Raw genomic sequence first — 144179 nt, forward strand, 5'->3', positions numbered from 1 at the left:
TACAACCACTATGTTAAAAAAGTTAGTAAAAAAAACTTACCAATGACCTCCAATAGAAAAGTTGAACGTTTCAACTCTTGGTTTATGTATGCTTCCAATCATAGTATCCGGTGTCTTCATATCTGAGTTTAGCGATATTGAGCTCTGCAGAGATCCAGTCAAGAGTGATCCTTTTTTCATATGGGTGGTACACCTGTTCCTCATTGCCATTAAACTCTACTACTTTGTTGCCTTTATATTTCCACAGAATTTCCTTAGGTTGTCCAGTGATGGCTGGCTTGAAGTTGACCTCCTGCCCCTTGAGCGCATATATTGGAGACTGTCCAGCAACTAGACACAGAAACATAGACACAACTCAAGAACTCAGGAATACACATCTGATAAAACTGCCAATTTATCAGGTACACAATCTAATATAATCCAATAAAATCTAAAAGTTATAAGGTTTAGTCTTGCCAACACTGCGCCAGGCTGTGATCGGGGGTAAATCAGCAGTTGATCGGCGATCACCAGTCCTTATGTGTGAACTACTCAAGGATGCATCAAAATGGCTCCCCGACACATTTCTGACACATCGCTGATGTCTGCCAGATATCTAGCATGCCAAATATCTGGCGGACTCGACATCCACATCCAGTCAATGAGAGCAGGCAGCTACTTTTTCACCGCAAAACACTTTTTACTCCCCTCCAGCTCTCTGTAGCACAGACAATCCCTGCTACCTGAGTGTGCTAATCCATTCTTTTACACAGATTTTTTGTCTTTATAATTTGTATCTTTATAATAACAAACAACAGATGTGTAGATTCACGTCATTTTCCATTTCCGTTTCACATTTCACGTGTGTTTTCTTGACAAAACGTGGTTTGGAGACCAGCCTGGGGTGACAGAGTCGCTGTCAGCTGGTGTAGTGTGTGACCACCTATCACCTATCAGTCAGGTAGTATGAATGCCACAACGACTTCAAGACTCCTGTCACAAGACGGCAAGTTATGTAGTGTGAACGGCACGGCCATCGGCCGACGCTGATAATCGCGTAGTTTGCACAAGCCTTAAGTTTCATTTCTGTCGTCAGATTGAAGCAGAGAAGAAGAGTTTGCACAGACATCCAGGAAATGTACAGATTTGTCTCGTCGAGATGAACAAAAAGAGCCTTTTAGAAGTTCTGTTCTCAAGCTGTGGCCTGTAAAGCATGGGAGCATGCATTGGTCACAGGAATATTGACTGTTTTTATTAATATTTCAATGCTTTGGAAGCTTTATGTTATTGGGAATGTGGTTGTATGGAGAGAAATAATATCTTGAAGATTATCCCAATAAAAGTGAACATTTAAACAGTAAATATGGCCAAAACATGGACATTCGCCTGGTATGTTTTTGAAAGATTGTGTAATAACGGTTGTATATTAGTTTCTTTTCATCAGATTTACAGTTACAGTTGTATTCCAGGTGCATTATAATTTACCTTATGATGGTTTTGATGGTTTATTGCTTTAAAATATAGCTTTTTTTCTGTATTTGATCTCCATGTAGTCTGTTATGGTAAAATAAATATGTTAATGTACAATGGATTTATGTTCCTTAGCTTCTGACCTTTCAAAGGAGACCAGAATTATGCATCTAGGGCTAGTGGTTGAGGAGCTATTACTGATTAATTTTGGGTATGTTATTTTAGGTGTTTTTCCTGGAAATAGGTGCTAGGGTTCGTGTGTAAACACCTTTTAATATACTGTATGTGTGCTTATTTGTTCTTGACCAAGGAAATAATTTGTGGTTTGACAAAATATTTTTGGCTCATGGTCTACTTAACAACCTTTAATGAGGTTTCAATTATATTTAATCAATTCAATGTAATTTTTCAAGCAACATTGCCAAATATTCCCTTGATTCTCAGAATTATTGTTTCTCTTTGTTATGTGACAGTAAACTTAAGTATGTAGCATGTAGTATAATTGAAGTTGTGTATGTGGTTTAGTATAAGCTGAAAACTTAAGGTATGTCATTTGGATACAAAGTTGTAACACATTAAAAAAAACACAAGTATTAGGCTTTAATTAGTTGTATTTCTTGGTCTTCCTTCCCAGGTCAAAAAGAAGTGCGCTTAAATGCATTGAAAATGTACTAGAAATTCACATAGTATGCTTATAGTACATTCATACTTCTAACATGCTTACTAAAAGTATATTAAAGATATATTCTCTCTACTTTGAATAAATTGGTAATAAATATACTTAATTAAACTTTTAATAAATATGCTTAAATAAAAGCATATTTTTCACAACATTTTAGTCTACTTATTAAAAATATATTAATTTAACTCTTAGTAAATACTATTTAGGTGTACTTTGTGGAAGTACATTGTTAAACAATTACACTGGGTTACAAATATATTTATGCCAAATATGCTAATTGTGTAGGCTACTGCAAAATATTGTAATTATTTATGTAATTGCCACATGTTTCAGACTGATTTCCAGAAGGATATTTATAAAAATATATTTTTTTAACATTAAAATATATTTTTCAAAATCAGGTAAATAGCTAGTTGAGATCAGAGTTCTCTTCCATAAGGGTAACCTGGCCAAGAAGGAAGCAGCACATGTTGTTAACTTAACAAACAAACAACAACGTATAGTAACAAGCATACTTTAAATCATAATGTAGTTATACTTGTTTCTGTGTGTAAACAGTAAACACGTGTACACAGGGGGGAAGTGTGCCCTCCCGCCCAGCCCACTAGCACAGTGCCAGAGCCCTTTAAAGGGCTCCAGTCACATCGCGTGAAAGTCCGCTTCACGAAAGATAATGTGTACTGTATTTTTGGCCAGAAATCATTTTGTTTCTTAGGTTTCCTTTAATTTACTTAATACGTGGGTTGAAAAGAGAAGCTGCAACAATGTGCAGTATGAGAAAAATATGGTGTTTTTTCAAAATTAAACCATGTAAACCTGTTCTGGTACAACCCCTAATTAAGATTTTGAACCTGAAAATGAGCACAATACCACCTCTTTAATAGCTTCATAATCGAGACAGCAACTTTCGTCTGCCTTAAACAGTGTTGGGAGTAACACGTTACAAAAGTAACGCAATTAACGTTACAGTAATGTATTGATTTTGCTGTAAGGCAGTTTTTAATGTTACTAAAATTTTGGTAATGTAAAATCTCAGTAACCCTGTTGCTGGAATTTGATGCATGAGATTTTAACAAGGCAGGCCTGTGAATGTGTGTGTATGAGCCTTCAATTCTGCTTTTGCACTGTTAAAATGACCAGTGAGGTCTTTATCAGAGTAATAAATGCTAATATGCTGCTGTCTGTGTGCTAAAGAATAGGTTCACATTTTTATAGTCTACCTTACTTACATGTCCATGTTTACAGTAAATTATTGGTCACTATAATCATTATTCCTGCCCATATAGTCTGTAAAGACATCACCACAGTTGTCATTTTGGTTTAAATTCATTCTAAAGGTACACTGTTTTTTAGAGATTTTTCTTCACTGCAACCATGGAGGGGGTAACGTTAACCATTACAGTGACCAATAACTCTGTTATAACAGCAATGTTAAAGTGTACAAGGGTATGTGAGAATTGTTTTAGTATATAATTATAATGTTTTTGTGTCCTGAAATGGCAGACTACACAATATAATAAAATGTGATGTTGTATGAAATACTGGTCAACTTTATGTCCATTTGTATGGTCATAGATCCTGTAACTTTTAAAAGTTGAACCTACCCTTTGCCAACTTTAAACAACTTAATGCTAAACCCAGAGTTGGAACTTCCTGCCTTAGCTCAAGAAAATTAAATAAAGAATAATAATAAAGATTTGCTATAAGAACAGAATTACAGTGTTTATAATGATACGCAAATGAAGAACTAAACTAGGTGGAAGTACTGGCCTAACTGAATATTTAAACTCATTTGCAACTGCATTTCTTTTCTTTTAGAGCTTCCTGGGATTGTTGCCTCACTCAGAGGGCTTAGAGGCCAGGAAAATCTCAAAGGACCAGCTGGACCCTCACAACAATGTGCTCATAGGTATGTCTGGCTCCTGCACACCATTACTGTTTTTGCGCTCACTACATGTCAATGGGGTCAGACTAAATAAACAAATATTCTTGAGATAAAATAATTATATTAAAAATATTGTTATACATTAAGTAATTGGCTACTTTTGTACTTCACAAATTGACTGCTGTGTTTATGTGAAATGACATGTAGACAGCACAGTTGTTAAGCAAGTTTGTGTTATTTGTTGTACCTGTTTTATAACCTTTTATCATATACAGCTCCTTGGCTGAATGTACAGTAGTGTTTATGTAATGTTTTTGATCACGTTGTAATGGAAGAACTGAGCATTAACTGGGAGGGGTCCCTTGTGGAAAACCATTTCACCTGAACCTAAACGGTTAGCATCATCAGAACAGTTAGACATGAAGTTCTTATTGTGTTTCAGCAACTTTAAACAAAATAAAAAATCACACAATGGTAGTTAGTTAATTAGAGGTAATATTGCTTTGATATAAACAAAATATTTCTTTTTCCCTTCCACAGATGCTGTGTGTTAAAGCAGTTTCCAGAAGTGGCACATATGGTGTCAAGTGGCACAGTTTGCCATGAGGTCATCTGAGGCGTGCCCAGTGTCCAAACCGCATGAGGGACCCCCATGGGTAACATTAATGATGGGATGTGTATAGTGTACTTTTCAGTGATACTGGTCATATGTCATCATTTTACTGATTTTATTTTATTTGATTATTTATTTTGCTCAAGATGTGTTAAATGCTGCTGCACCTTTTAATGTACAGGAATTTATTTTTGTAATGTACACGTTTTACAAGTTTTTAGTTGTCTGTATGTGTGTGTGTTGTAAAATACTTTTTTTTAACTGATTTTTATTAAAAAGAGCATTTTGCAAGATATTTTTAATGCATTAATAATGCATTATTCTCATACTGAATGGTTTCATAAAGAAGCTTCCCAAGATATTAACAGTGGCTCTTGGAGTATACTAGTAATAAATTACTAATACACTGAAATGCTAATAAAAATGTTCAGAGAACACATTTAAAATATATTTAAAGTCTTCAAGTTTAGCACAAAAGGGTATTTCAAGTTCATTTTAAAGAAGTATATTTAAATTACAGTAAAGATACTTAAAATAGGTCCATTTTAACACAACTAAGTATATTAAAATACATATATTGCAATTATCTTAAAGTTGAATAAGTATTTCTAAAATGACACTTAACATACTTTAAGTTGTTCTAAAACAACACACTTAATATACACTTAGTATAGTACAATTAAAATATGATAAGTGCATCCAAATAAAGTGCTACTTAAGTATATTTCTTTTTCACCTGGGTTAGTATTCAGAAGTAATGCTGTATTCCTATAATAGCCTCAGTTAGGCTATAAATCAAGAAGTATTAATCAATACTATTTATTAAATAGTATTTGAAGGAGTTCAGAAACATAAGTCAGTACTAACTAATGTATACCACTGGCATACTTTTTATTTTATTTGTATCTGCTGTGAGAAAATATGGACTTAGGAACTCAACTTTGGATAAATCATTAACATCTCGGTCAGGCCTGCCAGAAGGTCTGAAGTGTAGTTTTCATGCCCACACAACAAGTTCAACAAATCAGCATAAACATAAAAAAAGAAAAACTCACCTCGGCAGGAGGTCAAGATGAAAAAGGACATGAAATAACGAGCCATTTCAGAAAATCAGAACAATACGCTGCGCTGCCTTAGCATTTTCTTTCACTTTCTCTTCGAAGGTGTCTTGTACCTGTGGCCCTAAACCGGTCTATCTCGTCCTTTCCAGTAGGAGTAAGTCGAAGAGATCATGTTGATACTCCTTCTAGCCTTTCGACAGTCGAGAGTAGGCCTACCAGCAAAGGTTAATATTAAACAGGCGTGTCAGGTTGACACCTCCTCAAGCATGAGTGCTTTCAGTCTCTCCACATAGCCTGCCTCTTTCGTAGAGTAAAACTTTCAGTCTGCACCGACAGGTTTGATTAAGGTGTGGCATAGTTTTGTAGGCACCGTTTATTTTAATAATAGTATATTTACCAACTTTAGTATTGAGGCGACATCACATTTCTCCATATCAGCGTTTGATATGACGATTTTATAACTTTCATTACTGTAACCTTGATGCCAGTCTGTTGTCTCAAAATTTACCAGAAGCTCGACTGAAAAGTCGGTTACCTGGTATCATCCCGGATTCATTTCTTGTTATGGTTGTGTCTAAAGCTGGAATGTAAGGTATCAAGATTCGAAAAATACCCGTCAGTACACTAGTAGATGTATAAAACCAGTGGTCTACTTACAGTGATTTGTTTGACTCAAAGGTTGTTACAGTGTGCGGAAATAATTTCTGTTTTAGATGAAACATAATAAATGATATTCATATTATTATTAGTAGTATTTGTTTGAATAAAACACATATTTATGTTCACCACTTGATGGCAGTGTTCACAGGAGAATAGACAAACTGTCACAAAGACATGGTGTCTGTGTGTGTGTGTGTGTGTGTGTGTGTGTGTGCGTTTGTGTGTGCTCGCGCGCGCGTGTGAATAAAAATCAGCAGGTGCTAGCCTATAGGGCTTCAGTTTGGTTCCTCAATGCAATGAAAGTCACACCTATAGTGTTGATATGCATATTTTCAGTTATTAATATGGATTTATGTAATTTATCACATCCATTCTGTCAGCAACGTTTTACAGCATAGCACGTTTTTGTATTCTTTATGTTAATGATTTTTAACTGTAAAAGCCTTGAAACATTGTATTTTGTGGTATTCAACCAATTCTGTGTTCATCTATTATTACTGTTATAAAATCAAGTTCAACAATTGCTGCTGTAATATAACATGGCTGCTATTGACCAACTCCTCATATTTAAAAGTGTCATAAAATTAACATAGTTATGTACACAAAAACAATCCCCCTTTTCATCACTCTTTCACTTTTCCTTTTCAATCCATTCTTTCATCAACAATAATGTCCTCCTCACAGAAGCATGTGTCATTGGCTCTCTGAAGTAGGTGTTATTCTGTGTATGTGTGTGTAGGACTTCATGAGTGTCACACTGCCATGGTGCGACACGCCCATAGGTAAAACACACTCCTCCGTCAGCACTCCCCGGCCAACGTCCCAGCACATCACTGTGGAGATAACTTGGTTCTTGTTGTCCCGTCCCCCAGTGATGAAAAGTTTGTTGTTACAAGCGGCGATGGCGCAGCTTGCCCTCTCCCCCAGACGGGTCACAAGGGACCAGGAGTCTGACAGAGGCGAGTAGCGGTACATGGCGTGCATGGCACCCCCTGGAAGCAGACAGAGAATGAGTAATTTAATTGTAACATAAGGTTTTTACATATACACATACACTTCCCATTTATTTACTGTATATGCAAATCCGTTTCTCAAACAATTTACCAGACAGATGAGCACATTCTTGAAAAACATTCAGCATTTGCAAGAACAGATTCATGCCATTCTTAAAAATTAATAACCAAATACCAGTTTGATTGATAATTCCCAGAGAACACACACAAAAAACATTATTTAGAAAAATAAATAAAAACAGAGATACCTGTTTTTGCAAATAACTCTTAATGCCAGAGATAATTTTGAAGAGTTGGTGTCTACACTACTTTTTCCACACTGTGGTCATCTCATTTTGAAATGAAACCCTATATATATATATTTTTGGCAACAAACACTTAACCATACTCCAAATATAAATCCACCAATGTACAGTGATGGAAGAAGTATTTAGATCCTTTATTCAAGTAAAGGTATAGCAATATAAAAATAATTATCCTGCAATTTCAGTAGAAGTTCACAAGTCATTAAAATGTATTTAAAATATCAAAATATGATAACACAGATAAATGCCCTGTGAATGAATATTATTTGTGTGAATTACTATTCATCTGAATGTAGCATTTCACGGTTTTAGTTGGTTGAGGTAAAGCTATGTATATCTATTTAATATACTGCATCACATTTTATAAACTCCTATGTTTTGTATGTAAAGTTTTAAATTGTAAAGTAACTAGAAACTAAAAAGATCAAATAATTGTAGGATTAGTTGGAAGTAGAAAAATCAGCATGAAATGAAAATACTGTACTAAAGTACTAATACTTAAAATTTGTCCTTAAGTACTGTACTTAATTAATCACAACCATCAACTTACCAACTATATAGATGCAGTTGTTGAATGTGACTGCATTAGTGCATTTGGTTTCAATGGGAATGGGTGCCCGTAGTTCCCAGATGTCTGTCCCAGGTTCCCAACACTGGACCTGATCAGTTGCCAGCTTTCCATTTGGCCCGCCACCAATCACATAGATCCATTTGTCAAAGCTTGCAGCTGCAAAGGAGCTCACACCGACTGCAAGAGGAGTCACCTGCAAGTACAGCCAGAAGGGCATTGAAGTAAGTATATGGAGCACAGACAAACAGGCATAGCAGGATATACGTGATATTAAATATTGTTTAAAGCAGTACACTTTATGGAGCATCAAATGTACAGTATTTAACACCAAATGTACACAAAAATAATACTGTAATTAACAAGGTTATAATGGAAAAGTGTTCAGTGTTAAATAAATAATTATAATTACAAATAATTACATCACAAAAATTGTGGAAATTATATAAATGAAACAATAATTTGTGAAGTTATTTAAGAAATTATTCAAAATCAATTGAGTTTTAAAGTTTTAAAGGTCTTCATTTTCATTTTATAATAATTATAATAAATTTTTCCCAAAAAGCTTTATTCAGTATTGAGTGACATGAAATATGTTGTTATGAAATGTAAACGCAACATTGACACCTCCTCACAAAGTTGAAATTGTGAAATCAAATGATTGTTAGCAAACAGTTGCCTATTTCCACATCTAGCAGACATGACACAACATTAGGATTCATATGGAGTTGTGTTTTTTGCCACCTGATAAATGTAAGTGCAGTATTAATTCTCCTTGTAGCTCTGTTTTGGTCTTCCCTTGATGGATGTATTTGGCTCTTTAGCTGCCAAATGCACTACTCACCAGCTAGTCACTAACTTTGTGTGGAGAGCGGAGAAAGGAAACTAGTAAAGTTATGGGATATGAAACTATAACAATGAGCTGAAAAACGCTCTGTAGTTCTCAGTGGAACTGCAGATTAGGGTTATAATTCTCTGTTCTCTACCTTCCCTCACCTTTCACATACATGAAATTATTGTTATTTGGAAAATATTAATTATGGCCGCTTTAAGGAACATTTGGTGTAAAGTTACACAAAGGTAACACATTAATATAGCATTCATGTTTACCTGTGTCCAGCGATTGTGAAAGGGATCATAGGCCTCTACGCTAGCGAGTCTCTGAACTCCATCAAATCCACCCATTACATACACCTTCCCCCCATGGACTGCCATCTTGTGTCTCCAGCGCCCAGTCATCAGACTCTCAATCTGGATCCACTTGTCCAGGGCGCCATTATATTTCCAAACATCATGCTGTGTCTCTTTACCTCCTGCAACAACAGGATCATTTTAGAAAACATATACAGACATTTGTCCAAGAACACTGATGCAATTACTAAATCTGTGCTCTACATTGGGCCACCCACAATTCTGATTCAAGATGTAAAATCCCACGACCTATTCTGAACATTCACAGCATACGTGTCGCTGAACAACTAAAGTAACCATGACTGAGGTGTCAGTTCCTAAATTGGGAAACACCTAAAAACCACATGAACTTTTGCTGCAGATGGTCTCACGTCTTCATTTTGTTTTGTTCAGTGGAACACCATGGATTCACTGATTAAAACAACATCACATTTAAATATCAGAAGCATAGAAACATTTACAACAACCTGTTTACATGATGAAGATCCAAGGAAAATTAATACTCGATGAGAGGACATATAGAAACAATAACTTGGCAGATATATAAACAGTAGGTGCTGAACAATTTCCCTTTCACCTATACATATCACAGCAACTAAGCCTTCTCTCACCAGAAATGTACACTTCATTGCGGAAAGTGATGCAGGCAAACTCCACCCATTTTCTGTTTTGGGATTCGTCCTCCATCTCTGTGATTGGAAGCCTGGCAACCTCCAGCCTGCTGCGTCTAAGGGGGTCCAAACAGGTGACAGTGGAAATGAAGCGTTCATCTTTAGTGCATCCTCCAATTATCAGGAACACCTCTGATAGAAAGTGCTGCACGCGAGGCTTGGTTCGTTCAGAGACCACCTATAAATGTGTTATACATGTACAAACCACAGTAAACAATAAAACAATGACACACAGCAGTAATTGTATCATAAAATCAAATACCTGCAAAAAAGGAGTTTGTAATATGGAATATTTTATAGGATAGTAGATTTTGCCAGTAACGTTTCCAAGCAGCATGCTAGGATTTTGTAAAATAACATTAGTTCCCTGTATACTGACCTCCCTGCCGGAGAGGTGATAGGTGCGGGCCTCTTGCAAAAGAGGAAAGGCCTCACTGCAACGGCGAATCAGTTCATCTGATTCCACTTTTTCAACAAAGTACGCAGGCTCCAACAATGGCAGTCGCACATGTGAAAGCAACCTGGCCAGTAAAGGATAGCGTTCATCCTGCTGGGCTCTCACCCAGTGCATGAGTGCCTCAAAAACACACTCCTCACACTTCACATCAAGGTCGTCCCTCTGCAGGATCACCTCCAGTGACTCTGCTGGCAGCTCCAGGAAGTCCTGCTGCTGGACTACTTGGGAGAACTGAGAGGTTATGTAGTCCTGAGCCCTGGTCTTCAAAGCCGGTAGGGCATGGTTTTCAGCAAGATTCAGGATCCCAATACAACTCTCTAGGTGCAGAGACTTGCTCATAAAGGCAGCACATGCATCCACCACACGCAGAAACTACAAGAGATAAGGCCAGCATATAGGCATTGAATACAATCTCAAGCTGTCAAATGAGTGAACATGCTGATGTGCATGCACAGGGTTTCTCAGACGTTGATAAACAGATAATGCTACACGAGATTTTTAAAAATGATTAGTAGTACTAGAATTTCAAAAGTGTGCATAACTAAAATAGACAAGACATTGCCTTAGAAACCAGAAAGGTGCCACAGGCCATACAAGTTTAGAATTATTGCCCTAACTCTTAAAAATAGCCAACATATTTTTTATATCTTCATCACTGTTTTACTATTTCATTTTGTGTTTTGCTTAATTTTTTTTCTTGTAATCTATGTATTTTAGCAATTTTATTGTTTTTCTCTATTTGTTTTAGCAATAATCACTTAAACCCTATTTAGAAAAGTGCTATGCAAATAAAGTTAATATTATTACAGGCATGTGTGCTCAATCAGTACCCTTAATCTTAATGTGATTGTAATTCTAACCTCAATCCTAAATAAGTCACTCCTAACCCTAAAAGAGCCTGTTGAAGGAGTAACAAACCAGAATGTGTGAACTTTTTGTCTTCAAAATCTAAAACTTAAATTGATCGTCACAAAAATGAAGTATAGGAACACAAACCCCTGCCTCCCCTTTTGTGTGGTGCAGCTGTGTAGTTAATTTAAGCCTGTATGGAAAACTGATCCTGAGTGTAAACAACTGGGCAACTTTCACTTCCCTCTCAGAGCTACTCATCTCATCATTAAGTAAGATGTTTGTTCCACTGAATGGTGAAACTGTCTAAAGTGAGAAGATCAGAACAACTTGAAGATTTTAAATGTAGTTCACTGTGATAGAACCTGTCTTTCTGAATTTAAATAAATCAATCATGTTATGCATTTTTAATACTTTTTACAGCTGTTTCTGCATCATAGTGGCATCTGCCATGGCTTTGATGCGCCATGTGTGCCAACTGACTACTAATAATTAATTGACACTGAATTAAAATGCCATGACTATCAACTATATTGTATAAAGAGTAAACAGCTGCTGTTGGGTTCAAACTTCACACCTCTAGTTCTGGTTGTTTGTATTTTTACTTCCACAGAAGAATCACATGATCATCCATGTGGTCACACTTAGATACTGTAGTGTGAGAAAGTACTGCAATTCTGATAAAACCCTTTCACAGCCAATTGGATAAGGTAAAAAATGTATCAGGCTAAAAATAAAATGGCTTAGGAACAGGTTTAGGTTTTTGGAAGTCAGTGACTTCACGTAAAAAATACATTAGTTCCTTTGACAATTACAGTCAAATTATGTACAACTTTTTGTCTTTACTGGCAATCAATTTGTAACAGTAAAAAAATTTGTGTTTGTTGCTGATAATGCGCTCAAGATTTACAAGGAACTCTGTGTGTATCAGATGGTGAAACTGCAAAGCAAAACTAATCCAGTATCTTCTTTAACTTTTATTGTAAGTAATTGTCATTTTACCTGAAATTGACTGGCAGCCTCTAGTATTCTCTGAACATTTGAGTGTGTGAGGAGGGCTCGGCTGGTGTAGGTATACTCTAGGAGAGAGCACATGGTTCCACTGTCCAACCCCTTTATTTCCACACGCTCCTCATGACTCTCCTTCAGACCACTGCAAAACATTGCCCTGCACAGAAAAAAACAGTCATTCAGTAAAACCAGCGATGCTAGCTCAATGGAGTTAGCCAATACTAGATTTATTTTACCTGAAGTATTGGCTGGCAGCAGCGAGTATGGCTCTATGGCAAGGGAAGTCATATCCCTGAACACATAGCACCACATCGGTCAGTTCTCTGTTCACTCGCAGGGTTTCCATTCCTCTCTGCAGCTCCACAGGTAGACCTCCATCTTCCCAGTGTAACTCACTTGAGCCTGTCAGGTTCTCTCTCTCCTCGCCTGGGCTGGAGCTATCTCCAAGAGGCAGCAAGGGACAGTCTGTAGTCCTCTCCAGTGAGTCACTCATCTTTCAAACCAGTGGCTCTTCATAAACTCACTATTCTAAGAAGAACAGTTTGCAGCTAGTGTGGATGCACCTGCACTTGTAAAAAGACCCCTGTGGTTTACGCTTGCAGCAGTTGTGTCGCTTTGAGATGTGGATTTGTTTTTTCCTGTCTTCTTTATACTTCCTATTCCTGTTCTGAGAGGAACATACGTATGTAGCAACACTTGTTACTAAACACTTCCTCTTCTTGTGCTGAATAAATTTCCCCCTAAGTTACTCAATTTGCCCTTTTTTCTTCTTTTCTCAGAACGACAGATGCCAGGTCTCCTCCACAAGACCACACCAAATAGAGATCAGTGCAAACAGCAATCAGCATCCTATTATCATGTTAAGCGTTTGCCCTTCCCTCATTGCCACAACTGAGGCGCCCCTGAGTAAAACCACTAATTCCCTAATGCAGTGGTTCACAGCCTTTTGGCTTGTGAGCCCTTTAAAGTGAAGCAGTGTCTACTTGTGACCCCTTTGCATAGGTTGTATGTGTCTATGGGTTGTGAACAATAGAATCAGATCCTCAGAGTTTCTTAATTTAACTGTTTCTAGAGGCATGAAGACATAAAACTGTCCAAGCAAAGAATAAAGAAAAGTTGAGAAAAATAAACAATAAATATAAATCATATTTTGTATCATATTTTTCCTTGATAGCTATCTACAACAATATATAATAAATTACATATTCACTATCACATCACTATCTAATTTAATCTATTATTATGTACATTGTATTTATTATTCATCCTCATACATAAAGCTATAATAGATCATGTTGGATTTCTGGATTTCTTCTGCACTAAATATGTGCACAATCAAGACTATGGCATTAAAATGTTATATATATTTAATGTCATATCCCATTCATGTTTTATTTGTATCTCATAGCCTGTCAGTGAATTTCTCCTCAGGGATCCATAAAGTCTTATGTCATCTTATCTTATCTTTATCTCACTGAAACATCCCCGGTAAAATAAAACGACAAAAAGAAAGAAGAAAGAGAATTGTCTACTACTAGACAAACCTTTGTCCTACACCCCAGAGGCGTCCATCCTGATGGTTATCTACCTTGTTCTTCTTACAGCAAATTCCCCAGCATGTATTTACTCAATCAAGCAGTAAAGCTCGGGCGAGATGCTGGAAAGTGAAAGTCACAGCTGCAGCAGTCAGACGCCTCCATCTTCTCCACTAAGCGGCAGTATTGCCTCGCTGGTCTCCAACACCACATCAAATGAGTGAAATGAGAAATGTTTTGCCGAATTAAGTCGAACTTGGACCCAAGCTGTTTCCTAGCAACGCAATTCAAACGCGGGCACTTTATCTCCGCGAGACTGATCGGGTTAATAGCCTACCAGTATTGACTATTATTATGTCAATTAATAGCTAATCGAATTCTGGGAAACCGGAAGTTACACACATTATCGGCTATTCTGAAATGAATGAAAGGTAAAATGTTTGTAGGACAAGGGCAGAAAATTTGTAAGACCTGGACGGGTGTCGCTCTCTGAAGATGCCGATAGAGTGCACCATCTGCCTGCAGGAGAGACCCGAGCATTTATTTCACCTCACTGCACATTATTTCAGGTAACTTTATGATTGAGGCTAAAATGAGCGCCTTCTTTTTCAGCTTGTAAATGGTGGTGTTTTTTTGTATCACATTTGATGATGGTGTCTAACCTTGTGATGTAGCCCGTATGAGCCCCAACGAGGACAGCGCGTTTTTTTCCGACAACGGAAATATATCTAACCCAAATCACATAAGACTGTAGATCGAGGCCGGAACAAATCTATTTGGTGGGTAAAAACTTAAACACAAACCACCGAAACATGTAGCCTACATTTTTATTGACCCACAGTATTGGTGACAATGCCAATACATTTAAAAGTACAGTATGCTGCAATGGTATGTGAAACGTGCAGGTTATATGTCAGACTTCCTCTTGGTGTACCTACAGGAAGCAACCACTTCAGTGTCTGTAAAAGCTCCGGTGGATCTGAAGACTTACTAGGGGCCTCGTCACAGATGCTATGGTGTGAACACTGTGGTACTTCTGAAGCGGGTTCAGGATGATGTGTTCCGTGCAATCATTTTGGAGGGTCAATTTGTTATTCTGTCTGGGACTATTTCTGCACTGTGGTAAGTTGTACATTGAATTCCTGCTGTTGAAATGGGTTCTGGTGAGTGATCATGCTGACTGGGAATTTGGTAGAATATTATCATATTTGTAAAATGTATGCCCTTGTTTTAAAAAGAACAAAAGAAAATGTAGTTTTAAAGTTAAGTGAAGAAAAGTAACTTGGTGTGGAACATTATGTCTGTGTGTCATTATGTCCATCTTAAATATACTACTAAAAAATAACAAGGGATAGTAATAACCAATAATACATACATATCAAGTTTAATGTATCTGATCAAACTTTAATACTCACTGTGTTTTCATGAAATTGCATTTAGCAAAGACTTCTGTGATTAAACTCAAGGATTCAGAATTGATGATTCACTTATGTTATTCGGTCTGTCTTTTAATAATTTGAAAACAATTAAATTGGTGTAGGCAAACAAAGTAATGGCAAATAAATCCATGAAACTGACAAGGCAGCAATTATCACTTCCTTTCTTTTGAATGTCCTGTAACAGACCATTTCCATTATTTGCAGGCACTTGTCCTCATTGATGCTTATAATAAATACATACCTCACAGCATATACTGTAAAAAGTTAATATTTATTGCAATGTGCAAAGTCACATGAAGGCTAAATAGCTTTGCTTTTCATATCAATGCAATAGTGAACAAAGGTTGGACACTGAATTGTAACAGTTAATGTTGCAGTATTCAACTGACTTCTGTGTTTTGTCTGTGGTTCACTCAGGAGAAGCCAGAGTGCACACTGAAGTACAGGCTGGGCCTCTGTATCGTGTGGTGGGTTCTTTGCTCTCCATCACCTGCAATGTGAGTGGCTTTGCCAGTGCTAGCACCAGAAAAGAATTTGAATTCTGTATTAACAAGCCTTCAAATCCCACTTTTGAAATTAACATCATCAGCACCAGTGACCAAAGCTTCAGCTTTGCTATGTATGGCAGCCGTGTGAGAACTGGGGAAATTACTCTGAAACATGTTTCTTCAAACTCAGTCGTCTTTGAGATACAAAGCCTAGAAAAACATGATGAAGGGGAATATGAATGTTCTGTAATCAACACAGAACAGATTTATAATGGAATCTATAGTGCTAAAACAACAGTGAAAGGTAATCAGTCACCATTCTATTTTTCTATTTTAAGACATACCTTTCAATGTAACTGCATCACTGTAATGTAGGATGGCAAAAATGTTTTACTTTTATGTCTTTGTGTCTGTTGCTGATGTGGTACCACAGTGATTGACAACTCCCTAAGCGTTTCATCACCTTCGTCCACCTCACTGAGCTATAATGAGGACGATGCTCTCACTTTAACATGCCAAGCCTCCACTAACACCATCCAGCACACCCATCTGTCTCTTGCCTGGTATCTCCATAAAGATGGCGAGGACAATGCTCATCCTATAATTTCTCTGGACAGAGATTTCACACTGAACCCAGGCCAGGGGTTTGAGGGGCGATACCAAGCTGGACTCATAAGTTTAGATAAAATGGGAGAGACCACATACAGGCTTAAGATGGCTCAGTTACAGCTTTCAGACCAAGGCAGGATCTACTGCCAGGCTCAGGAGTGGATCCAAGATCCTGACCGCTCCTGGTATGTTATCACACAGAAGGATGCAGAGGAAACTACCCTGAATGTCAACGCCAGAGGTTAGACGCTGCTAACATTTAACTGATTCTATTTAATAGCACATCTTGATAAGTCGACACATTCATCTTTGCTCTTCCCCTATGCAAGGTCACTGTGGTTTCTTGGCAGGATGTGTTTGTCTCGCTATGCTTTATTTTTTTTTGCCTTGAGTAGAGGTGGTGCCAGACATGTCTTCTCTGGTGGTGAGAGTCTCGGCACAGCCGACAACTCTGCAGGAGGGGCAAGAGCTAACGTTATCCTGCAGCGTAGACACACACAACCTGGAGGAAAGGTTCTTCTCTGTAGCCTGGCTCAGGGGAAGTGATGAGCTGGCCCGCATTGGCCCTACAGGCATTCTGTCTGTAGGACCCAAGTATAGCGTGCGAGCGAAAGAAGGCGAGCTCAGGGCAGCCCGGACGGGAGACAGAGATTACAGTCTCATATTGCAGCCTGTTAGAACTGATGACCAAGGAGAGTATATCTGTAGGGCATGGCCTCAGGACAGAGGCCAGGATGGGGCCTTTACACAGGGAGCAGCCAAGGACTCCATCAGCAAGTTGGTCAACATCTCAGCCACAGGTCAGTCAGCAAGTGAACCCATACTGACTGAGACTCACAAGACATTTAGTCAGAGTTTAATTTTGTTACCTGTGGGATGTACCATTGATTTTACGTTTTATCTTCTTTATCTCTTGTGAAGAATAATAAAGTTATTGTGTTTTCTATAAATATCCTCTCAAACACACCCTTGTCATCTGTCTGTTGTCTCATCACAGAAAGTGGGCTCTCAGTTGAAATGCAAAACACTCCGAGTGTGAACGAAGGTGACAGGTTGAAGCTCACCTGTAAAGTGCTTGGGGTCAAAGGTCAGCTCTCCGTCACCTGGCAACATAGATCAGCATCCACCACAACACCCATGTTCACCACTCTCATCAGTCTAAGTCAGGAGGGTGTTACGGCGAAAGCGAAGGAGTTCATGAGTCGCAAAGTAAAGGCAATGCGTCCATCAACTGACACCTTTACCCTAGAGCTTGATGAGGTCACACCTTCTGATTCAGGTGTCTACCAGTGTACTGTGTCTGAGTGGAATGCTAATAGCAAGACCAACAGCCAGTCACAGACTACAACTGTGACAGTGGCTCCTGTGGGTAAGATATGTCTAAGTCTACCTGTGTAGTACAAATTATTCAAGATAAAATTTATGATTAAACCTGCACATTGAGTTTCCTCTTATCATGTTTGATTACTCGCTATACAATGGCTTCACCATATATGAAACACCAAGGATGTGGATGTTGGTCAGTCTACCAGTTGGCCAGATTTCCATGACACTGAGAATGCATATTCACAGTTCCCAGAAGATTATTCCCAATGATTTGACAACCCCTCTGATCTTTCCTGTAGTACCACCATCGGGCTAAAACTTCCATTTGAATGCAAGACATATCAAAATCTAATAGGAATACACTTTCTGAGTGCATTCGTGCTCCACAGAGGAGGAGCCTTTTCCATTTCACCTCTGCATACATTTTAAGTTTGCACTCAAGACATTTCAAAACCCAATGGGCAGATTGCCATGACATATGCACAATCAGGCATCCAAGAGGAAAATTGATTTTAATCAGTGCAAACTTTGCACTTTGAGCCAGACCATGAGTAAAGCTCTCAGAAAAACTAAAAGGATGTTTTTTGTTCTGTCCCAAAAAATTTTGTGTTGTAGGGTGTAAAGAGGTTCACTACCAGTGCTTCAGACTTTAAGCTTGAAAATGCATTTTCATGCATTGAAATGATATAAGTATCGACTTTTGAGTGCCTCACTGCATATACCCTATTTGCATAGACTGTGCGCCAAGACTGCTTAATGCTTTAAGTTTTGTGTCATTTTGATGATTATGGGCATAATAACCTTTTCTTGTTTTAAAGAAGGAAATTAAATTGAGAAATGATGTACAAGATAAGTGTGAGAATAACTGAGAGAAGACAATGCTTTGTAAATCTAATTTATTCACATCTCTTTTTTACTTTTAACACTTATGATCACATGATGATTGTACGATGCTCAGTTTCTGCTTTCCTATTTGCCACAGTTGACTATTTGGGATTTTTGTCACAGATTCATTTGTGAAAGTGAACCTGATAAGTCGCAAAACCAGAGTGCCTGTAGGAGAAAATGTGGAGTTGATGTGCCGGGTCAGAGGGCCACGCATACCATTAACACTGACTTGGAGCCTGCAGCGTGATGTCTCAACCCTAGATAACATTCTGACACTGTACTTTGATGGTGCCATCAGCTGGTCTGGAGACCAGCACCGCTACCAGCTGAAAGTAGAGAACAAAAAGAATGAAGTCATTCACTACCTTCTTATCAACGGTGCAAGCCACAGGGAGGCAGGGAGCTACCAGTGTAGCGTGTCTGTCTTTCTGGAGAATGTACACAAGAAGCTACCTGCATCCAACCAGGTGGCTGTGAGTGTGCAGAACCCAGGTACAGGTTAATTTAAATGTGCACATAAACTAGAAACAGGGGGAAACTGCTTAGCCTGGCTCTGTCCACCGGTATTAATGATGGCTGCCCAGTTCCAGGGCTCTGATATTGTGCATGCTCTCTCACTGACATAGCTTACTAGGACACTAAATAGAATAAAGTCAAAATATCTTGGAAAACTGCAGTGAAAATGGTCTGTTAAGATGTTGTATCTTGCAAACAAAAACAGGAAGTGTAAAAGGCAATCATACTACTGGGCCCAACACCTCTTTGTTTTTGTATGGATGTTGAGTTTCCCGGTTCCTGTCTTTGTGCAAAGTTAGGCAAACCCGCTGCTTGTGGTAGTCTTTTATTTACAGAACAGACATGAGAGTGGTATCAATCTTCTCATCTAACAGTCAGTAGAAAAGTGAACGTGTGCTTGTCTGCATGCATTTTTATGGCTTGTGCTGCACAACCACACATGCAGTTTCTCTGCAAAATAACCACTAATGGTGCTGTCCTAGTTGTGTGTTTTTTTTTACATACATTTTGTTATCTCTACTTTGGAATATGTGTATTTTTACCTGCATGCTCTTTCACAGGAAAAAACCTGTCCATTGTAAAGAAAGAAGAGGAGCTGAATGTGAGCAGTTCCCAGAATTTCACTGTCCCCTGTCATATTGCCAAACAATCCAGCATTAAATCTGTGTTCCAGGTCACGTGGTTTTGGCAGAAATGGGGAGAAACTGAACCTAGCCCCATATTCTCAGTTTACCGAAACTGTACCCTACAATACAGTGTGGAGAAGGGTGGTTGTCTAAGATATGACCACCCTTTGCCCAACCAGTTCAGCCTAACAGTTTTGAAGCCAGGTCCTGAAGATAGTGGCGTGTATTTCTGTGCAGTAGAAGAGTGGCTTCCATCTCTGTCCCATGGGTGGTGGAAGATTGCAGAGGAAATGTCCGGAAATTGGACTGTCAATGTCTATGCAGAAGGTAAGCACATCTTAATGTGATTAGCACTTTCTCCCAAGCAAATATCAGTGGCTGAAAACCATGTTAAACGATGTGTGTGGACAAAAGTAATGAATTCTTTGTTTTCTTCTTTGTAGGACCTGCTAAAGCAGTCTTTGAGCCAGAATGCATGTCAGGTACCTGGATAGGGATTCTCGTAGCTGTTGTCATCGGCACACTGTTGGTCATATTGCTACTGGTGCTGAAGATATGCCGGAGTAAAGGAAAGAAGAAAGGAGAATCTCTGTGGGCAGAGCAGCCTCTGAACACCAAAGCCAGTGCAGAGGAATGAAACTCAAAGAGGAAAAATGCAATTTAAAAAAAAAAAAGTTGTTTTATAACTATATAAAGTTGTATTGTATGTTTGTTTTTTAATTCAAAGTTCAATAATTTGTTTAACTGAATTATGATGATCTGTTTTAAAAAAAACAAAAACTTGTTTAAATGTTTTATACTCTGCAGTGGGGAATAATTTTGCCTTTTTTGAATTAAATTCATTAAGCCTTTAAAATTAAACAGGCACTTCATTTTTACAGCTAGAACTTTTTTGCATAATCACTAGCTTCTTAATGCCTGCAATGGACAGTTGGGCTAAGCAGCAGATCAACTCTGTGGCTTTACACCTACAAAGCAACATACTCTGACAGATTCCTTTTTTATGTAGCAACATAGCAGGCAGCTTGATGGCAGGAGGTGAGTCAAAGTATAACATGTCTAAGGGAGCAGCTTAGCACAAAATGTGGTAATATTTAAAACCTTTCTCTGTGAAACACAGCGATGAATCAACCAGGAAATGGTCTGTGGTTGTGCAAGAGCACAGAATGACTGTGTGGTCAGCAAAGCTGCTGAGCTGTGAGTTCGACAAACATTTGTGCAGACAGTCACGGTATTCTTAAAAAGGTTACATTTATACAATGGAAGGCAAAATTGAAGATGATCACATCATTTACATGTGACTCTGGATGCACAGTTTCACTTCTAGATGAGATGTGAAAACTTCAGTGTGAGTGTCCTTCAAGGAGTGTTTACTTACCGAATGTGTGTTTATGGTGGACAGTCCGTATAACAGTTGTTTTGGCTCTAATCCAGCACATTGGATTTAAAATGAAACCATTATTATGAGATTAAATCTCTGGCTTTCAAGGGTGTTTCATACGGTGGCATATCAGGGTCATTGTAGATATATATTACAGAGAGGGGGGTAATATTCTGAGAAAAGACATCTGACATTAGAGTCGTACATTTACAAAAATAAATCTGCTATTCTGAGTTAAGTGGTAAATTTGCAAGAAAACAATTAGGGGTGGGGGTATTGCTTCATTTGTGTCATTAACAAAACAAGACAGTCAGTGCAGTCATAAGCAAAGAAGTGGAGGTTTCATACAGGCAGATGTGAGTGATGCAGCAAAACCACTAGTGTGGCCAGTGTCACATCTTAGTCATTTATAAATGTCTGCAGTTCTTCCCCATTTTTTTAATGCTTTTGGGCTTTGAACAGAAGGCAGTATCTCATAATACTGGTTGGTGAAAGAAGCTTGTTATTAACATCTGCATACCCTGCTTTTAATAGTACAGAGCCTTTAATAACATAAGCATATCTGAAAATTATTTTTTTCTTGTAAATTTGTCACTTTAATCTCAGAGAATTTCTGTGGGTTTTTTGCAATTTTATGACATCATACTCCGATACCTCAGAGAACATTTAAGTTTCTTTCTCTATTTCTTTATTTTCTCTTGTCAGTGTGTCCCAATGGTTCACCTAGTACAGTGTGTGACCCATGTACTAAGGTCTTTTACTGTAGCAGCCTGAGTTCAATTCTAGCCCATGCCTTTTCCTATATGTCTTTCCCTCTGTCTCTGTCTCCCTACAGCATCCTCTATCTAATACAAAGCCAAAATTTATTTTTGTTTTTTCAAATTTCATTTCAACAGCCCTAATACAACGTCGTAGTTTCAGGGTTTTCAAATCCATAATGATTGAATAATTTAGGAATCGTCATCTCTCTTAGGGTCTCATAATGTAGGAAAATCCAGGTGATCCTAAATACACATTTAGAGCATTTTGGGCTAGAGGAGTGGTCTTGATTGGCCAAGTCAATAACCTAAAATCACCTGTCTTTCAATTCTTGAAGACCAGACTGAAGGGTAAGAAGTTGAGATGCCTGCAGTACACACCAGCCTGGTAGAGCATGGTTGATGTCTGTGAGTTGGAGACAGTCATTGGTTGTAAATGATTTTCAACCAATTTTACATATAAATTGTTTAAATTTTCCATTAATCCCCTAAAATTGGGGGACTATGCATTAAAGAGGCTACAATTTCTCCATGGTTTTTCTGCTATGTGTAAGCATCTTCAAAGTAAAGATTAAAATCAGAATTTTAACTTGAAAGTCCAATGTGCCAAAAAAATGTCTCCCTGTCTAAATACTGACAGGCTGCACTGTACTTGTGTAGCCTATGTTTGCTCATGAATACATGTCACTGTCAGATTATGAATCTACGATAATGTAGTTGTTGTGTTTAAACAGATGTTCCTACTAAATTGGATGCTGGAGAGTAATCAAATCAAAACTAAAGAAGAAGAAATTAGTGCTTCTCTCTGTCTCTCTCCCTTTCTCCCTACATCAGGCCTATCAATGTTTAACACCCCATCTGTGTAAGAGACTAGAATAGAATCCATTTTTTGCTTTCATTTTTGAGGAAACAGACAGAGACACCATATTACTCCCATACACAGGAAGGTTATTGTCTGACGAGTGTATACCAGCTATGTATCTACAAGTAGCGGTTTTCTAAAAGATGTAAGAGACTAAAAGTTCACTGAGGACTGTGAAGGCAGGCTGTAGTCCTCAGTAGCCCCGGAGAGATGTTGTAGCACTGTCTTTGGTCTTGAATTATACCAGCCCTTCACACTCTGGTGGACTGACTCCTTCTTACAGCTTCCCTCTTAACTTTACTGTAATTCTACTCCCTTGTGTTTCCATGGCAATGCCTGTCAGAGCAAACAAAGAAACATTGAATTTGGGAGACAAATCAATCCCTCTGTCTATGCGGCAAAGACTAGATGTAACAGGGACAAACTAGAATGTACAACACCAGACATGTTAGAACAGCCTGGTCATGCTATTTGCCTCAATAAACTGAACAATGACAAATTGAACATCATTGTTTCATCAGTTCTTGTTTTGACATTGGATGCGGTGCATGAAGCGCAACGTAGAATTTATAATTCTTCACTTTCCAAATATCCAAAACTCATAGGTGTTAAGAAGACATTTAGGTTCCAAGTTTGCCAGCATGTAGCTGGATGCTTTGAGCTGGTTGTCTCTACTGCTATGATCTCGTTCCAGATCTGATTTGGCATCAGCTTGACGCTCTGTCCTTCATGTGCCATGAATGGAATGGACTAGATCTATAAAAACCATGTGTCCCATTATTCCATAACATCTTGAACTAAAGCTCCTTCAACTACTGGAGCAACTGGTTTATTGACACACCTAAAAGGCATGCACAAACATCTGTGGTTCCCAGGATGGAAATCTACCAACCTTTGGGATTCCCTGACTTTTCTTGTAGCGCCATCGTGAGACTGACAATCTTGGTTCAGAGTGAAATGTCTTAACTACTGGATGGTTTGCCGTGAACCTTTGTATAGACATTCATGCCCCCCTCAGAATAAATTATATCCCTTAAGGTTATATCAAGCACCATCACCAGATCATGGTTAATAATCAAAGACCAAAGTGTTTCACAAGTAGACAGCAAACATGAACACCAATATGTGGTGTGTCAAAGCAGCCACAGGAAAACTGAACTAATGCATGAACCTGCAAGGATAGGAACATTAGAGCAAGCTGTTTTTATATATTTTATATATTTCATAATGTTGTTCTACGGTTGTTCTATGTGTCACTGTACAGTGGCAGTAATTGCAGATACCTTATGCACTCTAACTGTAGTTGGCTGGTTTAACTGTCTGGGTCTGTCTGACCATATGCCCTGACTCTTCCAGTTTCCTAGAGTAATACATATTAATCATAAACAACATATATAAACCTCTTTCCTACCAATAGTCCACTATGCATTTAAATTCCAGTAAAAAATAAGAAAGTAATAGATTTAACTGATGGTATTTATTATGTCTAATTTTAGGTGGGGGGCTGCAGCTCCCTCAGCATCCCTACATCCCACATCCATCCTTGTCAAAGCTATTTTGTGCACACAGTTGTGATTCCATCACTTCAGAGAATACTGACTTGCATTCATTTCCTGGAGATTTACCGTAACCCTACCCTTAACCTAAACCTAACCTTAAACTAACCTTAAACCAAGTCTTCATATTAAAATGTAATGATTTACATTATGGGGACTTGCATTTTATCCCCAAAAGGAAGGCGAGTCCCCACAATGTGACTGTGTAAACAGATTTCTGTCCACACACATACACACAGTAAACACAAGTGATCAAAGTTAGCCCTCAAACCTCTTGAACAAGAGGATAATGTTTCCTGGCAGAGGTAGGGGGGACACAAGGGGAGAGAGACACTCAAACTACCATCTGCGCGAATTACGTAACTGCTCTCCTGAAATCTGAAAGTCTTCTCTGAAGCACTTTTTGCCTCCTCTCACCTCAGCTCACTGAATCTCTCTGCTTATACCCTCAACTCATCTCTACTCCCTCATGGCCCTGTCTCGCCTTTGATATTCCCATTTCTCACAGGACCACAAGCCTGACAGAACAGCCTTCGGTTCCTCACCCGAACCGTGAGCTACATGGTTTTACTCTTTCTCTGTCTCTCAACATCAGTCCTATCATCTGTCAGCACTAGAGGGAGCTATTGATAGCCAAAAGGACAGACTTAGTAGGCAACAGGTTAACATAGAAAGGGTTGAGTCAGATTGCTTCAGAGCTTGTCATTGCAGCACCCAGTTGGAGAATATAAGAAAGTAAAACTGCAGATTTCTTTCTCTGCCGAGTTCAAGGGCTTTGCAATCAAGTGTTTGTCCACACGAGTGAGAGAGCAGAGGAAAAACTGCCTACAAAGTTGGACAGAGACACACAGGTGGAGAGGCTGAAAGCAGTGTGTAAAGGCGACATCTCAGACTGCACACTGTCACAAAAATAGCAGCATTTGAGAAGACCCGAAGCAAACAGAGCATGATTGACAGCTGCGGTCTCTTTATGCAAACAGAGAATTACCTCATTTATCCAACCCCACCCCAACACACAAATATATAGACATGCAAACTGTATACAACTCTCTAAACTGTAAAGAGCTGTCTTCCTTTTCTTGTAGAGGCCTGATTGTTATCCCTAGAGACAGCGCCGGCTGGTAGAAGGAGCTGGAGAGTCCAAAATAAAAACAGCTTAAATGGTGCAATATGAAGTAATAGCCTGTTCTGCTCCCTGTCAAGGGAGCGCTCAAGAAACTCAGAGCTCCCATTTCTTTCTTTCACTGTACTCTCTCATGCTAGAACTGCACAGATGAACACCCCAAAGCTTTATCTGTGTGCATCCTGTTATGATAATGTAGCTTACCAATATACATGCATGTGTCTTTCATGTTTGTGTCTGTCTGTCTACATGCTGCTACCTTTAATCATGTTTGCTGTATTCTGCGTCTCTCCCCTGATAGAAAGTAGACAAAAAAATGGAGAGGGTGATGATTCTTTATAACAGCATCATGAAGCATGTGCTGATTCATGTGTTAAAAATGAAATCAATCTTGCCTTTTTGTTGTTGTTGTTTTTTATAATATTGCGCCGGTAGGCACATGAATAAAACAATGAATCTTAACTGACTCTTGATTGAACATATTTCTTGCCATTCCTTTACTCCTATTCTCCATCGACCACTCCATTTAACAAGACAGCAAAGACATTTCCATCCCACTTACAAACAAGAAATGGATTTTTTTGTCTTGGGATTACATTCAACATACATTCCAGAGCTGATAAAATGAAACAAACACATTGTTGATGCTTCTTTATAGGACTGCAGGGGCTTCTAGTATGACACTGCTGCTTTCCTATTGGTGCAAGCCTTGCAGTCATGGCCGTTATCATAACTTTCATCATTTGGATAATTAATAAATCGTTAATAAATCATTGGGAATTTATGTCAATAAATACTAGTGGCAACATGTTGCCAATGTGAATAATTGAACAACTAATTCAGTGGGAATTGCCATACATCTATTTGGCTTTCAGATGACGTGCTCACGATCTGAGGGCAATCTGAATCAAGCATCACCAAGGAGGCAGAAGTAGCATGAAATCTGAGATGTCAGCCAGAACAGGACTTTTTAATTTAGCACAACTGTGATTTCTGACTGAAGTTGTTGACTTTCCTGGGTGAGAAAATAGGAAAACAACAGTTCAGCTGGTTTTAACACTGTCTGTATACAGTTTGAGGTTATCTGATTTTGATGCTGACAGAGCTGCTGCAGAGAAAAGGCCTCTTAACTGAAATGTCAGCTGCTTCCAAAACATTGGTTCATTGGTATCTCAGAGCAGGGCAACAAATAGAGCTCTGTGAAACTCTATCAGCAGAGGCCATGCAAGCTGCTAATCAGCCAATACATCAGCCCCTAGCACTGAAGGCTTTCCTCACACGCATCCAAAATGTTTTCCTGGAGGGTAGAGAGGGAAGAAATGTCATGGTCAGTTTGACTTGAACCACTCTACACCTTGTTATTAGAGGAATGAGACCATGAAATAGATTGCTGCCATAGTCTTGCTGTAAGCTAAAGTTCCTGCACACTTTATAGGCAGCCTGCTTGATGTTGCTTTCATCTTATTATCTTCTTTGGCATTTATTATGTCACTATTTTACTGTATAAATTTCATGTTTATCTTTACTTTGCCTTTTTTTTGAAGATCCAGAACTCTTTTTTTTCTTCAGCCAAGTATGGTTATTTTCTTCCATGATGTACACCTACACCACTGCGAAACTCACGTTTAAGAGATGTTCTCTTTCCAATACTGTAGCCTTCAAATTGTCATGGCAACACTAAGCTCAATGAGAGCAACCTGAAATGACTGAGTGAATAAAAACTTTCAACTGCCTTTGCTGCTTTAAACCACTCTATTCCAGCCTTTGTGGATTACTGTATTTGCCTGCGTACCAAAATAACATAGGCAAATACAGACAGAAAGAAGTACAGCTCACATAAGACAAAACCATCAAGCAAACAGAGACGATCTGATTGTATTTGCTGTTTTCTTTAGTTGAGTTCTGCACATTTGACCATGCCACTAGGACACCGCCATCCCTACTGGAGTGAGATAATTGTATTTTCACAAGCACAAATGGTTGTGTTCTCTACACCAGCATGTGTACAGTACATCTGATGATTCTTCCACACCGCCTGAGCAATGTATTCGCGCCATAATGCCAGTTTTGACGGCTGCCTCGCCTGTGACTAAGATAGCTATGCAAGAGAGCTGATGTCTTCATTAGCAGTGGTTTAGATGCTGTCACCACCCCTCCTCTTCCTCAGTCACCAGCAACGATGCTCTGCTGCGCCCATCAGTTCCCATCAGCCTTTCTCTGCGTGTGACGCGCTCCCCCAACTGCTGTCGCACTAACTCATGTTGCTAATTAGCTGACAAACACTGTACAGTTCGACCAAAGGCCTGGCACATTTACAGCTCTCATGTTTGTATACATCTGCAACCACAGACAAACAAATATGCACTTTCTCATGAAGCATACGGAAGCATTCACATTCAGATTGCCATAATAGCTACATACATTCACATTAATGCAAACATCTCCACTCAGTGAGTCATATTTTTCTGACTGAACACATACAACAGTAAGTCATAACATTTATTTTTCATTTCATAATCTACGCTTCTGGCCAGAAATACTGTAGGAGGACCTTTCCACATATTTTCACAGTATATTGGTGCTTAATGTGGAATCACTTCAGCTAAAATAGAGGATCTGATTACCATCCTCCCTTTCAGATCACCCTGTGGCTACCATGGTAACCAACGCCTTGAGAGTATTAACAGTAAAAGTTAAAAAAAAGTGTTCATAAGCGTAAAGGAACCAGTTGACTGACATTAATCTCTATAAATCTCATTGATCATCCTTAGTAGTGCATTTTCTGTGACACTTATCTGTTCCATCATGGCTCGCTGGCCAAAGCAGGTAAGTCTATGGAGAAAAATGAAGCTAAAAGACTCTCTCTCTCTCTCTCTCTCTCTCTCTCTCTCTCTCTCTCTCTCTCTCTCTCTCTCTCTCTCTCTCTCTCTCTCTCTCTCTCTCTCTCTCTCTCTCTCTCTCTCTCTCTCTCTCTCTCTCTCTCTCTCTCTCTCTCTCTCTCTCTCTCTCTCTCGTTTTGAGCAGCTGGTTGATGTGACAGTGAGGCAGACAGGCCTGTCACACATCATCAGTGTCTTACAGTGTGACACAGTAGGCCTTAAGGGCACAGAAATGGTCTGGTCCATGTCTATATGTAGGTAGTGTTTTTTTCTAGTCCAGAGCACAGGCAGACTCAAAGTCATAATGGAGGTCATGAGAGGTCCCATGATACTTTTATGTGACGTTTTCTTTTATTTATCATCTGCCACTCTGCCTAATTACATACAGTACAGATGCAGTCATCACAGAAGCTGCTCTTTTAATTTCATTATGGTTTAAAACCTTGAGTTAGGAAATTTTCCATCAGGAATACACGGAATATGCCTATTTAGTGCTGTTTAGCAGCATTTGAATAGCATGCTACAAATTTAGTACTGACAGGTTGACTATATCCTTTAATACTTTATTGTGAATTTTGTTATAAATATTTTTTTTCTCTGTTTACCTTGCTTTCGAGTCAAAGGAAATCTCCACACTGATTGAAGGCAGAAAATTGCTGGTGCAATGAAAGTTTGAAACACGTTTCACCTCTAGCTACATTGCAATCAGAGATGGAAAAGCATGTGATTTTATTTTTTGGAGATGATTCAAAACACCACTGATTGGGGTGTGGCCAAGAGTGCAGCATGCTCAGCAGTTTCACACATAGATGGCATTTCAGCAGCAGTTTTTTACTCTGTGTAATTCAGTGCTGATTTACCTTTTAAGGTTTATTCTTCAGAGTACCTGATCAACCTGGAAACTTGCCCTAAACCATTTTCCCACACTGGAATAAATACTGTCATATTTTAAATGATCTTTCTGACTTATGATGATATGTATATGATAGCCAAATATATGAATATGAATATACTGCCCTTTTGGGTATTTACAGTTTCCAATTCACTGGAGGTGCTTACACTCTAATAGCACAAACATTTTCTTCACATTTAATAATCTGTTTACAACAGAGATAGCCAAATCAGTTGCAGACACAGCTAACATTAAAGGCAAACCCCTGGTGAACCTCAAGCAGGATACAATTGTGTAGCCCTCTAGCATGTTTGTCATGCTCGCTAACCTCGCTTTTCTGTGTGTTGGTGTAGTAGCTTAAGTGAGTTTAGATCCTGGTTTATGGCCACTTAACAGCTGATGCTGTCCTTTTAATGGACCATATCCAGTATATTTAACACTGTATGTGAGCTGAGCAAGGAAAGCTATACAATGATAAAGCTTTATCACAACTAGTGTCAGCATTAGGTCCTTATTTAAGATACAGGTTTTGCTATGAGAGAACTTACAAGTCTTTCATCCTGAGCGTCTCTGTGCCACAGCAGGCCCATTAGGCTCCATGATGCAGTGTGCAGTAATTGGTGTTCCTGTTGGTAAGCAGCTTCCTTATCCCAGAGCTGAGCCTCCCGCCGTGCAGGAGACTGTCTGTTATCGGAGCTGCGGAGAACAAATGACTGAACCTGTACATTGAGCTACTTGTAACTCAGATAAACACCTGAGAGGATGTACAAACTCCGATACTTTACCGACACAATTCAATCATACATTTTGTGGGGAGAGATTTGGTTTGGATTTTTTTGCTCCACATCCTGCTATGATGTATAAATACTCCCCTACTGCCTCTCTGTATATGATAAAGCACGAAGAAACAATCCTTCCCCCAAAAGCTAATGGCTGTTGCATACCCTGAGCATACTCAATAGGATGACCCTAGCATGGCTAACGGGAAGTTTATAAATTAACATTTAAAATAAAAAAAGAACTGTGTCATCAAAATTGGCGATTTAGTTTACACAAATGGCAAGCTGGTGGTTGCCCCTTTGATGTGGTAATAAGCTGTTTTGATTTCTGTGTGTCAAGCATGTTTTAACGGTGAGAGGCATTCCCAACAGCTACCACTTCAAAATCAATTAAAACTCTTTGGCAAACAGCCCTGCCTGGTTCAGAGGGAGGAAAACTAATTCTCTCACTCCCCCAACCCCCACCTCCAATCCCAACCCCCTCTCCGAAATATACACTCACAATTGAAGAATGTGGACCAAGAAGAGCAAAGATACCGTATGGAGTCCTGAGGGAGTGAGAGTAAATCCTGAATCGAGATAACTCAGCCGCAATATTAGCTGCTCACAACAGGCTTACAATGAAGCATGTATTCATGGGACACGGTCCAACTAGATCTAAAACTAGACTAAACTTATTTTATTTTATGTTTGCATTTAACTTATTCATGAGTTTATTTGCAATGTAATTTATTTCATGTACAGTAAGTTTGTTGCCAGAGGGGTAAAAGTCAATCAACAGTATTTTCCTCTGACAGAAACTGAAAGGCAAAGGTGACTCTACATAAAAGCTTAATTCATCAATTGTTTTGAATTGTGATGGCTCATCAGCCATGCAATTCTAAGCCAAATCTATCAACGACAGTCTGATTAATGAATTCCCTGAACATCCTGAAGCGTTTACAAGGCCTTGAACTAATATCCCTTAGAACCTTTACTGTACTAATATCACAAGTTTATGCTGTTGACTCCAAATATCCTGTTGATATAAAATGAAAATATGTTTTTGCTAATTAAACTCTCATTTTAGTACAACAGCATTGCAAACTGTGATTACTTTTCTTCAACAGCTTTCAGTGCCAAAGGTTGAATGCAAAAAAATCAATACGGACCCGCAAGAATTATTTCTGGCTTCATGATGTAAGATGAGAATGTCAAGATGTGCAAAAGGTTGTATGTTATGATTCATTGGATCAAGTGTCCTCTGATTGGTACAGCTGTTTGTTTGGGCAAGATTGGATTTTCTGCACAGTCAACACATGCTTGTAAGTATGCATACCTGACTCTCTCCAGGTCCGCACACGTTTCTTACATGTTGATATTTTGCAGCTTCTCTCCCTCTACAGAGCAGTGTCTCGCTAGGTTCAAAATGTAGCACTGTGTGCCTCTGGTCATGAATATTGAAGGACATGAAAAACCCATATGAATGTGACTGATTTATCTTGGTGAGATGAAAAAGGAGAGCATGCTCAAAGACATGTCAGGGAAAGTGTTTTGCATGGGAGTGCTAGCATGTGATAGGGTTTGCATCAGAGGCGATGTTTTTCATAGCATCTGTATATGTGTCCTAAACTCTGTGTGTGTGTGTGTGTGTGTGTGTGTGTGTGTGTGTGTGTGTGTGTGTGTGTGTGTGTGTGTGTGTGTGTGTGTGTGTGTCTGTGTCTGTGTCTGTGTGTCTGTGTATTCCACACACGTGTGTTTGTTTATGAGAGTGAAGTGCATGACTCAGCTGAGGTAGGCAGGCAGCTCATATTTCTTCTGTTGGTAGGGATAAGATCGAACTGACTTGTTCATTTAGTGTAAGAAGCCCTCTTCTAAACAACCGACTCAGAAATCTTTATCTGTAAACTCAGCTCCCATCTGAATGGTTTGATAAAGTATCAGTGCACTGATTGCCTTGATCTAAATAAAAAAACAGAATATCATCTTCCATCATTGTTAGATAGATAGACAGATAAGCTTCTGCACCGGGCCTTTATCTGAGTCACTTGCTGTACAATGAATTTATTGTGTGACTTATTGAGTGTCATTGCCATCAATACCTCAATGTGACCTTTAACAGGATTTAATACTTGTGTCCCTGAGACCGTGGCACCCGTTTCAGATTTCCCCATCAGTGATGATGTCACATCATTTTCTCAGTGCTGTTGCAGAGACACAAGTTCATGGCCTGGAAATTTTTGTAATTTCCGAGATTTTCTGAGGGTTAGGAACTTGCTCAAGGACACTAGGACAGAAGTAATTGCAGATTATAGTGAAGCACAGTGGCTCATGCTCATAAAGGAATAGTTCGACATTTTGGGTAATGTGCTTATTTGCTTTCTTGCTGAAAATTAGGTGATGGTGGTGCAGTCATACTTGCCAACCAGAGACTCTCGTTTTTCAGACATGCACAGACTCTCTAAGGGGCAAAACATTTTATTCTGTATTCTTTCCTGAGAATGAAAAGATTTTTAAAGAAAAGTAGACCTAATTAACATAAAAATGCTGTTGAACTTTGTTATTTAGTTATTTTCATTCTTTATTAAGTCCCCATAATGGAGGAACTCATTTTTGTTTCAGACCCTGTGCTTTGGTTTTGAAATCCTCCCTGTTTTGAGGTTGTAGAAGAAGTATGGCTGTAGTAGGTAAGACTTATTCCACTCTCATGCTTTCATGCTAAGTAATGTATGAAGCCACTTTCCTCAGGTAGTTACATCTAGATCTCTGAACATCTAGTTCAGCAATTACAACACATTATATTATTTGTTTTATAATTTTGATCGTGTATGGATCTGATCACATGATAGTGAGCTTTGGATGTGCTGGTAGGCAGATTTGTGATTGTTTGTTTGTTTGTTTTTACGGGGGAACAACACGGGGGATATTAAATGACTCTGTGGAATTTTAAATGATGAAATAAACTGATTTTAAAAGAATCACTGAGTGATGCATTAAATAATAATTTATACAGGTCATTTTTACCCATGTTGTGCATTAGGAGGGTATTGATACAAAATTTTTATTCAAAAAGTAAGTGATTATCAAAAACAAGTGAACTGAGGAATTATTAAATTAATGTATTGCAAAGATATAGAAACTAAAAACTCAGTCAGGTTACTTTGACCGATGATGTGCATCAGAGGGTTTATGTAGTGAAATTCAAAGGATATAGGTGGATACAAGTGAACATCAACACTCAGCATGACATATACTATCAAGTATCCATTAAAACTAATAAAATTTCACATGCAGCGCCCCTCTATTGTTACCAGTTTGGATAATGCTGTGATTCAGTAATCTGGTGGTGTATTAACTGTGCCTCCAAAAGCGTTTTTGCCCACACACTTCCTCTTCCAGTCATGAGTCATGTCAGTTTAGAGGGGTGTGTGGTGAGGATGAGTTACCTTGTTCTGCATGCACAAAGCAAAAGCGCCGCTAAGTGTGACCGTGAGAAACAAAGCATGTTTTCCAGCCCGGATTTGATAGATAGCATCTGCTTTGTTGTTGTTACCCAACAGCAAAAAGGACAAGCCTGTACCTGCGAGGGATGATGATGAAATGTGTGTTGTGTAATGCAGTTGGTGTTTTGGGGCATAAAGTGGAACAATCATCATAGTGTGTCTAAGCTCACCTTGATGCCCTTGCCATCATGGGCTTTTACCTGAGAATACAACATCTGTGTGTGTGTGTGTGTGTGTGTGTGTGTGTGTGTGTGTGTGTGTGTGTGTCACTTTGTCCAGTACACTACAAATGAATAATGTATGACATTCAGCTGTGTTTGCACAGTGGGCAACACCCACATAATCAAGTTCAGTAAAAAAGACAAAGACAGACAGACGGAGAGAAGAGGAGAGATGAATGCATGAACCTCACTAAAATTATTTTTAATGAAGATCTCAGAAAATTAGTTCTGCTGCATGCAACAGAAGAACAAGTGTACACAGCTGTCCTTCTTTGCGACACAGGAGAATTTTTCCTACACTGCTGCCAGAAACAACCATAATTGTATCTGACTTGTTCAGTTATTCAGTGTGGCCTGGTGGCTCTGCTGCCGACAATGTGTGCATATTTACACCTGGTGAAGCACAGTGTAATAACACCTACAGTAAGATTGCCCAGCCAGGGTGAAAGGATCTATTGTTACTCCAATGTTCAAGTATTTGTTCACTTCATTCAAAAGCCTTTAATTGGCACATTCAGCTAGTGTGATTATTTGCAATGAAATAAATATAGGATATTTCTAGCAACCACCTGTCAGTTAATGATTATGAAAATTACATGTGGTGTTCGGTCATTGTTGCAGCATCACTTTTGCTGTAGTTTGAAAACAAAGGAGATTTAAATGAACGTATATTAATGTTGTTACACCCACCTGCAAAGATACAGGAAAACCAGTGAACGCTTTCATGCTAGTGTAGTAAGCTAGTTGCTGCAAAATCTGTGTGTTAACTAAATTGAAAGTATAAACTATATGACTCCTTTACAATCAAAAATAACTACAGTGCAAACACATACAGTACATCAATGAACAGGCATTCACACACATAAACTTGTAAAAGACATTTTAAACTCAAAGGTTATCTATACTTTAGTGACGGTAAATATAATCATCAAGCAATCATGGCAAATAGAGATTTCAAGTGGAAAAAACATGAAGTTTGAGTAGTATGTAGCACAGAAATGACACAGAAAGGGAGAGAAAGGCTGTCAGAGGTGAGGAATGGAAGACACAGACAGATAGAAGGCAACATAAAATCGGTAATTTCATATTAATACTCCACATTAAGAGCCCCTTTGATGAATAATTAATAAAATGTAGATATATGTGCTCCTGGTAGGCTAATGCAATGTAAAATGAAGCTCCTTGACTCTGGCTATAATTGTATACAGCGTAAGTTTGTTGCGCAGGACTGTTTAAAAAAAAACAGAACGTGTATAGTTTATAATATCAAGGCAAAATTACATCTCTGACTGCACCAGCCTCAGCTGCATATAATCAAAGGTTATCTGACAATGCAGTGTGTAATCTTCCGAGCCAATGTGAAGTGTGGCGTGAGAAATTGGAGTGTATTACTTTGACTGTGTAGTGACTCAGCTCACATTAAATCCTCGATAGAAAAGTAGCACTCCTGAATCTGGTTGGTCCCAGCTGGAGTTTTGCCTTCTGCCTGCTGTCTGTCAGTCTGCTAACTGTCAAACCCTACAGTATACAATATGGTAGGTTGGTACCTGCAACTATACACTTTACATGACCGTCTAAAAGAAGCTGGATGAGATGAGAGCATAATAACCTGCCACTTGTACACATTAGGAGAAACAGTTGTAGCTGTGAACGTGTCCAAACTTGAAGTAGTTTTGCACATTAGTTGTTCTCCCTATGAGCAATGCCCAATCCTGTTTACCTCATAACTCCACTTGTACTCATGTTTAATTCAGATGAAACACATATTGCAATATAAGTTTTGTCTGACAATGTAAGGTTACACATTTTCTGTTTATCTTCCCTCCATCATCTGGATTATTTCCCGATCCTTCTCTGCCTTGCTCTCTTAGTCCTCACAGGGAAGCATCTTCAAAGAAATTTGACCAGAAGTAGTTTCAGATTTTTTTTTCTACTGCTTTTTGATGGCATCAGAACAAGGAGCTTTTGTTATTCATTCTAACTTATTCATATTTTTCTTATTTGTTTCAGAGCTTTTACGTAATTCATTGTATCCTCCTTGCACCCCAGTTATACAGCTGGAAGAGTCATCAACAAAGTGGGTTCACATGTGGTTCCGTGTTTGTGTGGTACATATATACAACACATGTATATGTATTGTCTCAGTGAGAAACATCCCTCTGTGATTTGAAATGATACTTGTGTCTGTATGTGCATGTTTTCATTAATGTATGCATTAATGAATGTGTAAAGTCTGTGCATGCGAATGCGTGTGAATTTCCTCTATGCACTCCCTGTTGTAAAGCTGACATATTCATTTGACACTAGAGAGAAATGCACAGAGAATCCAATAAGTCATTCATATACTTTTAGGACGTACTATGAAAATGTGTGTATGTAACAAATCTCTCTCTCTTTCTCCACATTGAGCCTCTCTCATCTCAGCCTATGTAACCTTGCTGAGACCAGCTGAAAAGATGAAGTGAAGAAGAAGTGCTGGAATGGTATAGTACTAAAATATTAAGAAGAAATAATAATAATAATAATAATGATAATAATAATAATAATAATAATAATATTAAGTTGTCCTCTACAGGTCTCAAACAGCACTAAACAATTACGCAAGATATTGGCAAAAGAGGCTATGGCTATCAAGAGTCCAGCTTCGTGATGGACCCTGTTATGAAATACACACAATGCAGACTTCTCTGTTTCCATGGAGACCTACTGCGATCCCTACTATACTTGCAAACATTCCTCTGAAGCCCATTTTTCTCTAAGAAAACACACTTGTGGATAGTTGCCAAAACTGGCGTGAGGGGTCAAAGGTGATCTAATCTTCAGTCCTAACATGATGCTTGGCTCAAACAACATAACAGCTGCCTTTTAGCTTCCTGCCTGTGCAAACTGTGCCATCACTCGTCCATGCAATACGGAGTCTGTGGAGAACTGAGCTAAATTTAGGCGCAGCAATATGTAGACCAGGTGTGATGCACATGGCCTACCTAGCCAGCCCTGTTTGGCTGGGTATTAATTCAGCTGAGTTGGACCTGGATAGACCTTTGGAGAGGCTGATCTTATTGCCCACATGCTTCAAACCAGTGTCTAATCCCATTCTGGATTACTTTTTCATTGGCAGGATGTTTGGTTGTCAAGCCTTTGTTTTCTCTATATAAATATGCCAAAAGCTGTCTCTCTTTTCTGTTCAATGTCACAGATTTAGACAGAACGAGGGAAAACAGTTTGGGTAACTGTTATTTAGATGTCAGTTTACGGTTTATTAAAGGGAAACTGCCGTTTTTTAACCAGCTTTGTATCATTATAATGTGGGTAGTATATGCAAATGAACAATGGTTAACTTCCCTCCATGTTGCCTACCCCCAGAGCTCTCCGTTTTGCTTCATGTCGGCTCTAGGGCTGTTGTTCAAACTACAGATTGTACTTTTTTGTATGCCCGCCTCCATGGACAGTTGGATCAAGAGAGGGGCAGCTCCTAACTGCTCCAAAATCAAAACACATTATCCAAAATCAACTGGCAAGAACAACCACTGGCAGAAGGCAATGCTCCTGTAGATATGGAAGAAACCTATTTTAATAATGTAATACTGGGATCAGACATTCAGGCTACTTATATGAGCCAGAATACAATGTGGAGGAATGACGGCGTATAGAGAAGGAAGAGGCCGCCACAGCCGAGAGTCAAGCACCGCCAGCTGGTGAGGATAGTGGCACAGTGCTATCCTCACCAACAAAACAGCAAAAGCCAGCTTGGAGAAACAGACGTCTGAGCATAGAGTAAGTGCAATGTTGCTTGTACCACAGCGTTATAGTGTGAGAACTACTGTTTTTTATGATGCCCCAGTTTGTTACCTGGTGGTGCTATCAGAGTTACCAGTGCTGACTGTATTGTGAATTAGGGGAAGTTTGGGATTGGGAGTGGCATTAGAGAGCAATGGGCCCAGTGCATTCTTGTTGTAGGTTTTCAAGCTTTTGAGCAAGTACTACAGCCTTTTTCTTCTGTTTTCTCTGGTCATATAGCACCAATTCCGAAACTAGCTACGTCTTTCTACTGCATAGACACCCACTTTTATGAAAATACCATCTTTCCAGCAGTGAAATATCCCTTTAACGTCCTGTATTCTGTAAACATCTCTCTTGGTGCCTCAGGGCCCGGACCCATTTCACCGGTTGTTCAGGAAGTTTTATCAGAATTGAAATCCATGGGCAGACCAAAGGGAGAAAAATAACTTTTAGTGCTTCGAACAAATGGTAGTCATGTTGCATTCAGGCAGTGTTCGGAACTTGCGATTCCCAGTTGGTAAAGAGAATACCAGATGGGTCCATTGCAATTACTTTTTGTATGCACATGCAAAGGCCTGCTCATTTATTTATGTATTACACCGGAGGGAGCTTTGTGTTTCACTCAGTTAGAGCTTTTTGGATTCTGTATTTCTGTCCTCTCCAGAAAGCAATGCTCTTTCACAACTTCACACCAAAGCAGTATTATCTCATTGTGCTATTTTCTGTTTCCCTGCAAACTCTCATTCACCCTGTCTATTTTGAGATCCTCCTAATATTGCAGCAGAGTTGTGCAAATAAATAAATCGAAGCATATGTCAAAGTAAGCAACTTGCAACCGAACTGTTGCTAATATTTCCTACAGTTTTCCAGCAGAATGGTACCTCATTATGTTGATTGCCAGTTGTGTGGCTGTGTAGGGTAGCAGAAAATAGGGGGGTGGGAGTGATATAAAATTTATGTCTAGAACACGCAGACTGCAGTGTAAATCATGCATGAGAAGGTGACTTTTGTGATCAGCATAAACACCATTTGATTTGAATAGTCTAGAATTAGAAAAAAAAATCATCATGCACTTAATATGCAGTAGGCCTATGATGCGATTTTGTGCCATAATGGTTAGTATCAGCCTCAGAAGGTGGTTAAACTCTAACTTGCAAAATAAAAAGCTGAGAAAATTGGTGGCTTTCCAGTTTTAATTACCCTTCACTTGGCTTAACCTATTCAGACAATCAACGTCCTGGCCTAGAATGTAATTTCAGAAATGCAAATATGGCCTCTCCCACAGTGGACGGTATCCCACACAGCTGGGGCGTGGTCTCTGATAGGAGGGGTGGGGGCAAACACTGCACGCTGTTGAGTTTTCAAATGCGCCTGGCAAACAAAAGTAGTTTTCCAAGCAGGAAGCAGGGAAACAACCTTGGAGCAGTAGACTCGGTAGACTAGTTCTCACTGAGACCAGATCACAGCATTTGTCGGACAGGTTATAAATAAGCAGGCAGTGTTTGAATTCATGAGTGAAGGATATTAAACCGTCTTTAAACCGCATGTGCTGTGAATTAAGGACACACCGGTTCAGGTGTAGTGGTAAAGTTAGTATAGCTACCATTGAGAACCCAGTGTTTGGAGTTGGAGTATTCATTGATTAATCAGATTTATTGTGTCAGCGCACAAAGCCTTGTCTGCTTCATCTAGAGCGCCCGCCCATTGGGGTTTCTGCGGAGCGATAGTGGGAGATTGATTATAGTCTCCGGGATTTGCCGTGGAGGAAGCCAGAGCCTGTTTGGACTGCGATTTGTTCTCCCATCAGAGAAGGGGAGGACAATCATAGCAAGGTCTAACCGTCAGTCCTTGCAGATCTCCCAGTAGCCTACACATTAAGTCTCCTGTCTGCGATCAAGTCACGCTGGACTTTTGTCTTTTGCCGGGGAGGCTGCGAGTGTGAATCGCCTCCGCAGTCTCTGATGCGTAGTAAACGGGGAGTGGGTTGGGTCGCCTGGCATTCGCACACGTCGTCAGCGATAAAAGCAGATAGGTGAGGGTGAAAGCGAGGGGAAGCAACACCCGAGGCATTTTTAAGCAGGAGGACGCCGGAGTGGTGAGTCTGTCGGACACTGGCAAACCGCCGGACTCACCGGCTGTGGATTTGACTCTCAAGACAAGCCCCGGTTGCCTTTATCGCCCGGGATTCGTAGACCTCCTTTCGGATTCAGGACCAGCGGTTAACCACACTGACATATCCGACCAGACATCACATCTTCGTCTAAAGGATATATTGGAAGTGAATCTGCGGGGCAACGCACAATGGCAACCGGTGCGCTCCTTCTTGCCTTTGCGCTGCTTGGTAAGTCATCTGAAGAACCTTTCAGCCTTCATTTGTGCTTGTTTAGATTAACTGGGTGAATCAAGCATCTGTTGTGTCTCAGTCACGGCACACCTGTATTTGTAACGAGTTAGTTTGGAGTACTAGTACTAGTCATCATGAGTCAGGTTGAAGTAGGCTACATCGATAATCACTGCAATAATGACAGTTGATGACAGATGTATGTGTGTGTGTGTGTATTTGTGTGTGCGCGCGCGCGCGCTGAACTAGGTTAATGTGATATTTGGACTTTAGTCGCAGATTAACCCTTTACAATCTGACCTGTGTTTAAGGGATAAACATAACAAACAACCTGCTGTCTGTAATTACCCATCACACACATGTATAAAACATATTATATAGGTACACACACAGACGCACCTGGATCACACATCACCAGCAGGTGCCCATGACCCCAGGGTTTGAAGTCATCTAGTGGGTGGGAAGACACCCAGTACCAGCTTACTTTTATAAAGAGTCATACCTCATAACCCACTGTGTGTTTAGTTCTCACACATTTGACACTTACCTTCAGTTTATTGGATTTCACAGACAAATGCGAGTTCAACATGTTCACGTGTATAACAGTCCATCTGACACATACAAACATTCATAGGGGCATGATTGCTTATATATATGTGTGTGTGTGTGTGTGTGTGTGTGTGTGTGTGTGTGTGTGTGTGTGTGTGTGTGTATATATACACACACACACACACAACATCCTGCCTGTGAACTGTCCCAAACAAACACCAGATGGCTTTTCTGTTCCTGGATGGGGAGGCCTGTCAGCGCTGCCGGGCGACAGAGGAAGGGGGGGCGGGAGTGGGAGTGGAGTGGAAGTCGGCCTGCTGGAGGCCCCCACTTGGCCAAGAGGATTACCAGGCTGTGCCTTGCTTCACGTCCCCTTTCACCACATCAAAAGTCACTTTCACTGGGATGCGGGCTGTAAATGACTTATTCCAGTGAAAACCTGAGATGTATTGTTCCATGTAGGCCTAGAAGACTGCACACATCTAATACGGTGTAGGCTGGATAAGAGAAGGCTTTCATATTGCATAATAATCATGAATCACATGGTTAAATGGAAAGCAGTTTGAGGTGGTGAAGAGAATTTCAGCTGTTAAGAAAGATTGGGTTTTGTTTTATGTGGTGTGTCTGTGTGGATCACTGGCACAAATCACAACGGGGCCTCTCATATTATGACATGCTGCCAGCATTATTGGTGATATTAGAATGTAATTCTGTGATTATGTTGCAAATAAATCCACCAGAGCTTAAAAATCAGTGGTTCGATTGAAAATTAATTGCCAACAATGTTGATAATCATTTTGAAGTTGTTTTTTGTAAGCAAAATTCTCCAGCTCTATCTTCTTAAATGTTAATATTTTCTGGTTTCATGACAGTAAATGGAATATCTTCGGGGCTGGACGTTTGGTCAGACAAAACAAAACATTTGAAGGTGTCCCATTGGGCACTGGGACCTTGTCATGGGTGTTTTCCACTATTTAATGGCATTTTTTAGATTAAACAATGACTCAGTAGATTTAACAATACTGAAAATAATAGTTTCAGCCCTAAAACCTTCAATCACAATATCCAAAAAAAGAAAACATACCTCTGAGAGGGCAAAATTATGTTTCTCAAAAGCAGGAACCAATCACATTATTTTTATCCACTAGACTAAAAAAGCTTTCAGTTCAAAGTGTTCTACTACTTGAATTAAGCTGCGTGCAACATTGCATGAACCTCAGCCTGTATTTAACACGTACTTCAATATGTACCCACGTGACATCTTCATATACTGTAAAACCATCTTATCTTCCTGCAAAAGGCTGATTTGATTAGCAAGCAGAACTGTTACAGGTTTAAAGTGAGGATACAACTATGTTCCAGTAATGCCATATTGGTACTAGTGTATTAATAACACATCAGAACAGAATGTATGGCAACATATTGCCATATCCATATCCATTGTTAATCCGTCTTCTAGTGTGCATGCACAAGCATCTGTGTTAAATGACATTGGCATGGATCTGTATTTAGTGTGTGATTAGCTGTCATGTGGCGTATGTGTTTCTACTTGCATTTGTTTGTGAAAAAAGAAGTAAAATGAAGGTGGATGACAGCTGTGTGTTAGATGGAGACTCTATCAGCCACTGTTAAACCCAGGAGTACCACTTGCACAATTTTTGGCTGGCAAATCTTATATCGGTGTTGTTTATGCTGCTGAGGTTGCAACCAGGTGTGAGAGAGTGCGCTTGCTTATTTGTGGCACTGGGGTATATGATATAAAGCATATAAAAGGAGTTGCCTGAAGGAATGAATGTTTATTAGCTTTACAAACAGGATGTCTTCCTTCTCCCCCACAGAGTGTGAGAAAGATGTCATGCTTTTGGTGTGGTGTAGCACAGTGTGCTTTTTTGGGGGGGTGTGAGCTTCTTTTTGTGCAAGAGTGTATTTGAAACAGGGAGCCAACCTAAAGTACCCAAGACGTCCCGGTTTATATAACTAAATTGAAATGTAATATGTGCGAGGCTGGCTGGTTTAACTGTGAAATGCCTGAGTGGTTTCCATTTACTGGGCTGACAGGAGAGCAGTCTGCACTCACCCAGGTTCAGATGAGCTGCCACTAGTCCTGTTTCAGCTGGTCTCAGAGCAGCTTCACACTGTACAGAGGAAACTCTTAAAGCTTATGTCTGACAAGATGCACATTCTGCCTCCTGCAGTTATTCACACATTTGTCATTATGTGATGTTTTATATATATATATCTTGATTTGCTCTGCCAACTCAGGAGGACAGGCGCTGTTCTCACCCTGTTCACACACTATCTGAATATGTTATGAATGAATTTGCACAATCCTATGTCAGATGGTTGGTTGTCGGGATAGAAAAAAATGTGATGCATGTTTCTTACCAGTTAAAAGTGGGATGTGGCCATTTTTTCAAAAGAAACAAAACCAAAATGTCTACTTTACACAGAATCAGACTAACCGCTGCATCTTCATAACATAATATTCAGCACAAGTCAGACACTTAAAGGACTATACCATTTATTTTTGCACGTTTTAGCTCATTTGCTGCAAACCATAAATACTATACTATCACTGCCTAAAATGTTCTAAACCCTGCTGTATATAATTTTTTTTTCCCTTTTTCCTGCATTAATTTTCTGTTATTTATTGTTATTGCGAGGTAAGTCAGTGCAGACTACAATCCCACATCAGTCTGTAATTAAACTGCATTACCTACAATACCGAAACTTCAATGAAACTGGAATTAAAAAATACACTGCAGACTTGATGCTCACCATATTTTAAGACTCACTACAGAATTAGACAAAAACCTGTACAGTAAGAAAAATACTTTAAAAAAGTTGAAACACTATGCTTTGGAAAAAGTTGAGCGGTAATATCTTTTACATCCTTTAGTCAGGGAAGTAAAACTTGCAAAAACAGTGGTATGATCCTTCAAGAGCATCTTATTTCGCTTTCATCCTCCTCCATTTCTTTTCTGCCTCCCTGTGTGCGGTAGATGTTTTCTTGGTTCCTTATAGCCAGGTTTATCTCTTAGTGAGCTTTTTGATGCTATTTTTGATCAGTAATTTCAAGTCAGATGTGAGATGCTGAAACAATAGCCTGTTATTCTGGCTTATAGTGCTATTGATTGAAAAGAGGAAAGTAGTTGCTCTAACGCTATCAAACTTTACGCTTATCAGCCAACAGAGTATAAAGCTGGCCGTCCATAATTGGCCCAATCAAACAACATAAAGGTACTTTAGAGTTAATTTCCATTTTAGGCATAAGCCTATTTTTTCAGACTTTTGTAGAGTGAAAGAGGGGTTTTGATTGTCCAAGTGGTGCTGTGTCACAAAGGCTTAAAAGTGGTGAGAGATTCATCTAATTTTCCATTTGAGACATTTGTTAATGTTAAACTATTTTTTACGGTAAGTTTATAATTAACAGTGAAAGAAATTAAAAATCTGCTGTGTGAACTTTACTTATTGCCATGTAGTTTTTCAATATTATGATGTTAGTTTGAGGGAAAGTTATGATACTACTTTGTTTGCGTAAAGACAAAGGGACAAAGAGACTATTTAAACTACTTACGATTTTGAAGAGGAAAACCGATGCACAAAACTGTTTTCACTGACTTCTTAACTCTTTATGGTCATGGGAATGTTGAGGTCAACTCTAAGGCATTCTAAACTTTGTCAGGATTCAAAGTTTGCAGTGATACTCCCTGTTGCCCACTCCACCCTCTCCTCTGTCCCAAATAAGAATGACAGCTGGATGCTCCCGCCCCAAAATGACAGGGATTTTGGTTTGTGTGTGTGGTCAAGCCAAGTGTCTCCTTGCTGTGTCTCTTGAGTCAGCTGTTATCACACTGGGAATGCTTTCCATGTGTAAGCCTCAGCTGACATTAGAGAGAGTGCTGTCTAGACAGTGAGGCAAAATGCAATAACTCACCGTCTGTATAGCTGATGCAGAACTATGTGTATATATCTATAAATGCTATGGAAAAGTTTGGTCTATGTGCATGTGATTGTCATTATTTTTGCCGGTTCCTGCCACCAGAAACTGAGGACCTACTTCTCTCTGTTGGGGGAAGTACGGGCTCGTGCAGCTGTCTGATTGTGATGCTGTTTGCTCTCCTTGTTATTTTCTGTGCCTGCTACATTCAGTAGTTGCACGCACGCTTGTTTGCATCATAAGCACTAGACCCACGTCTTTGTGTATACCCACGACAAGATGTCTTTTGTGCTATTGTTTTTTTCATATCATAACATCGTTGACTCAACTGACAAAAAAACAAACAATACAAAAGCAGAAACATGACTGTCAGCGTGGATATCATTCACCAGCTTATGCGCAAGGTAGCAGTAAATATTCATTAAAGTTGAGATGTCTCATTAGTGATGGATCAATAGAATCTGGATGGGGGGCATGGACTTGTTTCTGTGCTTGTGGACTTTGCTGCAGGGAGGGAATCTAACGGCAAGTCAAATACTGGTTAGTATCTACTACCTATAGGGCAAGTAATTGCATTGTAATACAGACTTCACAGTCTGAAACAGAAACTCGCACCCAACTACCACTGCTGTTTTACAGCAACCCTACTGTTCTTTGTTGTCAGGTTTCCACCCATCTCCATCCTCTCAAAGGTGAAAGGAATAAAGCAACTATTCCTCCAATGGCGCTTTCATAAGAGACAAAGGAACATTTGAGATTAAACGTTATTGGTAGTAGAGCAAAAAAAAAAAAAATTGTTAATCAAAGCTAGTATTCTCATGCGGTGCCTGTTTTATTTTTTTTAATGATGACCCAGATCCGAGCGGTAGTCTCTCTCCAGTTCAAAAGGGGAGATGAGTGACTGTGTGAAGTCAAGCAAAGTTCTTGAGGGAGACTTCCTGCCTGCCACAGTGAATCAGGAAAGTGGCTGGAGCCGGAGCTGGAACAGAGGCAGCGTCTGCTTTGTGTCTGATTTTGACTCTGCAGCAGCACCTCTGGTTAACTGTCAGGACTCTCCCACATCACAACTCCCTGCCAGGATTGCCTGGCTGTGCCTGGCACATCTCGTCACGCCCAAGATCATATCTCGTGTTTTGTGATAACAATCCCAACAATAGCCCTTTAGCCATTCGGTTTGTAAACTGTTTAAGTGTTATTTTGGTCCGATTTGCATGTATCTCTGCCTCTCCTCACTCAAACACTACTCTAGCTGCCTCCTCCTCCTCCAGTGAATGGCCCCTGACCTCCCTCCCCCACTCTTTTCTGAACAATACTATGCCCAGCCCACCTCCTCTTCAAAGAGCACTAATTAGAAACTGCCCCCAAGTGTGATCCAAACCAGATATTTTCATCTTCCTCGCAGTGTCAGAGGAAGAATCTGTGTTTAACAGCCACATCTACCTTGGACTGTTTACGAGCACCTTCTCTACTCATAAAAGACCAACCCAGCCCTCTTCCCCTTGGGATTTGGTCTGCTCCCCCTCCCCACCGCTGTTCTGTGTAGGGAGTGATGGTGACTGGCCGGTGAGAGGATTCCACTTTACTCCTCCACACACACAAGCACCAACAGCGCTCTGAGCTGCTGTCCTCCAGTACAGCCACACTCTACTGCTCCCTGCTTGATCCTCCACCCAAGCAGATCCCACGCTGGTGGGAGACACACCAGGCGGCGTAACTATGACGACCGCTCCCCACCTGTACACCAAGGATCCACATTCAGTGGCACACGCTCAGCTCGGTGTAGACGTTCAAATGTGTGTGCTCACATGAATAACATGCATGTCTACATGCATGTTCGATCCCCCATCAGCACCCTCTTATGCAACGACAAAGAGCGCTTCACTCAGTTTGCCATTATGTTCTGTTAATGTGCTTCTTCTCTGCTTTACACCTAAAACCAAAGAGATGTGTGTGTGTTTGTGTCTAATTGCTGATGCATAAATGCATGAATTTACAAGCGCATGTCTTTTTCTGCCTGAAAGGCAAAATGACTGACAATGGCAGAAAAAGTCTGTTTGAAGTAGACTAATTAATAGTTAATTAGTTTCCTTTCCAATCTGCAGCTTAATGCACAAACGTGGGAACTGATAGCAAGCTGCCAGTCATACAAAAACTAACCACTGTACATAAAGTAGATACAGCTGTCAGGCTTAATTGCGCACAAGCACAAGATGGATAATGACCGACGATAGCTGAGCGTTTTACAGCCTCACATTCTTTTACAACAATTATAAACATTCAGTCGACTCCGCTGTAACAGTTGCTCATGACAGGACATTATGAGATGAGCTTTTGTTGTTGTTGCATAGTCTGTGTGAAAGTTTTGTTGGGGGTAGATGTGAGACCACAGTGCTTTGTCATTCAGAAAGGGTGGGGTGGGTGTGTGTGTGTGTGTGTGTGTGTGTGTTTGATGGAGGGTTGAGGTTGGTTAGGACTGGGGGTTGGAGAGATGAGGTTAGTGGGGTAGCAGATGTCCTTACAGAGTTAATGGGTTTGGCGAAGGGAGTAGATTGAGGCACTTAACGTACTGGTGTGTGTTCATGGGCTGGTATGAATTAACCAGTTTGACAACTAATGTGTGTTTGTGTTTGTGCTTGTGTGCATGGGCTGATATGAATGAACCAGTTTGACAACTTTCCTCTGCCCCCTATATCTTGACCCTTGTGTCTCCCACACTGTTATAAACAGAAATAAATAGTAGATGGGATGATGAAAAAAATTTGAAACAATTGATGAAAAGATGATTGGCACTTTTAACTACTAACCTAAACACTTCCATGTGGCGAACAGACAGTCCTGCCACATCTCCTTTTTATCACATACAGACTAACTGTAACCATCTGTCACACTGTTAATGCTTACCAAGCTCTCAATGACCCACAGCACTGTAGATTTGACAAGACTGCATCTACTCGAAATGATATGAAAACTATAACACTGAATCTTCTATATGATTATTTTGATATGTACGTTGGTGAGAAGACTGTACTGGACTGTAGGTTTGAAAATGTCTCCTTTGTCAAGTGCCTTCAATTCAGTGCTCATATTCAGTGATCTATGTGGAAGAATTAAAAGCAATTTGACAGGGGCATTCTAGAGGAAAATGATGGAGAGTATGCTTACTTCCTGTATACATAACTTGATTTTCTTTATGTGCTCACAGTGTAATTTATGTATAATATAGTATGGCATAATAGTCCAGCTTTATTTTGATTTGTGCATCTTGTTTGTTTGTGTGTGTGTGTGTGTGTGTGTGTGTGTGTAACCTTGAAAAACCTGGCATTGTTTAGCCTTATGACTGTAGGTGTTATACATGCCAATGAGTTGATCTCAAACACTAAATTTTTTTACTGTGGCCTTTTGGACAGAGGCAAAAGAGTCATCCAGCTGCAGTTTCTCACTGTCTTTCTCGCAGTCTTTGAATGATTTATTCATAATAGAAATAGGGAATTGTCTTCAAATATACACACACATTTTTAGGCTTTAATTATATTTATACATCAAGATGTCACTGTAGCGGTGCCATATGTGACTATGGTGTAGTAACTGAGTTATAACATTGCACAGACTCCCCCCGTTGACTATTGCTGCACTGTTGCAAAGCTACAGTAAGGAAAAAGTAGCAGAATCTTATAATTATTCTCTAATAAAATTTTAAATAATCATGTTTGCATTCCCTCACCTTCGCGTTGAGGGACAGAGAGCTAAAGCAACATACAGTATAGCATTTGATAAGCAGTAGCTTTACTGGATGAGAAGGAATGAGTTTTGTGTGGCATCACTGATGAGAATTTTGATTGAAATTATTTGATGAATGTGTTATTTAGAGGTTTGAGAGGAATCTCTCCCTGCTGGTTATCGTTTTCAAATGATCGCTCAGAATGAAACAAAAACTCGAAAGCTATTTTCTATCGTGGTCAAACAGGAAAGTGAAGCAGCTGAGGGTCTAGGAGGGAGGATGAAGAGGCAGCTGTTCAACAGAGAAGGATAGATTATGATGTGCTCCATGTTGACACTATAGACAATTACTACCAGCACCGGAAACGGATAGAAGAAAATATGAATCATCCCACATAGAAAAATCACTTTTCTGCCCACACAGCCCGTACATTAGGTTACATTACATTTACAGTGTAATGGCTACAGACACCTACAGTGTACAGTAACACATTGACACAGTATGAATTAGCCTTAAGACACACCATTTCTTCTATCCTGGTCTCACCAGCTGTTGTGAGCCACAGCGCAGGTGGGGTCATGACTGTTGTAGCCCAGGGGGCCCATAAATCATGACTAGTTGGCATATAGAGAGAGCAGGGCAGCCTGACCCAGGTGTGACTCAAAGCAGGAGTCCCAGTTAAGAGCTGTAGACTTGGATTCAAGTTGCATAAATCTGAGATTTGACATGGACGCAACTCCTGTGACTTGACTGACTTAGACTCCTTAGAGACTTCAATTGAGATTAGACTGGAAAGCAAAAACACTCATGTTTTACAACATTGTAAAGTCATTGCCTGTATAGTGAATATAAGACTAGTATATAAAAGTTTCCTGCTTTCCAGGACTGTGAAAAGTTTGATGGGGAAACCTTCGCAATACTGCTGGTTACAGTGTGGCTGATTCAGTGAATTTGTCCTTCCATGTAACTGTCCTCATCTTGTAATCCTTGTGTATGTACCACTGGCATCACCTGCCTCTCTCTAGTTGAGCCATGCAAAGATGAAATAGTGATGTACAGTAAATCCACTTCATCTTCCCACTCTCTGAAAGCCCCTGTACTCTGTGGATCTTGCTCTGATTAGAGTTCCATGGAGGTAATGGGTTGTTGTAACTGTTGTCAGCTGTTAGGGCGGCCTGCTGGCCTGTCTAACTGCCCGTCTAATGGAAGTTAGAACACTTAGTCTCCCTTTCTGGCTGGATTTCTCCATGTCAGACACTCACACACACACAGTGTCACACCTGTCTCCCAGCTGACAGGCTTCCAGCAGATAGAATGTTTTTCCGTTGAATACTGAAAATCATTTAGCTTTGTCAGTACAGAAGAAATATGCAGTCTCCCTAATCTTTCTTTAAAACAACCCAGTTAATAAATCAAACAGTGGAAATGGGATTTGTTGAAGGTTTTGAAGCTGGCAAAAAGGGTCACGTTGTTAATGACAGTCCTGCTACACTGATTTCTATATTCCAACGCAGATGATGGTTATCACAGCGGGAAGGCAAGGAGTGGAAAAAGAGCGAGAGAATGAGGCCTGAATTTTAATGCTGCATAGAGCCCATCAACCTGAGAGTCTGAGAAAGCTATGGGGAGGAAAGAGTTTCGATTCTCATCACTCCATTGGTTTATTTTAGTATGACTTGCTTGCCTGGTGCCATGTACAATGAGTGAGCAGCCAAATATTCACATTCTTGCTCAAGGACAGTGTGAGTTCACTAGCATCAGCCGAGGCACCAGAGGCAAATAGAGTAGCCAAAAACTGTTCTCAAGGTACTGTTCCTTTGCAAAAATTGGCTACTCCAATGAGCATGACCAGTTAAATGCACACTGCTCATACACTGTTAGTATGAATATTTACATAATGGTGCAGGAGTTGCATGATATACTGTGTGAAAGCCTGACAAAGCATCTGTATTGAATTCCCTGGGATGAGAACGGGCTGGCTGCATGGTGCACAAATTTTTCATCTGTAAATATTAGCTGCTAGCACTATTTAAAAGCCATACTACCATGCTGTAGCTTCAGCCATCATTCTGCTCTGAAAAGAATCATGTGGATGCGTGATTGCAGCAGGATAAAAAAGCACCAACAGACTTGTGACCAGCTGACCACCTACCTCTAACAGATCATAAATGCAAGAAATAATAAATAAATAAGTAGCAAAGTAGCCCAATGAATGTACATCCAAATGTAATGGAGTAAAAATAATGATTTTTGTCTACAAATTTACTCAAGTAAAAGCAAGTATGATGAAATAAAACTAGTCTGACAATTTACTCAAAAAAGTTACTTGACTACATGTAACGGAGTAAATGTAACTCTCTGTACCCACCTCTGTGAGATACAAATTCACTTTTCCAAATTTAGAAGTTGAAAGAAAAAACTATTATCATCTTGCGAGGCTGCATTATAATGAAGCACATACAGGTTTATTTTGTTGTACGATTTCAGGAAACAGGCGCAATTCTCATTGTACCATTCCCGTATCCACTCTAAATGTTACGTTTCCCTTGCATGAAAATGTCTCTTCTTTCTACTGCTTTCATCTTTCTCACTCCAGTTTTCCCTCATCTTGGAATCTCTGTCTTCCTCACATTCGTGCTCTCTCTGGTAATGATGTTAACAGGGTCAAATGCTTTCGGGAGCCTAGAGGGAGAACGACGTGGAGTGATTTTGGAGAATGGTTAACCAGCGCTGAGAAGTATGTAGAGGAAAATACTCTTATGTTTTTCATCTTTCTCCAACTTTTTTTTCTCTTTGTCACACATGTATGTGCAAGACATACGTCAGTGGTACGCTTTCATGTTCACTTAGTTCTGTGCAGTTTTGCGGTGTTCAGCACGCTGGAGGGAGAGTTTCTCGTTTTCTCTATAACTTCCTCTCTCTACTTCTTCTTCTCCCTCTCCTTTTTCCTTTCCTTTCATAAACCTTTAATAATTGCTACCTCGCTGTCTGAAAATCTTCACAAGACTTCAGATCTGCAGGATGAGCCTGAACCTTCCGTGGGGAGATGGGACATTAACTAGGTCCTTTTTTAGCTGCAACCAGCCAGTAGCTTACTCTATTGTTGGTCAGTCAGACACAAATCCCCCCACCCTTTGGAAAACACAGTTTTCACCCTAGGAGGCTGAAACTTGACATGGAGGTAAAGAGTGTATGTGTGAAGGTGTTTGTTTGTGGGAATGCCACTTTGCTGAAAGGGGTATGGCAATGGGAGTGGCCTATAATTGCAAAAAGGTGCACAAAGCTGTGCCCACCCTATAGGAACCGCAACTTTCTGTTTTTGATGATGAAATTTACCATGGATGTCAAGTTGTTTTACTGTGTGTGTGTGAATGCATGAACACATGGATGCATGTGTGTTTGTGGTTGCAGAAATTGCAAATTCACGCTTGTTTATGTCTAGCAAACATGTTCATAATTAATTCATATTTCAGTGGCTGGAGTAACTTCAGTTCCCCCACTCTTCACCTTTCCCCAAAGGTTTTTGCAGAAAGCTTTGACGGTAAGGACTTGCTGTTCAAGCACACCATCAGGCAATACATTTAACATTTGGTTTTGATCTGAGACCAATTAATATCAGGGACAAAATCAACACTATTCATATAGTTACTGATATGTTTTATTAAAGCCTCTAAAATCTTAACATCTTCTCTATATTGTTAAATATTCATGACTAGATAAGGAAACACCTAAAGTTAAAGTTCAGAGAAAAACCTTAGTATTAATTCACACACCATCACATTTAACACCCCAAAAACCCAGAAAATCTGCTTCACCAGGATAGTGTGGGTGTGGTTTATTCAGATTTTATTGACAGGCCTGGCAACATCAGTAAACAACCCCACAACTGCCGCTAGATTCTGATTAAAATGTTAGTAAATCCTCATTGGTGCATGGAAATATGTGACATCACCTTTTTCTAAATGAGCGCTGCACACTTCAAACCAGTGAGATGAACACAGAGAAAAACACTAATCTCTCATGGGAAATAACCCAAACTGCTCTGACTGTAGCAGAACATTTTCTGTTTTATCTAGGACCTCATTGCTTATGTTAAAAAAATAGTTTTCACGGCCTTAAAAAATGACTCATCTACTATCCCATAAGGCAGAGCAGTATGTCATGATTTATGAGGTTATAGCATCATTAATTGGCCATTTCTGTATATGTTCATTCCCAGCAAATTAGCCCAACATCAAGCATTTCTGTTTACTCTTCCTTTGTAATCACTTAATCACATGCTTGTAATATAACTCCACATGATGCTCCGCTTTCATTCAGTGTGTGTGTGTAACACGGTGACCCATGCATGCATGCTCACGACAGCAGCAGAAAAGCAGAGAGTGCATGCGCTAAGAAGTGTGTACTTGATATAATGTCACGCTCTTGTTGGAAGATGAAAACGAAACATTGTTTTCAAAGACAGTTTCTCTACTCTAAATAAAAGTGGGTAAAATACAGAGGAGAGAGACTGTTACAGAGAGATCCTTTTTTCAATACTCTGAGACTTAGTTTTTGTAGTACCGATACTTGAGTTGTTTATACTTGAGGTAAGGTATCTGCTCACAGTTTGTGTGTGTGTGTGTGTGTGTGTGAGAAAAAAGTGAGAAAATCTCCACATTAGCACATCTCCACACTGCTGTGAATATCCTCTATATAATTTACACCCTGCAGTGTTTTTATTATACACCTTTCTAGGTGTATAATTATCTTGTGTCATAGAAGAGTGATGATGTGAGTAGTAGGCATGAATGCTAGTGGCCTTGCTGCTGTTTCCACTGAGAATAAGACACTGGCCACAAATGATTGGATTAGTGTTTAACCCCCCTTCCACTTAGCATAATCCTCTTTGCAGCTGTGTGTGTGTGTGTGTGTGTGTGTGTGTGTGTGTGTGTGGAGTCATCGGCTACCATTTCTCTGTGTGCTCCAGCCCACGAACAGCAAGGTCAGTTAGAGAGCTTGTCCGTGGTCATTCACCAACATCTGACACGGGACGCATGTTTTCTGCGTCCAGTCAGGAAGCTGTGTGGGAAGCAACTGGCAAGCAGAGATGAGACACAGGAGAGTGAAGACAGAGAGAGTGAGGGCGGGTGGAAGAGAGGGGTAGCAAGACATCCGCGGTATGCAGAGATGGAGATGAGCGTTAATAATAGAAAATCTGAGGCCTTGTTGAGCAAATATGGGCACTCCGCGATTGAGGCAGCGCAGCCAGAGGTGAACAAGTGGGGGAGGTTGCGGGCACAGGATTACTGTGGAAGGGTGGCGGAATAGAGCGATCAGTTGAAGGTCTGCAGGGTTTGGTATGTCATTGTCAGCCTTTCTAAACAGCCCGCAGAGCGATGGGCACTTTGAAGTCTCACAGAGCTGCTTAAATCCTGCCTGAAAAGATGTAGAGAACCGCGAGGCAGAGAGAAGAGACAGGAATATACAGAGTGTGTAGGGGCAGGACGAAGGGAAGGATTGATGATGGATGAAGCATGGAGGGAAGGAGTGAGAGTAATCAGAAGTAAGGAGGCAGCTTGTTTCAGGAGGATGACAGGAGACAGGCGAGTGGAGGAAAGCTCTTAGTGCACCAACACAGTATGAGCAGTATGGGGTTTTTTTTGGGATGTATGAGTAATACATTTCCAGCAGTTCTAGATGAGTAGCTGCAACATGAGAAGCAGTGATGCAGCGGTACAGCTCTGACCTGATCTGAGCTGGATGTGGGTAGACTAGGCGCCGCCAGATTAGCACTCTGACATCACAGTGAAGAAAAACAGGGAACCAAGGCCTGACTCAGAATAGATGGCTGCTTCTGACCTAATGCACCCCATAACATGCTCAGCCAGTTTCAGTCAGCACACGTCACGACAGACTTCCTGTCAATCTCAGTTTTTAAGTCCCGAGTGCTTGGTTGTTTGCTCACTGGCGAAGGATTTCCTATGTGAACTGACTTTAAATGCCAGTGGCCAAATGTTTGGCAGGTTATGGCCTCTAGTTTTACAGCCATGTGGTACGGCAGGATATGCGGGTTGAAAGAGCTGTGCAAAGTCGGCAGAAAAAGAGAGATCTTTAAAATGTATAGATACAATCACATCATCTTTATCCACAGCTACCAACAGAAATCTGAGGGGGAATATGCAGTCTCTCATCTGTTTTTAAGGGGAAATATCTATTTTGTTTAAGTGACTCATTTATTTAGATCCATATGCAAACAAATTAAATTTTGCCTAAATGATAAGTTTGTTATTGATTATTTCTATTATGTTTGTGTAAATTAAGCATCGGGAGATGTGCTATATTATTTAGCAGGTCTGCATGAAAATTAAGCTGTATTTGTGGGAAATATTAAGTACAGAATTGTAAAAAACACATTCTGATCACTAGTTTTCTCTTAGAATTAGAATTTCTCCTCATAATCCTATATGAACATGAGCCTAACATACTTTGTATTTGTTTATCTCTACTGTAATAATAGGATTTTCCTGCAGTAACTTAGAGACAGCTGATATGCAGATAACTGTGCCACTTGGCCAAATAAACATTTGCCTTTTCTTTAAGGACAAGGTTAACATGTCTACATTTTAAAGTTGCAGCATTCATGAGTAGTGTTTCATAATTTATATCCTGATTAGTCCTGTGCCACTGGGACTGAATTCAAATCATAGATTTGTAAAGATGTTATTAGCTAATGAGTGGAATGTGTCTCTGAAAGCAAACAATAGACAAAAGACCTGAAGCTCCAAACACAGGAAGAAAATAAGACACACGCAGTCATGCATGCTTGTGCATAGACACACACATACATGGGCATGGGCATTAATAATTAACAGTGAGTGAAATATGGAGTTGTAGTGGAAATTTACTATAAGGAGAAAGAGGATGTTGAAATTAAAATTCTGTTCTGGTGAATTATTATTACCATGCATTGTGCCCACAGAAACAGCAACGTACAGACTCTTTCTCTCTCTCACGCGCACACACACACACACACACACACACACACACACACACACACACACACACACACACACACACACACACACACACACACATAAACACAGCTGCAATCCCCAGTTGCTTGTGCAGACAGGAAACAGCGTACTTGTCGCTCGGTTTGGATTTGGGGGTTATGTGTAAGTGCTCTGTTGTCTCCGGTCCCAATGAGAGGGATGTTTGTAGTTGTTCCCTGAATGGTGAATGCCATGTGTGTTTGGTGAGTGTGTGTGCGTGTGTGCATGCAAGGGGTGTAAGCAAGATTTCCATATGCTGTCTGCCTAAATATAGGCTGCAAAGCAACTTAAAGAATAGCAATAATACAACTTAGGTGCTTAACATTAAAGTGAGCTCTCAGTTTGTTACAATACATATATGTAATTAAACTGCACCTTCTGTCATTCGATGAAAGCAATTCATATCCATTAAGATCCACTAAGATTTAATTTTGTCCAGCTGATTCATCAGTCTGGCCCTAATCTGTAGTCTGTGCACATCCTTGCTCAGGAATCATGTTGAAGACTAAAGATTATGAATGCGTCAGACAAAACACTCAAACAAATCAGTATTTATTATCCATTTCAAAGAGATCTGTACCCTGTACAGGTTGACACACTTAACACGCCCTGCTGACTTGTGTTTCACCAGCTTACACTAACCTCTCTCCCAACTCCCAGATGGCTGCCTCTTACCTCATTGTAGTACAGCTGCAGTGCTGTCTGTGTGGTGAAGGGTTAACACATGATTGCGTGTGATAGCAGGGAGCACGATTGGGTATCAGCTGTTACAAAGAGTTGCTGTGAATGTTTCAAGTGGTTAATGGTGGTTAAAAACAGTGTGTTTGGGTGAGTGTGCGTATGTGCATACCTCAGCTTAGCTGCACACGTCACGCTGTTTCTGTATTTCCTGGGAGATGTGGGAGCATAAACTCTGCCAATGCTAAATATTTAAACTGCAGTTTTGTAACCATGTTCTCTCTTTCCTCTCTCCCTGCTTTCACCCCGTCCACTCTGTCTCTTTTCTCTCTCCATCTCTCTCTCACCTCACCTCCACCTGTAGCCGGTGTTGGCGTGGCTCAGAGAGTGGTAACGGTGGAAAGTGGACCGCTGATACGGACCGAGGGCTCTCATGTGACCATCTGGTGCAACGTGACGGGCTACAAAGAGGGATTGCAGCAGGACTTTGAGTGGTCCATGTACCTGCCATCAGCATCGGACAGGGAGATCCGCATCGTGAGCACGGCTCAACAAAACTATGCCTACGCCGTCTATGCCCAGAGGGTGAATAGTAAAGAGATCTACGTGGAGAGGCTGAGCCGTGACTCAGCTGTGCTTCACATCACCAAAGTGCAGGCCAAGGACCAGGGTCTGTTTGAGTGTTACACACCCAACACAGACGGGCAGTACTTGGGATCCTACAGTGCACGCACCAACCTCACTGGTGAGTCCCTAAGCGCACACACATACTGTATATGCACTGTCACTGTACAGATAAACCACATGTTGTTACCATAGATGCTCATGTGTTGGCCTTACACATATGGCTGTAGATGTACCAGTTTTATATCAAGGTGATAAAGCTTACCCTAGTCTAAAGGTGCTGTATACATTAATTTAACAGTTAGTGTTTACTGATCAACCAGCCACCAATTATCAGCTAAATCACCCGTTGAATAGGGAATCACAAGGTAACTACCTCTCCAACTGCCTTTCTTGTTTATGCTTATCTGTTATGTGATAATAACTGAATAAGGCCCTCTGACTTTACTGTTGGATAACTAAGAGAACCTGCCTGTCATTCTTGATGTATCAAGTTGTCTTTAAGTACTGATCAGGTAGATTGCACATGGTAGACTACACATGGCAGCTTCATTATAGTATGCGTAGAGCCCCCAAGAAACAACCAGCAATCCTATTCTGGATGATATCCTGCCCCAGGTTTGCTGTGTGTCAGTTAGTTTGTGGTAATCAAACATACATTTATTAAGTACATCCACCATATATGCTTAATACTACTGAAATTAGAAAGTTATCAAAACTAGTTTTTGACACAAGGCCCCTAGTAGGACCTGCCTTGAGTCATTTCAGTACTACATACTGTGTCTTAGTGTTGCATATTCCAAACAAATTTCTAATAACATTTTCAACATGGTGTCTTTGGGGCCCATGAGGGTCTTGGGCCTCTGGCAGCTGGCCTGCCTATGTGTACTATGACCTTGAATATGATGTCTTGTTGTTAGAGATTTGTAAGTCCAAACCAGATCTGTGGCAGCCAGGTCTCATCACGAATTAAAAAATCAAAAACCTTAACCCATCCAAAAACTAGCTGTGATCCGCACCCTTTGGAAGGAGTGTGAAAGGAAGCGTTGCACTCCAGTGTCACACAATGTCCCACTTGCTGTGAGTGGGGGAAAACAAGCTCTCCCCAATCTCTCTCAATCTCACTCAAACACCCACACGCACACTCATACAAAGACATGTACATCCTTCTGACATCTACTGTATTCTTTCCTTGCCCTGAGCTGTTTCAATAATGTACCTGGTGTGTAGGAGTGATATTTTACTGTTTCAAACAGTAGCACGAGTTTCCATCTTCTACTCCCTTCCGATGCCTCTCTCGCTCTCTCCCGGAAAAATATCCAGATTTACCCAACAGTCCCGCAGTACTGAAGGACACAGCTGTCATAGCTGGGGATTCCATTCCCTCCATAACTTCGTGCCTTTATCCCTGACCTTGGGAGACCTTCCTCAGGAAAATTTGAGTTGCACTTTATTTGTGTCCCAGTGTATCCAAGTCACTCGGTGTGTGGCACTGTGAACTGAGAGAGACCAATATTAGTGTGCTTATAACAAAAGTTATTATGCGCGTAACAGATCAATGGGCTTTGTTTTTCATTGAATAAATGTTTTTATGAGGACCTCAGCAGTTGTATGAGCAGTACGATCAGAATGTGGGGCAGGGCTCAGGCACTGGGCACTGTAAAAAGCACTGCTGATAGCACACAGTATTTATAGAAACGCATGTGAAAGAGCTAGACAGAGTGTGTGAGCGGACGTGTTGAGGGACTTTGTTATCTGAGCCTTTCTGTGTCTTTAACCTCTTAACCTAGTTTCGGAGGTCAGGGTACGCAGTAGGGTCTGTCCTGTCTTTTCTCCCTAGGATTTGCCCAAGCAGCTGTACAGCTCCTTAAACCGTTTTGGGCAAACAATTCCTTGTCCTTCTTCCGCTCCCTCTCATATGCCTCATCTTTTCCTCATCCTCCTGTCTTTCATTCTGTCATCTGTCTGTCTCCATTCATCAGTCCTGGCCTCTTTCTCTAATGTGCTCCGGCTCTGTTATATTAAAAAAGCCTTCACTGATGGTGCCTTTGAGAATATGTTTCAAGGGTGATGCCAAAGGACAACCACAACCTAGGGAGTGTTATGGAGGATATATGGGAAGGAAGGATGAGATAGACAGGCAGACAGAAGGGATGTGTCTGTGTGGGTGTGTCTGGTAGTGGGGTGTTTGGGTTAATTGTAGGGGGTAGAAGGCCATTCAGTAATCTCCGCCCTGAGTGCTGTATTAAGGCTTACTCACATAGATGTGTTTCATCCACTGTCACCTCTCTGTATAAAGAGCAGGGGAGAGTTTTAATGTGGAACCTAACACCTGCTGCCTGAGGAGAAGAACACCTGGACACCGTTCTGTCTGATACCATGACGCTGTGTTTTCATGTGTTGCATTGTCTGTCATGTAGCATCAGTCACCTCGTCTGCATGTGGTTGACTGGCTAGAAAGATGATCTCTTTGTATGTCCAAGAGACTTTTCATTTCAGGAAATGAGCGGACAGAAAGTTTGTTTGTCTTTTTAACCCTCTGTGGTACTAAACTTAGATTAATCAAAGAGAAATGTAGTGCTGCTCAGCCTCTAAGTGCCAATACTGCCTTAGGCAGTGCAGTAATATTACACATGTGAAAGGAATAATTGGCCATCATGGCACAAAAAAACTAAATCATGGAGTGACATTCATAAATACAATATAACCATATCCATTCTCTACTACAAAGATTAAATTTTATATTCCCATTGTTTTTTTTAAGGCTTACTCACAGGGATGTGTTTCATCCACTGTTACCTTTCTGTATAAAGAGCAGGGGAGGTTTAAATGTGGAACTTAATACCTGCTGCCTGAGGGAAAGAACCACCTGGACAACATTCTCCCTGATACTGTGGGACTTTTTGGACATTTGTCAAGTGGCCAGAAACAAGACTTCATATAAATGCTAATGTTTGTTTGGTGGATATACAAATAGGAAACTGTTTGCTATCACATTCACCATATCAACTTTATAAGGTGATATTATGTTTGTTAACAGCTTTTTTTCTGGTTCCCCCAAGGGGCCAAAAATAAATTAATTCAGGTTTAAATTATTATTATTTGTTTGCTTTTAGCACAAACTGCCCCTAAAAACACAAAACACAACAGTAAATCAATACTAACAACTATTGTCCATGAAGCCACTTTGCCGTTGCATTTTGCTTTCTCGAGAGCAGCTTCAGGTCAGGCAAACGTATACATGCTCAAAGGTTTTCCATGTTTACACTGCTTTGCTAGATAGACCAGCTGAGAGGACTAAACCAAACTTAACATGTTCATAATAATGCCGCAAAATGCATCAGTGTGGCACTTATTCTGGATTTCATTTGTTTCTGAATGTCAGTGGAGTTCTAAAGCATCAAGCATGAGCTATTCTGTGGCAACAGGATGTATTTGGATAAATTCTGTTTTGTTTTTGTCTATTCATAATAGTTGATAGATAATAGTTAACCTTTACCTGCTGACTGTGGGACTCACACAAAGAGAAGAGTGTCCTTCTTAGTAAATGGATATGGTTAAATTCCAACAGCTTTTTGTTTTTGTTTAAAGTAATAATTATTTCTCATACTCTCAGATTGTGTCTTTTTACAGGAGTAGTTGTTTGTGCTCCAACGTCGGTGGTTAAGTGTTACACAAGGCATACATTGAACCTGGGTGTTGTGAATGTCTTTGAGATCAGAGGTCACTCTTTGCACTCTTCTGTGCTCTAATCTTGGAGATTGACAAGGCTGAGTCTGTTGAATTTGAGTGTGTGGTTCTGTGTGCTTCTTTGCACATGTATACATGTGTGTGTTTGTGTGTTGGTGTTTGACTTCCTCCCACACATCAGATTGCAGAAGAAAAGGACAACAGCCTGACATGGCCATCATGGTTGTACTTATCCTACGCACCAGCCTGCATGTGAGCGAGTCCAACAGCTAGCAGAAAAACAAGCCCTCTCTGAGACAAGTATCACACTGCTCTTACTTATGAAGCTCCCGTATACCCTCACTGTCCTAGAAAGCACCATAGGAGTCACCATTCTGGCAGATATACAGATTCTAGCCTCCACATTTGGCAGTAGACATCCATTCCCAGTCCTGTAGTAATATAGTAATAGAGCTGGAGAACCAAAGCCTTGTTTAATGTGAACAGAAGCATTCTTGCTTCTTTCTGTTATTCACAGCCACCACACAAGAGAATGGAAGAAAACGTTCATCTTCAGATGTGTGACACTAGAAAAAATTAAGTTTGGCAGTGAGTGGATTTGAAGAAAAGAAAGTGAGATGGATGTTGCAAAAAGGCAGAGATGAGGAAATTGGAAAAGAGAGGAATGGGGACAGAAGAGGCACTATTGGAAATGGGTAGTGGGGCGATGCTGAATAGTGTGTGACCAATAAATGATGAGCTCTTCCTCGCAACTCCAATGTGATTGGTTACACCTCCCCAAGGCATTACCCACAGTACAACTGATGCTATAGGGGAGCGTTTTAAATAGTCTCTGCCTGATGCGACTCCTAAGGTTAATGCAGTTACTAACCGCCATACACGTTCTAAATGCAATTAGCCAGCACAAATCAAGCAGAATGAGAAAGAAGGGAAAGACTAGAGATGAGACCTAGGAATTTCAATTAAGCAAAAAGAAAACTATTGGGCGAATCATTTTCTGAACAAGCCGCGGCAAAATACCACATCTCTCCAGTCACACTTTTCATTTTAATTATATTTATGGCCTACATTCATTTTAAAAGGAGAAAAGGAATCCTGATGAAACAGTGGCCCTACAGTAAGCCAGAAATCTGAGAAGCAATGCCTACACAAGGTCAAAATTTTTTTTGTGTGTTTCTTGTACTTGAGTGTTTGAGAAGAGGGCAAAGAACAGGAGTGTTGATTTTTCCTAGCATAGCTGAGCCTGTGCACTGCTAAACATACATACAGAGTAAGAGTGGCTGAATCATGCTTCTGCTGAGCTCAGTGTTGTGAGAGTGTGTGTGTGTGTGTGTGTGTGTGTGTGTGTGTGTGTGATTTGTGTCTCTCCTCTGCTTTTGTTTTCACGAGGGATCTGGCGCTGCCAAGTTGCACTCCTCTACTTCACTTAATGAGATCGACCGAATGTGGAGATGTCATCTCACATTCTGTCTTTTGCACCGGGTGACATGGAGACCCCCCCCCCCATGTCCCTGTTCTCCACCCCTGCTCCCTATCTCTCTCTCATCATCTGAATCCTGCTTGCTCCATCAATCCAAGGCTCCAGAGTCGATTCAGTCTGGTCCTCGTCTCTGCCCCGTGTTGGTGTTGGTCATGCAGGTATACGGTTTTGTCAGTACAGCTGGTAGTTGAGTTTAATCACAAGAGAAAGGCTAGGGTGATTGAAGCACATGGCATAAGATTGTGGAGGGAACCAGTGATTGAATAAAGATAGAAGATGGAGGTCAGGAAGGAAAAAGATGAACATAGGCATCTTTTTTTTTAGAGAAAGCAAAAATATGGGTGAAGTCTTGTGTTGACAAAGAAAGATTTAGTAAGATGTACCAGAGGTGAAGGTGAATAGAGGATGGAAAGTGCAAATGAATAGACAGGGGAAGTTGTATCTCTGTCTGTTGGTATTGATTGGGAGCAGAGGGCCTGTTTGTGACTGGACCATTTTATCTCCCTCATCTCTCCTTGCTGTGACACTTCACAAGCTTTCTCTGTCCCCTCCCCTCTCTGGCCTTACCATCACCTCTCTGTTTCATTTACAATTACATTCCCCACTCTGTCGTTTGTATGTGTGTATGTGAGCACGTACTGGCTCTAAGCTGCGGACCAGGCAGGACTCCAATTGGAAAGAGATTTTATCACTATGTCTGGCTTGCCATTTCCTTGCACATCTCATCTACTTTAGCAGACAGTGCTTCCTGCTCAATAACATTACTGCCACTCGGACCCACCATACAAAGACAACCGCATATACACCCACAGAAACACAGTCACAATCACACGCTGTAGCGAGCTGTCAGTCAGGACAGATGTCGCAGCCATAATTGAGTCTGAGAGAGACGGAGCTGTAGTGCTCCCATCGGACAACATCCTTTCTACTGAACATCACTGAAGAGGGCTTTAACAACAGATCACTGTGGTAGACAATACAACTGCTGAATAGAACATGTACTGTGAGAATGTAACAGCGCTGTTGAACAGGGCAAACCAGACACCTTGTTACTTAGTAGTGCAAGCTGTGATATAGATAGATAGATAGATAGATAGATAGATAGATAGATATACAGGTTTAACATTTTTACACAAATCCTCAAAAGTTCTCATATGTTTTGGAAGAAGAACTACATTTTAGACATGTAATCTCATTACAAAATGGTCAGAATCACATCTGGCCCCTGACACTCCATACTGTGAGGTGGCTCTTAGGTCTTGCCAACTGCCTGTCACTTGCAGTGACCTCATTCTGGTTGAAGGCCATTTTTGACATTGGGGAAATGAGCTGTGTACTTTGTCACGTCAAAGAGGGCCACAGTGATAAAGCTACAGTTCTTCATAGGTCCAAAGTTTTAGACCTGATCCCAAATACACATGTAGAAAACCTACCCGAACCTGACATCCATATATGCATTAACCTGTGAACAGTCAAGACACCAGAAAAAGCACCAGACAACTAAAACAAACAAATTGAATAAGAACACAAATGCTGGCAGTGGCATGATGCACCACCAATTAACAAGCAGATGTCATTTTTTCTACACTCCACAGTTCAAACTAAAAAAAACCCTCCTGCAATGATTATGGTAGAATCAAGGTCCTACATCAGGTCTTGAATACTAGGAACCCAGTGGACCTGTGAAGACCTCTGGATGAGGCCGCATAGCATTTTAGCCCTGCCTCTTGCTCCTAATATTGCTGCTGAGGAGTATGGCAGGCCATTTAAGAAGCTGTTGCCATTAAACATAGATCTAAATGCTCTCGTAGCCTATAGACTCATGTTCAAGCATACGCTGCCTTGCAAATTTTGGTTGTTACCCTTATGAAAATATAAATGATGTCAGAGACGCTCTGTATTTAGATCATCGCCCACGCTAGTGAGCTAGGCTAATGAGAAAGGATTTAATATATTACCAAATACACGTGCATGTTTGTGTTGGTGTGTGTTGAGTGTATATATTTATTAATGTTTATGTAATGGGCTAAAGCTGCACCACTGTTCCTCTAGTTGATTTGATTAGCTTAGCTAAGTGCCAACCCTCAGGGTCCTGTTGCCTCTTCTCTGTGAGATTAACAAAACACAGCCACAGTTTGAATATGAATTCAACATGAATATGGATGTGAATGGATGTGCTAACGAGTGTTTGTGTTCAGCTCTTTTAAAATGTGTGTTAGTAAAGAGTGGAACTTGCAGTTTAATAGCCTCCAGGACTCCGGGATGTGTTGTAAGTGTGGTCCACGACAGTCAGGCTACTGCTGCATTGTTTGATGTTGGCGGCTGCTTTGAAGCCTTATCTGAGCATGAGGGGGAAGGAGGTATTTCCTGGTTCATACTATACTGTTTATCTGATAACCCCTTTTTACACTGCCATAAATACACACAGGCATCACAATCCATTTACACCCATTCATATGCACAAGAACATGCACAGACATTGGCACCCATGCCCTCACTCGATGCAGGACATTCAAGCTCTTAGACACATTAGAGATGCTGAGACTATTTTCAGTGATGTGTCATGTGCATGGAGAGGTAGAGAACTGGCATTGTTAAAGAGTAGCTGCATCCAGGCAAATTTCTTTTTTTGCAATGCCAAACGTGGTTGGCAGTGTTGTCGCTGTTTTGTGCAACGCAGCTGGCTATGGTCACAAGCATATAAGCTGCACTATTTGGCAGTGCTGATTGTTCTGTAGTGACAGCGGTGGGGAAAACTTATTAATTAATTAAAGAGCAGGCGACATATGAAACAGCAGATATGATTTTAAATGTCTTATCAGCTGATAATAAAACAGTAGCATGTCATGAAAATGCAAACCGAATATTATCTCTTCACAGCTTCTCTGAGTTGGCAGGGACATAGTATGAGCTTTTTCATTTGGATTTAGCCACAACAAGGCATGGTGAAGCATGTGTCTAATAGTATGTATTGTTTTCGATGCTGTTGGTACACTCTGTTAGTGTATTTTGTTTATCTGCTGCACAGGTTTTTTTGTGCCAAATTGAAATGGAGTTGAAGCCTCGCCCATCTGTCTCAAACCTCAACACTGTGCACATCCAGTTTTGTAGCACACCCATGGACCACAACCATCTTTGATGACGAGTGTGTGGTCAAAGGTTCAATAGATATACCTTTTATCCCACACAGGTCAGTTGTTAAGTGCAGCAATGTTGCAGATCCAGTTGGAGTTACTCTTCAGAGAAGTCACCTCCTCCTCTGATGATACCAGTTTACACGATTAGTATCACACCCACCCCTCATGACCATGCTAATCACAGCCTTATTATTTGCAATGGGAAAAAGAGGTTTAGTTAAAATGTATTGGATTTTTGGTGTGGGCTGTGCAGCTGCAGGCAGGTTTTGAGTGCTTGTGTAGAAGTGAAAAGTAAAAGTGAAGAAATCTGGGAGGCTAAACTCATTCTGGTGAAGCAACGCCAAAATGAGCAAGCTGATGACCCTCATGCTCTGTCCCAGGGACACTCCACTATCTAAGTTCTCTACTACAGAATCTATTAATGTGCACACACAGGCTCACAAATATCTAAAATCTTTAGCAAGACATACTGCACACACACATGTGCACACACAAACAGGCAGAGACATGACCGGTCCCTCCCTCTCAGTTAACTGAGAGATAGACTGCAGACATATGTTGCCACCTGTGCCCCCGTGCCAGGGCAGCCACCATGGGATGTGGGTAGAGAGGTGTGTGTGTGTGTGTGTGTGTGTGTGTGTGTGTGTGTGTTTGTGTGTGAGAGAGAGAGGGGTGGGGTGGGGTTGGCATATGCCAAATTCCCCTCAGTGCTGGCAGCTCAGACAGACAGTTGCTCCCTCATCTGCTGCCCTGTTGGATGGGTGCCTGGTGATAGAGTTCTGCCCACCTCCCTTAGCTACACTACATGCCCCCCCCCCCCCCCCCCCCATGACACTGTTTCTCATACACCAATGCAACACATACACGCCTTATAACACTCTGCACCTCAGGCCAGCTTCCACACTCTGCTCCACTTGACCCCTGCCTTGCACTGTACTCTAATGAAGTGATACTCAGGATCTTGTCATTGTGTGTTTATGCACAATACAAAAGGCTTTAGATATGACTGTGTTCCTGGACTCAAAAGCCAATGTACATTTTCAGAGGAGAAGGCGTGTGGAGCTGGCCCAAAGACTTTGCTTTGTACACTGATTAAAACACAGTGATATGTTTGTACGGTTTACGTGCATACATGCGCGCGCGCGCGCGCGCGCACACACTCACACACAGAAATGGTCAGATGGCTGGGGCTATAACTGGTTCTATCCTCAGGGAAGTCTTTAATTGGTCACAATGCTTTACCATCTGGGGCTGGAGCGACTGATGGAGGGAGGGATGAAGGGAGACAGTGGGAGCTCCTGTAAGGGGTACGGAGAGCAAAAAAAAAGAGAGAGAGGGAGAGACATTAAGTGCAGCACAGGGATGGAGCTTATTAGTTTTAATACTTTTGCACCTACAGTAATATTAGAATCATAATATACTTGAGAAATGCTGTTTGTAGTATGCAAGTGGGAAGGTGCATTTGAGTGCGAATGATTGCAAATGGATTGTTCGTGTGACCACGTGCATTCATGTGTGCTTTTAGGTAGACGGGTTATTGCATGGCGGCATCTATGTGTTGGTGCATGTCTGTAGAAGTGGTAATGACTCTGGGGTGTGTGTTTGTGCTGATGTTGGCAGACGTTGCAAGACCCTGCACAAGTGCTAACAACCTCCAGGACAGCAGCGATGGAGAAGACAAACAGACACACACAGGGGTGGCGTCTGTATGTATTTCTCTGTTCCTAAGCAGAGAGTGTTTGCTTTAATTCATGTTATTTGTGTACATGAGCAGACTGAAGATGGAAAATGCAAGAAGAGGGTGATACTGAATGATGGGGTGGAGGGGGGTATTTCATGTGTTTAGGCATGATGAGTAAATCTTTGATGCTCTAAGGATTTCAGTCAACGATAGCTGTGCACGTAGCTCTTTCCAAATGCTCTTAGGAAGATTTGTCTTTCATACTCCCACCTCTCTTCAGACTACCCCTCCTCTCACGCCTTGCCTTTTAATCTCCCACTTACTCTCCATCTTCCCAACTCACTCACTCAGGCTCATTTCCTGGCTGGGCCTCAGTGAGAGTTTGTGTCATACTGTGTATATGTGTGCGCGCGTGTCTTAGTTAGTGTTAAATCCTCCTCTTCTGCCTTTGTGTAAACAGCGTCTCATTTTTGAAAGCTTCTTCTCACCACGGATCCCTCTTATCGCAACGTTCAGCCTTTTAACTCCACGTCACCATTCTCATGCTACAATAACAAATCCCACTCCTTCGCTCGCTGCCCATCTTTTTTCTCTTCTTCTCCTACGTTCTCCCTTTGTCATACCTCTCCCTCTCTGCTTGTGCCGTCCACTGAGGAAACCTGGACACATGCTTAGAAGCCCAATGAAACAAACTGGTATAACCTGACGGGTGATTGAAAGGTGCTTTATACATATTCCTATACATTTTATAATTCCTATTATTTCCATTTCCAGTATCACATATTATATTGTAATGCTTTATTTTGCTCGACCCTTTTCTGGAAAGTGCTCGAATGTGGCTATTAATTCTTTAGACATTTCCTGTGTTATGGCAGAAAATTGTGTCCGCTTACATTTAATCTTTTATGATATTTATATATGATCTTTTAATATTTTATTATTATTATTATTATTATTACTATTCTCGTTATGGCTTATAGATATATGTATTGTGTTTTTTATCCTTAAGTTTTGCTCTCCTATACTCCTTATGTTAGTCCGTCCACATTTACTAGGGTTTAGGTCAGAGCTGTGAGATTGATGATGAATCCCCTCTGGACCAACTGTATATGTGTTTAAGTACTTCTCTGTTTATTCTGTTTTGTTAAATAAATTCTTCAAAGACAATGGTTGGTTATAACTCAATTCTTTGCTTAATCCCTCACCAGGAATATAATTTCCACGACATCCTGAAAAGGGCAATGTAATTTGGTAATATATTACATTTATAAGGGAAACAGAGAAAGTGTACAATTGGTAGAGTTGGTACATACTCTCATTAGAGAGCAAATCTGCATTAACGTTTTGTTTTCTTTAAGGCAGCCCAACAAGCTGGAAACACAACACTGACATATTGTATTATCACCTTTTACGTTGACAAAACAAATGATTTTCTATGTACACATCCAGCAGACAACATCAGTATGTGGAACCAATCAACTTTCTTCCTGTGCTGTGTGAACCAACTGGTCGTCCAGTGCAATTCATTTCTTGTTGAAAAGGCAAAAAAAAATAAAAATAGGCCGTCAGTTTCAGTCATTCTCTTTGTCTCCTCTTTAATTCTTTGCTGCCCTCAGGGAAGTTCAATTTATTATTCAGATGATTAGGAAAATAAGAGACCCGTGAAATACAGCGGTATGTATATTCATTTTTTTTTTTTAAGTAATTTATTCGAAGGGCGCATCTGTATGAAACATTTAAAACATGTTGTAGCAATATAATTGAAATGCTATGATAGAATTAGTAGTCTCTTAAATTCTTGAATTTTGAGCACATGAAAAAAAACATATCCTCTGCCAGTAAGTTCTGTTCCCCTACTGTATATTCTTCTGAAAAATAATGTTAATAAGCTGCACATCCCTAAGGACTGTGTGTGATTCAGTGACCCAGTACGGCTGAGTCATGACTCTAGAGGAAATGTTTGGGCAAGCAGAGGGTAGTCCACAGTCACTTATACTACTCTGTATGAGAGCAGCTGTCCCCTCCAAGCTTGACTATCTGTGTGTGTGTTTGGTTGTTTGGGTGTGTGTAAGAGAGAGACTGCCCTGATTTTGATGTGCCCCCCTTCTACCTTTAGTTATAATGAGCTGTAATAGCCACAGGGGCCTGGCTCTGTTTCTTTCGCCCTCTCACACACAGAGCAGATATTACTCCCTTTACTAGTTTAATGACGTCCTAGGATAAAAAAACTTGCAATAGGCTCATTGTCTGACTGACATGTAGAGTATAATCTGGTTAGAGAGGGATCAGCGCGCTATAAAACGCGCCTGCCTGTGTTCTGAGACAGCCATGAAGAGGGCGAGCTGGAGGAGGAAAGAGGCCGTGAAAAAACAATATAAGTGATAATTGGGTGCTGACAAGCAACTTGTCTAGTGAAAAGGAAACTCACCAGCTAATGCGGTAGAGAGAGGGGGCGTGGAGTGGGGGGGTTGATGGAAGCTCCAGTGAGAAGAAAATTGTGAGGAGAAAAATGGGACAGAGCCTGAAGAACAATGACAGAGTAAGAATAAAGAATGCTTCAGAGACCCTTTTTATTAAATGAAGAGGCCTTTTCCTTTCAGTCATCGCGACCTCTGTGTTAAAGCACAGGACACACACTTAAACTCACACAGACACTCATAGTGATGTTCCATTAGTAGGGCTCCTCACAGCTCTTAACTCAAAATCTGATAACAGGATCTGTAAGATCTCTCATATCCTTTCCCCCCTTTACTATATCCCCCTTTTATTTCTATTTTGTCTCCCTTAACATGTTTTTTACAAGATTGGATGTGGTGTGTTATGATTGGACTGTATAGAAGCCACTTTGATCAAGTCATAGTGGCTCATTTAAAAAGCAAATTTATTTTAAAAAATCTTAAAAACAAGTAGTTTACGCTATGGGGTCATATGATTGGGGTTTATTCTCAATCTGTGGTCTGGGATCCTGAAAATAAACAATTGTTCATGTATTTATAAGGAACCCATTTATTCTGAACATACAGGAATACTAGCCTGATAACCTTTACTTACAGATAGCAGCAAATGTATTTGCATGATAATTTCTACAATGGTCCCTTTTGTGGGGATTAAGCTAGTAGTTTTTACTTACTTAAAGAGAGAGGCACGACTTTTCACAGAAGTGCTTTGGCCTTTTTCTAGCGTTTTCTTCCTTATATGACAGTAGGCACTGAACAGACAGGAAATGTGAAGGGAAAGGGAGGCAATGGTAGACGTGCAATACAGGCTAAAATAAAAAAGCAGGTATAGCCCTGTATTGTAGAATACACTGACCTCTGCAAGGCTTCATTCATCTGCGGAGAGAAAACAACAGAGAAAAAGCTGAGCAATATTTAAGGCAACTAATTGATGATTCCAAAAAAATCTGACAGTTGATGAGCTAGGAACTGATGTAATCAAGGTTGCACATGCAGAGACAGTAATTATGCGGTAGTGAGTCTCAGGTCCTGTTCCTTTTGTTACATAGATGAATGTGATGTGTTATTTACTCGTTATGCCAAAATGTATTCAACAATGTGGAAATAATTTATGCTTCTGACCGAGACCTTAGCTGTGTCAATGTCTAATATTTTACAGCTGTCAGCTAGTTGCAAATAACTGCAAGTGAGTCACAGTACCATCCACATACAGACTAATGAATGTGCTGTTGTGTTTCTCAATGTTTCCTCATTAAATGTCCCAATGCATCATCGATACCCCTACCATCACCTTGCCTTATGGACTGCAATTAGAAAGTGTAGTTACTACATTTGTATTTTTTGTGCGATGACTTTACTTTGTATTTATATGCATTTATTTTATTTTGATTATAAATGGATGATTTTAAAATTTAATTAAAAAACAATAAGATTTAATAATTCAAACTAATGAATGTATAATCGTTTCCCTGGGTCCATACAATGCACAGCACGTTTTATGCCTGTATTACACTTAAATATGTGAAAACTTTGAAACAGACAGATGCATGAATGGCGTTCTGTATCTTAGACTCAATAGGGTGCCAGGCTCATCTCATCGTGTGTGTGTGTGTGTTGTATTATGGATGCCCCCCCTGCTGTGGATCCAGATCCCACACCGCAGCCTTCAACTCGTCTTCTTTTTTCCACTCACCCCTTTCTTCTCTGTTAAATAGTGCTCTCACATGTCTCCCTGCTAGCTCCAAGACATGATCCTTAACCTGCTCTTTTCTCTTGTATTGGTCTATATCCTGTCCTTATTATCAGTTCAGGGTCTTGGGCATCATGTGCAGACCTCAGTTCATCAGAGTTTGCTTTACTGGTTGCTCACAGTGTCTTCGTTTGAAGACCTGCTTGATTTTCCAGTCTCCTGAGAGATACACTCTGTGTGTTGATCAGCAGATTTTTGTTATTGTGTGTGAATTAATTTAGGGTATTGAAGTAAGAATGGCAAATGAACTATATATATCTTTGGCTACAAACAGAAAAATAACAATCTATCTGCGGTAGTTTTTGCAGTTCCAGCACAGGGATCATTAAGATTTAGGGGGGATATGGCATACATTAACTCTTTACTCCCTTTTCCTCTTTGTCTTTATCCTCACCTTTTATTATTCTTCCGCCTACTTCTACCCTCTGCTTTCCTCTCTCCCAATTTCCCAGTTGAACCACTTCATCCCTCATTCTGACTCATCAACCGCTCTCACAGAGAAGAACAAAGAAGTTGAGGATGTGAATGGGCAGGATAATGGATGGAAGTATGAGAAAGGCAGGTGTAGGCACAGTTTCTGTATTTATTTCTCTTTCTTTTACTTCCTGACCCAATACGCCTGCATCCTGGGTCAGCAAGTGACGTCTGCTTAGGGATGAGGCTGGACTCTCATGAAGTGGAGCTGAAGATCGCCCACTCGCTCTGTTTTCCTCTCAGCGGTACTCTCAGTTTCACAGAGTAATTAACAATAATTACCCTACTGGCTTTGCCAAATGGCCATTTGCTTTGCAGCAGCACACGCAAACACAGACACTTAAGGGCATTACACACAGAAAAGCGGTAACCACTTCAGCTGTCGCTGAACATCTGCAGTGCTAGGCAGTAGTAGTGTGAATGTCCTTCGCACTACAGGGCCAAATGTATGTGGACACCCAATTTGTATACGTTTGTGTGTTTTGGTTTGGGCTGTTTTTCTTGGTTAGGCCCCTTACTTCCAATTATAAAATTATATTTTAGACAATAATGTGCTTTGGAAACAGTTTTAGGAAAGCCATACCTGTTTCAACATGACAATTAGGGTTGGGTATCGTTTCAATTTTATCAATTCCGATTCTGCTTATCAAAATCAGTTCATATCGAATCTCTGTTCTGATTCCCTCCCCCTTAACCACAAATCTTTTCACTGCTCTGTGATATTCATCCACTTTTTCCTTAGTTATCTTCCCCTTCGTGGCTAAAATGAAAGAAGTTTCTGTAGTCTCTGGGAATATCTATTGGAAGAATTTGTAGACATCATTTGTTTACCTTCAACATAAAAGGCGAATGTCACCTCATCTATGTTTTGTACCTGAACGTGAGATGTTGCTGCTGTTAGCATTAGCTGTATTTGGAGGCGTTATTGTAGCTGGGAGACCGCAACACATGGAACATGGTGCATTCCTTCACATTCATGTATGTCACGCGTTTGCTGCGGTCTGCCATGGTGCAGGAATGTAAACAGAAGGACTTTCTTCTCGCATGCTTTATTGATGTACTGCGTACAAAGGATGTGGCGTTAAGTTCATGTAGGAGGTCCTGGCAGATAAGTGCAATTTTTAATGGATTGTAAAATGCTCACTGCAGTTCATTCGGGTTGCGCAACAGAAATATGCAAAAAGTTAGGAACTGATAAGCGGAATTGAATTGCACGTGCCCTAACGAATCCCCGGTTCTTGGAAATTTGGTAACGGAACGTTGTCACAACAACAACTATTTTATCTCCTTATTGTGAGGTAAACAGTAGAAATATGCCATTATATGAAGTATTCATCAGGAAACATGCATGTTTACATGTATGTGACTGACGAACTAGTTGAGTCTACATTGTTTTGCCCCCTGAGTTGCAGGGCTCCATTCAAATCAATGAGTGGGCTGCGTTTTTTTCCCCGTTTTCCAGGTTTGGTGTGGAATAACTTGACTTGACTGCACAGAGCCCCAACCGCAACCTTATCAAAGACCTTGGGGATGAAATGTAAAGCTGACTGTAAGCCAGGCCTTATCGCCCAGCGCTGGTGCCCGACCTTACTAATGCTTTTGTGGGTAAAATGGAGCAAAACCTTGCAGCCAGTTTCCAAAATCTTGTGGAACACCTTCCCAGCAGAGCGGAGGGTGTTATGGTAGCCGATTAAAGCCATAGCTTTGTAATAAGATGTATAACAATCATGTACAGTATGGATGTCAAAATACTTTGTTCAGCTGTCCACATACTTGGCCATGAAGTATAGCTAGTAGGGTCAGCCCACCAACTGTCATAGCAGTTTCTGTTGACTGCCTCACCATACAGTTTGTTGCAGTATTTGCCAGCAGGCATGAATACATTCACATTTAAATGTCAGAGAAAAGCTCCATCATGGATATTGCGATTGTTTTACACCTTTGATATCAACTCCTTCATTCTGATTGGCCAGCAGCCAGTGGAAAAAGTTTGACATTTCCAAACTGAGGCTAAGCTACTACCAGACTCTCAGTGAAATAAACAACAGAGCTAGGAACTTGCTGCCTTTTACTCTTGCACTTAACACGTAGGCATTTAAGTAGGCACATAAACACATACATGAACAAACAAATGCAGGGAAACACAATGACCTGACATCTGTGTGGGTGCATACATGTGTTGTTTGTGTTGCTGAAAAGAGAGCGTGTGCTTCTGTGAGCCAGACCATTTGTAGCAGTGGTAACATCCAGAGAGCAGTGTGAATCTCTCCAGTTCCTCCTGTCAGCAGCTTCTCCCACGATATGACCACAACTGTGAGCGCAAATTGATCGGATGGATGAATCTTCATTATGTGCTGTTTTTGTTCCATCTTTAAAAATCCCGTTCCCACAAACACTCACATGTGAAAACGGTGTACACACAAACGTGCACTGCTATTTAATTTGATTTGTTGTCTCGTTTTTCTGTAAGGAATCTTTGCCGCTTCTGCTTCAATAGCACATTGCACGCATTGCAAAGAGATGGGTGCATCTAAAATGTACAGATCAGACTTCATAAATGATCTTTTTCTCCTCGTGTCGTCTTTGCGAAATCTCTTATCCTCCTTTTTTGTGTCCTCGTGTCCCCCACACTTCTATCCCTGTGTGACTGGACTTAAAAGGCCAGCTTGAGGGATGACAACCGTCGCTCACTTCAGAGGGCTGAGAGAGAAGGAGAAGATCAGGAATAGAGGGAGATGAAAGCAAAAATTGCAGATGAGGTAGAGCAGGAAGAGAGTAGTTTTAAAGATTTATAACGGATTGACAGCTTCTGTGTCAGTATAAAAAGCAGAATAAACGACATATTTTCCTTCTTATCCACACGGGAAAATGCGAAAGATTACCTGATTCATCAGGAAAAACTTTTTAATTGCTAGTACTTTGAGATTCCAGTTTCTACGAATGTGATACAAATGAGCAAAATTATCTTAAATCCGTCATAAAGTTCTGAAATTGTTTATTTATTTTATGGTAATAAAGACTGGCTCATTGAACACATTGGGGGTGCAGTGAACACATGCACCGTTTTTTGCAATGGAAGAGGTGGTATTATACTCATTTTCAGGTTCAAAATCTTATTTAGGGGTTGTGCCAGAACAGGTTTACATGGTTTTATTTTCAAAAACACACCGTATTTTTTTTCATACTGCACATTGCTGCAGCTCCTCTTTTTACCCTGTGTTTAACGCTTTGTTTTAGCTATGGAGTGATACATCTTGTCTCTAAATGATCTTTGTTGGGAGTTGCACACCCGCAGTTCTTAGATGAGGACTACTAGCCAATCAGAAGCAGAGAAGGGTGGGTCAGTGAGAAGCAAACAGTCTTTGTTTCAGCTGTACATGTTGCCGACCAGCTTGGCTGGAGCAAGAGTTTCAGAGTGGTGAGTTATTAATCTGTAACAAATGTATTTTTCATCCATAACGTTTTAACTGAACTCTGTCTCTACATCACAGCAACAACTTTATGTCCATTGATTGTCTGGAGGGTAGCTAGTGTTTGGATGGGAGAGGAGAGGTGTGCGTGCTGCAGCTCAGTGTTTTTCCACCAGTGTTTTTGAGGGCGTGTCGGAGTAGCCGCTTGGCGAGCGTTATATGGCGCATTTAGCTTTCTTCCCTCTGTCGTCACAAGGATGAATGGGAAGCGGCTGGATTACCAATGAGCTGTTTTCAAGCAGTGCAGAGCAGAGTTTTCTGTGGCAGATAGGAACTCCCTTTGGGCTGGACTTTGGGATTTTTCACTTTGCAAATGACATGCACAAAAAAGGTATCTAACTCAATAAAGGAAAGGGGAAAAGCAAAAAAGCATAATATGAGCTCTTTAAAAATGCACTGAAAGGAGGCATTCACATCAACCTCAACAAACTTTCTCTGGCAATTTTGCTGAGGTTAGTGGGGGAAATTAAATAAGTTATTAAAATAAAAAATTGTCATTTGCTCTCAGGCACTAGTGTTTAGTGTGTGTGTGTGTGTTTTGTATTGTATCACATTGTAGGGACAATAATCTGTGAACATTGTGGGGACGTACGCTCGCTGTTTGCACAAACAGCAATTGCACATCAATTTATTTTATTTTTTTTTAAAGTTAAACCATGGTTTTTGGTTTAGGTTAGAATAAGCCCCACTTAAAGGATAAGGCTTGCTCACTTGCCCTAAGCCCATTCATTCTTACCATATTACAAATTACATGTTTGCAAAATATGTATATGCAATACGTGATTTTGCACAAATCAAAGTTCTGTATACTTCTTAATGTCTCATGTACACTTTATTTCTCTTTTTGCCATAAAGGTTTAAGGAAGAAAAAGATTCTGATAATTCCGACACCACATGAATGCACCATCAGTCACCGCTCACCCCTCCCTTTCCAAGTGTGCAGGAGAAGCTACGTTGGCTGACACGCTCTGTCAGCTCTTGTGCTAAATAATACCTGTGGTCCTCCATTTGTCCAGATTTCTTTTCTTACTTCTTATAAACCAGTCGACAACTGCTACTACTGCTATTACTACTAACGTTACTTCTTTACAGCCGCTCGTCCATTTATGCTACACTAGAAACATGGCGGTGCAACATGGCAACGTCCACGTTAGGGGACCTGTGGTGTATGTACACTGAACAAAATTATAAACGTAACACTTTTGCTTTTGTCCCCATTCATTATGGCTGAACTCAAAGGTCTAAGACTTTCTCTATGTACACAAAAGTCCTCAAATATTGTTCACAAATCTGTCAAAATCTGTGTTAGTGAGCACTCCTCCTTTGCCGAGATAATCCATCCACCTCACATGTGTGGCATATGATGATGATGATCAGACAGCATGGGTATTGCACAAGTGTGCTGTAGTTTTTTGTAAGTGTTACTCAAACAGGAGTAAATATTGCTTTTGTTAGGGACAATTTTCAGCACAGATACACGTTCGATGTATGTGATATTGACTAATGAAAAACATGTTACTGTAACAGTGTGGCTCATGTGTTTGGACAATAGTTGAGGTCTTTACCTATATGCCTACGCTGTATCACGTTTTGGCTACACTTTCATTCAATTCATTGTTGGTTGTTTTTTGCTGACTACATTGAAACTAGAATATTCCCAGATCTGTGATTTGATGCTGTTGTAATGGTTGTAAAAGGCACACAGCAGTTATGTTACAATAAGTCAATACAGTGTCCTCGCATGTGACAAAACTGTGTGTGTGTGTTTGTGTCCCTGAGAATGCCATCTCATGCTGTTCTTAATCCTTCCCAGATTGAGGTCACTGGGACTATTGGAGGATCTCAGTGTGTTTACAACCTCAGCCCGGCCATTGGAAATGCTGAGATTGGAGTGTAGGGATCTGATTGGCCCAGAGAACTTGAGATGAAGTCAAAGTGTTAAATATCTCTGTAAGAAGTTGGCTGTAGGACATGAAGAGTCAGCTTGCTGTTTTCACACTGTTCCCCGGGGGGGTCCACAGAGGGGACAGGAGTCTGTTACTCAGTCAGTACTGGGTTGGTGTTAGGGGGTGCGGTTGTTATAGTAACTCCCGGCTGTTCTTGGAGGCCCTCAGCTGTCATGTGGGAGGGTTGCTATGGCAACAGCAGGTTGTAGCGTAGGTGTGTTGTTGTGGTAACAGAATGTCTGTGCAAGGCTGCTGTTGACTCAGTGTTGACTGAGAGGACTTTGCAACACCAGGTCCTTCAGGTAGCAGAATCAGACTTTTGTGATGCTTGTGTAATGAATAAGATAATTTTATTTGTTAAGGGAGAAATTGGCCAAGGCATGGTGATATGGTTTAAGTCTTTATTACAGTAATTAATAAGGATATTTTCCGATATAGAAATTGCACACAACTTGAATTGTTGTGATGACTCGCATATAAAAATTAGTAAATTGATTCCACTACTTCAGAAAAAACACATCTGTAAAATTTCACTTCACTTACCAAACTTGTTTATTTTTAATTACTCGGATTCCCAAATTTGTAGCACAATAACATATCATCACAATGTGATTCCACTGAAAACTAGTAAATGAATATATTGAAGATTTATCACCCAGCACTTACAACCATTAGCAGGGGCCGATTGCCCAGCCGAAACCTGTAATAAAAAAAGCATGAGAATATAAACACTAATACAGACCTACTAAGATTTCCCATGTTAGTCATTTTATCATACAATCAACAAACAAATATATCAGCGGGACTGTTTGGTTGCTCCCCATGACTACCATTTGCCTCCCTTGCTGCAAGACTGTTTATCAAGCCCTAAAGGTAATGGAGGAGCCGATCAGAGGACATATTCAGTCAGACCTCATCAGTATTCTCAAGATTGCGTCAAACTATTGCTAGAAACTTATTCTTGTCTGAACTTACTGTATCTCATTAGGGTGCCTCTGTGGCTGACCCACCTGATTACTCACTTTCTTTTCCTGCCACTTCTGTTTTATCGTTGTTGCTTTCTTTGAGTGTATTGTTAAACTTCAGTAACCAGATGTCAAGCCTCTTTTCTCCGCCTCCTCTATCTTTTTTCTCTGATCTCTCTGCCTTTGTTCCCTCCATTTGTTTCTCTGTTCTCGCAATCCCCATCTCTTAATTTGACTCATGTTTTCATACACATGAGCACACACAGAGATATGTGATGACTTGTGTGTGCATGCATTTAGTATGTATTTGCATACGTCAAATGATTACAGGAATAACTTTTTCCTGCATCTGTGTTTAGTCATAGCAGGTGACTTGAGGAGAAGCACCAATCTCAAACATGCTGGTTTGTAGTGTTCACAATGACAATCCCTTAAGAGCCTGAATAGCCAAGCATCTTGACAAAGCACTCCACTAGCATAAACCCACACAAAGCACTTCCATTTTCTGGCTTCTGAGAAGGGCTCACAGTCACCACATGGCAATGCAAGAAAGCTTCTCTCGGCATTATTCGCTCAATTCAATTTATTCCAGCCTAACTTAAATTGTTGACTGCTGTCTATTGTGAACACTCATGTCTTTGTATATTCTCTGTTTCTTAGGGTGGGTGTGGGTGTGGGTGTGGGTGTGGGTGTGGGTGTGGGTGGGTGTGTGGGTGTGTGTGTGTGTGTGTGTGTGTGTGTGTGTGTGTGTCCATATGTTTCCAGCCTCAACCAGTGACGTTATGCACTGCATAAATGATTGGGAGACAAATAGAATAGCATCCATGTGCAGCTGCACACATCCAAACACAGCTGCGGGAGCCAACACTACTTTTTTTTTTTGTTACAACCTCACGACCTTTGTTCCTTTTGGTTTTCATTAATGCATGACTTTTTGGAATCTTGGGTCCAGTGCTATCCATCTGTCTCTTTCTTTCTCTCTTCCGCACACACTCATATACAACAGTGCCCTGATACATATCCAAAAATACTCCTTTAGCGACTTTTAAAAGCTGCATGTGTTTATTTCCGTCAATGTGTGGTGTGTTTCCAGACTGCTTTCTGAAATTATCACACCTTGATGTCTCTGACTTGAGTGTCTTCTGTTCTCAGATGTATTGTAGATAGAAGGGCTGGGAGTAATGTATTACAGCCATTTTAACTTGCATTTGTATATTTAGTGTGTGTGATTAAAATAAAATATTTGAAAAGTTTAGTAAGAGGGAGGGTGGCGGTAAGATGGCAGTGTGGCGCTGTTACATTTGCTATAGCAAACCAAAAGGGATATAATAAGTCTGGTGCTGGAGGGGTATCTGGAGGGATCTGGCTGTGTGGGATGGAGGAAATGCCATCAACGCACGATGACATGTGAAAGTCATGTATGGAAGAGGAAATAGAGGGCAGTCACCTCACAACAAAAGCTTGGTTGCATTACCACCTTTTCCTCACTGGGGAGTAAATCAGATTTTGAACCACTTACAGCAGAATGCTTTATTTTCACTTCCATAATAGCAGGCGTAAACAAAAATGCTACTGTGGCACGTCCTCCACATTTAACAACAACACTGTATGGTATTTGAGATTTATTATAGACAGGCTTAATATGGCATTTAAGGGACCAGATAACCCTTTTCTAAAATGAGTAATTCTAACCTTCCCTGACATCCCAAACAGCCTCCACATATGCTGACTGAGTGCTATTTTTTGTCTCTTTTTCTTTTCTTTATTTTTGCAGTCATCGCGGATTCGTTGACAGTAACCGCTCCAGCCCAGACTCTGTCCAAGGTGGAAGGCGACACACTACAGCTTACTTGCGAGGTGTCTCGGACCACCGTGCAGCACACACACTTATCGGTGGGTTGGTACCTGCGGTCCCCAGAGGACGCGGCCGCCCCACCTCAGGAGCTGGTCACCTTGTCAAGGGACTTTGTTCTGCGCTCCGGGGGACCGTACCGGCAGAGGATGGCGGCAGGGGACCTCAGGCTGGATAAAACCAGCGCTACGGCCTACAGGTTGACCATTCACAAGCTGCAGCCAGTGGACCAGGGCCTTCTATACTGCCAGGCTGCTGAGTGGATTCAGGACTCAGACGGCAGCTGGTTTGCCATGACACGCAAGCAGAGCGAAAAGACTCAGCTCCGCATTCAGCCCACTGGTGAGTAAAGGGAAGAGATTCTGTGAAAAAGAGGGGGGAGGGGGAGCGAGGGTAAAGATGCTCGCCTGCTCTCAGGTCCCCCCTGTCCTTTAGACAGACACACGTTCAAGCATGTGGGCTGGCTTCCTCTGATTGCTGATCAGTATCTCACACTAAGCTCATTAGCTTACTAAAAAGGGCTTAACTAAACCTCCACAGACTCCCCACTTTTGTATTTGTGTCTGTTTGATGGGCAACATTACAAGCACATCCAAGAATGATTTAACCAATTCCCAACAGCGTGGGTGTTTGACACAGGAGACCTATGGCTTCCGCATATACAATTTCCCAGGCAACGAGTGGCCCAGAGATCAGAAGCCAAAACTGGGTTTTTCAATCACTCCTCACCAACAATTACACCAGTCTGGCTTGTGCTTGAGTGCAGTGTAGTACGGTTGCCTACTCTGAAGGAGGAGATTGTCTAACGGAAGAGAAGAAGGGGTTACCAAATGAGGGAGGAAGTGGGAGGGAGACATGGGGTTGAGGAAGTAACAAGGGGTGCACAATGTATGATGGAGATGATGGAGGAGTAGGACTTATGATAATGATCTAATAAGCTGTCAACCCCCTAGACTTGATGGACCAGAAACAAAGGCGGCTTCTTATAACCTCCCACCCGACTCGACCCCTATCACGCCCACTGTGCTGTATTCCACATACATAAAGAAACTTGTGTGCTTCCAAGAAAGGGTCACAGAGATGTGTGATAAACTGCTTTGACATTAGCTCAATTACCAAGGCAGCACGCAGTGGCGAGTGTCTCATGCCAGTAAATCATTTCAAAGTAGAATCGTTTTGCCTTTCTCCATTAAGCATTGGATCTGCCCTGGACCAATACAACTTGATGATGCCCCAGATAGTGCTGGGTAGATGAGAAGAAGAGTGGGAACTTGGATGTAAAGCAGGTTTGCCAGATGAGTTCCTCCTACTTCAGGGAAGAGACAAAAGGCACAAAGAGCTCCCTTCTCAGCACCCTTCGTCACTCTCTGTCTTCTTTGTAATCTATAATGGATGGAGGTGTTGCATGACAAAGAGAATACAGCAGACTTGTGTGGCTCTGGGTTGGGAGTGCTCAAACTTGGAGTATGCATGTGGATTCATTTTGATTTCATCTTGTTCACTCACTTATTGCACGATGAGGACACACCTTGCATGCCTTTAGGCTGAATGTGTGTATTTGATGTTGCACCTGTCCATGTGCATATTTGACACAGAGAGAAATTTAGATAGGAAAGGGAGCAGCTCCTCCATTAGGCTCCTATTATAAAAGATGGAGGAGATCTCAAGACAGCACCATCACTAGCTAATCACCCACAGCCAGCATCAGAGAGAGGAGCAACGGACAGAATCCTAATGTACCTTTCACTCTCAGATTTTACCGTCTCTCTCTTTCTTTCTCCTTTCTCTCACCTCTTCCCTTGTTCCCTACTCTCACATCACCTCTCATTTTCTGCAGTCATGTCTCATCACCGTGTTTTTTTTCCTACTCCTTCAGTTTTCACCCACTTCCCCCTTACTCCTTCTGCTACTTGTACTTAATATTCTTTTTTTCCTAATTAGCTCTAAACACTAACATATGCTGGACATGTGAGGATGTTTTCACTCCAGAGCCTCTGCATCCTCTCAGCTGAACTCCTCCTGTAAAACACCATCGTAATAGAGCTCCATGCTGAGTGGTGACAAATTCTTGTCAAAGCAGGTCACAACCCTTTTTAGCTTTGCTCTCCTTCCCGTTCACAATTAATGACATTCAAATGTCATAATACACTGTGTTGCTGTCCTGCTGCCTTGTTGCAGGTGCAGCAACCAACCAAGATACTGATTTTACAGCAATATAAAAACTGAGCAATAAGTTACTATATGTGCTTATGTCAGTATTTGGCAAGTGTGCGTTCATATGTTGGTGTATGTGAATAAAACATCCCTCTCCTTCCCTCCATAATGTTCCCCTGCATAACGAGCTCTATACCAAGGGCAGGCTTTGAACCTTTCCACATGAGTGCGTTTCTCAGGAAGTCTGTTTAAAGTCTTTGTAATTACAGCTCAGGGCTACCACCTTACTGAGAGGCAAAGCAGCCTTCTCTGATACATGGCATGCTCATCATCTGGAAATTAATACAGCAAATAAAACTCAATACACAGCCCCACACACACACACAGTCGCACATGCGCAGACAACAAGCCCAATGTGGCCAAGTGCATGAGCTAGCACTAGCAGTGTTTACTTTGTCTGTTCTGTCTTAGACCGTGCAGGAGAAGGAGAGAGCGCCTGACTCTGTTTCAGACTGCTGAAGAGAATTTTAATTAGATGTGTTTTTTTATTGCAGAAGTGAAACCAAGGGGGGAGAGTGAGCAGAGTTCTCTGAAAGATCAGCGTTGAGCACTGCACTGTGTGACCTCAAGCTTCACTAGTATCACTAGTTTATATTCTCTCTCTCTCTCTCTTCAGCACTAACTGGTGCTATTTTATTGCCCCCGCCCATTCTTGAACCCGCGCCTCTCCCCCCGCAGTGGTCTTATGCATTCCAATTGTAGTCCATATTTAGACATCAGTCTTGTTTTAGATATCAGAAAGAATTTGTTTGGGAACATAACAAATATCACCTTCATGAAGAGATCTCCCCCACACCTACGCTCTTTCTGTTCAGTTGCTTTATTTAAAATCTACTGCTGTTCAAGTATTTTGCACATTTACTGGTATTGGATAAAATTATTTTCTTACTAAACCACACTGATGTGCAACATTCAAAAGGGAATTTTTGGGGGGGGTTTCATATATCGCTGAGTTATCACTGAGTGTAGTCTGTGCAATACATTTTATTTATTTATTTTTTTTGCAACCACATGACCACATTTTTGATTGTTCTATTAAACATTCCTTTAAAATCAATCTCTGTTTTCCTCCATATTTTACACTCAGATCGGGACTTCAGCATCCAGGTGAGCACAGAGCGACGGTCCTTCACGGCCGGTGAGCCGCTGGAGCTTCGCTGCACCATCGAGGCCCAGAATGTGCCCGAGCGTTTCTTCTCGGTGTCGTGGGTCTTCAGCAGCTCACCGGTGGCCGTGGTGGGCCCCAGTGCCGTGCCTGTCCTGGGCCCCGATTACGTCGACCGCGAGGCGGCTGGTCACATGACCGTGCGGAAAGAGAGCTCCAACGTGCACCTGCTCAAGCTGCAGCACCTACGCGCTGAAGATGCTGGGAAATACATCTGCCGCGTGACAGAGCGGGAGAAGACGCCCACAGGGGACTTCATCGACCGCAGCAAGAGGTCCCGCAATGTCCAGATCACGGTCCAGCCACTGAGTGAGTAATAATCTGTTCACGAGGTCACTGGCTTAGTTGTCCTGCCCTTAGTTGTCATTTACACTAAGAATGATGTGCTTTTCATAGTAACAGTTTTATCTTCTGTAGCCAGTATGGAATGTCATTCAGCGCTCCCCTCCAGCCTCCCTCTCTCCAAGGTGGCCTATAACAGATAGCTGCATAGCCTCTATTGTTAACTTTGAGTAAGACGGGAAAGGATAATGCGACTGTTATTCCTGATGTATTTTCTGTTAGAGTGGATTGCTAAGGATTGGTAATGCAGCATTGTGGTCCTTCCCATTTCCGTGGCTTAGCTAGTTGGGGGGGGGGGGGGGGGGGTTGGGGACACTGTAGTTGGATAATGCAGAGCAGAAGAGTCCAGACTCAAGGAGGCTGAGCTAACAGCCATGAAATTAAAGCATGGAGAAAGAAAAGAAGCAGAGAAAGGCGCCTTGCTCTCCAGAGCCCTCTAAGTGGTTCCCCTGGCTAAATTAATGTGTTCTGCTGGGGCAGACTTCTTCAGCTGGGTTAAGCAGGGCTGGCCGGTGGGGGCTGTATCATGCTTGCAGCTGATTGATGCAAATTTACAGTCAAACCCTCCAAACCCTGCTCCCTATCCTCTCATCTGTCACTGAGATTTTTCTTCATCTCAATGGCAGCAGGAAAACGCCCCCCTACTCCAGTTTGGGCCTCCATGTCTCTTAGGACTGGAACAGTTCGTAGAGCCAGCTGCTACCAGCATAATAAAACATAATAACTACAGAATAGTATCTCCTCTCAAGCAGCCAACGCTACCTTATCCTGAACGCTCTGCACCCCCTGCTAAATCAGCCCAAAACAATGGCCCCGAGCCTGCAGCAGTCTCCAGGGTACCTTTCTGTATGGGAGGTTTTGTTTTTCCAACAAAAGACCTTAATGTCCCATAAAGGATGTTTATAGGGTTTACACAGGATAATGGCCATGGTTATTGGAGGAGAACTGCTATGATACACAGCAGTCGTGGTCAGGCAGCCTTATATTTCATGCACACACTGTCCTCTCATGTCTGCTCTCTCTTACCTGCAAACACACACGCACTCACTCACATGCAATTTCAAAATGTGCTTCATCACTTAATTGGGGGGATTGGGTGAGAGTTGGTAATAACCAGGGGTTAAAGTTGATGAGTGGCAGGCGGAGGTGACAGCAAAGGAAAAACAGAGGTAAACACTTCTGACAAATCAGTGCTGATGGATGAGTTTACCTTTGCAATGAGGGTGAGAAAGCTTACATGCCACACTGAATCTTTGTCATACAGATAGAAAGGACAAGTGCAAGTGTAGGGCAAAAGAGAGGGGATATACTGCAATAGAGAGAAATGCAAAAACCAAAAAAGAAGGAGCTGGTGGGGGGAAATGTGAACATTTAAAAACATAGTTCAAAGAGAAGAAAAAGGGTCTCGAAACCAGATATTTTTACAGGAAGGACGATGAGTCTATCTAGTTGTGTAACTGTCTAACAATCCTCTCTTCACGTCTCAGTGTGAGAGAGCATAATATGTTCTTAGCTGTGGAAAAACCTATGAAGCTTTTACAATAGACAAAACAGAAAGGAAGAGGAAAAGGTTGAATGGTTTTCCTGTGTTCATTTGAGTGTGATAGAAGTAAGAAACAAATTTATTCCATATTCACAGAGAGCTCATGCTTATTAGGAGGGCTGACAGGCCGAAAGAGAAGTAGCAGAGCTTGGCCTGAGGGGAGAAAAAAAAGTGGGATACCTTAAGCTGCACCTCCAAGAGACAGCAGCACTACCCCCGCAGGGATAAGATGGCTTTTGGGTCAACCGGAGCTCCATAATGTTTGATGGACATTGAAGTGATGAGATTCGAGATAAAGCAGAGCAGAAGAACCAGTAAAGACTTTTATCCCCCTCCACTTCTGAAGTGCCGCTGAGCCCTGTGATCTGAGCCTTCTTTCCTGTGCCAATGTGGACTTGGTCAACAAGCCACACAGGGTTCAGAAAGAGAATCTCAACCCACACACACAAACTCACCAAGGCCTCCTCTCTCGCTGTCACTGGTGTGCCTGAGGCCAGTTACAAAACCGCACTATCGCCCTCTCACACACACACTAGCATGCAAACACACATGCACACAGCTCTAGCACAGGACTATGTTATACTCCTGGGAACAGGCTCAGTGATTTGTTTTATTGCCCCTGGCCTCCTGTACTCTCTGAATGTTTTAACACAGGAAGTGGGATTCTTGTTGTCTCTGGGATTCAGCGTGAGAAGGAGTTCGGTTCTTTTTATGTGTCCTATCTCTTGTCATGCTCACCTCCATGTTTCTCTTTCTCTCGCTCTCTCTCTCTCTCTCTCTCTCTTTTCTCTTCCCTCTCAGAGAGCAACATCACAGTGTCATTGTCCACTAACTCCTCTGAGGTCCTAGAGGGCAATGTGATCCAGTTGAAATGCTTAGTCCACTCCACTACAGGCCCTCTGTCTGTTGTCTGGCAGTGGATAGACAAGCAGGTGACTGGAGCAGCCCAGGAGGTGGCTTCTGTGGATCGGGATGGTACTATGTGGCTCAGTCCCACTTACAGAGAGCGCGCCAGCTATGGAGAGATACGTGTGGAGAAGGTGCGGGCCGACGCATTCTCTCTGTCCCTGCACAATGCTGTACCTGGGGACGAAGGACAGTACCGCTGCACAGCCACTGAGTGGTTTCAGACGGGCACTGAACCAGAGCTAAACTGGGAGAAGATAGGAGAGAAGTTCGCTACCAAGACCATCACTGTCAAGACTGTTGGTAAGTTACTGCAGCTCAATGTAACAATATAGTGTAAATTCTCAAGTTGGTAAGGCACATTAAGGGCAGCCCCCCTGCTGGAAATCTGCAGTCATGGTAAAGCATGTAAACCCTCTTATAAGATAGTGTATCTGCACACATGCGGACCAAATCAAAGAGAGGCATATGGTTTGTGACTTGCTAAAGACTGATGAATGGCGCAGGCAGAACATGCAGTCTACATAGTGGAAAACACCAGGGTTTATTCATGCACCGCTCAGGGGAAAGAGCTATTATGACACACACACACACTCTCTTACACCTTCTGCCACACGTCAAGACCAGTGCTACTGTGACACCCATCATAGATATAAACACACACACACACACTCACACATATGGATTAGTCAGAATTATTAGAATGGAAATGCACCGGCAATGTGTTTCACAGTCTGTGGGTCTCCTCTGTCAGTGCTGAGTTAAGCTGAACATCCTCGGTACAGGCTGAGGAAGCCAGTGGAGCGGAGCAGTGAGGAGCTGGCAGGCCAGGAGCACTAGGCTCAATACACACACGCACATACACACACATACACACACACACATACACACACACACACACACACACAGCCAACGGATTAGCTCCCTGCAGCAGCACACAGCGGCGCTGCAGAGAAGAGATGTCAGTTTTTAAGTGGCCATTTGTTAAGTCTGGGCAACAACAGAAACATTAGTTTGAGGAACAAGGGACGCATTATGCAAATCAGGGAAAAGAAGTCCGAAGCTGCTCGTCTCTCTTCAGTTACACTCCTCGACATCCCCTCTCCTCCATGCTTGTTGATCAAAGGATTTTCTAAACCGCTGTTGTGTGACGGTCAATGTGTGTGTTTTACTTTGTCTCGGATTCGTTTCGGTCCAGGTTTTTTCTCACTTTTGCTTCCAACTACAGTTTTATTGGACGTAAACCTGCCATGCAGATAGAGCACTTTATTTTTTTCCCAGTGTTTCAACTTTCTTCTCCTCTGCTACTCTTGGCTACTCTTACTTTTTTAGTCCTTGCACCTATTAAATTAAAAAAAGAAAATGTGTGGTCCAGTTTCCTTCTGAGCTCAGTTTGGGCATCACACTGACCTGTCCTCTGAGTGAACCGCTGTACAGGCTGAAGCTCAATATATATGATCACTGTACCTTAATTCACTTCATAGCCTCCTTCTTTGTGCACTCCCTGTGGTTGCTGACAAGACCTAGAGCCTTGTGTTTTTATTGCCACGGTGAGGACAAAGGTGCTCAGTCTTCTTTCCAGCTGATTGGCTTAAGGGGCCCTCAGGGTGGCAAGTGTGTACAAGTGAGAAGCCTATATACATGCACGCAAGCCATTGTGTAGTAGATACACATAGACACAGTCTCCCACTCAACCACACGCACTTTGTACAGTGAACGAAACAAACGCATTCATGTTTATTCACACAAACAAAAAGACAGAGTTGTATGGGAAAATGGATCGCCGTGAAATCCTGTTTTCAGGCCGACAGTGAGGGAAATGGATGGATGGAGGAGGGGTGCTGGCAGATGAGCGATAGAGTGAGAGGGGAGACTTATTGTCTATTAGAGAATCATGGCCCCAGGCAGCTGTCCCGGTAGTGGCCAAGTCTGGACAGAAAGCCATTGATTACACACCCTGAAGGACACCGGGGATGATGGCTGTCAGAGAAAGAGGGAGGGTGAGGGATAGAAAGAAAGCGACAGGGCTGTTGACAAGATCATAATGGAGAATTCTGCAAAGTCTCAAAGAAAATGCATAATCTGATCTGGCAAAAATCAGACTTCAACATCACCTGTTCATTCTACCTCCCTCTTTTTTTTTTTTTCATCTGTGTATGACCTCTTATCGTATTCAAGCTCAATCATTCACATTCATTGAATGTTATTAAAGGGCAATGGAGAAAATGGACTTTATCTAGTATATTGCTCTCTCTCAACTCCCTTGCTTTCCAGCATAGATGTATCTTGGCAATAACATATGGAGTTGGGTGAACGTTTTTAGCTTAATGAGGATAGTTTAGACTTGGCAAGGAGTTGGGCGTAGATCGAACAACAGCGCTTAGAGGAAATCTCTCCCGTGGGTTTTCTTTGTTGCATCACCCATTAATTTTGAAGCGCACTCTCACAGTCAAGCATACAGTCATTCTTGCACACAAGCACAGGGTAGTACATACATACACATGCACTTAGGTGCCTAGGCTATAATGATAGAGGAAAATGCTTGCAGAGATTTAGAACTTTCTTCCTGTAAATGATTATGAACCCCCACATCGTTTGCTGAGCTTAAAGCCTTTAGAGCAGGGGTTTTCAAAGTCTGAGACTGCGGGCCTCCCCTCCGACAAAGCTTGGGAAACGGTGCCCCCCCCACCACATCTTTAGTTTACTTGGTAAGTTTCACTCAATTCCTGGATGCATATGGGATCATGATTATTTGGACCCATAGACACTCAACATTTGAGCAAAAATAGCCTAATATTGCTGTTTGACATAGCTTCTGACTACACCAAATAGTTTAAAAAGGTCTGTCCTATGGCATTTATTAGTTTCTGACTCTGATTGGGAAAACCGTTCCCAAAACTACTGTATCTCTGAACTCACACATGTAGGCTATTCTAAATAATGTAATATTGTTTCACTTCTATTCACTGAGCCAACAATGTGTCATCCTAACATCCTCTCTCCCCTTCTTCCACCATCTAGAGTCCTCCTTCATGGTGTCGGCCTCATCACGGACACCATCCGTTACCTTCGGAGACTCCTTCGACCTCCTGTGCCTGGTCAAGCCCCGCCACAACCCCCGTGTCCCCACTTCCGTCACCTGGCGCTTCATGCCAGCTGACACTGAAGGTGATGACGAGGATCAGGGAGAGTTCAAAGACCTGGTGACTTTCACCCGCGAGGGCACGCTGCAGTGGGGGGAGCAGTTGCTGGGACTGGGTACCCGCACCACAGTGGACCGCTCTCACTCCAACACCAACTTTCGGTTGTCAGTGACTCGGGCAGGCCGTCGCGAGGCGGGCAAGTACCAGTGCACCGCCGTCCTGTGGAGGAGGAACTACGACAATAGCTGGAGCAAAGTAGCCAACCGCACATCCAACCTGCTTGGCATCACTGTCCTACAGCCAGGTAAAGCTGCGTGGCTGCTTGCCAGGCAGACACACACCTAATTGGAACAGACATAGACCAGCACACAAACAGGGATAAACACAGATTCAGACACACAATCTCACACATACACATCGAATGAATTCAGCAGAGCTTAGAGGATTTCTGCCTGCTCTAATTGCTCTTAGTCTCTGGTTTAGCCACTAATTGGAGTGTGTGTGGATGTGTGTGTGTGTGTGTGTCTTATGTGCAGGGCAGGGTGGAGTCTCCTAATGGAGCGCAGTGAATGGATTGCTAAATATCCCACAGGAAGAGAAAACTGAGTGAAAGGGGTAAAATAGAGGGAAGCAAAGGATGGGTACAGAGAGTGAGAAAGAGAGTGAGCGATCTGTCCTTGAACCTTTTTCCTCAGCGGAGGCATTAAACTGTCTACACCGCCCTCATTGGCCCTCTGTGCTACACACACACACACACACACAAACCCAGTCAGACACAGCCCAATTAGTGGCTGAACACAAACAACAAACACACACAGACACACAAACACATGCTGGCCCAATTTAGCCCAGTCTGGTGTGCCTCAACAGTATGATACTTCATTTATTCAGGTGGATGTGCCTGAGGCAAATACTCATCCTGCTGATAAAAAAAAAACAACCCCATTGTAGTCTGGCTTTCAAAGCAGTCCAGCAATACCTTGTGCTACCTGAAGTACCAATGAGGTCTGAGGAATATAAGCAAGATGTGTGGGTGGGATGAGAAGTAGGTTTTCAACTTCTGATGCCAAATAGTTGGCTGTAACGTTATGTTTGTGATCATCAGCGATACGTGAAGAGATATGTGAAAGCTTGTGTTTCTCATATTTACCTGCCTGCAGCCCTCTTCTGTGTTCAGGTGAGATTAAGTCAGATGCTGTATTGAGTTCAGTGGCAGACTGTGGTGATCAATAACAGTGGAATGTAGTCACATGTACAGGATAGTCTCTCATTCCTTGCTGTTATTGATTCAGATACACACAAATGCAAACTGATGTAAACAGGCTCACACAAACAAACACATGCAGGAGCACCACAGTTCAGAGACAATGTTTTACGTGCTTGACTGATTGTGCTCTGACCTTAACCATTCACGCAGAACACACAGCATCCCTGGCCCTTCAGGAGTTATTTGGAAATCGACTTATCATCCTGAATGCTCATTTACCTTCCCAACCATGTGCAGTTTTCATTGTTTATCCTTAACCAGAAAAATCTTAAGGACACTCATAGTGGGTCTTCCTTCCACTGCCTTTCCTAGCACAGTCTCCATGACAAAATCATCACTTACTTTGGTAATACCATCAGTAACCGTGACAATGTGATCAGTTGCCTACTGAAAGCCAATCAGTAACCATAACGGTGCGATCATTCGGTGTGGAAGGGCACTATCTCACAGGGGAGGGCGAGTGAGTAATTCCTATATCTCATTGGTTGGCGAAGCCTGGCTCAGTCCTTGTCACGCTGTGTTCGTCTCCTCCTCCTCCTGTGGGTTTTTTTTTTAATGTTTTTTTTTGGGTTGTTCAGTCAGACCTTCATTTAGCCTGATGATTCATTTGTCAGAACGTAGGACATCTCTTTCTGCCTCACGCCTCTCCTCCCCGTCTGCTTTTACCTCTCTGTTTTCCTAAATGTTAACCACTCCTGGCTAAATGAGCGACCGGCATTTTCAGTTCCTCTCTCAAAGAAGTGGGATAAAGGGGAGTGTGTGTAATGAGGTGTGAGCAAACACAGCATTTGACCAGATTCATAATTGAGAGGCTTTAAATCATGCTTCCAGAGGTACCTGCTCAAAATGTATGAGTTGCCTTACCAGCATTGTGTGCACATACACGTGTTTATGTCTAAGTTCTTGCATGGATGCCCCTGCAACCATGTTTCCTGTGAAGTGCCCCTGAGAGTTTTCATATGCTTACTATACACTTATACAGAAGCGCCTACCTCACCCCTGATGCCTAGCGAGAGCAGAACTGTTTCTCTCAGCTTTCTTTCATTCAGAAGAAACATGCAAATGTGTGCCTAACATAAGACGCTTCGCAATGGTGCTTGGCATTAAATTATTGTTGAACTTCAAAAGCAAAGAGTGAAAACTAGCATCAGAAATAGCGCCCTTGATCCAAAATCTATGCATCTTAGATCAGCAGACGTTGGATATAGATAAAAAGCCAGACCAAACCCACATAGAAGCAGTCAGCCAGTCAGCGTTATGTTTCTTTAAACTAGATGGGTACTTCCTGTTCTAAATCTCATTTGCAGTGCAGTGTCCATGCCCCATGGGTCATATCAGAGGAGTTCACCACCATATCTGCACACACACATACAATATTTTTATGTTCATTGTGAGGGCAACCTTGTGCAGCAGTTTGGCTTGAATTATCCTCCAAAGGCTCTTGCAGAGAACCATTGCACACAAAAGAGTACAAACATCATGCTCAGATACACATGAGCATGCAGTGGACACATTGTCGGGAGGGGGGGGGGATTACCTCCCAGAGCAAAAGTGTAATTATCTTATGGTAGAACACGATTCAGTGTTAACCCTCACAGCAGAGGATCTCCACTAACACACACAATAAAACATAAATACACGGTCTAACGTTCCACATACAGTGGCAGTAATATTAGATTTCACCTGATTGAGTTTTCTCTTTGTCTCTTTCTGAAATGCAATAATGGCAAACACATGTTCAGCGTGGTAGATCACCAGGGAAGTCTTAGCCTTCTACGACACAATCTAATATCATCTACTCATAACCCAAACTACACACACGCACACACACACACACACACACACACAGAAAACATGCAAAACTAATTATGCTGAATCTTCCCTAATGGAACCGGAGTTGAGATTAATGATGGTTTTGGGAGTTCAATACATTTTTCTCATCATTTCAGTGTGTGCATGTGCACATTTGTGCGTGTGTGTCTGGCATGAGGAGTGGGATATTAAGACCGTCTGGTTATTGGCTGAGCTAGAATGATGATGGTGATGATGGAGGGGAGTGTTTGGGGGGGGGGGTGTCCCACTTAGAGCTTCTCCTCATCTCTCCTCACACACCTACGCTTGCCTGGCTACCTTTCACTCACATGATCAAACATCATGACTGAAGGAATGAATGCCTTTTTTGCTTATGCTTATCTGCTCTCTTGTGGTTGCGCTTTGAGTTAGAGGATATATGCCTCCTACTTTCTCCTACTTCATCTTCAGCTTTGTCCCGCCTCGTATGTCTCTCTCTCTGTCTCTCGCTCTCGCTCTCTCTCTCTCTCTCTCTCTCTCTCTCTCTCTGTGATAGTTCTTGAGGGTATCTTCCCATATATGGCCTGGCACTAGCAGATGCTGCACGTGCTCTCCTTTCATGCCAGTGAAGTACTTGCCACCCAGACATTATTGATAGCAGTGGCATCACTGCGGTTATTGGAGATTCCTGCTTATCAGCGCATGGATAGGTGCTGTCTATCTTCATTAAGACCCCGGCTATCACCCTCTTGTCCGCCTTTCTCACTCTCGCTCCATCTCTGTCTTTCTACATTTTGTTCTCACTCTCCCCATAAGTCTCTTTTAATGTCTTCTTTCCCCTTCACTCTCACTTAGCTGCATGTTTCCCTCCACGCACGCCCCCAGCTTCTTTCTCACTCTTGTGATTTTTCAATATTTTATAATTCCCTGCTTCCCTCCTCCTCCTCATAATTCTCTCCATTATGTTTACATTTTTCTTCAAATAGTTTTTTCACCATTGTCATTGTATTTCATAAATAATGGGGATATGGCAGCTGTGCTTGTTTGCACACAATAGTGGCTTTATGACAGTGTTACTGTTGGTGTCAGGGTTGTAAATCTTTTCTGATACCTGTTTTTGGCTGCAGTGAATATAGTCTGGGTTTGCCCACAAGCTCACCTGAGGCAGGCCTGTATGTCTGCTACACACAACCCGCCTCTCCTACGTACAGTTTATACATTGCATATACAACATACATACTCAACAGTGCATTTGCTGTCTTTTTGTCAGTTGCATGAACACATGAACTCACAGGGTCGTAATGGGTGATTAAATGAAGAGCCTTCGATGGGTGCACTGAAATTTCATAAGATTTTTGATTAATCATGCCTGTTTCAGACAGTCAAGGTCAGGCTCCTTCCCTGTGTCTTCTTCCTCACAAGGGCAAACCATTTTCTCTCATGCAAGAACACAGGCATATTTTTCTGTCAAATCCAATCTAGGCCTCATTTCCTTGTTCAGCCCAATCTGCAGACACAATGAGATTCTCTGTGTTGTGTCTCTGCATCTCTCTTAAGTGTGTGTGTGTGTGTGTGTCACATGCACTCTTGTGTGTCCTGCTGCTGCTGTAATTGAAGTCGTAACTCAGAGCTAGCTATAGTGCTGTTGCTCCCCATGTAAATCTGTGGGTAATAGTAGGAGCAGAACTGGAGAGGCTCAGCCTCTTGAATACTATATACACACACACCCCAGCTTAACCTGCACTAACTGAATGACCACTGTTCTCCGTGGTTTAATGCGCATAATGTATTTTATGCTTATTGGCAGACCCTTTTCAAACACACAGGCATGTACACAGGCCGACGGCTCCATCTGATAAGTCTTTATGCTCTCCCGTCTGTGCCAGCTTCTTTTGGGCCATTAATCTCCCAGAGTTCCCCTGCCCTGACCCCCGCTGTCTCACCCCCTTCTTATGCATCCGTTTTCCCGTTGGGCCAGCCTGCATCCAGCAATCACTCTCTCAGACAGGCTGGCTGGAAGAGGGAAAGTGCACTCAGTGCAGTCAGTGCCTCAGTGTGTCCATAATGATGCTGGAGAATAGGAATTCTCTGTGTAGTTGCATGTGTGTGTGGCTCTGTCTGGGTGTGTTCAAGGCTGCCGTTACGTGCTCAGATCCCCATAATTATACCAGTCAGATATTGTGGTGTGGGGGGGTGTGGGTGTGTGTGTGTGTGTGTGTGTGTGTGTGTGAGGAGGCGGGGTGGCTGGGGGCTGGAGGGGTAATATGCCTCTGACACAATGGGATCATAGATGCATCGCAGTCATTAGCATAGAAATTAGGCTCCCAGTTCAACAGAGGAGGCATTTTTCAGTCAGGGGAACCCCATCCCTTATTGCCTCTGACCAGCAGCCTGCTCTGATCTATGCCCCCTATGACAGAGGTCCAGGCAGGCCCGGGTGTGTAGCGTTGCATGTATGTGTGTGTGTGTGTGTGTGTGTGTATTTTTATGTTTGTGTGTATGTAGTTGCAGAGGTTGGCAAGGAGCAGCAAGCCAAAGTGAGATGTTCTGCATGGGATCAGGGCGTGTCTAAAGCCTTCAGTCCTGACATGCTTGAGGTCCTGGCTGTGGATTAGCCCAGGGCTGAGCTAATGCTAACACTAAAGGCGGAGCAGGCAGCCATTAAGACTATAAGTCTTCTGGAGTGGAGCTGGAGAGACTGCCTGCTGCTCTCCGAAATCCCCCCAGGAGCATGTTCGTACTTTCTGTCTTTTACATCTCTCTCATCTTTTCCAGGCTATCTCCTCCCTCTGCACACTCGGTCTCATTCGTCTACTTTCTGTTGGGAGCTGCTTGTGAATATCTGTTCAGTTTGGTGTTATATCCCTTAACTCTCCTACTTTTCTCTCATCTTGTCCCCTTTAGAAATTCTCATCCGTCTCTCTGTGTCTACCTTTCTACTTTTATTCATCCCTCTCATTTCTATGTCTCTTTGTCCCTGCCTCTTGGCCACTCTGGCCTCCGTCAACGAAGTGGAAGCATTACATCTGTGGCCCAGTGGATAGGTTGTCACCTCAGTGGTCATTAGGTGCATATTAGAATATATTTAAAAAGAGCCTAAATATTAGGCAGAGACCCCACCAGCACCTCTGGTGTTCACACTTCATTTAGGCCTGATTAATATTCATGAACCCACAGGTGAGGCTGCTGAATATTGGTGTTAGTTTCAGGTGATTAGACAGAGTGTGATCATGAGAGACATAGATCATGGCAACGCAGAAGGTAGGAAAGAGGTGATGAATGATTGGTCAAAACAAAGACTGTGAGTCAGTCTCGTATTAAAAGGCTTCACCTGGAGCAGCAGCATAAAATAGAGATGGAAAATGAATTGAATTTCCTCTCTAGCCAAAGAATAAACGATAACACTCTTTGATTTACAATCGCAGGCTCTATTCTTCTCCTCTGAACATTCGACCAAGCAGTTTCCTAGCTCCTTTGAAGTGATCTTAAGATTTTGTTACAAGCATGTGTGTGCGTGAGCTGAGCTGGTGTGCGGTGACATGCCACAGTAGTATCCTTAGATGTGCACTACTCCTCCCCCCGGACTCAAACTTGTTTTCATCTGCTGTGCTTCATATACAGCAGTTGTGTTGTGCAGATTTTAGGGTTTGGGTTGCACTTATCTTCCTTCCTTATCAAAACTGGGCTGCTGTTCCGTACCCTTTGTGTACTTGCATCCTCTGATAAATAAAAGGAATAAAGACAGCTTTGTCCCAACTCCGCAGTTCCTGTAACCATTAAACGAGATAAATTTGGCACACATGGGAAGGGGGTAAGACAAGGGTTCAATGAGGCAATTAGTGACTGTACTGAGTGGATTTGTGTGTGTTTGTTTGTACTGTAATGACGCCACGTGCCCAGCAAACAGCTGAAACACAAGTACCTAAAGTGGAGCTGAGATGGTTCCCGGGCAAGACGCACTGTATGGATACAGCTCCTATCATTACACCTTCATTCTGCCTTAAATAATATTTTGCACACGGATTTTGCGGAGAATCAGACTTTTAATTAAATTTTATTTAATCATGCCTGGTGATGTAAACAAAAGTCCCCGTCCTTGGTTAATTGAGGCTGTTCTTTCTTACTGGAAGATCAAATGAGTGAGGTTCTCATATCTTAGCCATGCCATGTTGTTAATGGAGACAGGGTTTCCCTGGAAACCACAGAGGCAGGTTGAAATGTACGAGAGGCTGTCAACATTTAGGCTAAAGGTTAAAGTGAAAATGTATATATATGATAATGTAATACAGGGACACAGCCCCTTTTCATGTGGAGAAATTAAACTGACCAAAAAAGTGAGGGGTTAAAGTCTGGTGCATATAAAATGGGAATGCACTTTCATTCTCACTGAGACCAGGTTTGACTGGCACGTGAATTAATGCAGAGCAGTGAGAACAAGTGTTTCCAATTACGGATTTGTCTTTCTTGTGGATGCACCACTGAGGCTCATTAAAGAAACATGGTAGCAAAGAACATGTGATCGCACTTAAAATAGATATTGACAGCCTTGCTGAAGCACATGATCACAGTACTACTCTTCCTGTTGAGGGGAATGCACATACATGATGAGCAGCCTTGTTAACAATGTATGACTGAACTGGCTTCTTACGCCGGGTTTCTTCCCACAACACAGTGAATCTGCCCTCATCAGTGCCACATATGTTTTCTACTGTTTGTGTTAGCGGATGCATTGATGTAAGTGGAGTAGGATGGCTGTACTGTAGCTGAAGGAAGAAACCTCACTCTCAGTGGGAATGGACACGTGTCAGAGAATGTGACAGGCTGGTCTGTGAAGTCGCTGTTCTTACTGAGACATTTTGCAGCAGGAGGATTCTGTAGGTACTGGAGGCTTTAAGGTTGTTTTGGGGACATAAAAAGACGTATTTCTCTTCCGCCTGCCTGCCCATTGCTCTTCCATTTTATTTGCCTCTCTGCTTGAATGAGTGCTTAGTTATAATAACTTGTAATAGCCCATGATGCTACCTAATAGGGCTTGAATAATTAGCCTATTTTCTCTTTGAAAAGACATTTCTGTAAACACTGATGTACGGCAACAGGCTTTCAGCTCCCAGTTTTCCTCCTGGCTGCGGATTCAAACTTCAAATGGGAACAGCAGAGAATTGCTTTGTCCTGTGCCAATCCAATCCTGCATGGTTCCACTTCAGGAGGTTCGGAGGTAATTCTCCTGCAAAAAAAAACTGATTGCCAGGATTCTGCAGGACTCGGCAGTAATTCCGGATGGGGAGATTGTCAGGCTTCCTACCAAGTCTCTGGTGGGTACCGAAGCATTGATGATGACTAATTTGAGATGCTAGCTCGGAATGCCGTCACATAACAGGGTGGTCTGGTGATGCCTTGTGGCCATACATCTTTTGAATGCAACCAATTGTGGACATACTGTATGTATAGTACAAATATGCAGAATCACAACAATCATTTGCGTACGCACAACAGTCTGTGGGTAAGGGTAATTTTTTCTGGGCAGATGGCTGTGACCCTAGGCAGTCAATCAGTCAGTCAGTCATAGCAAAGCCTAGTGTGAGCGAGGAGGGTACATGAAATTGGAGATTCAGAGGGTTGTTGGAGAGGAAAATAAATTGTAGAGTGTTATGTTGGGTCAGATTTATCAGCAAATCAATCAGAAGAAAAAAACGGATTACCACAAATGTATATTTCTGGATATCGTTTGAATTGTTTTGCGCCAATACAATACCTGAGTTTTGATACCTCACGTTGAGGAATATAACACAGGAGGAAGCTAACATTGTCAAATGTTAAAGGTACAAGCAGTACAAGAACTTTGGCTAAATAGTCTGATTAAAGAATAAGTGAAAAAGAGTATGGATACTATATGCTTGTGATACATGTGTATTTCCAAAGTAAGTTTAAAAAAAACTCCATTTGACAAGTTTCTTGTGCAAATTTACATAGATGTGTTTATTGGTTGTCAAGTGCATTCACAAAATCACCTGATATTTGTGTTATTTTGACAACTCTGGCAGACATCGGCCCTCTGTTCCAAAAATAGGTGTTTCACTCTCATTTTGGTGGGAAAGGGTGGCAGTTGCATGTCTGCTGCTGAGATCAAGAACAATTTGTTTCCCCAAATTGGGCTCAGCCAACAAAAAAAAACAAACCTTGGCTCGCTGTCAGTGCGCCAACACTAGAAAGTGGTACTAATCAAATTGTTATTGTTTAGGTGAAAGAAAGAGATGGTCCTCGCTGGGTCTGGGTCGTTCCAGTCAAAGAGGCTAGAAAAGCCACTTTAAATGTATGTGGAATTGTTTCACATTTATTCAAGCTGTCTGGTGTTTGTGTGAGTCTAGATAGATTATTATTGACTTTTTGAGGTAATTCTTTACAATATTCTCAGTTGTTTTAAAGATCTCCTGAAGTTGTCTTATTCCTGTCATATAATGTTGACGGTAAAATACAGCAGGTCATATGGCATGAAAAATGAACTAATCCTCCCCCCAAGCATTTGACAGAGGAGCCCTGGTTGTGGTCACACCTGATGTACCTGCAGCTAATCCTATCCCACAACCGATGTCACTGTAACCAATCCTGTCACAGCACTCGGGGCAGCCTTGGCTCCTTCCTGACATCTCAGTCACACCTCATCATCTCCTCCCTCTCCTATCTGCTCTCTTCCCGTCCTTGCTTAACTTTATAAATGTGTGCCTTCTTCATTCTCTCTTCACTTTTTGGCAGACTGACAGACCCCCTGCCCTGCTTTTGTCTTGTATCTTGCCTAATTATATCCATATCCCTGCTTTTACAATCCACCCCCCTTTCCTTCACCCTTGCTTCTTCTGCTGTTCTGCATCTTATCTTACATTTCTATCTTGATACCAACAGACCTCCCATCCTCTCAGCTTTGATTTGCCTGACATTTCCTCCTCCCTTCCCTTTCCCTCGTATTTCTTTCTTTGTCTTTGTCACCTGCTTTACCCACCTACGCACCACTATCTTTTCCTGCCCTGCTGCCACCCGAAATAAACCCAACTACAGGTCGTCTGTCACAAAACAGAAATTGCGTTGTGTACCTGCCACCAGTGCTCACATTTTTCTGCACCCAAAGGAATGATTGTCGGCTCTTTCTCTTTCCCTCCTTAACCCCCTCTCTCCCAATTCTTTACAGAGAGCAAGCTGCGAGTGCACAAGACCAACCAGTCTCAGGTGTACCTGGAGGACAGCCGTGTCAGGATCAACTGCTCCATCACCTCCCAGACCAGCCAGGACTCCCAGCACGCTGTGCTGTGGTACGTGAGGCGCGCAGCTGGGTCAGAAGCGGAAGAGCTCTTGCTGAGAATTGAACGCACAGGGGCCTTTGAGTACGGCGCCTACGCCGACGAGGAGAGACTGCGACGCCGAGTGCAGGCCGAGAGGCTGTCACCCCGTCTCTATGTGCTGACGCTCAACAGGGCAGAGAACAGCGATTCTGGGACATACTACTGCCTGGTGGAAGAGTGGCTGAGTGACCCAGATGGAGCCTGGTATCGACTTTCCCAGGAGTCCTCTGGGTTCACACAAGTTCTGGTCAGACAGCCAGGTAAGCAAGCGGTCGGAACTACTGTTGTCTTTAACAGACTGCTTATTTATCACCACAGCAGGGAAACAGCAGCTGCCACTTTAACCCCACATTCTGTCCTGTTTTAAAACCGTTGAACATTGCTAACCCAATCCCCCCCACCAAACTGCTTCCCCCTCACCTTGCCTCTCATTCTCACATGCTCTGCTCAAGGCCTCAAGGCCGTCTCGCTCTGATGACCTTACACCTGCCGTGGGCACAGCTCAGGTGGCAAAAAAAGGGTTGAAGTCATGCCAGCTGTCATTTGCCATGCCAGAGGGCACAGCCTGGCTCAGGCGAAGTACCTATTCCTCTTGTCCAGTATTCAAAAACTAACCAAAGCGCTCAAAGCCATGATGTACCTACTGCCTCCCAAACCTTGACATCCTTGTCCATGACAGTTATCTTAAGTACACTCTATCTCATATCTTTTTGAGTCCTTGACTGAATTTCCCGTTATCCCATATTCATTTACCACAAACATGCTTCCCCTTCTTTAGAATCTAACTCCATGCCCCCAAATAAAGTGTGTTATGCCCAAAATAAATAATAAAAACCCCATCCGTACATGACATACCCGTTTATTTTGTATGAATCTATTCCACACACCAGCTGAAGGTGACTTTTTTTCAGGCTGCCAGGTGTCCTGTTTATAATGCAGAGTGAAATCCCTGATATGGCATCTGTCCAACTAGAAAGTGAGGATCAAAACGTCTGGTCATAAACAAGTAGGGGAGGGAAAACACTTTATGTAGACAGTGAAGTTGACACTGCTCAAACAATTACTTTAGCTATAGCACACATACAAATTCAGAGATGTGTGAATATGTGCATCTTATATTGGGCTTTCTTTCCTTTCACGCTTTAGATTAGTTTCACCTTTGATTCAAAAAGTTGACTCGTGGTTGTTTGTGAAAGCTCACCAGGGGACTGGGCATTGAACAATCGGGAAGCTAAAATATATTATTCTTAACCATATAGGTTTTACTTTTGATGGTGATGATGCCTAAACATCTACATAAGATGAACAGAATATGCTGTATACTGTATAGATTATGGATATTCATAAAGGGGCTAAAAAATGCAATCGCCTAGGAAGTCGTCCAGAAATCTGCCTGTTGGGAGGCAAGATGAGGAGAGTGCCAGCACTCACCTCTTTTTCTTTTTTCTTTTTTTACCCCCACTCTCCTGCTGTGCTTTCTGCTTATCATTTTGCTTTAACAAGAACTTTCCAAACTGTGTGAGAGGAGCCTAAGCAAGCCAGGTCTTTACTACCATTTTTTTAAAAACTTCTGTGGAACTGGGTCATTGTACCAACCCTGAAGGTTTATAGCATACCCATACAGACAGACACGCTAGGCTTGGGGTAGGATCTATACTGGATAGCTGAAAGACTGGTGATAGCTCTGGGCAGCACTGTGAGATTTATTTATTTTTGGTTTTTAGTTTGCACATTTTGAAGTTTGGTGTCCCTGCTGGCAGAATACGCTGTTTTGTGGTGTTAATTTTAAGTTCAGATCAAGGCTGCAACTAGCGATCATTGTGACTATCTAATAATCTGCTGATTATTTTATGATTATAGATTATGTATCGAATTACTTGTTTTGTCACCAGTCCAACACACAGAGATCAGATCAGTTAACAAGGAACATAGGGAATCTGGAAATCCTCACATTTGAGAAGTTTGACCCAGCAAATGTTTTGCATTTTTGCTTGAAAAATGACGCAAATGATTAATCAGTTATCAAAGGTGCACATGAATTTTGCACAGATCAACTAACCCATGAATAAACAAATCATCTTAGCACTAGTTCAAATAGATTTTAGAAAAGCCGCAGTTAATGTAAATTTGAGTAAACATTGTGACTCTAAGAAATACTGTATATTTCAATACATATCCACTTTTTCTGTTTTTCTGCATCTCTTTCTCTTTCTCATCTTCTTGGACTTCTGCAGAGGTTCGATTGCAGGTGGAGGAAATGGAGTCAAACGTGACAGTGGAAGAGTCCGGCTCAATCCGGTTGGGCTGTAGCATTCCTTCCCAGTCGTCCCGAGACTCCCGCTTCTCCGTGTCCTGGTATGTGGAGCGCTCCGAGGACGAGGACGGTGAGGAACTGCCAGGTGAGGAAGAGGGAGACCGGGAGTGTGTGTTCTCCATCGGCCATGACGCCGTTTTTGGAAATGGAAACTGCAGCCCCAGAGAGGAGGCAGGGCCAAATTCCCGCCTGCAGTTTGAGAGGATGACCTCTGACCAGTACAGCCTGACCATTCAAGGAGCACGGCCTACAGACGCAGGCCGATACTACTGCCATGTAGAGGAGTGGCTACTCAACCCCCGCAATGCATGGTACCGCCTGGCCACCAACAACTCTGGGCTCACTATCGTCAATGTTCTGCAACAAGGTAAGTTCTTAATTAACCAAATCCTTTAAGCTTCTCTGAATGTAGGTGAAAATGAACAGTGTGACAAAAACCATACTTGTATCAGTGGTTGTCTTCTAATATTATACTGGCAATTTAAGACCGGAGAGATGTATTTAACTGCTGCTGATGTTTATTCTCACAGTATGTCATATGGTCCAATCGTAATACATCATCTGTGTTACAGTATATCTAACTAGAGAATATTACAGGCCAATTTAGGAACTCTCGAGTACTCTAAGGTCACTTGCAGCATTCATTTTTAAGATAGGAATATGATCAGTTTAAAGCAGAGCCAGAGATGGCCACCCACTGTTTAGCGTGGTGATTAATGGTGTCAAAAGCAGTGCTTGGATCTAAATATGTCAAATAGATTAATAAACCAGTGTCAACATCTAGATTAATATAATTTACAACTGTTTGTGAAAGAGTTATGAAAACCAAGGGGGAAAAGTCAAATTTACCATGGAAGGCTTTTTGAAAAACTGTCTGTCTGTGAAAAGCTTAGATTTGTCTATTCTCTGTCAACAGTGTCCAACCTCCAGTCGGTGGTGTGCTCCAACGACTCCCTCTTCTACTTTGTCTTCTTTTACCCCTTCCCCATCTTTGGCATCCTCCTCATCGCCGTGCTGCTAGTGCGCTACAAGAGCCGCAACAACAGCAAGAGCCAAGAAGGCAAGAACGGCGCCCCCCTCTTGTGGATTAAAGAACCTCACCTCAGTTACTCTCCCACCTGTCTGGACCCGCCTGCACTCAGCCTCCACCCTGGCTCTGTCGACTAAGAGAGGGCCCCACCCCCACCTCGCGCACATCGCGGATCCAGCCAACACAATCCCAGGGGAGCAGACGTGGACTCCACCTTCAGACTTTACTGTCGTTCACTGCTGTGTCGAAATAGTTGATTAGTTTAAAAGTTCCTACCCTGGTGGCTGCGTGTTTTATGTTAACAACTGTGTGTGTTTGGGTGCGCGTGGGTGCGTGTGTGGACTAGAATGGGTGTGCCAGGTTAGCACGATTTAACTGTGTGAGCGTGAAATGAAGGGCAAGAGAGTATCATGAGCCTCTCACATTTTTGTTTTCCGTGAAACTTAACCTCATAGCTGCATTTAGATTTTTATGACTCTGAATAAAAAAAATTGCGCACATGAGATCATTGGCCGATCCGGGAAGAACGTTTAAGAGAAGAAACTCTATAATCGACTCCGGCACTGAATGGAAGCCAAAAAAGTCTCCGCACTGATCCAAGAGCAGCCTCAGCCTGGCCCACTATGTCGGTTGCTATAGTGATTCTCAGCGCCCACTGACTCCGTAGCTGATGATTTGGTTGCCAGCCTGCATAGAGACAAAGGCAAGGACACACAAGTCTGTGTCCTAAGTGAGGATGTGTGTATGTGTGTTGGCCCACCTGCCTCCACAATGAATTTGCCTTGGCAGACAGAAACTGGTCCTCGTGCGCCACTTAAACACTGCCAGACACTCTGGCCTTAGTGAGAGACTGCTCCACTCTTCTCTTCTACCCTTCTCCTCTCCAAAAAGAGAAGAAAAAGAAAGAGAGGGAGAAATATTGGAAATGATGGAGAATAAATGAACAACCCTCTCCTGCAGAGAATATACGTACTTTGACATACAGGATTTTTTTTTTCTTTCAGTGCCAAGACCTCCTTATTTCTATAGCTGTCCTCTGCAGCAAAAGTTTGAAGTTTTAAAGAGGGGGAAGCTGATTGGTTTTGAGGCAGATTGTAAATATGTCTGCTTACCTCCTGCTGTGGGTTTATGGGCTTTGTGGGCAAAAGGCCATTTTTTACACTAACAAATCAGTTGAATTGTCCTGCTTAAATTACACAGTAGGGGGTTATTGACTGAAATTAAATTCTTGCACATTTCTTTAAGTTGCCCAGTATGAACACTCCATCCTGTCTTTAAAAGATATCAGAAGCTCAAAAGATGCGTATTAGTTTGAAAAAAGACTTTTGATTTGTTAAGAGCAACACTGGGGTGTGTAGTAAAACACTCTAAACATGTTATCTGCACATAAGAAAACAAATTGATCGAAGGAGCAAATTTTTGACTTTTGTGTTATTTTAAAGATTTTCTATTTATTGTTTTATACAACTTTGCATAGCTTTGTAAGATTTTCTTTTTTTTTCCTTTGGAATTCTTTAAGAACTATTCTGCTTGTGTTGCCAGGCAACTGCACCAAGCAGATTATGTCAATAGCCTGTGTGTTGGCAATGTGGTAGATGTAGAAATGCTAGATTTGTCCTGCGCATTGCAGTCTGTAGCATTTCATACCAGATTGTCAAGTTTGGTCAGTGTCAAAACACTGTATATCTATATCTATAATGAAAATTACTGTGGCTTTACATGTACAATAGTTGAACAGACCGGTCACAAAAATGGATTCACTTAATGCTTTTTGCTTGAGTCGCATTTATTTAGTGAAATGTGATGTAACACCTAGGTAGGATGTTTGATCAAAGACAGCTGAAGCTGAACTGTTAAAACGTCTTCTTAATCATAGATTCTAGCTGAAGGCGTACTCTTCAGCTCCCATGATGTGAGGGAGAAGGGTTGAAAATCTGTGTCACCTTCCCTGGAATGCAACAACCAGGAGAGGTGTGAAATCCTCTACCAGACCTGGGCCTAACCCTTCCACTGCCAGACTGGACATGAAAACTCTTGAAGAACTTGACATTGTTGTCTCAATCGTGTCAACGTGTATATTGCATGACAATATTGCAGGAGGAATTTTGATGTTTTGTAAACTTTCAACTCCTTGAGCTTTGTGTTTGTGTGACAGAGCAGTGCCCAAACCCCTTGACTTCCTGAGCCAAGAGTCAACACAAAGCCCAGTCCCTTGTCATTTACAATATTTGACTGCCAATTCCAGGTGCCCTGTGACCCTCTGAAGTAATCTATCAAGAATGGGTGTTGTGGAGATTGTGTTTGATATAATTGCTCAGATTTGTCTTTTTAATGCTTTGCTTTTATTCCACACTTCATTAAACAGATTTATGTCAACAAAAGCCAAAAGTTACCAAGCTAATCCTGACACAAGTCACAGAGTTCTGAGATTTCAACTTCCTTTACTGTTTTTTTGAAGGTAACCAGTACATTTCAAGTAGCCCACACTATTCCAGGTGCAGTAAGGCTGTTGCCTTTTAGTCAGAGTTAGAAATGTGATGCATGTGCAGCAAATTCAGCTTCAACTAAATTGATCAGCGTCTTCAGAGATCGATTAGTTGCCTGTGTTTTCACAAAAGTGATATTGATGTGGATAAATAATCTTTAGGAGAGAACTGGGATAATGTGCACATCCAATCTTCGTTGGGTACAAGGACTGGCTGGACAAATGCAGGACACATTTCAAAAAGATAGGCAGACACACTGAATATTGCAAGCTCCAGCGTAGTTAATGAGGCCCCATCGATATGAGAGAAAAACAGAAAATGACAACTCCACCTACAACAAGAACACACCATACATAAAAATTCCCATAAGCCAAAAAATTAACCACTATACACATATAGTCACATGACAACTATGCTAAAATTGGCTAAAGGTTTATGCAGGGTACATATACAGTATTTACTGTATAATAAAAAAATTTTGACAAATGTACAATGATAGAAATATTTACAATATTGTGATTGTGCATGAGATAAAGTATTTTGTAAATAGCCTTAGTTTTTGTGATGTGCTCATTGTAGTGGGAGTTGTCATTTTCTCTGTATATATGACCTATTTTTCTTCATACTTGCCTAACAAAGACCTTCGTGGTCGAAATGTTCCCTCATTAAATTGCAATATTCAGTGTGTGGACTACCTCTCTTTTTCCATTATAAACAGTCTTTAGCCTCCTGTTGCTAGTTGATGTGACTTGCTGTTGCAAAGTCAAAGGTGTGTATATATATATATATATATATATATATCAAAACTGCAGGAAAGTCATTCTGTGCATTTCAGACCCCAGTATCACCAGGAATAATTGATGGAGCTGTTTGAAAGGTTTTATGTGATTTGTGACAGTAATGGCTGCATATCTTATTGACTTGCATTTGCTTTGGCAGTAAATGCTGGTAGGGAGCTGCTTTCAGTTTTTCATACGGAAAAAATCTAGATGAATTTATTGGTTGAATGATTACTTTTTATAAATCTTGAACATTCCTAGAGTTGTGTAAATGGTGCCACTGAACAGCTGCTTCTGCTTCAGTATGTAAATCACATAATCTGAGATTGACTTAATTCATGCAAAATTCATTTCATCTTTCTAGACTTGAGCCAGGAAGTGCAGGGCATGGTCGTGGTGTGTGATGTAACAGCACTGCCACATCATTGGGGCTGTACAGTTGAAATCTGAATGGTGTCTTTTGTAGTAATACTATTAATACCATCCATAGCATCTTCCCAAGATTCCTCCAGATGTTCTGACAGTGTTGTAGCTGGGTTTAGAGGGCTGCATGTATTGGCTGTGTGCTGGCTCCAGATTTAGGTGTAAAATAGTTTGTGGTGATGTTTTCAGTTCAGCCAGTGATGCTTTACTTTCAGTGATGTATTTTTATATGACCATGGTTTGTTTCTTTTTTCTTTTGTTCTATCAAATAGTTGCCATCATGACCATTAAAAAGGCACTTGTCCGTTTAATGCAATAAAATAGATTAAGTGCATCTTCCTGTTTTTCTTTCAACCATATGCATTTTGCAGTATTTGGAGGTTATTAAAACAACATGTTGATACAGTTTTCTCACAACAACCTTGATATACTAAAGTACTACGAGCACCCTTCCCAATCATTTTGTTTTAACTGTAAACACAAGGTTAAAGGTACAATGTGTAAGATATAGCCAGAATTTTAGTTTAAAACATTAATGAAGATCTAACCTTATCAACAGAAGTTGAATAAGAAACGGTTCTGACATTATGCCAAAGATGTTTATATATTGTGTTATCCACTGAAGTTAGCATGCTACATTGCTAGACCCAGCCTGCCCTGTGTTGTAATACCACTTTGTACCTCAAGAGGTGATCAAACGGCCTCTCCTGTCCCCACCTGAACCCGCCGTGTCTTTGTCCTGGTACGTCCATGATCCCCGGGAGGCTAATAGGGCCGCTATGTTAGCTGGACAGCCAACCAGCTAACGGCAATTAGCAGCAGTTATGAACGGATATGTGATACAGTATGCTGGCCCCTATTTTGTTGGAGTATGAATTCTACAGGTGGAGAGTAGTCTAATTTCTTACACATATCTTTAATGTCCTGCAGACAGCAGTCTTGTTGAGTCGGCATGGGATTTTGACCTTGAGCCCCTCAATATATTTACTCTGCATGCTGAATTGCGTATGTGGAGGATAAATGACTCATAAAGGGCCTTTTTTGAAAGCCTCAGTAAATGTCCCTCTCACCATTCATAACTCATCCAATGCAGATAGACCCCCCCCCCCACACACACACACACACACACAAAACTTCCAAACCGTAAACTGAAGTCTTCCACCAGTTCATGCCATTTGTAAACTCATATTGATGCACGCATACCCAGTGAAGCAAAGAACAAACGCTGCCACCCATTCCATAAATCATGGTGACACAAAGAAAAGAAGAAAAATCATAGTTTGGTGTCTGCTTTTGGAGTTACTGGATCATTTTCTGGGTTCTGTGATGCATGTAGGTTTTTCTGCAAGAGCTTTTGGTCTCGACTCTTGACAAAACAATCTTGACTGAAAGAGCACCCACACTCAAAGGTCTATTGATGCTGCTAGCACTGATAGCAGGCACACTGATATTGCTGATGTTATTCTCAGCAAGCTCTGTCACAACTTCACAGCATGCAAAAACACTGAATCCTCCCCGTTTGAGCACCATCTTCCTGTCCCACTTTCTCCCTTATTTTTGTTCTCCGTCTCCCATTTTCTCAAGCGCACACACTATGAGGAAAGACCTGTTTTGCATAAAAGTAAGCAACACTCACAAATTCGAAGTCCTCGCTGAGGATGCAGACACCAGAGGGCACACATGGGCAGACAGTACTTAACGATCCAGAACAGCAGGGCAGCATTCAGGCAAATAGATTCTGATTTATTACTGTTGTGAGAGGAAGCGCTGAGGAGAATGCAAGGACAGGACATGTCTTCTCCTGCTTTCGCTGTGGTAAGCTTTGATACATCGTAACAAGGACAGAGAGAAAAATCAACGAAGATTGGTACACACTACCAGCATACAAGTGTGCGTATCGGTAGGGAATATTGTTTGTGTACAAAAACATGTTGACTTACCAACACACAATGCTCAGCATCCACTGTGTATGCAGGACAGATATGTTGTTCTGTTCTTGGAGGTGAAGACATAAGGGAGGCAAAATTAACAGCTTGTAGAGTGTGACTGGTGTTTTGAGGCCTGTGCACAGCTTGTTGCATTCACCTTTGCATTATGTGGTGTGACTCACTGTGATAACTAACTGTGAGTCAATAATAACAGCGAGAAATCTTGTTAATACACCAACTGTAACATTCCCATCTTGAGTAGTGCATTGGTTTGTCTCTATGTGGTTTAAGTAAAGGGGGAATGTAAGTGAGTAACAAAAGTAGAAGAAGAACGGAGTCACCACCTGTACTGCTGAAAATGGCACTACAGTTTGCTACTGGTGTATGAGCAGCATTCATAATCTCTAGGGCAGTGTGATCTGTGTAACTTCTGCAGGGGAAAAGAAAATCAATAGTTCTATTAAGGGACTGTTAGTTAAGGCTGTTCATTGGAAAAATGGGTCTGCTGATGATTATCATGGAAACTCCAGGCTAATCACATGATTCACGTGCAGCACAAAACACACAAAACACCTGCTGACAGCCAAACAACAAAAACACTGATGGTCCCACATCATTCATTATGGATTAAAAACATGCACACAGTTGCAAACACAAAAACTGACACGCACACTGTTATTCTCATCTCATCCATAATTGATACACTAAAACACTACACAGTGTGTACTTCCACTGCCACTTTCTAAGATGGAGTAAATTGATGCTAAGGTTGCTACTAAGGCAACATTCCCCTGGGACCTCTGTATTAGTCTTTCTATTCTCTGAGGCCCTGTGAAAGCCTGGAGATTCAGATGTAGAGCTAATTAACTGTTCCAGGCATTCATTGTTTTATTTGTTTTATTGACAATTCAAATACCTGATAGGCATGGCGACCTTGCTAAAATGTATAACTTATTAGGAAAGGTCTGACAGGGCCATTTTGTCTTAACCTTTCCTTCAAGCTTGGTCAATGCATGTAGGACATCACCCTTTCCAGGGATGGGTTTACCAGAGGTAGTTTAAAAGGTTGCTTCAGTGAACAGGAGCAGACGAAGGGAAGATACTTCCTCTGAGGGATTTTTCAATAATAATAATAATAATAATAATCTTTATTTGTAGAGCACTTTTCAAAAACAAGTTACAAAGTGCTTTAAGAAGTGTAAAGACAATAATACACAAAAGACAATAATACAAAAACAATACATGATAAAAGCAAAAAAAACATTGAAAAGACTAAAATACACGTTTAAGATAAATATATAAAATAAGTAAAATAGATCAGGAAAGGCTCCTATAAAAGTATGTTTTAAGAAGGGACTTAAAAGAGTTCACTGACTTAGAGTCAACAGCCATGGTTCTCTGAGGCTCTACTTAGGTACAGCATACTATAAACTAAACCAGTATGCTAACATGCAATTATGTTTAGTAAGTTCACCAAAACAGTTTAGTGTGTTAGGCATGCTAACATTTGCTAATTAACACGCAACAGAGTACAGCTGAGGTTGACTGATATGGGATTAGGCTTGCAAATATTTGGTTATAAGCCAAAGTTTTGGACAAATTAAAAATTTGACCTGATAGTTGCACTAGATGAAAAGTTAAGGGATCACATGCACTATGAGGGGGACATGAATGTCCATACCAAATTCACATCCAATAGTTGTTGAGACAGTTTTCTCAAAACCAGAAATGCCAATGTCATGGTGGCACTAGGGGAAAATCAAGAATAACATTCATGTTCTGGGAGCCATATTTATTGCAGTCCAGTAGAGAAGATATTTAAGTCTGGACCGAAGTGGTAGATTGAGCGACATTTCCATCGCTAGAGCCACATTGTTAGCATGAGGGAAGCTGTCTTTGATATACTGTACATCTAAAAAGAAGAAGCACTGACTTTCATTTCCCTGAATCCATCCCAGACCTGCTAAGCAGAATTGTGGCTTTACAGAAAGAGATCCATACAAGCAAATGAATAATTACCATAGCAAAAACTGATGAGCTCATACCCATCACAGTCAGGCTAACATGCCTTTAGGCGTTTTACATGACAGTATAGTAAATGGGAGCTGAGAGGCACCATGGGTAATTAGCTCCGTACCCCCTACTGTGAATCAGAGCTCAGTTATCCATCATAGGTACAGTATTTACTGTATAGTAGCCCATCTTGCTGTAGAGCAAAATAAAGATTTTAAAGAAATTTTTTGTAATATTCCAAGAAAGTTGTTTTTTAATTGTTATGAAAACAATGCCCACTCAATCAGAGTGGGCATTGTGATGTGACTTATGCATAAGTAGAGGTGGTAACAACAGTGAGCTAATCAGCAGTGTGCATCTTGTTCTCGTGTGGGATGCCAAGTAATTATGAATGGGAAGGAGTAGGAAAAGCAAGTTCACTAATGTGCCTTTAGTGCTGGAGATGAGGAGAGATGCAGAAAGATATAATTCTACTGTATAATGATCACAGAAAGGGGGAAGGGTGAGTCATGGAGGCAAAGAGAATACAGCAGGGAATAAAAGGAACAAAATAAATGGCAGCCGAAAGTGCAAGAACTTTAAAAACCTTGTTCCCCTGGGATGAACAGCCACTTCAAACAGTATCTTTAGATGTTAGATGAGCCCGTTGAATATTTGACAGCATATAATATACAAGGATTCCACATTCTGTAATTCATATCTCATGATCATGACTATGGTTAAAGATAGGGGAGACCGGGTATGGTTGTAACACTTTTTGCTTCAGCAACTATAACTCGCTGAATCTTTTAGCTAGACTTCTCAAACTTTAGTACAAAGTACCCACATTTGTTTACTACAAATGGCACCAATCTCAGTCCTCAAATCTATCACAGACCTCATGAGTTGACGTCAAATACATGGTGTGCCTTTGTTACAACCTACCCCTCTACCGGGGTAGGTTGTAACAATAAGACAAAAGAAGCAAAAATAGATGCCACACCATATGACACGCGTGTGTGTGTGTAAGTAGATTTGTCTACCAGGACAAACTTAGTTAACAGTATACTTAATAAAGACTACTACAATGTATCTAATTAAAGAAAATCTTTGTACATCCTTAGATCTAACAAGGCTTGTTGAGTGCAGGCTTGATGGGCCCTGAGACTGTATAGGGCACTCTATAAAAAATGAAAATCAAGAAAGTCCCTAGTTGTATGTATAGAGGATGGTTGTATCACTTTTTTAAGAAGTGTTACAACCCACCCCACCCATGTAAGCCAATGTTTAAGTAGCTGTATTAGCATAGTAGTTTGAAATTATCAGGGGTAAATACATCACATGTTGCATAAGAAACTACATTTTAATCAGATATAAGTCAAACAGTTTTATCTGCAATAGTATAGATACTAAAGAAAATATAGTCTTGGTCAAAAAATTACTTTCTTACCTCAAAATCATTTTTTTCTCTATATATTCTGATTGTAACTGTTTCCTGCGTTGACAACCTCCATGTGTGATGGGGAAGGAAGTAGGAAAATACCGAAATGATCTCATGACTCCTATCTTATCTGGAATTGGTGGAATTGGTGTTATTACAACTCTCCCCATGTTACAACCATACCCGGTCTCCCCTACTTATACCAGAATGCTTGAGACCCTGATATCTCCTGATGTGGATTTTACACCTACTCAAACCCAGCACAGCTACTCCCTGTAGTGGTGTGTGTTGCTGTGGGTGAGTAGTAGCCCCTGCGGTCCATCAAGACGGCCTTTGGAGGCACCTGCTGTTTGGTGATCTGACCGCCTTCACTGTTTGGTTGTATACCCTGCGGTACTCCATTGAAGTATGCACACACCTTTGCCAGGGACTGAGACATTCCCTCACGGCAGTGCTCTGAAGATCAAAAGCTCTACATGATGGCTGTCTGACTCATTTTTGGTGTAAAATCTTTTCTGGAATTTCAGTATCTGCTCTCTATCTCTATCTGCCTTTCCCTGTGTGTGTTGTATGTTTTTTAAACGTACATATCCAGTGACGTGCCGTGAAAGACACACATGCGATTCACACATGTGTTTAGGAGAGAAAAAAGCCAATCACTGATAAAGACCACTCTATTCTGTCCTTGCAATCCCTCATCCTTTTAGCTGCAACTGACAGTACCTGTGGATGTGGTTGTCATGGCACAAGAGTGGGAAGTCTCTCACGAGTGGCTTGTGTATAAGTTAGGGGGCCCAGCACATGAGATATGTGTGTGTGTCTAACTGCATGAGGATCCTCTATATACTAACACATTGTCACCATCGCAGTTGCTCATGTTTTTTGCTCTCTGCATTTATATTTTCATAATAAAACCAACAAATGGTGTGTAAACAGTGCAAGATAATCTGGATAGAGAAACTGTCAATTAACCAATAATGACACTGTGACATGGCTTAAGGAGTGTGGAGCAAAAGTAGGTGCCGCCTACTCCCTCACACTGAATTGTGTCCATGTCTTTGTAAGGCAGCGGTGACACTGGCATATAAAATGCCTGTCATCGTCTATTAGAACAGAAATTGGTCACAGGAGATTCCCTCATGATGCACAAACACATGTAGTATACACAAACTCTCTTGTCCCATGCACACACACTCTATATGAACCTCCATGTACACATGCACAATGGGTCAGATGAGCAAAAATGATGACATTATGCGCCATTACATGTAACTTTGAAATAAAAAATACAGATTTTACACATCAATATTTCAATGGGTCTGTGAATCGCCTCCAAGACATGTGCTGCATTATTAAGAGCGAGCTGCTTACAGTTTTAAGTATGTCATGGGTGATTCTCACTGACAGGATTTTTTTTCAGCAGACAGAGATGAGAGACACTGTAGACATGTCTTCTTTGTGGGTGTCATCAGGAAAAGGTTTCTACATTCCAGTCTAGCTCAACTAATACAAAATTAGATTTTGATTCCCTCCGCTCTCACATCAACATTTCAACAGCATTTCTCCCTATTCCAACTAAATGATCAGTGGCACCACCACAGCACGATTCACTTGACTAACAACACAGCTTTGATATAAATTGACAGGGTGGCTAGAGTTTCTGAGAACAGCAATGTGAGTACACTTTAGTTTCAAATCATTTTGCCAAAACCGTTTTCTCAGCAGAGAAAATACTCTAGCACTTGTTCTGTTGCCAATTCTCTGCTGCACTGTTAGTGGTGCTGTTCACACCATGGATGTTGAATGCATAATAGATTACAGCACGGTGTTTCTAATCTAATAGAGCTGTGTAAGATATTTGTTCATGCTTACAAATTAATAAGAAATGCTTACAATTTCATCCTGATTTCCCACACCCACGTTTTGGGGGAAACTCGCCATCTAGTGTGTGAAGAAGGAAAGAACAGTACTAGTCAGCAACACAGCTTGGTTCATGTACTGTATGTTTCAGCAGTGGTGGAAGACACTTTAAGCTTGAGTGAAATTAGCAATATCACAATCTAAATAAACTAAGTTACAAGAAAAAATCTAACATCTAAAATCTTAACAAAACATAAATATACCAACATATGTTGTCTATATAAAAGCTGGTGTTCTGCAAAGTAACTACACTGAACAAAATTGATGACAAAATGAAACACTTGTTTTTGCCCCCATTCATCATGAGCTGAACTCAAATGCCTATTTCTCTCAAATATTGTTCACAAATCTGTCAAATTCTGTGTTAGTGAGCACTTCTCCTTTGCTGAGATAATCCATCCACCTCACAGGTGTGGCATATCAAGATGCTGATCAGACAGCATGGGTATTGTGACTTAGGCTGGCCACAATAAAAGGCCTTTTGGGTATTGTATTGTTGTCTTTGCACTTGTTGAAGCACATTTTAACTTGTTTTTGAAAAGTGCTCTACAAATAAAGATTATTATGCAGTGCAACATGTGAGGTGAATGGATTGTCTCAGCAAAGGAGAAGTGCTCAGTAACAGATATTGACAGATTTGTGAACAATATTTGAGAGAAATAGGCCTTTTGTGTACATAGAGAAAGACTTACATATTTGAGTACAGCTCATGATGAATGGGGGCAAAAACTAAAGTGTTTATAATTTTGTTCAGTGTAGTAGTCACTATACAGCTGCCAAAATATATGTAGTTCAGTAAAACATACAATTTGATGATTAAGTAAATATTTTGTTTTTTATGAAATGCTTTGTGCCTTATTTTCAAACACACACATCCTCACAATGGATTATTATATCAAAATGTGACACTCCATTTGCCAACCTAAAGATTATTGATCTAGTTGTATCTAGTAATTTGCTGTGCATGTATTTTGCCTTATTGAAGTTCTGCAACCATTTTCACAGGTCTGCATTTTTTTCTTCCCAATTTGGTGGTATAAACCACAGTCAAGGTGAAAATGCAAAGAACACACATTTCACTTCAGACATTTTAATCTGCAAAACCAAATCTCATGGAATTTAGAAGAGTACAGTGTGTCTGCTCAGTAGTACAGCAAGAAGTCTGTGGCTGGTCCATGTCAACAAAACAAACATGTGTACATGAGAGTCAAAAAATGACATGCTAAACTGAACATATACTAAGTACAGTGCTCCTTGGGCCATTTTATTTCCATAATTAATTCATACTTGAAACATACAGTGAGAGTCAAAACAATATTTAGGAATGTTTACAGATGTGAAATCTGCGTAACCTCAGCTCCAGTCTTGAAATGGTTGTCCCCATCCTGCGATGAGACTCACTTTGAGTTAACTGTTCAGAGAGGAGATCGTTATAGGACAGGTTCAAAAAGTTTTGTAGAGGCACGGTGCAGCTTCACTCACATCAAAGTGTTTTGGATTAGGCCGTCAGAGAGCCCACCCCTGCTCCGACCGTGACACCCAACCTCAACCCCAGAATTATCCATATTGAGTCTGTTCCACTGGCTGCTGTGGTGTGTTGCTGCAGTGGGCCGGTAGCGTGTCACAAAGAGCACATCTCAGCGGTCCAGCGAACGTTTCTGGATTGCTTCGACCACCGCCGTGCGCAGGAGAGCGATGACAGATCGGGGGTCGTCACTGCCTATCACAGCGCTGCCTGAAACAATCATGTTGGCTCCCGCCTGGGGCAAACATGAGCACATACACACTGTAAGAGAAACTCACAAAAACGATTTGAATTGTAGTTGGTTGTTTTAATAGGCCGATATGTGCGGATGTATTCTTTACCTCTGCACACTTGTGAATGGTGTCAGGGCCGACCCCTCCATCTACCTCAATGTCTAATGAAGGGAACTGACTCCTCAACCAGCTCACCTGGGGTCACATGCACAAAAATGAAACAAAGAGCACCAAAAGCATCATTTCTACATCACAATATTCACATATCAGCGAGAATAAGAAAGACTGATCTGGGTTCAATCAAAAATGTCCTCTTGACCAGATCTGAATGCAGGTCAGAAAAACTACTGTGTTTTGGTGAATAGGAGCTACTAACAGGGCTTTGTCTCTGCTCTCATGCTGCTTTCATAAATGCAGCACAACATCTCATCAGTGTGCTACATGTGTTCCGCAATGGCTCGCTATGTATATTTAACATCACCACTTTGCAATAGTATAGACTGACAATTGTTTTCCTTTGACCTTACCTTGGGCATCATGTCATCCATGAACTTCTGTCCACCAAAGCCAGGTTCAACAGTCATGACCAGAGCCATGTCAATCTGGTTAGCCCAGGGTGCTAGCTCTTCAACAGTAGTGCCAGGCTTTATGGCCAAACCCACCTACAAACCTCACACAGTGTTAGTATGAAGAAATACTAAATACAATACCCTCAGCACTTGTGTTTGTTACTGATTACTGTTTCCGATATGCATTTTTCAAAAAGTCTGTGAAGGTTCTCAGTCATCCAGGTCATAGTTAGTCAAAGGCAACTGGACTTTGTTGAAGATACTAGAAATTAGAAATGGATACCAGAAATTTTTCAAAAAAGTCTTTCCAGACAAGCCTACCCAATATGTGGTTTCTTAAAGGTTCAGTGTGTAATATTTCTCATGATTCATTGACAGAAATGCAATATAATATCTATAACTATGTTGTCAGTGGTGTGTAAAGACCTTGTATAATGAACCATTATGTTTTTATTACCTTAGAATGAGCCATTTTTATCTACATAACTGTGGGCACCCCCTCCTATGGACGTCGCAGTATTTTGTCATCATGTTTCTACAATAGCCGACCACGGACAAACAGTGCTACCGAGCGCGTTTCGCCACCACTGCATTCTTCTTCTGCTTGTATAATTCCGTCAACTGTAGACGCCGTCACTACATTAAATGCATCCATAGAAGAAGAGGAAATAATAATAATAATAATTATAATAAACAGTCTCTAAGTAGTCCTCTGGTTTATTAGAAGTAAGAAGAGAAGTGACATTTGGACAAATGAACGAGCACAGTGTTATTCAGCACGAGAGCCGACAGCCTGTGGATCTTTATACCATGAAGCCAGGAGTCCAACAGATGCAGACAGCTAATGGCAGAAAAATCACTGACAATCAGTGTGGATTTTCCCAGATGGAAGGTTTTGATGTGGGACAGATGTTTTCAAAGCAGAGCTGAAGTTGGCTGTTTTCTGCTGGACAGGTAGCGTACATAAAATCCATGTGTTGCTACAACGGGAGGCTCTTCGCAGCACCACGCAACTTACTAAATTCTTCCATCTCGCAAAGAAAATAAAGGTCGGATTGAAACAGTGTAGCCAAGAGAGGCTGCACAAAAATTACCGAACATTTTAATCCGTGCATGAATAGGCTAACAGTTCATGTTTGCTGTGTACCATTGGATGTACTGACAACTAGGCTATCACTGAATTAATTTGAGAAATCTTACAAACTGTAGGAATCTCCGGAAAGCATTCCTGTTCCAGATGCCAGTGAGCTATTACATAGCTGCAGTCTCTGGTACTGCAGCTATTGTCCTGTTTTTCTAACTAAAAACCCACTGATGTTGATGTTCAAGCTCATCTTCATTACATTAAATCAGGCACACTTGAGGGCTGCTTGATTAAATGTAATTAATTAAGAAAACAATTTGTTTTTTTTTTATTGCTGGGCAATAATTTAAATTTTTAATCGAGATTAATCGCATGATTTTCTTGTGATTAATTGCATTGTTAAGCGCAAAATTGAATAATGTGTATTGTGTACTAAAGTAGTGTATTGCGCACTTGTAATTTAAATGTACTGCTGTAATGTGCTTTTTACAAGCAGTATTCCCTTTACCAGTAGCAATAAAATATTACCTATACCCTAAACATTAATGTAATCCAATCCAATATTAAACCAAAGCTATTTGCCACTGCCAGGGCATTACCTTTTATCTAGCTTGTTAAAACAAGTTTCCATCAGAGTCCAGTTTTCTTTTCTTCAACATCCCGCCCCTCCTGTGACCCATGGTTTGACTGTATGTGTATTCAGAGCCAGTGAGCAACGGACTTTCAAAATAATAATAATTTTTAAAAAACTGCGTTGACGTGCGATCAAATAATTTTCGGCGTTAATTCATTATGCAATAATAACGCGTTAACGTGCCCAACCCTAGTTTGTTTGCTTTCTCCAATTTGGTTTTGAAACAAAATAATCAAAGAACGAAGCATACACGGATTGATTAGAGTCCCCTGAATCTCTTCAGAACAACTTTGATGAAGAGGATCATAAAACACACACAAAAGAAGATGAAAAAGTTGTTGAAAGTGGGAGTCAACCCCACAATCCTTGGATTGCGGGTCCTGCACTCTACCAACTATGTTAACCAGTCACACTGAAAATTGCTCTGAAATGATCCTAAAGAAATGCACCGGCCGACCCTGTATCCAGCTATGGTTTGTTATCTCGAGATCACGAGAAAATTATCCCGTTATCACAGGTACAAAGTACACAGTATAAAAAATATTTAAATACATGGCCGCTTAGGGCTTCCATAATTTTCTCACCTTCATGCCACTCTCTTTTATCTCCTTGATGAGGTTTCCAGGGTTGGTGGTGGCCTCTATGTGGAATGTGTACTGGCTGGCTCCTGCTGCAGCCATGGGCTTCACCCACTGCTCTGGCCGAGACACCATCATGTGCATGTCTGCAACATTAACACTGTCACAATGCTGCACTCCACCACACAGCAGAGGTATTCATGATTCAATTTAAGGAGGATAACTGGGTTACACAAAGTTAAAGTCTAGCATGTGTGTGGCGAAGGGGTTTCTCTCACCAAAGAAAGGGTCTTGGCCTATTGACTTCCTCAGGCACTCTACCATGGGATGTCCAAATGTGATGTTGGGGACAAAATGCCTTTGAAGAGAAACAGAAATGTAACTTCCAGCTGTGACGAAATAGTCTCATCTTGCACAAACAGTTGCAAACTAAGGCCTTGCATAAGTGTAACGTTAGAGGAAGATAAAATATGTCTAGCGGGGAGATGGAAGAAGGCTTAGTATAATGTTTGACAGTCTGAGCGTTTAAAAGACTCTTCACTAACACACTTAAGCCAGTTGAATCCAGTTACACACTTATTGGCTTCCCCAGCTTAACTTCTGGCGAGCTAGCTTAGCTTGTTGATGTTAGCCAACTTTAGCTCTCACGCACTGCACTTCCAATCGGCATGCTAGTCGTTAGCATGCTAGGTTATCTAACTAACTGCTGATAAACTGACCCGTCCATAACGTCAAGGTGCAGGTAGTCTGCTCCGCACTCCATCATCCGCACACACTCGCTGCCCAGACAGGACAGGTCGCTGCTCAGGATGGACGGACCGATCTTCGCACTGTAAGACATGCTGCTGTTTGCCTGCAGCCTGGCTGCTTCTGCTTCTGCTTCTGCTTCTTCTTAGTTAATGGCGGATTGCAAACAACTTTTAAGTGCATATCGCCACCTACTGTACTGGAGTGTGTAACATCATATCACTCAGCTATCAACCTCAATAAGGTGCTCTCATATTCTGTTCACCAACCCAGTGTCTTTAAGAAATTTAAATAATTCCTTCCTGGTGATTCTTATACCCTTTTCTTCTCCTTCTGTTCCCAGTACCCATCAGATTCCATTCCCTCCCTGCTTCCTGAACCCTATCTTGAAATATCTGTCTTTCCAACTCAAACAATATGCAGTGCAAAATGATATGTTCAACATTTTCTTTAACCCCACAGTTTTCACACTTTTCACTCTTCCTTTTCCCCAATAAAAACAAGGTGCCATTCAGTCCTGTGTGATCTACTCTTAGTCTTGTCATTATAATTTCCTCCCGCCTGCTCCTTTCGCTATAATTTTTATTACTGAAAGACTTTTGTATTTTAAAGTAACTACTTCCTTTCCTGTTCCACCATTTCTGCCATATTTCAGTACCTTTCTTCTTAATGGCTGTTTTTCCTTCTCCTTTTCCTAGAGGTATTTGAACTGTTATTTCCTTTTGTAATGCCTCTTTTGCTAGTTTGTCTGCAATCTCATTTCCATTTACTCCCTCATGAGCTGGCACCCTGCAAAACTGAACATCTATCCCTCCCCGATGTAATCTTAGTAAGCTGTGAAACATTTCTATCAGTAGGTCTTCTCTGCCAGATGTCATTGACTGAATGCTTTTAATAACTGCTAAGGAGTCTGTGCATAATATCATCCTATCAGGTCTGACCTCTTCAACCCACTGTAATGCTATAATGACTGCCACTATTTCTGCCGTATATACGGATAGCCTATCTGATAATCGTTTTGAGATATTTATTTTGAATTCCGGTATATGTATTCCCTGGCTGCTAACACTAGGTCAAGTTAACCACAACCACTTCCGCTGACAACCTTCAAAATAAAAACAACGATGACGTGGGGGGCGTGGCTACCGGCACATTGTGTGCCAATGAACATTAACACACGTAGAAATCAAAACACAACGCTAAAATTAATTATTTTTGTTCATGAAGTCACCTGTATGTTATTAGGAAAAATACAACTGTGGATATGTAGGTAAATCATGATCTTTTGGTCAGATCTCTCCGCCGTGCCTGCCAGAAGCTTCACTTTCCCTATCCTCGCGACTGTAAATTCCACTAACCACAAGAAAACAAAAGGGGAAAAGAGCACGAGTGTTACTTTGTGGCTATAACAACGCTGTTGACACAATGTACAGATAACCTGCAACCCCTGCTGGAGCAAGTGAACTATACAATGATCAGAACACCTATATGTTTAATTAGGCTATAATCAAAACTCATGTTAGGTCTAATTTTCGGGACAAAACGGAAAGGGGTCAGGACAACTGCTAGTAATTCAGGACTGTCCCGGATTTTTCGGGACGTCTGGTCACCCTATTTGCCAATACCATCAGAATCAGGAATCAGAAATAGTTTATTGATCCCCGAGGGAAAATTTGGTTTGTTACAGTTGCATAAGGCATAAGAAATATAATAGGAATAATAATAATAGTAATATAGAAGTAGGCTATAAAAAATACAATGGTAATAAAATAGAGGTGTGTAGAACTATGTGCAGTATACCACAGTATGTGACTGTGAAGTAAAGTGAAGTGTAATGAATGAATAGTAGTAATAATAATGACTTCTTCTCCATCTTCTGGGCAAAACAAGTGATTTCATTGAATATTTGTTATAATTCTAGTTTTGAAAAATTTTGAATCCTCAATTATATTTTGTGTAAGTTCTTCTGTGTAACCTTTTAATTTAATATTCTTTTTCATGCAGTCTCAATTATTGTCTCAAATATAAGAGCAAAATATCCTCACTTCCGGCCTCACTCTAAGTGTCAGTGGGAAATATGATGGCTTGTCCCATGTTCTTGCCTCACACTTCCGCCTTCAAAATAACAGTGCCTACGTCTTGACACTAGATGGCGTAAAGCTCGTTTGGGTAATGGACTCTCATCTCAGCCCTGCATAGGGGATTTATATTGGAAATGGTATAATATCTTTTTGTTTTCTGCATACAATAATTAGCAGCATGTCTATCTACCTACCTTTCCATACTATGAAAAAGAAGACTGACTAAGTAATTTTTTGAGAAGTCATGACAGACAATTCTGTGGGTGCAACCAAAAAACAGATTTCTTTTAGGTTGCTTTTAGTAATATGACTCTCTGTTGGGTAATATGGGACAACGTTTTGTAATCAGTGTCATCACGTTAACTAATGTGGGCCACAGTTTACTAAATTGTGTGAAAAGACATAAGATTGCCAATCCTTTTGAATCATTTCTCAATAATCCAGCATGCTCCCCGCTTCTATTTTTTTCTCTGTATTTGGCCATTGATTCTCTGTTTTAATGTCTCTTTGAGATTTCACAGGCTTATTCTTGTCAGCCAACCCCCTCCATCTGTCTCATTCTCCTGCACCACCACTTGAAATATAAGTTATGTGTTAGTACGACTTGGAAGGTAATTTAATGGCTTCATAAGAGATTTGTTCACACTTGGTGCTTTAAGGACACAGGCATTTAATGATATAAAGTAAAGAATTGTTTTTATTGATTCAAGTAGTTGGCTGGAAGGAGAACAGGTTAGCATGTAGGGTTACTATTGTCTAAACAGCAAAATAGAGAAAAACCTGTACAACTCTTACCTTTAGAAAATCCTTTAATGTCCCATATTACCTGACACCAACTTAAAAATGAAAAAGTTTATGTGGAAAGCTTCAAGATAAGGAACATATATAGGATTTAGTTAGTCCCAGATGTCTTATACTAACTGAATAATCCTACACTTTATGGTATTTTATCTCCTACAGTTTTGTGTCATTATAGCTCTTCAGAGATTACGTTTACAGTATCTAATATGTTAAATGCTGAAATGGTATGAATGTTTTTTCAGATGCACGTGGAAGTTGTTGTGATTTATAAGAAGCAGATGGCTGAGGTTTTTAAAAGCCTCTGCAGCACTCTGCTGAGACTCAGCCCACAAAGAGTCACACTCATACATCCAGATTGGCTAAACAGAATCTGACATTTATGAGTTTTACCCGTGTTTTGCGTTACTGCAGCAATGATGGAAACACTGGTGGCATGGTGTACTACGGCCAACAGGAAGATGATATATGGGATTTTTGAGTAGAGTTGTGGCAAAGTAAGTTGCCATCACAAAGAAGTGGGGCCTCAAGAGTCTCTGAGGAAGTTAGTGAAAAAGCTTCAGGCTTTGACAGTCATTTTGTGGACCGTTGCCATAGCTGCAAAGGGCTGAGTTTTATGAGTCTGTCCATACAAAAGTCCCTTGTGGTGTGGTCTCTGATTCTTAAGAGCAGGGTTAGATGGGAGTGTCCAAGGAAGATTCACCGCACTCATTAGGTGACAATTACCTTCTTAAGACAGTTTAAACAACATTTTGAGCGAAATGAACATTTTGGAGTAGTTAAATACTTTATCAGGGCTCATTCCTTTTCCCGCAGCTGACACTAAGACACATTCTTCAACTTTACTGTAAACAGCTCTAACACCGAGCAGCACGTCCTTTCAGTCAACCAAAGGCTTCTGTTTCTGCATTCAAGTCAACTTTTTTGGTTTAGTGGTGGAAGAACAGCCCAGGAATGTGACTTGCACTCATTTTCAGGATGCTCTCAATCTATTCTCCAGTGCTCATTGTAGTCATGTAGTGCTTTTGAAAACACTCCAGAATAACCAGTACTGTATTGTCACATATATTCACATAGTTGCCTGATGACGTTGATATGTACAGCAGATGTTTTCAAAAAGCACTGAGAAATAATATGAATATAAAAGTTTTCAATTATTCTGAGTTGTATGAATCTTTTTTATACATATTGCCTGTTATGTAAAAAGACATCAATAAAGCCAATCCTGGTGTAAAGCTAATTCCCCACCCTTAAATCATAGATTGAGCTGTAAGTCGTGCCTCTCGGTAACAGCATCTCATCTTACTAGAGCTATAGGGCAAGCCCCTTCAGATTTAAAAACTTTCAGAATTGATTTGGATGTTCAAAATCCTTAAGTTTGTATATTTACTGTATGTGTTCTATTTCTTTGTGTATGGTCTGTGGTCCTAAGCTTGTGGAAGAAAGATTTTTCGTTACATGCGTTCCTGCATCTCAGTCATCTGTGAACACAATCAAATTATCTCTTTTGATGGAAAGTGCAAGAATAATCAGTTCCATTCACGTCAACTAAATTAGTGTGTTTATTTTCATATGATTTTGTTGTTGCCATTTGCTGTTGAACTGCTAATTAATGTGAGTATACTTTTGAATTAATATTTGTTTTTTCATCTTGTTTCCACAACATACCAGCACTTTATCACTAAGCTGGCATGTGGCTTCATCAGCACTTGCAATTGTGTCCCTGGAGGTTAAGATTTAGCCTTTTACAGTTGGCTAATTAACAGCTACACAACTGTATTAAACATGTCTGAACTTGTTTAGTAGTCTTTTGAAGTGTATCATTTATACACTAGGTAAATCAATGGCAAGCTCAATTCCAATGAAGCACCTGCTGAAAATAGTGTACTGAAAAACAGCCTCTTATATTACAATTGCTAATCAGCAGGGGAAATGGTTTGTTGATTGCGTATAGGAAAGAATTCCTGTGTGTGTGCTTTAAGTGCTCTTCAAGATGTGTATATTTGCATTTAGCAGTATGTGAGCTGCACCCTTGGATAAGTTGGGTTTATGTGACCTTTAACCTCTGATATAGAATGCAGGAACGGAGATGGTGCTGCTCTGTTTTTTTCTTTTTCCTGTGCAGCGGTTCTTTATTAAAGACTTGGTACACCTCCAAACATTTCATGTATTATCTTGATTAAAACCTTCCTCCTGCTTCCATATACTTCCCGCCAGCAGTTGACTCTAGCCTCCTGAGCAAACAGATAGCGATACACCCGTTTCTTGTGATGGTCGGAAGGAGAGGAGCGTGTGTCCTTGCAGCCTCTCCCTTCCTGGGCTTTATGTCATCGTGGTCGGGGTCCATAAGTGGAAAGGGAAGCGTGGGGTGGGACCTACCTCCCTCTGCTGGGGGGAGAAATATTGTGTGTGACTCCAACATGCAAACTTTAAGTGGGTGAGTATTTGATGGTGAGATCACTAGGTATCATGAATTCAGTGTAATTTAATTTTCCTTTCAAGGCCCATTTTTGAAAGTATTCAGCCTTGCCCATTATACCTCTCAATTCTCTCTGTATGTTTTAGAACCTCTTTTCATTATGATGATGCACTCAGCAGGGAATGCAGTAGCTACAAAGACTGATTGTGGCCCGAGACCTGTAATCATTAACCCTGGTAGACTTTGGAAGCAGGAAAACTAAAGCAGTGGTCTTTATTTGTGCTCCTTGGCTTGTCATTACAGGATTTGGGGTGTTATGTTGCATCATACAATATGTCACACCATTGAGTACAGAAAGAACGTTGTTAAACATTAACATATTTATGCGGTTAGATGTCTTGTTACTTGTTATTTCCCATTCTGCTACTGTCATAATTAGCTTTAAACAGCATTAAATCAAATAATTTAATGGTGTGTATTCTTTGATATGACCTCAACTTTATGTGCCCTGACCACAGCACACTTCAGAGCACTGGTGGCCAGCATATAACAGTAACTGCCTGTGAAACCCCACTCTGGGGAAAAATCTGCCACCAGTCATAATTTAGTGCTTTATTGAGGACGAAGTGTCACGTCAAAGGGCCAGAAGTGTGACCACAGGGGCACCGCTGACATTTCAACTTGACAGCATGTGGTTATGAAAGAATAAAAACACAGAGTTATTCAGAATATTTGTTTTGTGATTTAATAGCAGTCTCCCAGCAAGTAGGTTTATGTGAGCAAAGCTTACCTCTGAACTTCATAAAAAATCTAATCCACCTGATTTAATCTTTAATATTTGAAAATTGTGGATGCAAGGGGAGTGCTGAAAAAAAAAACACAGCAGGGTTTAATATTCTCTCACAACAAGTGCTTTCAGAGTGCATGTGTTTGGTTTATGAAAAAGGAAGAACTCCAGTTCTAATAAAATTGCTTTCTGAGATCAGACGGAGAGATTTATATTATATTTTATATATTTATTCATTTACCCTCTTTATTCTTGTGTAATTCTGAATTTGGTACTTGTGCCTCAATCTATGTTTTTAAATAGTTAGTATCAACCAACCTAAATCTCAAAGATGAAGTAATTTCTCTGGTGCTTTTTTGCATTGAAACATTCACACACATATGATACAGACATGGTCAAATCTGGCAACAAATCTGAGAGTATGAAAGTATTTCATATGCAGGCTGCACTGTGAGGATAATCTACTCTGCTGGGAAGAGTGTAACATGCTGGCAGGGCTAGGAATACAACACGAACATCAGCTGCAGAGCATTACTCAGCTGTTGAAAAAAAAAGTCATGTAGGAAACTCTTTGGCACTGACCGTCCATCGCCTTTAGAGAAAAAAGTGAGAAAAATTACCATCACATGGTGCAAGTGGGAGTCTGAATCCTGACCCCATCTGGTAATTCCAACAGCTGTTGGACCCACTGTGGAGAGTGCTAAAGAGTCGAGCAGCATCAACAAATTCTCCACAATCCTTGTCCTTAGTGAAGAATCATTTATGGATTTCAAGTCTAGCACACTGCAAGATAGGCAACTGGGATGCACACAAATGCAATTACGTACATAGATGAAACATATGCACTTGTTCACAAACTTGAACTAACACACTTACTCTCCTTGACATTCTCATTAACAGGCTTTTAAGGTCAAATAGTCCCCTGTCAAAATAAATATTAGTTTAACTTGCAATGGGAAAACAAAATCACAATTCCAACAGTTGCTTACAAAATCACACGACATGAACACAAGTAAAAGCTCAAACTTTACAGCAATTAAAACAAAACCATTTATAAACTGTACCAATGTAAAGGCTTTAAAACACAGTGTTCTGCAGGTTGGATCTGCGGCTGTGAGTAAGTGAGTGAGCAAAATTAGGAAAAATCCCAAAAAATCAGCTGTTAGAGCATCTGATGACGTATCGGGCCCTTTCTAATCTTGCTGTTTGGTGTATTTTTCTAAGACTGGCAGATGACTCATCAAACGTAGATAATGTCACTTAATGTCAGAGTATTTTTGATGCAGCTAATGCTCAGCCACTTTAGTCAGACACTAAATGTCATGTTCTCAAAATAAAAGTGCAGTGGCTTTCTCTTCTGATTCATCTTTGTTTATTGGAACTTTATTTAATCAGGTAATGGTATCGAGATCAAGATCTCTTTTGTAAGAGAGACGATGGTATAACACGCCAAGGTATTTTGCTCTCCCTGCTGTTTATCAAGTAAAAAGATGACCAATCCACACCACTCTCACTCTCTGTACATTTGCACACAGAGAGGAAGTCCAAAGTTATTCTTTGAAATGACAGGAAATAACTCGATACTTGATGACTGCCGCTGTAAGAGTATCTTAGCTTGGATTTCTGTTACCTTTTCTCCTCCCTTTGAGTCTTCAATCATGGCAGTCAAACGTGTGTGCGTCGTTTTCAGGGGAAATTGCTTGTTCCATTAAGAAAAGCGCCTGTGTGAGTGACTCTAAAGACTTACACACACATCCTGACAAAGTGTTGTCCAATTAACCTCACACAGAGAATGGACAGAAGTGAGAGCTGAAGTGAGATGGGTTACAGCCGCCTGGAGACACATGGACATACGGGAGCACTTGACCAAACTCCAGGTTTTATTGGGGCAGTGTTTTCATTTAGCCTTTAGACATCCTTTGAGGTATTTTGGCTTCTTTTACTCTGCTTTTCCTGCTGCTGGTAGGAAGCATAAAAGGCTAATATTGACTTTACTGATGTGTTTTTGTTTCGCATGGGAACGCTTCAGGAGTTGGCTGGTGCTGGCCTCTTTGAGTGGCTTACCAGAGGGGCCTGGCAGATAGCCAGCATGTGTAGCAGCTAATAATGGACTCTGTTATACCGAACCACTCTGCTCATCAGTTGAGAGGGAGTGGAAAGAAACAACTATATTGGTATGAGCCACTGTGATTTGGGGTTGTGTATATAGACAGCACTGCAGTAAAAATGGTATTGGAGTTATGGTGTTATCCATAGTGCTATCCATGAAAGGCAAATAAAAGAGTTTAATAGATTTCAGAGATTAATGGGGCATTTAACCTGGCCCCTGTTGGTTTCCTGAAGCCTGAGCACTGGGACACTGGAGAACAGCTCCAAACAGAAAGGTACTTATGTTTTATCTTCTTTGCCAGGAAACACCCCATGGTATTGAGAGAGAAGAATAGAATAGGAAAAATTATGGATCACAGTTGAGGAGCAAGGGTCAATGGGCACTCTGCCAACAGATTAAAAGAGCTATTCCATCAACAGGAATGGAGGCACGATAGGGAGTTGTTCAGCACAAAGTCAACCACAAATCCACACGAGCCTTGACAAATCCTTTTCTCGCTAATGCAGAAACTATCTGATAGATAAACAGAAACGCTGGCAGTTTTGGAGGAGATCCACCCAGCAATGAAGTTCAGTAATGTAACAAATCAACATTGTTTTTCAGGCTGTGACAGGGTGTTCCCTCACTGGTGTTATATAAGGTCTTATAGTACTGGAGAACGAAAGCTGTTTGTGGTTCACCAAGGTGGATTTCCCTTGTGTAAAATAACCAGTCCTGTGGGTAATACGTTAATTACTGTTACCATGTTACTCTAAGAAGAAGTTTTCATTTTTCTACAACAGCTAGTTGTGTGAGCTGCAAAGAAAACTGTAATGACATCAAAAAACAATGTACTTTTATTTAATATCCATCCATCCATCGTCAACCGCTTATCCTGCGTACAGGGTCGCGGGGGGCTGGAGCCTATGAATATTGTTTAGTATTATAATAATTATAAAAAGTTTTTGAAGGAATATTTTGACATTTTGGAAAATACATCTTCTGCTTTCTTGGGGATAGTTACATGAGAAGATTGATACTAGCATCAAGTCTGTATGGCTAATATGAAGATCCAGCCAGCCGGCAGTTAGCTTAGGTTAGCTCAGCATAAAGACGGGAAACAAGGAGAAACAGCTAGCCAAAGGCAACAAAATTTATCAGCCAGCACTTCTTAAGCCCCCAAAATACTTGCTTTTTAACAATGCGTAGGCATAGACAGGTGTCTGCGACACAAACAGCATTGTTCACATACTGGCGTGCATACTTTGTGTGTACCTGGGGAATTAAACGTGAATCCACTAGGGGGCAGATTAGGGCTGGATCATCCCTCGCCAACACCAAAGACTGAACTCAAATTACTGAAATATCCGTTATGGAATTAATTTTATTATCTAAAGAAATACTGTTTTGTTTTGGGGAAATGATAGTCTGCTGACTTACCAGGAATTAGATGATCCGACTTCATTTTGTTTTGATGTTTCTACATATGTCAACAAGTCTTGTTAAGAGACCACACACATAGTGTGAGGATTTCTGAAAGACTTGATTGCTGTAAACAAACAACATACTTTTACAGTTGGATGTTTTTATTTAACAATGTGACAAAAACTGAAAACAAAGACAACGCTGATATCCACTAACAAATGAGAACAAAAAGTAAGAACCATAATGCTACTCGGGATGAGATGGGTTTATCAGTAGTTGTCATGACAGTCACGTAAATTTCACTTGTGCATTCCTGTGGTATTAAGACACTCATGGCTCCCTGGCAGGAATTTACCCTGGCCCACTCTCTGTTTTTCCTGCTGTGTCCCTGCCCTGCCTCTGGAGGTGAGGGAAAGTTCAACCACACCAAATCTGGACTCCGAAAAAGCATCTTTTCACTTACATAGTGTTCTTCTGCACTGTCCTTGGCGCTTGAGTTCGGCAAAATATTTCACTCTTAGGTAAGTTGTATACTTTTGGCAGGTCGCTGAATTAATAATGAAAGTAAAATATGTGTGTGTTTCTGCGTGTGTCTGTCAGTGTGGGTTTGATTCACAGTTTACTCAGGCCTGTGTTGAATCCTTTGTGTAATACAAAGGCAGACTATAATGCTTAACAAGCCCATGAATACATAAGGGAATAAGAGAGCTGTTGATTGTGGTAGTGACCAGTGGGAGTATCACTTTACTTGCAGACAAAAGGATAAAAAAAGATAAGAGGAAACCTGTAAACAACATCTTCATTTAATACCAGAAAAACAACAAGTGATTTGTGTCATTGCCTTGGCAACTCAATGTTCTGTGCTGGGAATGTTTTTTATAGCAAAGAGCAGCTCGTTGCCACCAGGGGCCAATTTTCATCCTCCTGTCCAGAGCTGTCTCTAAGCTGTGTTCCCCAAATTATAAACATTTGTAAACGTAGACTATAATCGATATCACCTTGGCTGCGTAAGGTTGTGTAGACTTCCGTGAAGGTTTGACATAATTCAGTGATGGCAAAGATCAGGAGAATGGAGACATGGCTTGCAAGGGTGGGACTGTTTGGTTTTTCCTTCCTCGTCATTCCTGAGAAGCGATGGTATATTATGTCCAGATGTTTTTGCAGGTCAGTGTGGACACTGATATCTTCCGTCTTTTCCCTACTACAGCTTTCCTGCTATCTGTGTTGCACAGGATTACACTACTTGGGAAAGACAAATTGATTCATTGAATTATTCTTCACTTTACAAAGGATTTACAGGTTTTTACAGGATTTACAGGATAACAGTGGATAACATTACTATGTGTAATGTGAGCTTAAATCTGCATTTTAGCACCGTTTCAGCAACCTTACTGTTGTGGTTCACTCTCACTACTCTCATAGTGTCTTTTACTGCTGCACCAGGCAGCTGTTTTCAGCTAAAAAAAAGCCTACTAAAAACCTTCTGTACACTACTTGCGGCCTGCCCAAGACAGAAGAGTTAAGGAGTCTGATCTAAAGATATTTCCCTCAGGACATAGAAGATACCAAAAACATAGCTAAAAGAAGAAAGAATAGGTGATTATATGTCAGTGTTGTGTTTACAGCTTGTTTGAAATGCCTTAAAGTGGTCAAAAAAGTCAATTAATGCAGGTTTAAAAATGTCAAACCAATTGTCCCGGTATTGTCAAATATCACAAAACACCAAATATACATTTCACATTTCATATGAAATCCTCTGTAGATCCTGCATGTGTATGAGCAATGTTATGACTCTCCTTAGAGTGTAGAGGTGTCATTTTACTTCTAAAGTTTTGACTTTAGTCTCCACAAGAGGCCGGTGTGGGTTATTTGCACACTTTCACTTCTATTTTACAGCTCAGTAGTGTGTCCCAGCAGATCAACAGCCTACCAGATCTATGACACCACCTTCATCACCACAGCCTTTAGTTAAGACATTTATAGCTGCAAGCGTCACTCCCTTGCTCGACTCTGACTCATGCTGGAAGACTACACAGTATCTAAATCACAAAAACAGGATGTAACCAGGCAAAGTTTTCACATCACAAAGTGTGACATTTATGTAATTACTTCTAATTTGTACAATCATGATACTCATGCTCAGAGGAGTGAATTTTCTTCAGGGAGTATATGCTTAATGGCAGCTATGTCAGGACCCTGCTGACTCCCTGAGAGTAAATTAAATGAGGTAATGCTGAAGACCACTGTTACCACAGTGGTGCCTTATTCCTGAACCCAAACTGTCAACCCCTTTATCTCACCTTCATCATGCTGACACCGCAACAGGAACACACTTCGATACAAGATCATACCCCCATCAATCATTTTGACCCAAATGTTGGAGCCTCCCACAAGCCCTGGGGGTAAGACAGGAGACAGGACCCCACAACCCAGTGTTGTAAAAGACTTTGTTGAAAGGAGAGATCTGACCTGGAAAGGGCACGTGGCTGTGCTGGACTGACTTCACCATTACTTTGGGCAGATGGATACTAATAGCACCTAAAACTGTTCTGTAACTACATACCATGTGTTCAAGCAGACGAAAGAAACAGAAAATCGAAAGAAAAGTTCATCACCCATTTCTTTCAGTCATTACATCCCAGCTTGTGAATGAGACAGACTGCAGATATTGCATGGGAGCACAATATCTGCAAATTGATTGAGCCATTCGTTTAAACATCTTTAAGCCTACCTGAAGTTTTTACTGAGCCTGCCCTTGTGAGAAAGTGTAAACTGTGCAGCCTTATGTTCTCACCCGCTGGCAAGACATGTACACACACATTTCCAGACAGGCATGCACGGGTGCATACTGCACATTTACGGCCGCACATACGCAGAAAGCAGCGCACATGTGTGCTCAGACACATCTGTGAAACACAAGGCTTGATTAATGTGTGTAGAATTTGAAAGAAGGGGGCTGAGTCTTTGATATCTGTATATCTGTGTTTCCATTACAAGGCCACCTAGTCAGCACTATTTATACACCGTCCTGCAAACATAATCCGCATAGCGGGAGAATTAGGAGGAGGGGACGAGTCTGGTGAAATTGGCGGAAAGTAGTAGAAAATGTAGGATTTAATTAAAAATGTGGATTAAGGACTGAAAATAATTACACAGTGTAATGACAGGGAGGGCGGTGAAATGCTTTTGAAGCCTGGAGCAATGTAAAAGGGCACCTGTGCTTGTAGGTGACCTGTGTTTTATGTCTGTTTGTATTTGTCCAGAGGTAGATTTGTGTGTCCAGTCTGTGTCCTGGTGCGGATCAAGTTCGCTGCCTGTGTGTGTCCCAGCCGTGGACCCCCTCTGCTGGGCTGAGGTGATGGATGATGCCTGGAAGCTCGGGAGCTACAGAGTATGAGTGCTGTCTGAGAAGTTGCTACACAGTCATGAATGACGGACGCTTTTGAGTTTGTATTCGTGTGTGTGTGTCGAAGTTTTGGGTGTGAATGAGTGACAGGTTACTGATGGCTGTTGTGTTCCAGGTGTTATTCTAGCATTATTGATTACAAGGTGACAGGTATGTGAAGGAACGCTATTTAATACTGTAGCAGAGAGTGGTGAAACACACACCCACGCACTCCTCCCTTAAACTTTGTGTTTGTTCAAATCCCCCACTTCTCCTATAGAATTACAGACCGTATACCAAATGTAAGGACTGGATGGAAAGCCCCGTTTGGGTTGCTGCCTTTACTTGTGACATATCGACCTCAATGAAAGTGTTTATCCATCAATCTACAACACAGACATTTTCAAAAACGGAACTTTACCACTTCTCAACTGGTGAAATGTATGATGCGTAGCAGGCAAGAATGTGATTAATGGTCAAAACCAGTCTGTCAGTTGAGAAACCTTCTGCATAAAGTTAAACAATGAGCCTTTGTTTTATACGTAAGTGATGTAGCATTCGCCTTGACTTCATCATTGTTTGACTGATATTCTTACTCTTCTCCTGTGCAGTCACTCTTGAATATTTGGTAACTTTTATGTACAATTTTGCAGTAAAACCCCAGTTAAGACAAGCCTTAGAGTCAACAACCTAGCATAGTGTTTTTCTTAGCTAAATGCTATCATCACCATGCTAACATGCGCACAGTGGCAATGCTAACATTCTGATGCTAAGCAGGTAATGTTTACCATATTTGGTCATAAACCAAAGAATTGCACAAATTACAAATTTAACCTAATGATGAAATGATGAAACCATTTATTCTAAAGGAGCCGTGAATGTGTGTAGCAAAGTTCAAGGAAAGTTGTTAGTTGTTATTGATATTTCACTCAAAATCACAAATGTCATCATCATGATGGCGCTAGATGAAAAGTCCGAGGATCACCAAAATGTTTTAAATTCATCATTATAGACCATAAATGTCAATATCCAGTTTCATGACAATCAATCTAGTAGCTGTCAGTCTGGACTAAAGAGGACAGACTGGCATTACCATCTATAATGCCATGGTAGCATTGCTAAAAAACAATTAAATTGTCTTATTTTGCACCTGTATATAATTAGTGTGAGGTTTAGTTTAAATCTTTATTTGGATGTTTCCAACTTAAAGTGCACCAAAAGATATTATGTTCCTCAGTAATGTTTTTCTACTTTTTTTTCAAAGGGGCTATATTTTCATTAAGGGGGTTTCCATTCAAATTTGAAAATCAAACACAAAAGACTTACATTCCATCTGTTGCTTACTCCCTCGTCCTCCCTGTCATCTTTCTGGCATTTTTTGGCTCCAAGCCCCAAATTATGATTCTTTGATGTTCCATGTTACTATGGCAACTTAATTGGACAATACAGCAAATTATCAAGGTCATACATTTTTTTCAATGAGATGAGACACTACAAAAGAAACACTGCTGCATGCTTGGTTTTTTTTTTCCATGTCTACATGTTTAGCAAATCTCTATCCTGTATTCAGGTGCTGACACCAATGAATATTTTTCAGCAAAAATATAACTTGAAATTGTTTATCCACTGCACCTCAGTTCCTGACAATTACTGTAAATTAAACATACATAGTATAAGGGAGTTCTGTGTACGATACATTGAATTTGTCTGATTTACCACAGCTCCAGATAAATTGCCTTCTACATTGGTGCTAATTGCTACATTAGCTATGTTAGTGTTTCTCCTGTAGCTCTCTGTTTCCAAATTAAATAAACTGGTCATAACAACATAAGGGCAACTCAAAACCACATCAGGGGTGAAAAGGGGACAGAAGAGGAAAAAAATACGTTCAACTTCTAAAAATCTATTCATAACTAAAGGCCAGAGGGGAAATACAATCTGTGGCATGTTTTCATTTGGTCAATTGTGTGGGTGAATACTGAGATTTGGTGTCACACACACAGACATTGTCACAGTCAGCTCTCAGCTTCCCCACCCAAAACGCCCTCACCCACACCCGGAAAATATAACTTCCTCCCCCCATTCATCTGCCTGCGATTTTGTTTTATTTCTCAGGAGCTGTTTTACAAACTCATTTGTCAAGCCACACAAACGTCTATTGAGCCTTGTGAAACCAAGCTTAGGAAAACAGTGGCAAGGAAACTCTACTTTTTATGCACAGAGAAGTATTACAGAAACAGCAATCGGTTGGGTTTTGAGGTTACTGTATCGAGGCCAACTGGAGCAAACCTCATCCACAATGAGATACAGACGTTTCAGTTTCAGAATCAAAGTCGGCTTATACTGGAAACAGTGAAATGTAGTTCATCTTGTTTGTGCGGGTGTGATTATGCATGCTCATTATGAATTCCTTGTTATCGCAGCAGGGTGCATGAGGGTTGCTTGAGCTGTTCCTTCAACCAAAACAACGTAGAGGAGGAAGAGTTAAGGGAAGCAGTGGAAGTTTCACTACTGTGGGGGAGAGTAACTGGCATGTTACGGAGGATGACGAGCACATCTCGTTAAAGCCAATGCACTCCGAGGTGTTTGCTGAATGACATACAGACATTCGTTTTCACCTCAGGGTGTGAATTGTGCGCGTGTGTCACGGTGAGAGAAACTCCCTGTAAGCTAACACCATGAAGATCCAGAACAAAAAAAAAAGAAAGCAGAGAGGGAAAAAGATGTTTTTCTTTTCTTTTCAGACAGACATAAACACTGACACATCATCAGTGACAGGGATTGTTGAACTAAAATTCTGTATATACAATGGAGTGTATGTGATGAACAATGTGAATTGCAGATGGGTAAAGATGGAGAATTGCACCACAGCTGCAGTTATAACATCTAACACAAAAATGTGAAAACTTCACAGCAGGATCAACTTTGTCTCATTTGAAGGAAATGTAATGGCGTCAAGATTACGTATTCTGTTAACTTAATAAGCAAACATTGTTAACTTGCCAAGTTGCAAAATAATATTGAATGTGCCAGTATAATGTTCTCTGACAACATATTTCATTTGTTTTCCATATCAGTTCTGCTCTTGTGATGCAATATCCATTTGTAGCAACTAAAGCATGATTCAGCATTATGATGGTTATGTTTGGCCACTCACATCTCTTGACTAAAGTTATGATCATGGTGAAATGTTGAAAAAGTCAAAAGTGACCTGAAAGACAAGACACAACTTCTTTAGTTTTCTTTAGTAACCACAAGCTTTTCCTAACCTAAGTGTAACACTGAACATTATCCAGGTAGCAATTATGTATGCTTACAAAATAAAATTGAGACAACACGTTTGTGTATGAGTATATAAATGTACTGTAATTTCTAGGAGACCACTGGAAGGAGAGACCAGGGTTTATTTCTGGATCTTTGTTCTTTTTGTATGAGCTACAAAACTGGCAATGGCTTTCACAAAGCATTATTCGAGAATAATGTATGCTCACCTCCATGACCCTGTAATGGAGTCAGCAGGTGTAGAGAACAAGCATATACAGTCAAATTACAATTATTAATCCATGGCATCTCTTTTTCTTTGTTTCCCCCATGATTTTGTTGGGAGAAGACTGACTTGGGGATATTGCTTTACATGGAGTCCTTTTAAGAATGCAGGTCTTATAATGACATTTAATAATTTCCAGGCAAAACTCAAATAAGATGAATTACATCTTTGGCAGCAAACAGTATACGCTGTATGGTTTTGTACTGGCATGCGTTCAAATGGTACATTTCATCTTGGGTTCTTTCAGTGATTGTAATGAGAATTTCAGAATGCAGAGAAACAATTACTTTTGTTTGAGCTGCATTCATTTGTGAAAACTGGGAACTGTAGTTGTGGGGATTTCCATGTTTTCACCTTAGTTGTAAAAGTTCATGCTCTAGCATTGTTGGAAAAAAGTCTCATAAAGCCTATTTTTCAGTAAAAATCTCATGGATGGGGCATGTCTTGCAAAAACGAAAGACTGAGGAGGCAACTGCTAGTTTATGAAGCTTGTTAAACTGGGTTCTGGTGCAGTGATGTCATGTTGACTTGACTGGGACGCCCTGCTTTTGTTTGAACAAACAAGCGTGTTTTGTTTCAGCGGAATGCCTGGAGTCTGACCCCAGACAGGAACCAAAGGAGGACATTTGTCTGCTCAAACACCATTACAGACAAAACATCACACACAGCCAGAGGTTGGTATTTTTTTTGTCACTTCAGAGAGGTAGAGAACTCCTACTTTTGATTTTAGCTGTAACTGTTCACACACCCTGTCAGTTGAGATTAAAGAGTGTCATCACATCCATTCTATCATTCTCTCCCAGGAGCCAAAATAAGCTATTATTACCTGGAGGCAGTCTTAAAGCGCTGTGGGTAAGCCATTTATTATCCATCTAGGAAAAAGGGTTGATTTGACAGAGTGAGATATTTTGATAAACATAACAAGACAGTGTACTAAAGCTAGATTTTTGAGCTTAGCATATTGTAGCATCTTTGCGTTGAGTGTTATGTCTTACCATCCATTCTCATTTTCTACACTCTAGAGACATAAAATACTTGAGATGGAAAGATAAGAAGGCAGATTAGTTAAATAAACAATGGTTAAATATAAGTAATGTGATACTTTCACATGGAGTTATAATCAACCTCCTCCTGGCATCAAACACATTGCTAGGTGCTAAAATGTATGACAGACATTTGAATTATAACACAGGCAAATGGATCACTGTGGATTTGTGTGCCTCCATAAGCCATAAAGCAGCTGCCTTCTCTTCTCTTGACACGTCTCTGAAGCTTCATCATCTGCTCTGACAAGAGCGTGCCACTGAGCTAATCGTGTGGAGAGTGAACTTAAAGTTGCACGTGAGCAGACGGGATGGTGGATAAATTAGGTGATGTCTAAACACCGGATCCATAGCTTGGGCACGGAGAGTGGTATAAATCAGCCCTCCTACCCCCTAAAAAATCAAGCCTTCAGAGCCATGTGTGACCTGCCTATACAGTTACATTTGTGGGTCTGGAAGAGATTAGAGCTGTCACACTAACAATAAGCTATGGGATGGTTTATGAGGGGTTGAGCATTATCAGACATGGGATGTTAGGTAACGTTAGAGAACATTGCAACCAATTATTCATGGCACATGTGAAGCTTATTTTGAAGCATTCTGTGTAGAACCTGGGTTTGGACCACAAATATGAGTAGGAGATGTAGTCCACAGACAACCAGCTCTGATGGATATTTTAGACAAGCACAGAGCTAGTCTTTTGTGCTTTTTAGCTAGACATACTTACACTTTTTTAGATACAATCCTCTGGTACACATTTTGGAATCACTGTATAAAAAACATATCTTTAAAGCTGCAGTAATATTCTTTTTTTATCTATAGAAAGAAATATTGCGTAATGTGAAAGTTGTCACACTTAGTAACAGACCCACAGAGAATTATCACAGAACTCAACAGTTCCTCTCAGTTCTGTGTTTTTGTGTCTTTCAGCTCATTGTTTTGGTTTTACAGCCCACAACTTCACTGTTTTGGTTCTGTCTCAGTGCCCTCATCAACCTGTTCCCAGAAGCAACAGCAAGCAGCTGTTTCCAAACCCAATGTAAACTTCCTGCCCACTGCCAAAAGGCAGACAGACAGAGTTTACACACTAGCTGGTGAACATAGTGGACCATTTAGCACCTAACGAGCCAGATTCATTTTATTTCAGGAGTTGAAAAGTTAAAAAGTTAGTTAAAGTTAAAAAGAGAGTGAATGTTGGACTTACACTCCAAATGAATGTAACGTAAGTAAATTAGCAAATGTTCACAAGCAGTAATAAAAGACCGTTCACCCAAATTACAAAATATCACATTTGCCTTGCAAAGAGTTTTGACTGTGTTTGCCCTGGATTTCAGATAGCTGTCAACACACAATGAAAACAGGAAGAATTTATTTTGAGCAGCTAATAGCTACGAAAAGTGACACCAGTAACTTCTATTTCCAAAAACGGTGTAAACGGTCTGGAAAATCCACAGAACCCATAGTATCCACACTCAAATTTAATTAACTTCCATCATATTGGGGTGGAGGCGGAAATCTCAAAGACAGATATCTCAAAACCTGTGTGGCAGGAGGTTTAGATAGGGAGCCCTAACCGGGGTGATCAAAAGAAGCAATGGCACCCTGGAAATTTCACCTAGGGAAAATGTTTCTCTCAGACCAAGACTAATAACACAGATGGCATACATACAAAGAAACTGCAACGTGCAGACCCGTGTGTTTGACTTGGGGAAACATATACACAAAACAGCACTAATAGTGTGGGATAAGGAAACATGGAGTTGTAAATTGAGTACAGTTTGCTCTGTTTCTCACTGTCTGAATCAGAAAACATAGTGTGCATGGTCCATCTGCTCTCAAAGACCCTTCCAGTATCATCGCTGGTCCTGAACACAGCAACATAAATTCCAGCTTTGGTCAGACCTCAGTTTCTGTTGTATTCCAGTGCACACAAAACATCTGCCCTCGAGTTAATGTTATCAGGCCTGTGCTTGGAAGGTTAAATAAGCCGTGACTTTGTAAAGTGATGTGTGCCATTGGTTCTGTTTGATCCAAATTCTGGTCAGATGGTCTTTTAGCTAATTTTTCCATTCACCTTTGACTGAACATCTGCGCAACATCTGGCCATCGCACTTGTCCTCTCCTGATGGGAGTGGAGGCGTGGAGTGCTAAACTAATCCTATCCTTCGCCTTTCTTTATATTCACAACAAAAACTCCCTGTGAGCACAAGCAGCTGCTGCTTTCCCCTTTTACTTCATTAATAATTCAGGACTCTTTATTCGCCATAAGTCCTCAAGTGAAACTCCTGCCAGACTGAGCAAAGCAAGCACAGACTTGATTGGGAATTGAACTTGCTCTAAATGCTTGGAAACGGGCCAGAAATAATGTAAGTTGTATTTATCTACACATATGTGTGGTGTAGTTAAATACATGCGGTGTATGTTTAAATATGGCCTACTATGAAGTAAAAGTGTGCTTATCACATTTTGAAAGTGTGCTCCTTCTGTAGTGAACTTTAAAAAATACAGTTACTCTAAATTACTCTTCACCTCTGCACCTCCTCCCTGTTTCATCATTCATCAATGTTATCTCTCCTCAGCATAAGATATAGACTATCATTGTGATGTAAGGCAACACACCCTTAATCGACTTCATTTCTGGCCCATTTCCTGTTTTTAAATCAAGCAAAAACAGATAGCCCCATTAAAAATGTACTGTAACTCATACAAACCAGCCGTAAGAAAAGCCAGGACTGAGCTGGACATCGGAAGATTTCAGTATCCAGTTTTGAACCCCTGAGGTTTTTGAATCTCACACATTTTGCTGCAAGTCTTTTCTTTGGTTTGTAGAGGACAGATTTACATAAGGCATTCCAGACAGTGAAACAGCAAAGAGTGACACTGTGTTGTAGAAGTAAAGTACCTTTCAGAAATTACTCCAGACAGTTTTACATTTTACACACTGTAGGCTTCGGTGTTTGGGTTTTTGCGTAGAAGACGGGCTCAGTAGCAAGTTTGACACGTCCTGTACAAGCAACTTGCGATGGGATCAAAGAATGAAAAGTTAATCATAACTGGCAAAATGTATAAGGAAGCAAAACACTTCACAGCATTTGTGCTTGCCAAGTAAAACACAGGCCATTCAGTCGTGGAGCAGCAGTAGTGTGTGCTACATTCTGTTCACCCTGAATGTATTCAGACGTGACTGCAGCTTATGAACATCTACAGTATGGGTGGGATAGTTTGGAATAATGAAACAGAGTACAGCACCTCATCTGGCAGGGGAAACAATTAACAGCATTATCTCTGTTCCAGGCTGAATTAACAAATGGGCAAAGCAAGCAACTGCCTCAGGTGCCCCAGACTCTCAGGGGCCCAACGCCCCCAGGTTCAGTGTGTGGCAATTAGCTTGTGGTAATTTCAGGTATTGATTCTTATAAATTGTAGTGGGAGGGGTTTTAAAAATAGGACCTCCTCCAGTTTACATAAGTCTGTTTAAAGGTCTTGGTAGCCTTTTGTTTTTTTAATGTCCTCACACTGTAGTGCAATGCTAAATCAGTACTCTCTAAAGACTCCACCTTTTGAATCTAATCTTTAGGGCATGTCTTGTGGAGGTGTTCTATCTCCTAATCTACTTTTATTAACTTTAATATTTCCATTGAGATTATAAATTGTGCATATTCTTATATGTTCTTCCATTTTAAATTGATCAACTTATAACCATACTAATTTGGGGCTTACAGCTCACTTTTTGTCCGAGAGCCTGCTTGCAGTTTCATCCAGCCTTTACTTAGTTTAAAGCAAAAGTCTGCGTTCCAGCTACTACAAAGCTGTCTTATGTACACATTGCACCGTGTTTAGTGACTTAGTTGGTGGAAGTTCACTGACCCGGAGCAAGCTATCAGCAGGCTGCAACATGAGGAAGATATTGACAGGGTTCAGGTCAGGCGAGTAGGTCCTGTGTGGGGAGGCCATGGTTGTGGCAGAGGTAACCACCACACACAAGGCACACTGGAAGATCAAGGTATTGTCACAGGGAAGGAAGCTGGGCGGTCATCAGCAAATCACTCACTCAGTTTGACCTTTGGAAATCCGTGCACAGCTTCCTCGTCAGAGTAACCTACGACACCTTGGCCTGCCTTCACCAGTTTTTCAGCAAAGAGTGAGTGTTGAGTTGCCACTCTGCTGGCAATGCAGGTCTTCGACACATCCTGTCAGCAACACTCTACTGTCTCAAGGGCACGACAGCCAGCAAAATAACTCTGAAAAAGGAGTTCAAGATGTGATTATCATCCAAAATTATTTTCAGATGTTAGAAAGAGAACGCATACAAACAAATAAAACTGAAAAATGTCACTGAGGGACTTTTGACACTTTTATTTTTTATAGTGAGAGCACAAACAACAGTGACTCTTCAGTATAAAAAAAACTTTCCATTTGCTCAGGATAGGAGGGAACACTAGGAGACGCATCAACACTCCTCTCCTCAGGCAAAAATGACAGTGGACCTGGCAGGAAAATCTCCCAGGAAGATTACCACATCCCTCCGCCCAGACATAGTGGTTACTGGCCACCAAGATGGTCTTCCTCATGAAGCTTATCATCCCATGGGAAGAAGGGGCAAGGAGGCAGGCTGGAAGGTTGTCACATATCCTAGAAAAACAGTGGCAGGGTGTTGCCCCTCCCAAAGGAGAGTAGGTCAAGTACTGGGGTTAAAGGAGCAAAACACAGATGATTTGTTGTCCCCATGTGACAATCCTGCAAGAGCACAGTTGGTCCAGCAAAGCCACACAGGTATTATCATGCAGCTGGATAATGTCTGTATAATGTTAGGTGGCAAATTGGCACGGAAGTGTTTCATTCTTGTCTTACTAAATACGGAAACACATCTAACAAAATGTTGTACTGGATGATAAAGAACAAACTCATCTGACCCAGATGGTAAAAAGTAGGGATGTACCGAATCTTCGAAAGCGCTTTCGGTGTTCGCCCTAATAAGTCAAAAAACCAAAGAAATTTTACCAAACAATTACGTTGACATGTCGACAGTGTGGAAGCATTTTAAAGTGTCCAAGAAAGACGCAAAAATTGCTGTTGGCAGATACTGTTCTGCTGAATTGTCTCCACACACATCCACTCCGTCTGTGGCTGACTTCTTAAAAAAGGCACCAAACGGTCTGACCCGCATTCAGTGTTTCTGTCACTCGTTTATGAGAAGGCAATTAAGCTAGCCGCACCAAAATCTGGAGTGCACATGTATTCAAGCCTTTATGGTAAATCCACTGAAACGGACCAGTGCGAGCTGACAGGCAGGTGAGCGACTTTATCCTGTCAACACTTGTCTTTACAAAGACAAGTGTTGCAGTATGAGAGTCCTACCTGAAGAGAGGCTATAAAGTCTTCATGTTACGCAATATGACAACCACATACAACATTATTTGTTAAATTGGGTTGGACTTAATGAATTTAGCGCGAGGATACTCATGTGACAACGTCTGGTTTTCAGAATAAGGTGTCTATACAGTATGGAAATAAGATTAATTGGATTATATTCACAGAAAGTATAAAACATGTACATTAGTACATGAGTACATTATGGACACATGTAATTTACTTTACCAGACCCTCTCGTGCCTCGGACCCACCCACCATAGTCTCTCCAAATCCTGTGGGAAACACTGAGTAAAAAGAACACTTTGACTTTTTTTTGCCCCTTGATTTTAACCTTCGTTGGATTTGACTTTTTAATTTATGCAATGGTAAAAAAAAATTGGCAAAATAAAATGTGAATGTACTTGTTCGGTGTTCGGTATTCAGAAACTTTTTTCAGTTTTGGCTTTGGCCAAGAATTTCATGAAATGAATTCAATTTTCATTTTGGTGCATCCCTAGTAAAAAGCAAGTCAGACTTTGTCAAGTAACCTCTCTTTCTTCTTTTGCTGTCTGAAAGAAAGATAGAGTGACAATAATTGAAAAATATGTATTCTCTGTCACACTAAAGCCTAACCCATATTTTAAGTGGAACCGTGACTTGCCTAGAGTAACAATGCAAGTACAAAGTGATGTTATGTTTTAGCCAAGTCTAGAAGAGTTTGTTTGCTATTTATGAATTCAATGATGCAAATGGATGCAGTGAAAGCTTTTCTGAATCAGTCTGTTGGAGCTTCTCAGTTAATCTCAAGGCATGGAGGATATTAAGTTGTGAGATTATTTTGACAGCACAAAAGAAATCACTGAGGCAAAACATTTTCTCTGTATTTAATACTATAAAAAAACACACGTTACACATTACAATACCAAAGGAATGCCTCTGTTCTTGTAGACACATGTCTGTGTCGCCAGTCTTTTCTATCTTTTCAGTGTCAAAGCATACATGTGTAACCAATCACATGACAAAATGTGCTCTATGTCAGCATATAAAAAGTGTGAATGTTTGACACTTAAAACGTCATCTCTTGGTTTCAAGCTGTGGCACACACACCTACACAAAGACGCGCGCGCACACACACACACACACACACATTAAACTAAAGTAATGCAGTGATGATTTTTGTTATTTGGTCCCTAACACTTGGTTGTTGCACACCACAGCTACTGCCTACATGAAAGTAGTAAAGCTATTCATTCACGTTATTTGGTCATAAAAGTTTTAGCCGTCTGTGACCTGTGTGCTGACAAAGCAGGATTAATACCACATAGACATATGTCCTTTCCACTATTAGCACTAATGCAAAATATAGTCAAACTACAGTATAACACATACCATTGTACTTTCCAGAAGAGACAGGCGCTACAACTATCTGCTCTATAAACTCAGTAGTCCCAGTTGAAGCCTCCAGACAATGTTTGGAAATATTCTGATTCAAAAGAAAACTGAAAAGTTAATTGTTTTCTATGTGAATGTATGCTTAATGTGAAGCTAAAGCCAGCATGTGATTATCTTAGCTTATCTTTGCACAAAGAATGGAAGACTACAGGAAGTTACTGCGTCCAGCCAACAAATAAACCAGCACATAATTCCCCATAAAACCACAACTGTTCGGTTTTGACAATTTGTTATTTTTCAAGATTAGACAAACAAGATAGTATGTGTTATTTATTGTGCTTTGAAGGTGCTGGTAGGCAGAGTTTTTTGCCTTCATACAGAGTCAGGCTAGCTGTTTCCAGTCTTTATACTAAGCTAAGCTTAGCGGCTGGCTGTAGCTTTATATTTAGTGTATATACATGAGAATGGTATCAGTCTTATCATCTAACTTCTTCTAACTAAGTGTATTTCCACAAAAAAAACCTATTTGCATTACTTGTCTGAAGGATTCAACACATGTGACATGAGGTTATGATTAACAATGAGACAGCAGGACTAAAACACTGAGCCAGTCAGTGGCTCAATTAACATGATGAGGCAGCATTATATGAAGTGGAGCACTGAGCAGACATCAGTGTGTGAAGACTTTGACATACAACATGAAAGAGGCAAAACTGTTCAAATGTACACTATATAAATACAACTTGACACAAAAAAGATTAACAATATTACTCTACTGATACTATCAATATCCGATGCCTGTCAGATTAGACACACCACTCACACAAACATACACAATACAATCCTACATAAACAGTACAGGCAATGATTTTACACATTTTGGCTTTACAAAGGAGTGACAATATTCATATGATTTTAATATCAGCTGTTATAATAAAACTTGCTTTCTAAGTGCTTTTAAGTCAGTCCATCACTGTTGATATTAGCCAGCTTTTCTACATGACTCAAACAGATTTCTGTAAAAAGGATGCTGAATTGGCTTTCGTCCTCTCTTCATTATCGTCTAATGTCAAACACAATGCTGATAGTGGACTGATTCTGATCAGAACAAATCATTTGTAACATAAGTTTACGAT

At 41.0% G+C, this 144179-nt stretch overlaps 6 protein-coding genes across 12 annotated transcripts in view; 2 read left to right on the forward strand and 4 right to left on the reverse strand.

The window, feature by feature from the left end:
* The window catches only part of LOC119904172, an 11417-nt gene extending 11239 nt beyond the window's left edge, over nucleotides 1-178 (reverse strand). For all 6 annotated transcript variants that reach the window (XM_038720645.1, XM_038720643.1, XM_038720646.1 and 3 more), the window contains exon 1: nucleotides 41-178. The gene's annotated coding sequence lies outside the window, so the exon portion shown is untranslated. The remainder of the gene's footprint in view (nucleotides 1-40) is intronic.
* A 6691-nt stretch (nucleotides 179-6869) lies between these two features.
* klhl6 (kelch-like family member 6) lies at nucleotides 6870-13069 on the reverse strand. The gene is made up of 7 exons (XM_038720640.1): nucleotides 12652-13069; nucleotides 12407-12572; nucleotides 10478-10927; nucleotides 10039-10276; nucleotides 9347-9549; nucleotides 8219-8432; nucleotides 6870-7342 (listed from the first exon to the last, which is right to left on the reverse strand). Exons 1-7 carry the CDS (start codon nucleotides 12906-12908, stop codon nucleotides 7044-7046), a joined length of 1827 nt encoding a protein of 608 aa, XP_038576568.1. The 5' UTR covers nucleotides 12909-13069; the 3' UTR covers nucleotides 6870-7043.
* Nucleotides 13070-14229: 1160 nt separating this feature from the next.
* Nucleotides 14230-20703, forward strand: LOC119904174 (immunoglobulin superfamily member 2-like). 2 transcript variants are annotated; one of them, XM_038720649.1, is made up of 10 exons: nucleotides 14230-14519; nucleotides 14625-14729; nucleotides 14891-15072; nucleotides 15807-16181; nucleotides 16311-16727; nucleotides 16882-17286; nucleotides 17484-17855; nucleotides 18821-19192; nucleotides 19777-20169; nucleotides 20286-20703. In XM_038720649.1, the coding sequence occupies exons 3-10, from the start codon at nucleotides 15003-15005 to the stop codon at nucleotides 20477-20479; spliced, it is 2598 nt and encodes an 865-aa protein (XP_038576577.1). In that variant the 5' UTR covers nucleotides 14230-14519; nucleotides 14625-14729; nucleotides 14891-15002; the 3' UTR covers nucleotides 20480-20703. The 2 variants fall into 2 exon arrangements, with proteins under 2 accessions (XP_038576577.1, XP_038576576.1); XM_038720648.1 differs by lacking the exon at nucleotides 14625-14729.
* An 18225-nt stretch (nucleotides 20704-38928) lies between these two features.
* Nucleotides 38929-106408, forward strand: igsf3 (immunoglobulin superfamily, member 3). The gene is made up of 9 exons (XM_038720647.1): nucleotides 38929-39896; nucleotides 56180-56560; nucleotides 79263-79682; nucleotides 82642-83028; nucleotides 85406-85813; nucleotides 88532-88957; nucleotides 98892-99302; nucleotides 101277-101723; nucleotides 102273-106408. Exons 1-9 carry the CDS (start codon nucleotides 39857-39859, stop codon nucleotides 102521-102523), a joined length of 3171 nt encoding a protein of 1056 aa, XP_038576575.1. The 5' UTR covers nucleotides 38929-39856; the 3' UTR covers nucleotides 102524-106408.
* An 8021-nt stretch (nucleotides 106409-114429) lies between these two features.
* rpe (ribulose-5-phosphate-3-epimerase) lies at nucleotides 114430-118867 on the reverse strand. The gene is made up of 6 exons (XM_038720650.1): nucleotides 118698-118867; nucleotides 118257-118336; nucleotides 117985-118124; nucleotides 115641-115775; nucleotides 115222-115308; nucleotides 114430-115115 (listed from the first exon to the last, which is right to left on the reverse strand). The coding sequence occupies exons 1-6, from the start codon at nucleotides 118817-118819 to the stop codon at nucleotides 114993-114995; spliced, it is 687 nt and encodes a 228-aa protein (XP_038576578.1). The 5' UTR covers nucleotides 118820-118867; the 3' UTR covers nucleotides 114430-114992.
* A 23654-nt stretch (nucleotides 118868-142521) lies between these two features.
* ackr3a (atypical chemokine receptor 3a) overlaps nucleotides 142522-144179 on the reverse strand; it is a 5570-nt gene continuing 3912 nt past the window's right edge. The window contains exon 2 of the mRNA XM_038720652.1: nucleotides 142522-144179. This exon is cut by the window's right edge and continues 1268 nt beyond it. The gene's annotated coding sequence lies outside the window, so the exon portion shown is untranslated.

This window comes from Micropterus salmoides, unplaced genomic scaffold (genome assembly GCF_014851395.1).
Source record: "Micropterus salmoides isolate LMB-PRFRI ecotype aquatic unplaced genomic scaffold, ASM1485139v1 Ms_hic_scaffold_15, whole genome shotgun sequence".
Lineage (NCBI taxonomy): Eukaryota > Metazoa > Chordata > Actinopteri > Centrarchiformes > Centrarchidae > Micropterus > Micropterus salmoides.

Bases quoted from the DNA above. Each gene is read 5' to 3' on its own strand.
- klhl6 (XM_038720640.1), bottom strand. From the start codon at position 12,908: ATGAGTGACTCACTGGAGAGGACTACAGACTGTCCCTTGCTGCCTCTT. The intron at 10,928-12,406 runs GTAAAATGACAA...TATCTCTTGTAG, and splicing joins AGGCTGCCAGTCAATTTCAG to TTTCTGCGTGTGGTGGATGC. The intron at 9,550-10,038 runs GTGAGAGAAGGC...CTGTTGTTGCAG, and splicing joins CAATGAAGTGTACATTTCTG to GAGGTAAAGAGACACAGCAT.
- LOC119904174 (XM_038720649.1), top strand. From the start codon at position 15,003: ATGATGTGTTCCGTGCAATCATTTTGGAGGGTCAATTTGTTATTCTGT. The intron at 17,856-18,820 runs GTAAGATATGTC...TTTTTGTCACAG, and splicing joins TGTGACAGTGGCTCCTGTGG to ATTCATTTGTGAAAGTGAAC. The intron at 19,193-19,776 runs GTACAGGTTAAT...GCTCTTTCACAG, and splicing joins TGTGAGTGTGCAGAACCCAG to GAAAAAACCTGTCCATTGTA.
- igsf3 (XM_038720647.1), top strand. From the start codon at position 39,857: ATGGCAACCGGTGCGCTCCTTCTTGCCTTTGCGCTGCTTG. The intron at 56,561-79,262 runs GTGAGTCCCTAA...TTATTTTTGCAG, and splicing joins TGCACGCACCAACCTCACTG to TCATCGCGGATTCGTTGACA. The intron at 88,958-98,891 runs GTAAAGCTGCGT...AATTCTTTACAG, and splicing joins CATCACTGTCCTACAGCCAG to AGAGCAAGCTGCGAGTGCAC.
- rpe (XM_038720650.1), bottom strand. From the start codon at position 118,819: ATGTCTTACAGTGCGAAGATCGGTCCGTCCATCCTGAGCAGCGACCTG. The intron at 118,125-118,256 runs GTGAGAGAAACC...TTAATGTTGCAG, and splicing joins AGGCCAAGACCCTTTCTTTG to ACATGCACATGATGGTGTCT. The intron at 115,776-117,984 runs GTGAGAAAATTA...TGAGGTTTGTAG, and splicing joins TAAAAGAGAGTGGCATGAAG to GTGGGTTTGGCCATAAAGCC.